The sequence below is a fragment of the Dermacentor silvarum genome, chromosome 1, assembly GCF_013339745.2.
Source record: "Dermacentor silvarum isolate Dsil-2018 chromosome 1, BIME_Dsil_1.4, whole genome shotgun sequence".
Lineage (NCBI taxonomy): Eukaryota > Metazoa > Arthropoda > Arachnida > Ixodida > Ixodidae > Dermacentor > Dermacentor silvarum.
In genome coordinates, this window is record NC_051154.1 from 101302122 (window position 1) to 101425169 (window position 123048).

Sequence of the window (123048 nt, forward strand, 5' to 3'; positions counted from 1 at the left end):
TATGAAGGGGTGGTATATGATAGGTATTGTTACACGAGATATCGTGGCATTACGATAATAGAGTCGGCGCGCGATGTGCTAAGTCGCAGGTCCGAGGTGCTGATGTGCGAAATGCCTGGTCGCGGGTCCGCGGAATAGACGCTCGACGAGCTCAGTCGCGCAGTCCGAGGTGCCGATGCGCGAAATGCCTGGTCGCGGGTCCGAACGCTCGGTAAGCTCAATCGCGCAGTCCGAGGTGCCGACGCGCGAAATGCCTGGTCGCGGGTCCGAACGCTCGGTAAGCTCAATCGCGCAGTCCGAGGTGCCGACGCGCGAAATGTCTAGACGCGGGTCCGAGGAATAGACGCTCGAGGTGTCGACACTCCATGAGCGATGTGCCGACACGCGAAATGCCTAGCCGCGGGCTTGAGGAGTTGACGCTCGAGGTGCCGACGCGCGAAGTGCGTAGCCGCGGGTCCGAGGAGTCGACCTTTGTTGAGCGATGTGCCGACGCGCGAAATGCGTAGCCGCGGGCTTGAGGAGTCGACGCTCGATTTGCTTAGTCGCGCAGTCGGAGGCGCCAACGCACGAAATGCTTAGGCAAGGATCCGAGAAGTCCGCGCGCGATGTGCTTCATCGCCGAGTCGGAGACGCCTACGCGCGAAAGGCCTAGCCGCGTGTCCGAGCATTCCGTGCCCGAAGCTCGGTCGCGAAGTTCGCGTCACCGATGCTCGGAATGCTTAGCCGCGAGTCTGAGACGTCCACAAAAAGCGGGATCGGCCACGCTACTGCGATGTCCGCGTAGCGCCCGCTTTAACACTCGTCGAGATTACGGAAACTGTCCGGCGCTCGCGAGGAGACCGCAACAAGCGGAGCAGACGACGCCATCACGGAGCGAGCACCGGACCAATGGCGAACCGCGCTGGGGTCACGTGGCGGGCGCGGCCAATCGGTGGCTCCGGCACGACCTTCAATCATTTACTTTTTGTGTGCGTGTTTCTGTATGGAGGAGATAGCTGAAGCGGCAGATTTGAAGACGGAGAAATGCGCTTTCCAACGAGACCAAGATGGCGGCGCTCGGCTGCGCCGTTCCGGAGATATCGTGGCTTGAAAAACGCCGTTCTTTCGCGATTTCCGCGCAATTTTTCGGCACCTTGGCTGATACAACAATTTTTTTAGAGCACTTCTACTTGGTTTTCAGTGATGATATTTCGGAATCAGATAGAATAAGAGTTACAGAAACTGAAAATGTGATTTTCAAAAAATCGATTTTTTTGCCATTTTTCGCGATGTGAAAGCCGCGTCCCCCCTTAACATGAGTTGAAGAGAAACTCAGTGAAATAAGTCGATAATGTTTTCTGTGCACACTTCGTCTGATAGAATCTGTAATTGCAGCCAATATTACTTCGCCAAGGTTCAAGGTATACTCTGCGGCGAGACATGGGAGTGATGCAAGGTAAAGCTGCACATCATCAAATGCCACTATCACCTTCCCCCGAGATCAAAATTCTCGGTTCGTTCACAGGCTTATCACCACTGTTATTTTTTTCTTTTTGGCATTCGTGTCCTCTCCGTCCTAGATGACTTCGAATACATTGTCAGTTATGATTACATCGTCACGTCGTCATAACCTGCAGTGCATTTGTTAGCCGTTGCACCCGGTACTGTGTTACAACATGCACTGTACGAGTTGAGCAATTCCCAGAGCAGTGCAGCAGGGCTTAAGACTTACTGTCCATCAGCACACTCGTCAGATGCATCGCTGGCACTGCTGTTAGTGCTAGCGCGGAGGGCAGCACAGTGGCATCTGCGGAAGGCAGTGGCAATACGCTATATAACATTCGTTGTGAAGCAAAAATTAAGACGTCGGGGACATCTAAATTTGTTTGTTGTACAGGGAAATTCGTTGCAGTGGTCGTTTTTCTACAGCCGTTGACATTACACATGGAAGGTAGGAATTCAATCGGGACCTAATTAGTCCTTCGTTATACAGGCCATTTCATTTTCACGATCCTCTCGGTGTCTGAAAAATTTGTTCGACTGCTCGTATAACAGCATTATGATGAAAAAGATGTGGTATGCAATTTTGAGAAATACGGGATGGAGTGATGGTATTGTATTTGAAATTTGGTAACCAGTCTTACTTAGAAACCAAGCAAGACTGCTTGGTTGCTAAGCCAAAGTGCCAGGTACCTTTTTTTTTTAAATTCTTGCAGGCTTCGTTGATGCCTCTCAACCGACGCCAGTCTGAATGGTTTGGCCTCGTTGGTGGCGCTGATATGTTTCTTGGACAAAAAACTTGGCTTGGGTTGGGTGCAGGCTTCGCATGAAAATGGCTTGCCTGTAAGAACATATAAATATACATATGAACCTGGCAGTGAAAACAAAAGTTATAATTGGTAAAACAAAACCAGCTGTAGCATTACATTTACATAATTGGTGCAATACGAGAACATACTGTATTTACTTGCATAATGAATGCACTTCTTTTTCCCGAAAAATATGCGCAAAGTTGGTTGGTGCGTTTATTATGCGGGGTAAAATTTTGAGCGATTTTTTTCTGCGGCCATCTCAAAAAAAAGTCGCAGTTTTGCCCAAAAGGCGAACCATCAATTGCGATAGCAAATGCGTAGACAGCTATACGAAGTAAGGATAATAGTTTTATCGGCCGTATAAACTTGCAAAGTAATTTAACCAGCATTGTGTCAGCGTGCACAGGCAAACATAAACAAATCACACTCAATGACTGCAGACATTTGCAGTAAGAACGCTGGCGTGAGCAAACGCAGCAGCAACAGCGAGCTAAGTGATCTTCGTACCGTGTATCGCTTTAACGCTAACTGAGCGGTGATAACGGAGCACGCACAAAGGTATAAGGTACCATCGCACCTGGAGCCCCCAACGCCGATCGCTTTGAAGATAGGGCACGCGAGGCCGCACAATGCAAAGTTGCTGCGCCGCCACCCCCCTCTCCCCTCCCCATAGAATAAAACCATGCATGCGACAAAATACGGCGCGTTTTCTCCCCGCTTTCCCCCCTCGAACGCAGGAGATAGAGCCACTATCGTCGGCGCCGACGGCAAAAATGCGCCTGGAGTGTCCTTACGATTGCTATCGGAAGAAACATGGGAGACACAAGGTACGATTCGGCGTACAATACGGCGTCCTGTACAATCGTGCCCGCGGGACGCGATATCGGATGCCGAATCTTGCCGTCTTTCTCCTACTTCACGGCAGCAAGTTCAGGGCGCGTTTATTATGTGGGAGAAAAAAATATAAAATTTTGACGACTAAAGTTGGGGGTGCGCTTATTATGCGAGTGAATACGGTAACTAGTGCTCATATCAACTTGTACATGGAGACCTAAAGCTGGCCAAGGTACTTGCAGCAAGTGGCATAGCTCGAAATTTATTTCTGAGGAGAGAAAGAGAGAGAGTGGTTGTGCATGTGTGTGCCTGCGTGTTTATATATATATATATATATATATATATATATATATATATAACTGAAAAGTTTATGCCCATCTTGAAAAAAAACAAACAAAAAAAACAGGTTATTGTCAACGTTTTGATTAGAGACCGGCCTTTCTCAAAACTAGCAGAATTAGCAGACTAGCAGCACAAACTATTCTTTCCATTGAACAGCTTCGCCTGTCTTGAGAAAGGTTAGCCTCTGGCCAAAACGTAACTTTTGAAAGCTTATCAATTGGTATAACTTTGCGGCAACCATAGATACCTCTACCTTGAAGTTATTTATTTTTTAGTTGTGCGTGTGTGTGTAAACTGAAAAGTTGATGCCCTTCTTAAAAAAAAAAAAAAAGCACTGTTTATTATCAACTTTCAACGTTCTGGCCAGAGACTGACCTATCTCAAAACTAGCAGAATTAGCAGACTAGCAGAACAATCTATTCTTCCAATTGAACAGCTTTGCCTTTTTTGAGAAAGGTTAGTCTCTGGCCGAAACACAAAATGTTCGCTTACGAAAATTGCAATAGCCAGCGTTCCTGTGTTGTGTCCATTTTAGGCGTCCCAGAAACCTAGTATTTCAAGCGCTCACAACCAGCCAATGCCACGAGACGGTCTTTCGAGGGATCGCCAGACGTTGGTGCGCAGGCACGAGTACAAGTTAGTGCGAAAGAGGGGTTTTGCCCCTTGAATATCTGGCTTTGCCTAGGTACTACTACACTGTAGTACTACGGCCAAGAGCACGGTGGTTGAGAGCATGAAATCATGCCGCGAATCTCTGGGTGGAGGGCATGGGTGAATGGAAACCTTATGTTTTATGCTGTCCTTGACGTTGATAGAATAGCGGCTGCAAGGTTTAGTGAAAATTGCAGCATTCCTTTTTTTTTTCTTGAGTTATACCTCTAGCTCATTGTCTGTCACTTATTTAAGGAAATTCCCGTGGGTACCTAGGAAGAAGCACATCAGAAAAGCTTTATGTACACAGCTGGAATTTGAAGAGACTTGATAGTACAATGGATCGAATGGCAGAAGAGTGCCATATAAGTCTCTGCAGTACTGCTGGGTATTTGTAACTGTTCACAGAAAACAGAAGGCACATTTTCTTTTGAGCATTGGTATAACCATGTGTGAAGGCCAGGGTACAGTACAGTTCACATTTAACGGAAGCAGCCAGATATTATTGGGCAACCAATGAGAACTGAAATATGACATTACATCCCTCCACTCAACACTCCACCTCGACTAAAGAAAGTAGGGTGCCTCGATGCGCTCGCTAAAAGACACTCTAAAAGAAAGTGGATGGCAGCACCACCCTTTGAGAGAAATGATCACTGTGCTTCATTGATACACAAAGAGGTTTAAATTAAACCTACTTGTTTCATTTCACCATGGCAATTATTGACCACAGAGTCTTCCGTCGAGGGGTCGCAGCGTGCTCAACACAGGGGAGTGGAGAACTCAAGAGTCAAGGATTGCTTGAGAATACGGGGCTTAGGCACACAAACCATATTTCCATTGTACAGATGCAATTCCAATGCTTACTATAAGCCATTTTTCTCTGTCACCAAACTAGAAGTGTCTTGAGTTATACTGACTTCATTACTAAGTATGGTTTAAATTTAACAGTTGACTGGAATGTACACTTTGGATTGTAGTGATTCTCACCAGGGGTTACTCGAAATGAAGTATCTATACTGCAAATGTGTGCCATTCTAGTTGCTCTTAAAGAGCATGCCATTACAACACATTGCAATAGGAAACTAATTCCTAAATCACAGTATAAGAGCTAATGTTACAATAAGCATGGCAGCAGGCAGATTCTCCTGCCAACTGCCCATCTAAACCTAATGCAGCTTCAGTCACCTGCACATGTCTAAGCTGGTGAGGCGGATTTGGAGTGGTGCACCAAACATTTGCCATTTCTAAGCAGCATGCCAATTTCGGTGGATAGTGAAATTCTGCCGACTGTTTGCAATCTTTTTTTTTTTTTTCCCTTCTCTATCCTTCACCACATACAGCAGCCCTAGAGAGAGTATCACAAGTGACCAACCATAAGACTGGCAAAATCACGATAGACAGCACTGCAGATGACAGGAAGCCAATAAAATGGGTATCAGGTCGTTCCCACTCATCACACTTGCGGGTAGTTCGAAAGGCTGTTGTGGTTTGAGAAAAATTAACCATTATTTTGACAGTTGGCAGCATCACGAACATGTCATGGCATCACTATGATATCGATTCACAATCACTCAAATGCTCTACTAACCGCTGACCTCCTCCATGTTGCAAACTTATGCAGAGCCCAGAACTCTTGCTATTTGCCTATTCTTGCACATATTCTTATTAATACCCATAGGCGAGTGCCCAAAAGCGGGCTGCATCTACCTGACCCTTTGGGCTACAGTAAACCCTACCACAGCCTCCTGTATTTTCTAAATGGCTGCCCAGTGATGCTAAAGTCGGTGATGCTAAAGGGTGTCAGTTTCCCAGTGGTTGGTCACAGTATACAAGGCACAGCTAAGGGTCACATCAACTGCCATTGCACGTCATGCAGCAGCAAACGGATGGGCTTGGAGTGGCAGCACTGCCTGGCTAAAGTTGCCATGCTCTAGCAGCAGCAAAATGTCTGGGTGTGTGGTACTGCACAGTGGACCACTGGCTCCTTTTGGGGCACTGCAGAGTGACAAGAGGTGGGCGGCGCTGCACGCAACTTAGCAGAGTCGAGGAAAGGGTTCAAAGCTTTACATTAGTGACCTTGAAAGGGAAGAATTGTCATCCATCCAAATGTGGCCCAGGAAACCCCACACAGGTTTCTCGCAAAGGAAGCTTCGCAGTGGAGGAAAAATTCCTGGACCAGGACGAACCTTTCTTCAACCAAAAAGCGTTCTTTCTGAGAAACCCATATGGGTTTCCTTTGCAAGCTTCGTGCTACATTTGGGGGACAAACATTTTTCCCTTTCATACTTCCTCCACCTCCGGGGATTCCGCTGAACTGATTTGCCAAAATACAGTTGAAAGCCAATTTAACTAAGCGATGACCACACTCGAATTATTTCGTTAAATCGGGAAGTTTGTAAAATTGAGAAAGGGACTTTTCAGCCCTTCGAAATCTAAAATTGTAACGTAGCGACACACAAAAGCTACCGCGACATTGTATTTGCCACTAACCCACACCTGCACATGTGAAAAGTCCGCGAGTGGGGACAGAATTGTTTGTACAATGGGTGATGTGCAATACAGGCCAGGTCACATGAAGTTATGACAGGCTGCTGATATGCAAAGACACGGATGTAAAGACCATGACTAGGGCGGCCAGATGTTTTAACGCAATAGCATTAGAGAGCATGCTTTAAGAAAAAAATACATCTCTGTAAAAATAAGAAAGAAATCACCTCATATCTTACTCATTTATTTCAGGAAAAACTTTGTTAAATTGGATTTGGTGGCGATTAGTTTTGTTAATTCGGGTTGATGACAACATTGAACCCTATGGCTACCTGCCGGGGAATGGAAATTTCATTAGATTGGGAACTTCATAAAATCGGGTTTTGTTGGATCGAGTTTTAACTCTAGTGAGTTTGCATGAATGCCACGCAAGGCAAGGCTACAAAAACAAATTTGCTTCACATATGCAGTTAACACCACTCCAAGCGCTTCCATCCGGTGAAGCCCCGGTGTGGCTTCGAGGCAATGTGCAGCCCATTTGTAAACAGTCTACCTTCAGGTGCACTCAACATACACGTGTGTGTCTGCAAACACACACACACAAAAAAAACCTGAGGTACACTTTACCACAATGCAAAGTACATTGTAGAGAGGCTGCATCTGAAGACAAGATATGCCGTTTCTGGAAACAGCTACATCTTGAACTTGAACATCCTTAAAATATGGTACAATAGTCTCCAGTGACACAAATGAAAAGAAAAAAAAAGAAACAAGATAGGCATAAGGAGCAGGTATATTGTCAAAAGTTAACACAGCATTCACGAATGCACCCCAGCTCTAATCACTCTTATAGTTACTTTTTCAGTTTAAATCACTATTTATTAAAGTAATTATATCACAAAGTAATTCATAGGAACAAGCTTAGCACTGATCACTGTTATACAGCAATTCATTTCTTCTTCCAACACAAAATCACTTAATTTATAAGTGTGGATATCATTTAAAGTTAATCATAACAAATATGCACGAATAAACAAGAAAAGGCACTCCTACACAGTAGGTACACTTTGGGACATGACATGTCACCAAACACAATCACAATCATCATGGGGTACATCATTGTGCACAAACTTGTTTGGCCTGTGTTGCTCGTCTTGTAAATATGACTATGATCCCGTCAAATAGCTAACAGTAAGTGCCGTCTAGCTCGTGAGATTCAATCAACTCCAACTGATTTCTAACATTTGGATGTTCAACTCCACTACAGCAAATGCGTCAATAGAAATAACAGTCTGTTTATAATTACAGCATTTAAATAACCAGTTGTAACAAAGTGTGCTATCTACTGCCCCAATTTCTGAAGTTGAGTCACACATGCGTACTCAACATACACATGTCTGACTGCAAACACACACACACACACAAAAAAAAACAGAGGTACACTTTAGCACAATGCAAAATACATTGTAGAGAGGCTGCATCTGAAGACAAGATATGCCCTTTCTGGAAACCGCTACATCTTGAACTTGAAAAACCTTAAAATATGGTACAATACTCTCCAGTGACACAAATAAAAAAAAAAAAATAGCCATAAGGAGCAGGTATATTGTCAGAAGTTAACACAGCATTCACAACTGCACCCAGCTCTAACACAAGGCACAACCGTGAACAAGATGAATCCTAGTTCACAAGAGGAACAGCAGCTCGGAAGTTTGTAGGGACTGAGGTGGCCGAGCCAATGTCGTATAGCCATATCTGCTGCACTGACCAAGTACGTGGTGGTCAGAGATAACACCAGCGTTCTAACACCAGAGCTGGAGCATGTTGTGTCCCAAAAACAGCTGTGTCTGGCCAGGACACAAGTGATTGCCGCTTTATGTCATTTCTGATCAGGGATGCAAGTCGACCACCCCATTCACTTCCTCCGCTTGCACGGTGTCACTACCTTCTGCCAAAACTCCCTCTGAGTCGCATCAACAAGTGGGAACTCGGCGGCACAGGTCGTGCAGTGGCCCCACCCAAGCGTCACCCATGGCATGTAGTTTTCAAAAAACACCCGCAGGTCGTAGCTGTCGGTCGCCACATACTGGAGCGCGGGCAGCGCCTTGATCAGGTACCGCAAGTTATTTCCGGTCAAGGTCAGCGCCGGCAACGATTGCTTGGTGCCGAGCACAAGGCGTTCGAGCCTTAGGAACGAGAAGAGCAAACTGCAGATAACGAACGACGCCACCAGGAGATCCCCTTCGAGCTGCAGCGAAACAAGTCGTCTTGCCGTCCCCAGCAGCACCTCGAGTGCATGGATCGTGATTTTTGATCCCAATTGCAGCTTGACAAGTCCTGCAAATGATCCTGGCAAAATATCGTCGACATCGTAGTCAACGACGGAGCATTCAGCGAGCGACAAGGTCTGCAGGCGCGGCCAGTGTTCGGCGACAGCACGAAGACTGACGTCCTTGACAAACTTGAGTGACAGGTGCTCGAGCTGGAGGCGCTTGAGTGTGTTCTCAACAAGCCCTTGGAATGAGCCCAACGTGCCTTGTGCAATGAACATTAACGAGACATCAGTAAGCTGTTCAAAGATACCAATGGCAGCAATAGTCTGGCTGTGGGTTGTGGTCACCTGCACAAAAGAAATCCAATTTTCAGACCATTTCTGACAGTAAAGCTTGACTGCATCACTGCAGCGAATTCCATTGAAGCGAAGATACCACTGTGTACCATGCCATTTTTTATGGGCCTGCAACATTCCACAGTTCCCAGCACTAGCGCCAATGTGACATGTAGAAGACAGCTCCATATCCTAACCTAACCAAAAATTAAACTAGACATTCCCTGCGGACACCATCACTTGAGAACGTGAAAACACTTTTTAAAACAATCTGCGATTTTCAGGTAACAGCATTTTTGCATTGTTCAAGCATGGCCAGTGCAATGTAGTGCCGTAAAGTAATTAAAGAATTATTTAGTGTAATTATGTGAATTATTCAATTAAGCATTTTGGTTTGTCATAGAAGTAATGGCCGCATCATCGAGAAAGTTAGATGGAAGGTTAGAATTGTACTATCTGGCACAGGAATTTCGAAAAATTTATGCAGGTAAAGAACAACACACTACTTAGCATCCGCAGCAGCGGAAGTTTGCGTAGCGCCCATATGCAGCAAAAATAATCGGTACAGAGAGCCCCGAGGCATGCGTTATATTTGGTAGCCAATGGGCTAATCCAACTATATAGCGAAGCCAGTATTAGGTACACAAGTAAATAAACAACAGAAACCCAAAACCAGGAAGTGAAGAGGTGGAAAGTCCAACCTGAATGCGCCGCAGGTTGAGAAAGAACTTGTTAGCCTGGTCCATGTGTCCTCGCGTGATGTCCCAGAAGATGCCAGTCATGCCATCCAGGCGCTCAACACCCTCCCCGAGAGTAAGGCTCCGCGTAGTGTGGAGGGAGGGGTGCACCGCCAGCAGCATGCTCACCAGTGGATTGGCTGGGCTCAGGATCTCGTGCAATGACGTCTGCAGCTCGCACAGCTGTAGAAAAGAAAAACCTGCCGTGGTTGCTTAGTGGCTATGGTGTTGGGCTGCTAAGCACGAGGTCGCGGGATCAAATCCCGGCCACAGCGGCCGCACTTCAACGGGGGCGAAATGTGAAAACACCCGTGTACTTAGATTTAGGTGCACGTTAAAGAACCCCAGGTGGTCCAAATTATTCCGGAGTCCCCACTACGGCGTGCCTCATAATCAGATCGAGGTTTTGGCACATAAAGCCACATAATTTAATGTTTTAAGAAAAGAAAACACAAGTTTCACCAGCAGGTCACTTTTCTTCCTTTATTTTTAAACCGACGATTGCACATGCCTGTTCATTTTTACTTATGAGCTTTGGATAAAATTTCAGGAAAGAATGTTCAGGGGTATTCACATGAGGGAGAAATCTGCCTCTCCACTGCAAGGAAAGCGCATCACGTACCGTCATGCCTTCATCAGGCAGTGCGACCCATAAATGTCCTCATGAGGACGGGGGAGCGTTTCTTCCCGAATGCTAGGAATGCTCCATATGGCCGGGGAGGTAGAAATGGACAACGTTAAAACATGCATTTGTGCGGCGGCAGCACGCGACCTTGCTGCTCGGGAGGTAGTGTTGAGGGAAAAAGGGGGAGCATCCCCACGAGAAGTCTTTTGTGCAAACCATACTTGCTAACTTGTGAACTGTAGAATTTGTAAACATGCCGCAGACTTCACAAACGAGGGGGAGTGTTGAATGTATTCTGCAATTAGCGTTCTTTCGATTCAATTAGTATTATTAGCAGTCCATTAGCATCACAATTTCTCATATGCATACTTTGCAATCTAGTGCTGCCCCTTCCTCTGACATCATTTTCATGACAAAATCAACTTTTTTTTTTTTTTTCATGAATAGACTGTTCACAACCGTCTTCGTGATGCAACATCCGTAAAGTCATAGAACGATCCCGAATTCGTAAATTCATCACAAATTTTAAAGAGTCGGCAGGTATAGGTGTTCCCTTTATAGTCAAGGTTTCATACTGTAGTTTCATTCAGTAACTGGAATTTTCATGCCAACAGCTTCAAATGATTTTGTGCTACTGCTGCTTTATTTTTCTTCAATTTTCACAAGATCACTTTTTTTTTTTTTTTTTGGTCTGCAGAGTTTAGCAATAGGCTTGGTAGTACACCTCTCTGCCTGGACATGAAAGCCCACTACTATACATGAATTAGTTTCATTTTTGGTTATCAGTATAATTAGTTAAGACTGTAACCCGAATGCAAATTTCAACGCACTTCCTATTCGAAAAAGGTGCACGTTAGAATCATGAAAATACACTATCTTCTGCCTACTGACAACCAGCAAGCGTCCTGAGACAGAAGCAGTGACGCACTCTAGAGAAATCAATCACCCCTAATATGATTATGGTTGGAGATTGTACACTCTACCAGAGCTTCGAGAATGGAGAAAGTTCTTCGGAAATAAATCACTATGCATTAGTTCCCATGAGTGTTTTTTTCTGTGCGGCGTTGAAAGCACGAAACGGTTCTTGACCGGAATGACCGAAACATGGGTAAATGGTCAGGACCAAAAAACGCTTGAACCTCTAGTCACCAAGTAATGAGCCAAGAATGTGCAACTCACATAGGGGCAATTACTGAGCAGGCCAAAGATAGTCATCTTGCTCAGGAAAAGGTTTTGCATTCCCAACGCTGGCGTGCTGCCGATGAGGCGCTTCAGCTGTGGCGGGGCACCGTCAATGTCGCCCCAGTCTTCCTCCGACACCTGCAGCCGCATGTCGTGGTGCAGGACAAGCACCTCAACCGAGCGGAACAGGTCGACCAGGGTTCGCACAAAGTCCTGATTGTGAACAATTACGAGCGTTTGAACGTCGGAGAGGACAGCCCGTGTTGCAGCGCCCAACGGTCTGCATTTGTCAAACGACGCACAGCCAGCAAACAGCGCTCCAACTACACGGTGCTCACAGAGGAAGCTGCAGTTCTCCACGAAGGCGTCGGCAGTGGTGGTGATGAGACGCCCATCACCGTTATGGGACAGGCCCTTCGGGAGTTCTGGCAGTGTCGAAGATGAAGACGAGGACGTCGAAATCGGCCACGGATTCTCGAGCTTGAGCACGATATGCTCCTCGCGACTGCATACCTTGTCAGGGTCTTCGCCCAGTTCGCGGATGATCTCTGTGGTCATCATGTTGAAGAAGCTGCGGTAGAACAGAAGGTTATCAAAGTGATATTAAAGAAGATATGTCAAATTAGGTGGATAGGTTGCAGAAGCTGCAGCACTGCAGAAGGGCATAAAAGCTACACTGAGTCAAACTATGTCAGTTGAATTAGACTCACGGCGTAGCAGACAATATACTTTACTGACCGCACAAGTTTAGTAAAACTTCAATTCAGAGATTCAAAGGTGATACCACTGTCAAATTTCCTAAGCAGTACTTAATGACACAGAAGATTTTGGCAACGACAGGTCGAGGAAAGTTAAACTTTAATTTTATTATGAAGACATTTTTCATTTATTCAATAAAAGATTACTGCATCTGAAAGTCCAGGAAAGGAAACTTGACATTTGTGTCCTTTTCAGCTCAACATGTAGCCCAAGGTGACCAACAGGCAATATTTTCGGTGCCTCTATCTCTCGCAAACTGGCTTCAAGTATCAGGGTGCACAAGCAGGGAAGCTGAGGCATACTTGTAAAGCTAGATTTATCGGTACACTGCTAGCATCACACACGTAGGCACAACACAAACACACAAGTTGGGTAACAAACTCAACAGGACTATGATGCATAATTATTCATGGTATATCTTGATATACTGTTAGCCTATTCCATCTCTATGACTACTACTGACGATGTGTGCGTTTTTATTTTACTAACTGCCAGTCCTTGCAAACGACAGACATTTTGTTGCGACAGCTAACGAACAATATCAAAACTTGAACAAGAGAGAGGCTGACAAGAAGCTGAAGGCTTGAAGTTTATTAACAGTGTTCGAACAAGGAATGTCGCTGAAGCCCACGTTTCGACAAGTAGATTCGTCTTCATCAGGGCAGCAACTGCCTTTTCGGTTGCTGCCCTGATCAGAACGAGTCCCCTTGTCGAAACGTTGGTAACAGTGACATTACATGTTCGGACACTGTCAATCGCAAACAAAACGAAATGCACATAAACGAAACGGTGACAAAGAATGTCTTCAAACGCCGACTACTTTGATTCACTTCATTTGCAGCAACACACACATGGTTTACAAAAAGGTGAATGCCAACATCGTCAAATAAAGTTACATTCACTCATTCATTCGATTCCCGTTAAACGTGCAGCACTTTGTTTTTTACCTTCGTTTTCTGTATTTGTAATCCAGAAAACGTTCGTTCCACTCTCTATGGCAACGACGACTTCGCAACAGAGCCACGTCTCACGTAAATTTAAAAAAATCGACCTGCAAAGCACCGAGTCACCAAGGCAAATTTTCGAATAAATTCGTCTCTGGTTGCGGCGAAAACTCACACGTGTTTCTGCAGGGTTGAAGCTTGCGCTACGGCACTTCAACACTTCGAATAGTCAAGTTCTTCTCCACTGACGCTTTGAGTAGTAAGAAGACTTCGTTTATCAGCGACAATGTGATAGCTTGGCGGCATTCGATTTTGCTTTGAACTACATATGTGACCGCTTAACATCCCCCGTTCCAGCTCTACCGAGGCTGTACAACCATAGAATAAAGAACCAACTACACAGATTACATTGTGCGGCCATAGAATAAAGAACCAACTACACAGATTACATCGTGCTGCCATAGAATAAAGAACCAACTGAGCCGCTTCATGTGCGGCATGCGGCCATAGAGAAAGGAGTTCAGCAAGAGCGGACACTCTCTCAGAGCCCAGCAGCTGAATAGATGAGGCGTAAACTCGCAAAGGCTCATGGGAAACGTCGTCTGCTCGGCGCTTCCAGTTCAACCGCTGACGGTTCCGGCACACGATTCTCCGTTGGCGTTGTCAGTCGGTTGCGCTTGCTCTCTGTGCACTTTCTTCACAAGGTATCTTCCACGCTGCAAATATCTGGAGCCCGTGACAGTCGCATCGATGACTGACCATTATACCTGAGCATAGGCAGGCATTTAAAATATTTTTTTCTAGCCGAATCGACCAAACACGTGAATTAGATATGCGTGCTGTCACAGTCGCAAGTTTATCTTGAATGACGAATCGCACTTTCTTGTTCTCAAGTGAATTCTGTTCGTGCCAACGACAGAACCCACCACAAAAGCAGCCTCGCTGGCACAGTAGTGGAATAGGCATCTGATTTTTTTTTTGCTAATTACATCTAAGTTTCACTAGACTGATTTGATCAAACATGCATGGTTGAATAGTGGAGGCATTAGAGGCGCGCAGGCGGTTCCAATCCACAGCTTTTTCTTGGCACGAATGTCTTGGAACAACATTTAAGCGAATACCTTCCAAAGTATAGCGACCTTAATTTAGTGCTCGATGCAAGGTGAGCAAGGTGTAGTGGGAAGATTTAAAAGGCGTGGACCGTAATTTTTCTCGTATATTTTGTGAAAGGTGCACAAGACGAGAAACATTAACCTAATGGTCACAAAGCTGCAATATTACTTATAAAGAGGCGTCGAAAGAATATTAAGGCAGACTCAAGCATGCGCGGAAGTCAACTGCAGTCGACGAACGCTTCTAGCATACCTCACGTTCCATATCTTACATAACTATCACAAAGTGTCCCAAACACAAGGGGTATACTGCAGCTTTGATGGCGTTAAAATGTGTTCTATTTTTCTCTAGACTTTTATAACAAATGTTTTGGTGAAGTTGCAGAAAGAGATACTATGTTAAAACATTGTTAAACCATGCTGACCGCGTGGTTAACGTTTGGTTATTAAGCATGTTCCGTGAAATATTATCAGTAACGTGGACAGCAAGTTGTTAGAAAACAACACATGCATGATAAATGTCGCAAAACCTATAAAGGTGCAGTAAAATGATATAAAATTCCTAGTGTGTCATATCAACTTGTCCAAGCATCTACAATATCAGTGGTATAAAAGTTTAAAAAGCTAAACGTGTGGAAGGTTTTTTTCTTTTTTAAGGAAAGTCAGGGTTCTTAGCAGTGCGTGCTTGCTCAATGCGATTTATCAAGGACTACGAAAGGCAAACACGTTAGTGTATACGACGGGCTCTAGCACAAATCTGATATTCACAATTGAAATGTTAAAAGATCACTCACATCGTTGATTCGAACTGAATTCACTTGAGAACAAGAAAGTGCGACTCGTCATTCATGATAATCCCGCGACAGCACGCATACCTAATTCACGTGTGCGGTCGATTCGGCTAGAAAAAAAAATATTTTAAAGGACTGCCTATGCTCAGATATAATGGTAAGTCATCCATGCGACCATCACAGGCTCTAGATATTTGCAGCGTACGCGATACCTTGTGATGAAAGTGCAGAGAGAGCAAGCGCGAACGGCCCCGTGAAACGGAAAATCGCGCGCCGGAACTGTCAGCAGTTGAACCGGAAGTGCCGAGCAGACAACGTTTCCCATGAGCCTTTACGAGTTTACACCTCGGATGGATGGATGGATGGATGGATGAGGCTGAACCCTTTAAATGAGGCGGTGGCACACGCCGCCTAGCCTTGATTATAAACATATTTTGTACTTTGTGGAGGGTGAAATTTCACCCTTGCCTTGATTTTAGCCACCAATCAGATAACCTCCGTTTGGTTATTTCTACCCACTTGAAATCTATTTCGCCTCCACTGTCCCTAAACCCAAATGCTTTGAAAAAATCAGCCCCGTTTTGCACTGTAGGGTTAAGCCCGTTACAGAAAAGTATGAGGTGTTCAGCCGTTTCCTCTTCCTCTCCACATGCACAGCACAACGTGTCTATACCTTGGTAGTTGACTCGGTACATCTTAGTCCACAATACTCCTGTCCTGGCTTCAAACAACAAAGAGCTTCCCCTAGAATTATCATCGATATTTTCTTTGGCAATTTCGTGCTTGAAAGTTTTGTATGTTCCCAGTGCTGATTTCGTCTGCATCCCTGTTTTCCATAAACCCCTCTCTGTTTCTTAAACCTTTTTCTTAACCGCTGTTTCCTGGTTTGCACCCCTCCTGCAGTACAAATATTTGATTGACAATTCTCTGGTCATCCTCCATTTTGTGTCAACATTCCTTATGTACAAATAACTGAAATCTCTCCTTGCCCACCGCTTTTCTGCCATTTCTCTCAATCGCTCCTCGAATTCTATCTTGCTGCTAGCTTCCCTGCCCTCGAATGACGTCCATCCCATGTCAACCTGTACCCCCCTATTCGGTGTATTTCCGTGTGCTCCCAGAGCCAGTCTACCTACCCCTCGCTGCTTAACTTCCAACCTTGCTCGAAGCTCTGATCTCATGCACAGGACCGCGTTGCCGAAAGTCAAACTAGGGACCATCACCCCTTTCCAAATCCCTCTCACCACTTCGTACCTATTGTAATTCCACAGTGCCCTATTTTTCATCACAGCTGCATTTCTGCTACCTTTAGCCGTCACATATTTTTCATGTTCCGTTAGGTACTCAGCCCCATTGTTTATCCACACTCCAAGATATTTGTACTTATCCACCACCTCCAGCGTAACCTCCTGTATTCTATGCTCGCTGCCCTGATTATCATTAAAAGTCATGACTGCCGATTTTTCTTTACTAAACTTCAAACCTAAGCTATCTCCCTCTTTACCACAGATGTCCATTAATCCCTGTAAGTCTTCCTTGCTGTCAGCCATAAGTAAAATGTCATCCGCATACATCAGTCCTGGAAATGACTGTTTAATCCATTCTCCTTGCTTGGAAAAGGAAAGGTTGAAGCCAAGTCCGCTCCTCTCTAATTTTTTCTCTAATCCTTGTAAATACAGCATGAACAACAAATGTGACAGAGGGCACCCCTGCCTAAACCCCTGCTGTATCTCTATAGGCTCAGATACCTTGTTTTCCCATTTTATAAGCACCTTGTTACTTTTATGGATATTTTTTAAAAGATAACTTCATCTTCCACATCTATAGTGCCCAGTATGTCCCACAAATCCTTTTGGATTACACTGTCATAGGCTCCCTTGATATCCAAAAATGCGAGCCATAGGAACCTGTGTTCCTTTTCTGCTATTTCAATACACTGCGTCAATGAGAATAGATTATCTTCTAACCTTCTTTGTTTCCGGAATACATTTTCTCATCAATAGCCTCACCTATTGACTGCAACGCGTCAAGCGGTCGGCATCAATCACTTCCGTTTTCGGTTTTGGGCGCACGCATTTTGAGCGCTAGCTAGCACGCCGGCTGCCCCCCCCCCCCCTTCTTTTGCTGACCGCGCACGGTCTTCGTGTGGAATCGGTTTATTATTTGGTAAAAATGATTGCGAACTATCTTGTCAAGTCCCATCGAATCTGTGCCACGTGCACTTTCACAAAGTGCACGCAAGACCCCTTGTGAAATGAGGAAATATTTATTTTGATCTATATAAAAGCTCGTTCCGCGCTTTTTCTGCGTTCATCAAAAAAAGTAAATTACAAGCATGTTATAAAGCATTTGTCATTTTTGTATTTAGACATAGGAATACCTTTCTTCTATGGGAATACTGCGTGTAGAGGCGAAACGTGCAAAAGCGGTGAATAGGCGGAAGTACAAACAAAAGCAATTCGCTTTTCCATACATGGCGTAGAAAATACCCAACTCATCCCAAACAATACCATAAAATATGAAAACATCCGATTTCCAAGCATTCCGCCATTTCCGGGCATTATTTCCTGCACTTTATTTAGCAGCACAAATACACGGGCGACTTCGCGTTTCCAAAACTTGGCCTCGGGCAACGCAACGGTACGCTACAATATACACAAAGACGGCCCCAGGTGAAAATTTCCAACTGGGATCCAACTGGGATCAGCTGGGATGAAGTGGTTCCAGCTGGAAACCAACTGGTCCCAGTTGGGATCCAACTGGAACAATTTCCAGTTATACTGGGAGTGACTGGACCCAGTTGGGATCCATCTGGAACTTTGACCAGTTGTACTGGAATCAAATGGTTCCAGTAGAGAGGCAACTGGAACTTTCACCAGTTGTACTGGAATCAACTGGTTCCAGTTGGATTCTATTACTGGAACTTTGACCAGTTGTATCAGTAGCAACTGGAACCAACTTACACATTGGCCAGTTGTTCTGGTAGCAACTGGTTCCAGTTTGAATCCAAATGAAATGGTGACCAGAAGTTTAAATGAAAGCAAGTAACATGCAGTATTTGCTAAGACCGCAGAAGCTAGTCCTACTTATACTGAGCAATAAAGTTTGGCAGTTTTAGCAATCCTAGCAAACATTCTAATAGAAGTTTGTAATAATTAGTCTAATACATCAGTTTTGTATTACACCAATAGAAATTTCTATTACTCGTACTCATTTACCTATAAGACCAAGAGGCCGTGTGCATTAGACTTATTAGTCTTTTACAAGCAGTGTTGCGTGTCTACTAGTTTCTCTATTAGACTAATAGGTCCTATTGGCCTTATGCAGATTGTTGCTGGTCTGATACAACATGTACTGCTAGATTCCGCAGCTCTTGTTTACTGGTGAAAGTTAATGGAGAAAAAATTAGACTAGCGGACCGCTTGCTTGCACAGAGAGGTGTTTCTAATTAATCACTGAATAATTAAAAATTCTGCTGTACAATTGTGCAGCAGATTGTGCACGTTTGCATTAGTTTCAGCGCACCATCTTTCAGCGACATACACAAAAGCGACGTGCGCCTACATGGTCTTGCCAATTTTGCTTCACTGAGCCTCGTCGCGATGAGTCGAGGAAACAGCTAGTGTTTACAGCACAGAGAATACTCCCCCGCGAAAAAAAAGAAAAACGCTAACAAACCAGCTGTCAGATCGCGGTGCCCGGTCAGCTTACGAACAACCATATTTGTTTGCCGCTGAAGTTTCGTCAGTGTCGTATCTTCTGTTGAAGTGCGCATAAAGTAAATGTTAAACATTTAATCTAAATTGCTAACTTGATATCGCATATAAAAGGCCGTAATATTCATTGACATCGAAGAGCAGTATCGCAGAGAAGGAAACACGGCAGGTGGGAAGGACATAAAACTGCGACCGTAGTCAGCCGTAGTTGCGCACAGCACGTGTGCAATGGCGGCTGCCATGTCAAGGCGAGGCGTGCATGCGTGTTAGTGAATGAACGATGTGTTTTTAAGGAACCCATTGTGTTAGTGCCTGTGCAATCTCATTCGTGCAGTAGTATATTTGGATAGTTTTATCTATGGCTGCTGTTGTGACTTCAAAACAACCCAAGGCAACTGTTTTACCCCTGTCCTTTGCGGCTCTGTGGATCTATCAGCGTGCATCGATGTGGAGTGTTCACCCCGGCGCCGATTTACCATTTCGAGGTAATTATACTTCTTGTTTATGCTTCTATAGTACAGTATGAGGTGCTTTCTTTTTTTTTTTTTTATCCTGACAGTGGACATAAGTACTTCTGTACAGTGCCATTGGGCCGATTGCTGGGTGCGTTGCAGCAATGACATGCCTGTTTCCGACAACGCTGTGCAAGATTTCTGTCTACAGTTCTTTATATCTGCCTACTGTTTCGATGGAACACACATCTTATGTTGATTTTGTGTTCTTTATAATTGTCCCATCGTGTCACGTGGTGTCATTTTTTATTATGATAAACATTTTGAGCTAGCACATATCACACTGTCCTAAAATTAGTTTGGTAATTGCGGAGCCACATTACTCTAATATGGAAGCAAATATTGCCAGCTTTAACGTTTAGTGGTAGAACTAGCACCCCTGTTTTTAACTGCTTGTGTGTATTTTTGTGCCCAGGTTTTTTTAACCACTTTCTCAAAAGGACGTCCTTTGGTCGAAGTCAACGAAAAGCTCTCAATCAAGATTGCTGACCTGATGAAGATCTCGAAAGAGGAATCTGTAAAAATACATGCTGTGCTAATAAGTGCTTTTAGCAATTTTACCTGTTTTTCGTTATGTATCTGGTACAATGCAACATTTTCTTTCACTCCAATAGACCTATTAGACTAATAACTAGACTGTATTAGTGTCAATAACCGAATAAGCTATTAGGGTTTGTATTAGAAATTTTTGCTAGGGAATTAAGCAATAATAACTGAACTGCCTTAGTTGTATGAAATCCATCAGCAGAATACACTGTTGATAGGCTTCTGCACGGGCCAGTTGCAATGGGCTCCAACTGGGACCAATTGCAATGGGGACCAACTGGGACCAGTTGCAAAGGGGACCAACTGGGAATTGTTCCATAAACCAGTTCAACTGGAAACAGTTACATTCCCAGTTGGAATTTTTCCCCTGGGCCGGACGCAACAGTGGCTCCCGGCCGGACCATGCTAGACGTTCACAGAATGCCTTCTACTCACACCCAAGACAAATGCGTGGTTGCAAAGCCTGTTTTCAGTCCTTTAGAAGACGTTTTTCGAATTACAAGCTTCTGACATGTTCCTCGGCGTTATGTCTTGCGCGTTATGCCGGCGCCAGCAACACACTCCCATGTTATCACTCTTGGCAAACGCCCATCGCGTTTTCGACAGGCGTGAGTACCGAAGAAGATATATGTTGTTGCGGGGCCACAAAAAACGTCACAAACTTGTCTAAGATTCATTACACGCCAAACTAACTGTCACATGCACGACCGAGCTTCTTATCGCTAACTGCGTCACAGCGCGCTGTGCAGCCAGTGTGCCTCAACAGAACCGAAATAAGTTGCAATAATCCCCTAGGAAGCATCGGATCGTAACATGTCCCAGCACGATTCATTACCTTAAATTAACTGCGCCAGGACGGCCGTAGTCCAATACCTTGCAGTAGTCCAATACCTGAGCACCTTGCCGTAGTCCAACAGTGCAGTGGTGTCGTGTCCCAGTGCAGAAGGAACGCAAGAATTGGCCTGTCGCTAGGTAACGCAAGAAAAATAAGTCGCAAAGTATAAGTTCATTTATACGCAAAACGTTTTAGTTTTCGCGGCAAAGAATTAAAAAAATAAAACAATGTCTGCTAACTTCATTTCACTTTCTTTTTTCGATGCTCGCGGCAGCTAACGTTAGGCATCAATACTATAGCGTGACGCGTTTCCTGTTGCCAGTTTTTGCTGAGTGTGCCCCCTTGTTGAATTTCTTTCTCTGTATGCGGTCATGATGATGATGATGATGATCTATGCGGCTGTCCCCTTTGTATCGGGTGATGAACGATAGTTCGGACAAGGTAAATACACCTGGTAGCGAAGCTTCCATAGAAGCCCATACGTTCAAAACATCGCGGCTTATCGGCGGTTCATACAGCGGAGGGACTCCGCTTAACACGTTGACATAATCGCTTAGGCATTGGTCTGCGCGGCGGCTGCTACTGATCGTGGCTCTATCTCCGGGACCGGGCGCAGCGATCTTGCCGAGCGCAGCTCCTACGTGCGTAGGGAGCGAATCGTTTAGGGCGCGTTGAATGTCTGGCGGTGTCTGGGCCACGCCGGCCGCGCTTTATTATTGTAGCGTTTGTTCTAGTGGCGGAAATCGTTGCAGTAGTGGTCGTGTGGCATGATGGCTTTTGAGCTCGGTGAACTGTGGTGGTGTAAACAAGCGGATACTGGTCGCGTTTGAGCCCCGGTGCCGCGGCGGAAGCCGCGGTGCCGGGCGCCAACGCGAAGCGGTGGTCGTTGGGGTGTTGCGGAGAACACCCCAAATAAAAAAATACTGCTCCAGTCAGGCAAACCGCTCCCTCCCCGATAGTGAGATTATATTTGGATCATCAAAACAGTGATGCGTTTATTTAGGAATACCATCGTTTCTCTCTGCTGCTCACATCTTTACGTCGCATACATGCGTTAATATGTGTTGTCGTCCTATCCGTGCGAATGTTTGTGTGCCTTGCGATGTTTGCTGTTGTACAGACTACAGAGGCAGCATCAGAATTTTATGCGGATTGAAGCATGACGCGAACCCCGACCTCGGGTTCAGAAGCAATATGCTGTAGCCACTCACTAGCGCAGCGGGTATTAAAGATCCTTGTAGCATTAAATTAAATGTATTTATGTTTAAAAAGGTCAAAATCATTTACTATTCTGCTGTCGCTAAGTGCAAGTACTGGATATAGTGTTATAAAAATTCATTTGTGGTGGACATTTCCGCATCTAATTATGGGTATGTGTGATGGCCCTCCCTATATATTGTTCTTGTAGCCATTCCTGTATCGTTCTTGTAGTCAGACATTCTTTTTCAGTTGCTGAGTGGTTTTTTTCAGCAGCAGACAACGTGCAGCTGGCATAGGCAATAACGCTACATAACCTAAACTGCTTGCAATGTACAGTTGAGATCACAAGATGTGCACTCTGCAGTATCGCCACAAGACATAAGCCATAATTACCATGAAATTTCAAGTTGACATTATGTATTACAATGAAGTGCAAATACAGAACAAGTCTTTAACAAGCTCTCTGTGCTGCTTACATGGTAAAAACAATGAAATGATCAGTTTACATAATTTTTCTTTCTTATCTGCCTGCTTACAGTCGAACGCCTTTATAACAAAGTGCTTGGGACCTCCAAAATCTTTCGTTATCCAGGTTACTTCGTTGTAAAGATCATGCACCACACCGCTCACAATAGAGCAGGTTAAGCATGTTCAACAAGAGAAAACCTCTATTTAACATGAGTCCAAGAGAAACTTAGTGAAATAAGTCGATAATGCTTTCTGTGCACACTTCGTCTGATAGAATCTGCAATTGCAGCCAGTATTGCTTCGCCAAGCTTCAAGGCATGCTCTGCGGCGAGACATGGGAGTGATGCAAGGTAAAGCTGCAAGTCATCAAATTCCACCATCACCTCCCCCGACATCAAAATTCTCGGTTCGTTCACAGGCTTATCACCACTGTTATTTTTTTCTTTTTGTTATTCGTGTCCTTTCCATCCTAGATGACTTTGAATCCGTTGTCGGTTATGATTACATCATCACGTCGTCATAACCTGCAGTGCATTTGTTAGCCGTTGCACCCGGTACTGTGTTACAACATGCACTGTATGAGTTGAGCAATTCCCAGAGCAATGCGGCAGGGCTTAACACTTAGGGCCCATTCACATTTGCGACTAGGCGAAGTCGCGCGACCAAGTTAGTCGCAAAGCGACCAGTCGCAAGTAGTAGCAAATGGTGACTTTTCTCGAAATGCGACCGTTTCAGGCCAGTCGCTCACTGCTCGATTTTTCAGTCGCGCGACCACAGTCACAGAACAGCTGAACCAATCAGATGCGAAGGAACAGGACGTCCATATACGCTGACGCTTATTTTATGCAGCGATGACATTTCAAGCAGACGTGAACGGCATATCGCGACACATTTCGGTTTAGCGACTCGTCGGTCGCATTTGTCAGTGTGAACATCTTTCGTCTTGAGTAGCTTTCTGGTAGCCAGTCGCAATCGGTTGCGCGACCTCGCCTAGTCGCAAGTGTGAATGGACCCTTACTGTCCATCGGCACACTCGTCAGATGCGTCGCTGGCACTGCTGTTAGTGCTAGCGCGGAGGGCAGCACAGTGGCATCTGCGGAAGGCAGTGGCAATACGCTACATAACATTCGTTGTAAAGCAAAAATTCAGACGTCGGGGACGTCTAAATTTCTTTGTTGTACAGGCAAATTAGTTGTAGTGGTCGTTGTTGTACAGCCGTCGACAATACACATGGAAGGTAGGAATTCAATCGGGACCTAATTAGTCCTTCGTTATACAGGCCATTTCGTTTTCACGGTCCTCTCTGTTTCTGAAAAATTTGTTCGGCTGCTTGTATAACAGTATCATGATGAAAAAGATGTAACACTGTGCAGTTTTGAGGAATACAGGGTGCAGTGATGGTATTGTATTTGAAAGTTTGAAAGCTATTTGAAGACTGCTTGGTTGCTAAGCCAAAGTGCCAGTTACCTTTTTTTGAAATTCTTGCAGGCTTCGTTGATGCCTCTCAACCGAGGCCAGTCTGAATGGTTTTGGCCTCGTTGGTGGCGCTGATATGTTTCTTGGACGAATGAATGAATGAATAAACTTTATTGTACGAAGAGTGGTGTGGTTAATCTCGGGTGGAGCCCTGTTGTGGAGCCCCACTGGCGCACCTCTCCGGGCCTGGTCCAGGGTCGCCAGTTGGCTTCCCGGTGCCAGCTCGGAAAGCCGTGCCTCCCAAGACCACATTGGGAGTGTCTGTGATGAGCTCACCAGCCTGGATACTGCCTCGGCTGGGTGTTCCGTACACTGGTATGTAATGTGTGTCAGCGTGGCTGTGTGGTCATTGCACCAGGGGCATACACTGGTTGTGTATACATCTGGAAACATTGCGTGCAACCTTGATATGTGTGGGTAAGTGTTGGTTTGAAGGCGGCGCCAGTCCCTGGCTTGTTGGCTGCTTAACTTGGGATGTGGAGGAGCGTACTTCCGTCTGGTAAGGCATACGTCCTCCAAAATCTGCCTGCTTGTGATGGGATCTTCATGGTGGTTTGTGAGGGGCCTCGAAGAGTCTTCTGTGGCTCGGCCAGCAAGTCCGCTAGTTACGCAGTCGGCCTCCTCATTGCCTTCCATGCCGGTGTGCCCTGGGCACCAGATGACCCCATGGTCCTCAGTCAGCGTGGGGCCCAGGATATCGGTGACGCACCTGGGAAGTGTGCCTCTAAGATATAACTGACAGGCAGCGTGTGAATCCGCCAGGATATATACGGAGCGACCTCTTCGTTCTGCTTCTTTGATTGCGAGGGCTATGGCTGCTGCCTCCGCGGTGGCTCTTGATCTGGTGCGTATAGATGCGCAGGCCACCACTTTCTTTTGGTTAGTTACTGCCGTTGCGTATGCAGGTTTTCTGGGGCCTTGTGGTGTTGTGGAGTAAAGGCTAGCATCGGTGTAGTAAGTATCAGGATCGTTTCTTGGCCGAAAAACTTGGTTTGGGTTGGGTGCAGGCTTCACATGAAAATGGCTTGACTGTAAGAACAGATAAATATACATATGAACCTGGCAGTGAAAACAAAAGTTTTAATTGGTAAAAAAAACAGCTATAGCATTAACATTTACATAATTGGCGTAATACGAGAACATACCGTATTTACTCGCACAATGAATGCACTTCTTTTTCCCGAAAAATATGCGCAAAGTTGGTGGGTGCGTTTATTATGCGGGGTAAAATTTTGAGCGATTTTTTTTCTGCGCCCATCTCTAAAAACGTCGCAGTTATGCCCGAAAGGCAAACCATCAATTGCAATAGCAAATGCATAGACAGCTATACAAAGTAAGGATAATAGTTTTATCGGCCGTATAAACTTGCTAAGTAATTTAACCAGCATTGTGTCAGCGCGCACAGGCAAACATGAACAAATCACACTCGATGACCACGGACACTCGCTGTAAAAATGCTGGCGTGAGCAAGCGCAGCAGCAACAGCGAGCGAAGTTACCTTCGTACCGTGTATCGCTTTAACACTAACTGAGCGGTGATGATGGAGCACGCACAAAGGTATAAGCTACCAGCACACCTGGAGCCCCCGATGCTGATCGTTTTCAAGATAGGGGGCGCGAGGCCGCATAATGCCCAGTTGCTGCGCCGCCGCCCCCCTCGCTCCCCTCTCCATAGAATAAAACCATTCACATGACAAAATACAGCGCGTTTTGTCTCCGCTTTCCCCCCTCAAACGCAGGAGATGGAGCTGCTATTGTCGGCGCCAACGGCAAAAATGCGCCTGGAGTGTCCATATGATTGCTATCGCAAGAAACATAGGAGACACAAGGTAGGATTCGGCATACAATACAATCGGACCTGCGGGATGCCATATCGGACGCCGAATCATGCCGTCTCTCTCCTACTTCACGGCAGCAAGTTAAGGGTGCGTTTATTACATGGGAGAAAAATAAAATTAAATTTTGACGACTAAAGTTGGGGGTGCGTTCATTATGCGAGTGAATACGGTAACTAGTGCTCATATCAACTTGTACATGGAGACCTAAAGCTGGCCAAGGTACTTGCAGCAAGTGGCATAGCTAGAAATTTATTTCCGAGGAGAGAGAGAGGGGTTGTGCATGTGTGTGCGTGCATGTTTATATATATATATATATATATATATATATAACTGAAAAGTTGATTCCCTTCTTGAAAAAAAAAAAGCACTGTTTATTATCAACTTTCAACGTTCCGGCCAGAGACCAACCTTTCTCAAAACTAGGCGAATTAGCAGACTAGCAGAACAATCTATCCTTCCCATTGAACAGCTTTGCCTTTCTTGAGAAAGGTTAGTCTCTGGCCGAAACACAATATGTTCACTTATGAAAATTGCAATAGCCAGTGTTCCTGTGTTGCGTCCATTTTAGGCGCCCCAGAAACCTAGTATATTTCAAGTAAACAAGTTTTTTTCCGGAAACTCTAGGGCCGGTATAATGTAAGACGTCTTTTTTCTCGATTTTATGCCTTTCTAATCCAGCACTCACAACCAGCCAATCCCACGAGACGGTCTTTCGAGGGATCGCCAGACGTTGGTGCACAGGCACGAGTACAAGTTGGCGCGAGAGAGGAAATGTGGGGGCTTTTGCCCTTTGAATATCTGGCTTTGCCTAGGTACTACTACACTGTAGTACTACGGCTGAGAGCACAATGGCTGAGAGCATGAAATCATGCCGCGAATCTATGGGCGGAGGGCATGGGTGAATGGAAACATTACGTTTTATGCTATCCATGACATTGATAGAATAGCGGCTGAAAGGTTTAGTGAAAATTACAGCATTGCTTTTTTTTTCTTGAGCTATACCTCTAACTCATTCTCTGTCACTTACTTAAGGAAATTCCCGTGGGTATCTAGAAAGAAGCACATCAGAAAAGCGTTATGTACACAGCTGCGATTTGAAGAGACTTGATAGTACAATGGGTCGAACGGCAGAAGAGCACCATATAAATCTCTGTAGTACTGCTGGGTATTTATAACTGTTCACAGAAACCAGAAGGCACATCATCATCATCATCATCATTTATTTTCCCTTAAGGACCCCTGTCGGGGTATTACATAAGGGGGGGGTTACAGGAGGTAAGAATAGGAATATAGACGTGGTTACAATTTCCTACAGCCTGTGGATTACATTTGAGAACACAACTAAAAAGAAAAAAGGAACACACACAAAAATAAGGAAAAACTTCGCGGCACACCGAATACAATGCAAAAGCAAGAAAAAAAGAAAAAGCGAAAGAAGGAAAACACAGTACGGTCATTATAAGGTTAGAGTTTGAGGTAATCAGTAAGCAGCCGTTTAAAGATAATGTGGTTACGCTCGCTGACAACTCTATCTGGTAATCTGTTCCACTCTGCGATAGTGCTAGGCAAAAACGATTGATTAAAGGAAGATGTTGAACCATGCAAGCGCTGGATGCTGCAAGAGTTAAAAAGGCGACGAGATGTACGGGTTGGTGGAATAAGAAGCTTTCCATGCAGATGTGGGAAGTTATAATATATTCGATGGAAAAGGCACAGCTTTGCAATTTTCCGACGCAACAACAATGGTTCGAGTCCTAAGGTTGATTTAATCTTACTGATACTTTCTTGGCGGCTGTACCTGGAAGTGATGAATCTAGCGGCACGATTTTGTATTGATTCTAAAGTGTTGATCAAGTAAGCTTGGTGCGGGCTCCAAATAGCTGAGGCGTATTCAAGTTTACTTCGAATGAAAGTTTCATAGGCTAGTTTTCGTGTCGATGGGGGGCACAGGGCCAGGTTGCGTCTGACGTAACCAAGTGATTTAGTAGTGTCGGTAGCCAATTTTGTGATGTGGTCCGTCCAGGTCAACTTGCTGTTAATGGTGATACCGAGATAACGATATGATTGAACGGTGGATAGGGTTGTCGAATTTAGAGAATACTGGTATTCCTTGTTAGAGTGCTTACGGGAGATCCGCATAACTTTACATTTGGAGATGTTAAGTTTCATAAGAGAATTGGAACACCAGGTTTCTATTAAATGTAAGTCTTGTTGAAGTATTGCATGGTCGGTTTGGTCCTTGATGCGACGATAAAGTACGCAGTCGTCTGCGAAAAGTCTCATAGAGGATGAAATGCCGTTAGGAAGGTCGTTTATGAAGATGAGAAAGAGAAGGGGACCGAGGACAGACCCTTGTGGTACGCCAGAGATCACGCTAGAAGTGCCAGAGCAATGATTTCCGACAGCTGTGTACTGGAGGCGATTTGTTAGGAAGCAATGAATCCATGACAGTGCGAGAGGGTCGAGATTGAGGCATGAAAGTTTGGCCAAAAGTCGCTGATGGGGAACACAGTCGAATGCTTTGGCAAAATCTAGGTAGATGACGTCAGTCTGAATTGATGAGTCTAAGTTCAGGTGAAGATCAGTAACAAATTCAAAAAGCTGTGTATCGCATGACAAACCAGGCCGGAAACCGTGTTGATTGTGAAAAAAGAAGGAATGATCCCCAAGATGACATGCTATTTGTGAATATATTATATGTTCTAGGAGTTTACAGGCAATGCTTGTTAGAGAAATGGGACGATAGTTAGAAGGATCAGAGCGGCTGCCTGACTTATATACAGGTACCACTTTACTGATTTTCCAGTCATTTGGAAGTGAGCTATCGGTAATGGACTGGGTAAAAATTATTTGTAATATTTGACTGGAAATTTCTTTCGTACCTTTTAGTATCTTAGCAGAGATGTTATCTGGCCCGGGGGCACTAGAAATTTTCAGGTTTTCAATTAGCTTCATAATGCCTTGAGAATTAATGATAATAGGAAGCACATTTTCTTTTGAGCATTGGTATAACCATGTGTGAAGGCCAGGGTACAGTACAGTTCACATTTAACGGAAGCAGCCAGATATTATTGGGCAACCAATGAGAACTGAAATACGACATTACGTCCCTCCACTCAACACTCCACCTCGATTAAGACTTGAATGTGTGTGATGGACCCACAGTGAATGTGCCATATAGTGCATAAGTGTGAAAGGTGTCGCGCACTGACCGGCAGTTTTTCCTGTGGAAAAACTTGTCCCAAAAAGGGGCTTATGTGATGTGTGGTGCGCGACGGTGATATTTGTGGTGTGCGACAAGGTGCGGTGCATTCAAACAAGAAGCAGACAAGGAGAGCGCGCGCCGCTCTACCGCGCCGCGCTGAAAACGCCGCCGCCGAAGAGCGGCCAGCACTTGCACACACGGCACAAGGAAAACAACAAAAGAAAGCCAATCCAATCGCAAAGGAACACGGAGCCTCGAGCAGCCAATGAGAAATCGACGAATCGACCAGAGCAGCAGAAAAAGGAGGCAAGCTGGCAGACGGGGGGGAGGAGTTCCAGAAGCGGCACCAGGAGAAGGTCGGCCACCGGATCGGGAGTTGAAGAAGGCCGTCGGGTTCCGGATCCGAGCCACCAGGACTTCACCCAGCCGGGGCCTCCTGCCAACCCATTCCTGGGCGCCGCTACTCCATCCGTTCGAGAACTGCTGCCCGAGGCCGGTAAGCGTCTGCACCCGTGGGCAGAACGAGAGCTGTCGGGCTACGGGCCCGAGCTCTACAACCAGCTGCCTGGCCAGGACGCCGCCGCCGTCAACCCGTGCTGCCAAGCCGCCTGCCTTCCCGGGCATCGCCACCCTGCCCAATAGTCAACTGCTGCTGCCCGAGGCCGGTGAGCGTCTGCGTCCGTGGGCAGAACGTGAGCTGTCGGGCTACGAGCCCGAGTGCCACGATCAGCTGCCCGACCAGAACGCCACCACCGTCGGCCCGTGCTGCCGAGCCACCTGTTTTCTCCCTCCGAGCCAGAGCTGCCACGCTCTGGCAGCCTGTACGACGTTCCGACACAACGACTTTTGGTGAGACGAACACCGCTTATCTCGTCGTCTCGTCTCCGCTTCGCCGCGTCGAGACTGTAGTGCATACTCACACCCGCAGCCTGCCCGAACTTGCCTCATATCATTAGCGTTCTAGCCACATGTGTGTTGTATTATGAGTTCTTTTTGAGTGTTTATTTTATGGGTTTTTTTTTCTCGTTCTAGTTACATTGAACGTTTTGTGTGTGCGTTCCACAAACAGCTTTGTCCTCGATTGGGTTCTGGGAGGCTCTGCCTCAGAGAACTGCCAGAAACATTAACACAAAAGAACCTGCTCATCACACACTCAAATGCTCTACTAACCGCTGACCTCCTCCATGTTGCAAAAATAAGCAGAGCCCAGCACTCTTGCTACTTGCTTATTCTTGCACAGCAGTGCCGCATATCACTATTTCACCACTACAGTCGCCAGCTTTTCTTCCTTGATGCTGCACCTAGTACAGTGCTAACACTCTGCCAGCCCTTTCTTTATGCAGTCTATTTCACCAGGCTTTCTTTCCAACATAGAAGCATTTTTGTCTAGTCGTACTCACACCAACTGCACACCAAAATTCTCAAAGCAATTCACCACCTGTACACCCTTTCCAATCCTTCATATCAAGACCTGTCCATCCATCACCTTTTTATTAACAGTTCCCCCTTTATGCTTCCTAACCCAGAAACTTTTCAACTGCATGTTTCCCAACAACTCGCGGTCAAAACATCAAACGGAGCTTACATCACCACTACCACACTTCTTACTCATCTCGTTTCCATCAGCCCTGTTCAAGTGCTTCAGAGTGTCTCGTAATATTCAGTGTGCTCATATCTCCCGCACCCAAGTAGTATTTGGTTTAAACTTTACCCACAAATATCAGCCAGTGCTATGTCGCTCTTGCTGCTGAAGAGGAAAATTAGCACAAAACAAAACAACTCGCATGGGAAGAAACAACAAGGACAAGCGCTCAAAGTGATCACCGAAAAGTAGCGCTTGTCTGTTGTTTCTTCCCATGCAAGTTGTATTTTGTTTTGCACTAATTTTCCTCATCAGTAATGCAAAACAAACTAGCCCAACAATTACTTCTTCTAGAGTATATCATCCTTACCGATGTTGCTATTCTCACACATATTTTTATTACTACCCATAGGCGAGTACCCAAAACCGGCTGCTTCTACCTGACCCTTTGGGCTACAGTTAACCCTACCACAGCCTCCTGTATTTTCTAAATAGTTGCCCAGTGATGCTAAAGTCGGTGATCACTTTAAGGATGTCAGTTTCCCAGTGGTTGGTCACAGTATACAAGGCACAGTTAAGGGTCACATCAACTGCCATTGCACGTCATGCAGCAGCAAACGGATGGGCTTGGAGCGGCAGCACTGCCTAGCTAAAGTTGCCATGCTCTAGCAGCAGCAAAATGTCTGGGTGTGTGGTGCTGCACAGTGGACCACTGGCTCCCTTTGGGGCACTGCAGAGTGAAAGGAGGAGGCGCTGCACGCAACTTAGAAAAGTCGAGGAAAGGGTTCAAAGCTTTACATTAGTGACCTTGAAAGGGAAGAATTGTCATCCATCCAAATGTGGCACAGGAAACCCCACACAGGTTTCTCGGAAAGGAAGCTTCGCAGTGGAGGAAAAATTCCTGGATTAGGACGAACCTTTGTTCAACCAAAAAGCATTCTTTCCGAGAAATCCATATGGGTTTCCTTTGCAAGCTTCGTGCTACATTTGGGCGATAAACATTTTTCCCTTTCATGATACTTCCTCCACCTCCGGGGATTCCGCTGAACTGATTTGCCAAAATACAGTTGAAAGCCAATTTACCCAAGTGATGACCACACTCGAATTATTTCGTTAAATCGGGAAGTGTGTAAAATCGAGAAAGAAATTTTTCAGCCCTTTGAAATCTAACATTGTAACGTAGCGACACACAAAAGCCACCGCGAAATTGTATTTGTCCCTAATCCACACCTGCGCATGTGAAAAGTCCGCGAGTGGGGGCAGAATTGTTTGTACAATGGGTGATGTGCAATGGAGGCCAGGTAGACGGTCACATGAAGCTATAACAGGCTGCTGATATGCAAAGACATGGATGTAAAGACCATGACTAGGGCGGTTAGATGTTTTAACTCAATAGCATTAGAGCGCACGCTATAAGAAAAAATACGTCTCTGTAAATATAATAAAGAAATCGCCTCATTTCTTACTCGTTTATTTCAGGAAAAACTTCCTTAAATTGGGTTTAGTGGCCATTAATTTTGTTAATTCGGGTTGATGACAACACCGAACCCTATGGCTACCTGCCGTGGAATGCAAATTTCTTCATTAGATCGGGAACTTGATAAAATCGGGTTTCGTTGGATCGAGTTTTAAGTCTAGTGACTTTGCATGACTGCCACGTAAGGCAAGGCTCGAAAAACAAATTTGCTTCACATATGCAGTTAACACCACTTCAAGTGCTTCCATCCAGTGAAGCCCCGGTGTGGCTTCGAGGCAATGTGCAGCCCATTTGTAAACTGTCTACCTTCAGGTGCACCCAACATACACGTGTGTGACTGCAAACACGCACAAAAAAAAAACAAAAAAACTGAGGTACACTTTACCACAATGCAACGTACATTGTAGAGAGGCTGCATCTGAAGACAAGATATGCCCTTTCCGGAAACCGCTACATCTTGAACTTGAATATCCTTAAAATATGGTACAATACTCTCCAGTGACACAAATGAAAAAAAAAAAAGAAAAACAAGATAGGCATAAGGAGCAGGTATATTGTCAGAAGTTAACACAGCATTCACAAATGCACCCAGCTCTAATCACTCTTATAGTTGCTTTTTCAGTTTCAATCACAATTTATTAAAGTAATTATATCACGAAGTAATTCATAGGAACAAGCTTAGCACTGATCAATGTTATACAGCAACTCATTTCTTCTTCCAACACAAAATCACCTAATTTATAAGCGTGGATATCATTTAAAGTTAATCATAACAAATATGCACGAATAAACAAGAGAAAGCACTCCTACACAGTAGGCACACTTTGGGACATGACATGTCACCAAACAAACACAATCATCATGGGGTACATCATTGTGCTCAAACTTGTTTGGCCTGTGTTGCCTGTCTTGGAAATATTATATCATAATATGACTATGATCACGTCAAATAGCTAACAGTAAGTGCCGTCTAGCTCGTGAGATTAAATCAACTTAAACTGACTTCTAACATTTGGATCTTCAACTCCATTACAGCAAATATGTCAATAGAAATAACAGTCTGTTTATAATGACAGCAATTACAATAACAAGTTGTAACAAAGTGTGCTATCTACTGCCCCAATTTCTGAAGTTAAGTAAAGTTAGCCCACATACTACAGCGTGTGCGTACAATTCTCTAGTTTTCCTATTTTTCCATCATCACTTTAATACAGCATCAAAATAGCAAAAATTCCTTGGCAAGTCCGCCAGTGCTTTATCGACAGACTTACCACCGTGCTGAGGCCTCGCCACCTACACGGCAGAGTCGTTCGCCTTCTCCTCGATGGCCCCTGCCTCGCCCAGCTACTCTTCGCCGTTCTCCGTCGCCCATGTACCAGCGCTCGTCGGAAAACTGATGGGTGCAGCTCCGAGGGGTGACGCTGCTACATCGACGCGGACTGAAATTCCTCTGCTGACCCTGCCGACGGATAGAAATTTACTTCAGGTGTATGTGGATGGTGTCCTTGTAACGGCTTTAATTGATACTGGCGCGCACATCTCTGTCATGAGTGACCATCTTCGTCGACGCCTGACTAAAGTCATCACACCTGCTGCATCCTGTGTTGTGTGGGTCGCCGACGGCAGAACGCCGGCCGTCATAGGAATGTGCACTGCTCGCGTCAGTGTTGCCGGCCGTCAGACCTCTGTTCTTTTCACTATTCTGGATGAATGTCCCCACGACGTTATTTTCAGTTTCAATTTTCTATCAGCACATTCGGCGTTGATTGATTGCTCCGCGGGACTTGTTCAGCTCGATTTGCCCTGCTCTTCTGACCCTCCTGAGAAAGTTTCCAGCAGATTGTGTTCAATTGAGCACATTCGTCTTGGCCCCCCCTCCCCACCTGTGCCTGACGGCGATTACATTCTCTCTCCTATTTCGGACGTCCCCCTGGCCCATAACATTGCACTTCCTCACACTGTCGTCAACGCTACGAAGAATTCTACGTGCCTGCCTATTCTAAACTTCGGACCATACAGCCACATTCTACCGCAAGACATAGCCTTACGCACGCTGTCATCTTGCGAAGACTACAACCTCTCGGGCCTTGATGACTGAAACGTTGTCTCAAGGTGCTTCATCGCCTTCTTCACCAACTACCTTACCCGACGTCTCCAACTTGATTTCTCCTGATCTCGCACCTCAGCACGCCGACCAGTTATGTCGTTTGCTCGCCTCATTCAGCGACATTTTTGACTTGGATGGTCGCCCTTTAGGTCAGACTTCCATTGTGAAACACATCATTGACACTGGCGACGCCGATCCGATTCACCGGAGACCATATCATGTGTCCTTGCATGAGCGACAAGTTATTCAAACGGAAGTCGAAAAGATGCTTTCTCGAGGAATAATTGAACCGTCTTCAAGCCCGTGGGCATCCCCTATAGTCCTAGTTAAAAAGAAGGACAACACCTGGCGTTTCTGTGTGGACTACCGGCACTTGAACAATATAAATAAAAAAAGATGTTTATCCTCTCCCCCGCATCGATGACGCGCTGGACTGCCTTCACTGTGCGAAATATTTTTCTTCCATCGACTTTTGGTCCGGCTACTGGCAGATTACTGTAGACGACATGAACCACGAGAAGGCAGCGTTTGTAACACCGGATGGCCTATACCAGTTCGAAGTCATGCCGTTCGGCTTGTGTAATGCCCCAGCCACGTTCGAACGTATGATGGACACACTTCTGCATGGACTCAAGTGGTCCATCTGTCTTTGTTACCTAGATGACGTCATCATTTTCGCTCCTACGTTTGCCACATACCTCGAGCGCCTTTCATTAGTTCTTTCGGTATTTCGAAATGCTGGCCTCGAGCTTAATTCGTCTAAGTATCACTTAGGTCACCACCAAATCACTCTCCTTGGCCATCTTGTTGACTCATCTGGTGTGAGCCCAGACCGAAATAAAGTGCGGGCTGTGCAGACTTTTCCTATACCGACCAGCGCCAAGGATGTACGGAGCTTTGTGGGCCTGTGTTCTTACTTCCGCTGCTTTGTTCACAACTTTGCGGAAGTCGCCCGACCTCTTACTGCGCTTCTGAAAACTGATGCTTAATTTTCCTGAGGCCCTGAGCAAGCGACCGCCTTCTCGAAGCTCATCTCCCTGTTGACATCTCCACCTATTTTGGCGCACTTCGACCCGTCTGCGCCTATGGAAGACCGCACTGACGTCAGTGGTCATGGTATCGGCGCCATTTTGTCTCAGCGTCAGCGAGGGAATGACCGTGTGATTGCATACGCAAGTCGTTTGCTTTCTGCTGCTTAACGCAACTATTCTATTACCGAGCGAGAGTGCCTTGCACTTGTCCGGGTGGTCGTGACATTTCGTCCATACTTATACGGTCGGCCATTTACAGTCACTACAGACCACCATGCGCTGTGCTGGCTCTCTTCCCTGAAGGACCCTACAGGACGCCTCGGTCGCTGGGCATTGCGACTTCAGGAGTACCCGTGCATCGTGGCCTATAGGTCGGGTCGTTTACATCAAGATGCCGACTGTCTGTCACGTCATCCTGTCGACCCTCCGGATATTTTTTCGACCGACACTCCTGCTCCTGGTCCCTCGCTCTCTGCATTCGTTGACCTCGACACCGAGCAGCGCCATGACCCCTACATATGTGACGTCATGGACAAGCTCGCGTCTGCACCGTCCGACCCCTCCCTTCTACTGTTTCTCCTCCAGGACGGCACGTTGTATCGGCGCAGCATTCACCCTAGTAGTCCCGAGCTGCTGTTTGTCGTTCCCTGCCATCTGCGTGCCACCATTCTCTCTCAGTTACACGATGTACCCATGGCTGTCGCCTTGGCGTCTCTCACACGTACGATCGTGTACGACGCCGATTCTTTTGGCCAGGTCTATACCGATCCGTCAACCACTACGTCGCTTCTTGCGAGTTATGTCAGCGCCGGAAAAAGCCACCTCTACTCCCTGCTGGTTGCCTTCAACCTATCGACGTGCCATCCAAACCATTCTTTCGCGTTGGATTAGACCTGCTTGGACATTTTCCTATATCTGCTTCTGGAAACAAGTGGATTGCTGTCGCTACCGACTATGCAACTCGGTAGGCAATCACCGAAGCTCTTCCGACATCCTGCGCGACCGACGTCGCTGAGTTTTTTTTGCACAACATCACGCTTCATCACGGCGCTCATCGTCAACTTCTTACAGACCGCGGCCGGTATTTCCTCTGCCGAGTTGTGGACGACCTACTCCGTTCCTGTGCCACCAAGCACAAGCTCACTACTGCCTACCATCCGCAGACAACCGGCCTTGCTGAGCGCCTTAATCGCACCGTCACCGACATGCTATCAATGTACGTTTCCGATGACCAGCGTGACTGGGACAATGCTCTCCCCTTCGTCACATTCGCATACAATTGGTCGCATCACGACACAGCCGGTTACTCATCATTTTATCTATTGTACGGCCGCGACCCTGTATTGCCTTTCGACACCGTCCTGCCCATTACTCAGGATTCTATGTCGGAATACACCCGAGACGTCATTGCCACAGCCGAACAGGCTCGTCAAGTTGCTCATTGTCGGCTTTCTATTTCCCAGAACAAGCAGAAGAGCACATATGACAGTCGCCACCGTGACGCTAATTTCCTTCCCGGGGACCTTGTCCTTCTATGGTCTCCTAGCCACTGCGTTGGCCTATCAGAAAAGCTAATGTCGTGCTATGCTGGTCCTTACCGGGTCCTCCGCCAGGTGACAGCTGTAACATACGAAATCTCCCCGGTCCCGACTCCCACTTGCTCTGCCCAGCCTCCCCGTTACATTGTGCATGTTGGCCGCCTCAAATGCTACCAGTCTTCGTCTACATAAGACGCACCGGGACGGTGCTTCCACGCCAGAGGGCCATATGTTACAACGCTGGGAACAAGGTGGAAGAAGAAGGGCACGAGCTGGTGTCAGAAGACAACAACGTTAGGGACTTGCCTGTGCTGCCTGTCTTTTGTAGTATCAGCTGTAAATAGATTTCACTGTCACTTTAATCCTTGTGTCACAATATGTATTTCGATTTCTCGTGCTACTAATATCCGCCTCATCGAATCACCCAGCACAACGATAAGAATTATGCTACCTGCCACAGGCGCTTTCTAAAAGTTCCGTAAAACTTAAAAATGAACACCCTGTATATGACATGGCACATTGCATCGTGGCAGAAGTCTTAAAGTTTAATTGAATTGTGGGGCTTTACGTGCCAAAACGACAATCGGATTATGAGGCAGACTACGGAATAATTTTGATCCCCTGGGGTTCTTTAACGAGCCCATAAATCTAAGTACTCGAGCGGTTTTGAATTTCGCCCCCGTCAAAATGTGGCTGCCGAGGTCAGGATTGCCGAAGCTGCTGCTGAGGCCCGCGACCTCAAGCAATGCCATAGCCGCAAAGTTACCATGCTGGGCACACAAGTGTTAAAATGATGTGCGATGCCTAGATGCTACAATGTCGCATAGATGCTACGGTGCTTTTATGCGGCTGTAGTCTGCACGCCATGCGTCAGTTGTCCGCTTGACGAATTTGCATGGTGTTTATTTTTCAGAAATAGCACAAACGTACCGTACCATACGTTGAACTTACGTAGTTTATCCTGTCTGCCCATAACCGCTTCCCTGTCTGGCAGCAGCGTTTCCTCGCGTCGCGTTCTCACGTCGCTTTTTCACCTCCGCTCTGGACTGTTGCACGTTAGTAGAAAGGTAAGCATTGCAGTCTCTACAATACTTTAGCGGGGCGGGGGGGGGGGGGAGGTCGCGGATAATTACAGCCGTCAAGAGGGTATATTGCGGCGGCGCCCAGGGAGCTCCAGATGGGCATTGTGCACATGTGACGCGGTGCACATGTCTAAATGAGCTTCTTACGTCGCCTTTCCTCTCTAGTTTTCACATGATGTCACATCCGTCATCTGAACTGACCGTCCGCCATTGCTGGGTACCTCGCTTGTGTGCCACGCTAATCCTTCCTCTATGCGCGCTTTCACCGTTCGCGTCGACGCATACGCGCTGCACGTTTGAAGCTCCGAATTTCGCCCTTCGTACATGGACGGGTTTGTCCAGCCAACACGGACTCGCCATAACGAAAAGGTCGATATGTGCGACTGCGTGGACTCGTACAAACTGCCCATTGGTCTGGATGCGACTTCAGACCCCGAGGCGCTGGCAGCGACGACGCACGTCAATATGATTATAATTACCTGGCACTGTCTACAAACTGCGTCAGTCTGCAAGAAATGAAGGACTGCAAATCATTGCGGGTTAACAATTATTTTGAGTGAGGAACATATCAGTGAAGCGCCTGCCGGCGGGTCTCGTCACCATCCTCATCGAAATCAATGAAAACAAGTTCCTTTGCAGTAAAAAATGTCGCAGTTTCACCCGAAAGGCGAAGCATCAATTGCGATAGCAAATTAGTAGAGAACTATACGGAGTAAGGATAATAGTTTTATCAGCTGTATAAACTTGGACATGCAACAGCACCAGCAACACGCAGAACTGTTATCGACGCCGTCGGCATTTTGCCCGCGTTCGCTCCGAACGTGCGCCGTTGGTGACTGTTGCCGGTGCCTCTGGGGGCGGCTTGGAGGTTTTCAACGAGATCAAAACGGGACACTCATCGAGCAGCGTCGTAAGTCTTTACCACCTTCTTGCCTCGCAACGTTTTTATATAAATAAACATTTGGTGCCGCAGCTAAACGTCGCCTCCCCTCCTTTCGCACGATGGGAGAAGTCGCGTTTGCTGTATATATATGGTGATTGTAAAGGAGGAAAGAGACGCTTAATTCTGCAGCCCCTCAGGGAGCACGGCGCAGAACGCGTGTTTGCTCTCTGCCGTGCGTTCGCTCCACGTGAAAGCGCGCGCCCCTCGCGCGCTTTCACTCGCACATACAGCATACGGGGCGCGGTGACGATTTCATCGCTGTTTGATGTCATACGGAACCTCACGGCGACGGCAGAAATCCGCTTTGCGTTGTGGGGTCTCACATGTGCTCTTGGGACAAAGGAACGACAATACAGTAGTGCAAACAATCACAAGGGCATTTATTGCACCTTTCATACACTAATACACACTAACCGAATTACAACCAATAGAACATTCACACGGGCGCGCGACAAATCAAGTAAGTCCGACTCACCGCGACCCGATAGCGAGCGAATACGCTCGCCCCATGCTATGACACCATCGCCTAGTCGTTCACGTGTACAGTCACGCGAACGGTGGCGCGCTCGAACGATCCGTGTTCGTCTATACCGGTGTCCTGCTCTTAGCCTCGCGCGACGGTCGCGCGAAGCGGGCCGGCGCACGCGCGAAGCGTCCGTGCGTGTTGGTCGCCGATCCCAAGCCAAAGAGAGAGCGCCTCCGACCTTTTTCTCCCAAGCCCCGCCTATCGGTGACGTTAGCATTGCGACACTAGCGCCATCTCTCGCAACGCGCCGCAACCACCGCCGGGCTTAGCCACGCAGAGAAGCCAGACTACAGGAGACATGCGGGGAAAACAACATCAGGGGACGCGCGAGTCGCGCATCCCCATAGCGTGTCCATATAATGGCTATCGCAGTAAAACATTCTTGCCTCGTTGCTCCGAATCCACGCTTGTCACACAAGTTCAACCATGCCTGCTCAATGTTTCTGGTGTGTGTGTGTGTGCGTGTGAAACACAATATTGGTGGTGTCATTTTTGTGCGCTGTTATATATCGAAATGAACATCTTGTTTCATGAAGCACAAGCAGCCCCAAAAATGTAAGCATTTGGCGACATTCCGTACTTACCGTGTGTTTGGGCATGCCTGCAGCGGCTGGACATGAGGCAGTTGTTAATGAGGACAAGTGTTAATGTAACATGGTAATTTGTTGCGCAAGGTTAGAAGAAAACGAGACAACAAACATGACGCTCATGCCGTGTAGGTCATCACGCTTTTTTTTATGTCTATTGTGCTACCCCAAACACTGAATAGATTGCTTAAAGGGCCCCTAAACCACCTCAGATATTTTTTGAACATTTCAAGTAAACACCTGCATCGAGTTGAGAATGCCGTCACGATCAACGATGCCAAACGCTGCAGCGCTACCTGCCGCGGGCGCGCCACAAAAAAAAAAAAGAAAACAATGCCGTTGTATCCCGAGCGGTCGTCACGATGTCAGCAGGGTGAATCTGGTGATGTCGGTGACGATGCCCTCTGGTCGAACAAGAACCTACGACTTCCGGTTAGTCTGCTAGCAGGTACGCGCGCTCCCTGCTCTACCTTGTCGTGTTGCCATAAAATAAATCATCTGCGCATGTTTTTTTTTTTCTTTTGAACATTGAAAACGCAATTGTGCGTAACACGAGACACGAATTATGGTGGAGCTATATAATGGCTAGAAGGGCCACCATAGCTGTACTCGATGTCGTGACACGGCCGTGTGTGCCATCTGTGGTCCTGCTACAAGGCATAGGCCTGATATTGGACTGTTCAATGTTAAAAAAAAATTCAATTTTCAATGAATGTATTGAATTCAATGTTAAAAAAAAAGAAAAACATCTGCAGATGCTTACAAAACGCCCAAGCGCAGCTCTGAAGTATTTATGTAAAGAGCACAGGGGCAGACTTACAAATTTTTTAAAGTCACAATTAGCTTGCATGCGCGGTTCTAATCATGACTGAAACTGAAAAATAACAGTTGTTATTTTTACGTTTACCAAATATCTGAGGATTGGGTCATGTCGCGGTAACCAGAACAATACTCCACTCAAACCGAAATAAATCGGTGCCAGGGGAACTCTGAACCAGTGACCAGAACAATGATAACCGGATCTGCAAAAAGGCGAATCAAGATAAATCAATTGTCTGGTGTCGCGCACTAACCTGCAACTGAAAGCAAGTCGTTCTGCCGGGGTGAGTTCCTGGTTAAAATTACTACTGCGTTTTTCAATGATAAATCCACGTGCAGAGCGACACATTAAGAAGCAGTCGATACATCCTTACATTTAGACGGCTCGTTCAGGTCTCTTGATGTCCGCACAACATACCTCTCGTTGACGGCAGCCAAGGACCTCTCAAAAAGCTTAAGCTCATCGTCTGACTTCAGGTAGCCATGGGAGTAGCCGTCTTCGCGATGATGTAACCCTTGGAGGTACTTTTCGATCACCTTCTGTTGGCCAGGAGCCTCACTCATCGTTGCTTTCCGCGCTTTCACAAGCGAAACAAAACAACGCACGCCACGAATATGATATGCGTGCGAAGTTCTCGCTCATGTAGAGGTTCTCGCTCACCTGATCCGAACTGAGGCGCCGTCAAACAGAGAGAGAGAGAAAAAAAGAAAAAGAAAATGGTGATACGTCAAGGCAAGACCCCGCCCCTGCACGGATTTGTTGTGAAAACAGTTGCACCCCATGGAAACACACAGAGCGGAAATTGATTTTTCTGGCGTGTGTGCAGACTTCCGGTACGATCCAGCGAGAGCATTTTCGCTCTCTGCTGGCAGATTAGGATTGGTGAAATGCGAAAATCACAGGTATTTATCACATCTGTATTCAGGTGCCCAAGCACTGCACATACTGATGACAGACGTTGCAATGGCTTTGTCCGCATGCTTCGACACGCTGATGAATGCCCAAAACCATTCGGTCGGCACGTCCTTCAAAAGGGGAGAAGGCAACGTCCCGTGCATGCGAGAAGAGGAAGCAGGCCATCGACAGAGTAGGGGTGCTTTCCGGCTGCGTTGCCTGCTTATCTCGACCTTTGTGTGGATAGCGTGTGCTCATCTTCCTTCAGCTTTTGATGCATCTTTGGTGATGAAGTTTTGTTATGTGGATTAAGGGGACATCCCTCGCCGCCGTTACCGCAACTGTATTGCACAACTTGTAAAAGGGGGATACTGCACTATAAGAATGCGCACAATAGAAGTATAAGTGGACAGTAAGCGCACAGACTCACCACTGAATTTTATTTGGTGAAAGATGAAATATACATAATGAACAAAAAAGTTTGAGACGTATATTATATTAAAAAAAAAAAAGCCGGCAGATCCCACGCCCTGCGGGAATCGATGTTATACGAAGCAGTGTGCGGGGAGCCTACCAAGTTAACGAAACGACCATGAGAGCACCAAGATGAAGACGACTCTTCCATGACCTACATGTCATGATATTCATGTCACGAGTCCTCAGGGGTCTTTAGCTAAACCAATTCCAGTGGTTTTAGAGTGTTAATCTTTTTTCGCTGAGTCATGCTCATGATTATGACTTCTACCGGAAGCCTGTAGTGTTTCCCTCACTTAGTACCTACGTCCGAACCCATTCCAGTGGTTTTTTCGCCGAGTCATTGTCCTTTTTGATCAGTCATGGTCATGCCCATGACTTCTACCATCATCCTTTAGCGTTTCCTTCACTTAGTATCCATGTCTGAACCCATTCCAGTTTTTGAGTGTTAATATTTTTAAAGAGTCATTGTCATTTTTGCTGAGTCGTATTTATGACTATGACTTCTACCGGAATCATTCACTTAGTATCCACGTCCGAACCAATTTCAGTGGTTTTTGAGTGTTAATCTTCTTTGCTGGGTCATTGTCATGACCTACATGACACGCATGTCATGACATTTATATCATGACCTATCAATTATGTTCGTCACACACTCCTGTCATACTATGCCAATTTTGGTACCTACCAAGTTGACGAAACGACCATGAGAGCTCCAAGATGTGGGCGGCTGTTTCATGACCTACATGACACACATGTCATGACACAATGTCATTCATGTCATGACACATCATTTAGGTTCGTCATATACTCGTCATAGTATGCCAATTTTGGTACATACAAAGTTAACGAAACGACCATGAGAGCACAAAGACGTAGGCGGCTAGATAGATAGATACTGTCAAAGTAACAAATGTTCACCAAGAAATGCTTCGCATTTAAAATAAAACACGTGTGTTAGCAATCCTTCCGTGGTACTTCCTGATTGTGAGGTGCAATTTCTGGACCCTAAGTATGTGACGGCAGCGTTTTGGATGGCCACGGAACGTGATCACGTCTTTTTTGTTCATTGCACATATGTCGTCTTTCACCCAATAAAATTCTGCCGTGAGAAGGCGCGTCCTGTCCACTTATATTTCTGTTGTCCCTGTTTTTATAGCGCAGTATCCCCCTTTTCACAAGATGAACATCCACGAACTAGCCCAACTTGCAGCTCTACTCTATTGCGCAAGGTGAACATTCGAACTGTTTCCACGCAGGCAGAGCTATCAACAGTCGGCGTTCCTGGAAGTGGTCTCCCTCTGATGTACTAAGCTCATATCAACGCTGTATAGCTTCAGCAATTGCAGGAACCGGCACTCTGGGACCAAAACATGGCCGACGGCCTAGGAACATTTGTTCGCCAGCCTAATGCCCATTCATGTTCATGCAGTTTGCAAACAGCGCGAAAAAAAAAAAAAAAACATGTTTTGGGATACACGAGGCTAATAGTGCTTTAGCTGGCAACACTCAAAGCCTTTCTGTTGTGCATGTATGTAAAAAGCACCCTTTTTGGCGCTCTGCAAGGCGCGCAATAGGGGCTCTGTGTATTGCTAGTACAGAAGTAATGGAAACGAGCTTACTGGGGGGCTTCTGAAAGTCAGGAAATAGGCATCAGGTCATGCGGCGCATGCGGTCGAAACAAAATTGGAGTGAGCCGTGCCCACAACTCCAATTTCTATGCACGTGGACCGGGGTAGCTTACAAATGCACTGCTACTTCTTCGAACAGTCAGGCCTCGACACCCGGCTGTTCCACGCGACCTAACAGTGCCGGTGTGCGGGGCTGGTGACAAACTTTCTTGAGGAAATCACTCCACAAATGGTCTTTTTTTCTTTTTACTTAGTTGCTCTGTCGTTAGTATTTCGTTGTTACTCTATACTCTCTACTAACCATCACCCCTACTCTCTTACCGCCACCTCTCCTCCACTGTTGACCGCTGTTCAGGTGTCAGCATACTGTGCTAGACAGTTACTGAGGTCCGTAGCAATTTCCTTCACTTTCCTTTATTTATCTATCTATCTGTTTATAGGCACAAAGCAATAGTGACCATTTCAAGCCTAGAATGTTCGTTTAGCGTGACCGTACTTTGCAGAATGCTAAGAAATAGACACTAGGAAGAGAAAGAAACACAACTAGTTGACGATCAACGTCACTCAAGGTTCTTCAGTGAGCAGTGGTCTGCAGGCCATCTGCAGAGACGGCTTTCGAAGCAGCGGCACGCACTAACATGACAGCTACATCGAAAGCGGCAGCGACGAACCACTAATAGCCACCATCATCAGCTCTGACCATTTTACATAGGGAAAGGTTCAACCTGAGCCATTGTTGAAAGTATCAGCGGGGAGAAGGCCACCACGCACAGCAACAGAACAACAATGGTGCCAGGCACAACTTGTCCTGAAAAGAAGGGGGAATTTTCCTCAACTACAGCGGATCACCTGTAGCAGTGTTGCAAGAGGGCCAGACCAGGGCATGCTGCGACGGCGAAGAGCAGATTTTTTTCAGCTTTTTCCAAACATGACTGAGTGGCATCGCCTGGTGGGAGAATTTAAACTGCATGCACGATGTCGGCCGTGATACCTTCACCTTAATGAGTTTAAATCGCTTATCTTGCATCAAAATGTATTTCACAGACAGCTGAATTTTCCTGTAAAGGTATGTCGGCCCTTGGGATAGCGTGCTCACAAGCTGCTAATCTGTCATCGTTCCATGCCAGTACACGAACTGTAGTCTGAATCGCATCCTGGCGCAAAACACCATTGCTAAGTTTTTTTTCATAGACAGCTTTCTTGACGAGGCACGCTAACACATGGGAACTTGCAAAACCACATGAAATGCCAACAAAATTGCGAAGCAACTGCCGCATACATGCCATGTCAACGCCTTGTTCACCGCGCTCCCGACTGCCGTGCCCTATCTCGCCCTAGCAGAGGGATCACACAAGGCGACATTTCCAAACAAGCGTTCTTAACACCTCCAAATTCTAGCCACCCTAGCACAGTGTCGCGCAAGAAGGGCTCTGTGGCGACAATGGCTACAAGATGGCGGCAGAGTAGCACGCGTCTGTTCACTGATGATGCCAACGATACCATATATGGAAGCAAAGCACTGCATGAGCGGAGGTCTGTCTGTGGTGGCTGCTGTGAATTGCGCCCACGCGTCACCCACGCGCTGCCTCTCGTGATCTCTCGACTAGCGACGCCACACTTTGCTCTGTTTGCAACGTGCCGCACGAGACACACTGTCTGCGTCAGCCAATATATCGCGAAATGAAAACACGTATAGAGCTGTGCTCAAATTTCGCATTAGGGAGTATCGTAATCGTCGGTTAATTTTTTTTTTACATGGATTATATTTGCTGGAATAATGCATCGGTCCTTTGCATTAAAAATGTACATTCTGATTCTTTTCAAAGTTTTGTTCTGTGCGTTTTCTGTGTGTTTAGATGTTTTTTTTTTCAAATTCTTACTCATAAATATGTTGTTCGGGAAGAGTATCCACTGGAAAGAAAATTTGTTCAATTTGATAATATACATATTAGTAACAAACATGATCTGCGATAGGAAAAAACTTTTACTAACTACCTAAAAACTACTTTTCCCGCAGGCAGGAAAGTCTAAGGCAGCCTCAAGACTCTTCATGATTTAGGCAACACTATTATTTACCAACTCTCATCACGTTAGCATCCCTGATGATATGCATTGTTGTGGTATTGCACTTAGCTCATTCAACGAACACAGCATTCGACATGCATATGCTTGGCATGCTGTTTTCTTTGTCTTCATTGTTATGACGAAGCACAAATAATGACCTTTGAGTTGCTTCTCATTAGCGACCTGCTTAGTTAACTGGACATCCAGTTGTGAACGGCACTATGCATATATTTAAAAATAAATCTTTTTTTTATACGAAACAGACTCCACAGAACCTTTTTATTTCACTTCGTTTAGAAATAGGCAAACATCTAAAGGTTTAGCTTTGATTAATTGCTCTATTAAATCACCCCTGATAATAATACGACTAACAGCAAGAGCACAAAGTTTAAATAGTGCTGCTGCAACTTTCATAGATGCATCAACTATTTGGTACAAGCTCTGGGCACAAAACTGCACTGCACCTGCATAGCTGCCAACATGAACTTCTTTAAAATCCTGCACGCACAGCAAACAGAAACGGGGGTGAGAGGGGTATAGCAAGTACTTTTTTGTAGTTTGCTTAGAGTGTGCACTCTTGGTGAGATTTATTTTTATACACAGTACAACAAGCAACACAGTTTTTTTTTAGACCATAGCATAGTGACATATGGTTGAAAAAATGGTGCACAAGAAAAATATGCACAAAAGTTAGTTTTTTTTATGCATAGTAGAAATACAGAGCTCTCCCAGATCAAACTTGAAAAAATGCGCTTTGGTATGTGGCTTGTTCGTTTCCTTTTTCTCGTGCATAAAGCAGAAAAAGTGCGATGCAAGAGATGTTTCATTCACAATCTTTCACAGGTGTTTTAAGTTTTCTCTGCTTGCCTTGAAACTAGATAATGCAATAAATGCAGTTGGGTACACTACAAATAAAAAATGTGAAAGAAAAAAAATGCCTCAATTTGTAAAGAATTAGTTCTGTTGCAAACTGCATACTAACGTGATTTCTGCATTAAATTATAAGACTATAGATTCAATAGCTGGACACACCAATATATCCTTTTTCAGGACTTTTTCAGCTGTATGTTTATTAAAACACAAAAATCTTGCATCTGGCCAAATGGGGCGATGCTCTTGACCTGACTCCCTGGCTCATGCGTCAACAACGGCGGCGGGGTCTGCTGATGTGACCTGAAGTTCCTTGTTTGACCTCAACATAACCCCCAGGATCCACACTGTTGGAACGAGCTTGATGGGGGTGGGGGTAATCGGGAGGGGGAGAGAAAACAAAATGTGTCACTTTTTTGTGAGCGTTCAGTTTCATGACCAAATAGCTATTTTCATGTATGGAAAAATTCAAAACAGCAGCACTCCGCAAACTGCAATCATCTTTTCCTACTGAAATGGAGGTCATCCACAGCTATGTACAAGCTCACTAAACAAAGGCAGAGACATATGAAACAAAGGTTTTGCCTGTAATCAGCTTATTTCGGAACTGTTTAGCCACATGCATGGAAGAGTCCCAAAACATGCACGGTGAAAAAGTTCCAAAACATGTGTGGACATACATCCAAGCTTATTTCGACTAGCACATGCATATCTTTAGTCGTATGCAGCTGGAGGTTCGTTGTTCATAGAGTGCCCTCTGAATTTTTATGTACTAATGGCAAGCTTTATTAACCCATCATCAGTGTTGCAATGGCTGAACAAACTACACGCTACCACTGATACTACATGATGTAAAACACGAACAAATGACCTTGATAGACAGAGCACTATTAATTAGCGCTATTTATGACTCATGGCCTGATTTTTCATGAGGGGCCAGAGTTAAGAGATTGTACATGAGATGGTATCAGAAAGTAGCATACCACAGGCTTCGCATGCTTTCTCACAGACTGCTGCATTTCATGCGCAACATGCAGGGTTTGTACATCACACGCAAATATCAAGGATAATTCAAGGATTTCCAGGTTGCTTAAGGCCAAAATTCGAGGAGGTTGATGGAAGCTTCAGTCAAAACACAAATTAAAAGATACTCAAATCTCCTTCTTAGCTGAAATTCTTATACCTAAGCAGCATCACTGAATAGCACACATGATTCAATATCTTCAGGTGGCTTTTCAAAGTAGACTTTCACAATGTACCAATGTGAATCCCTTTGTGGCACATTGCACACATTGATTGATGAGGGCTAGCAGTGTCCAGCTTCATCCAAAGATACCAGTCATTTTAAAGCCAAATGGCTGAAACTTCTTTTCTCCAGGCATTTCTAGAGCCCAGGGCTCAATTCGCAACTCAAATGAACTGCAGGGGGCGCTGCGAAAACTTGCCGCGTCTGGCTACACTGTGCAACATGGCGGTTATACGGAGGTCCCCGCGTCGCCGAAACCACTGTGTTTGATGTACAGTACACTGTAGTTTGATGATTTTCGTGCAGTGTGATGCCGGTTTGCGCTATTTTGTGGAAGGAAAGCGAGTAGCTTACGCCGACCAAATCATTTTAGCTGATCTGAGAGAGGCACAGTGGGTAATGAGGCTGAAGTGGTCGCACGGTGTGTAGCGGACCCGTGCGAGATTCTGATGAATATCACCAATGTATTCTTGAACCCATTGGTCGTGGAACCAAAGTACTCGTGCCCTGTTGGATGGTCGGAAAAGTAGAAGCACGTTTCTGCTGCTTTGAGTAACTGTTAAGGCGCGGATAGATAGTCCGGTGTTTCGAGCGTGCGAGACAGCGGCCGCCGAAGTTGGATACGTCACGCTGGCCTCGCCAGGATTGCCAAAATATTACAACCTGCTCAGTTTGGTACGTTTAACATGGCCCGCAGCGCTGTACATGCGGTTAAATGCGCAGCCGGCGCGCACTTTCTCATTGTTGTTGCCTTAACACATTTTCGGTCGGCGAAGGCGCAAACTCTGCACGCTCTTTTCAGTCCAGAGCTAGAGCAAGCGAACCTAAAATCAAGCTTTGCACTTTATCGCGAGCATGCACTACGAATCTGTGGCGAACCTTTCTCGCTACTTTTGCGTTCCTGTTATCTATTTTACATTCAAGATTTGCGCAACGTGACTGCTGCTTCGCTTAGCTGTAGTTATTCCAGTAGTTGGCACATTGTTTCTGTCGTAGAGAACAATACGATAAATAAGAAACCGAAAGATCTGCTTACTACAATAAAAACACATTTGCACACCATGTACATGTATGGCTTGTGCTGTGTGGCCTGACCATGATTGATTACTCCCAGCTGTCTACGAACATGTCGCTTATGGCTGCTGTGTAAACTAATGAAATAAAACAAATGTTTCTGTGTAAATTAACGTTAACTAAGCTACTGCATTATGAATCTAATTAATTTTCATGTTATTCTATAATTTACGTATCCTGCACTTTAAGTGGCCAGAACTGTGTTCGCCTCTGAACTGCCAATTTCCTTCAGACACTGACAGATACAATTGCTTTGATAATTACATATTTTCAAATGAGCACCTACTAATTTGCACCAGTTACACAGGCAGCGTGTCCAGGTCGCAAGGAAGGCGTACCGCTGTGCCACCCCATAGTTATTTTCCATGCTGGCGTGTACATGTTGTGCTTACATAGAACGATTTACCGATGTTACCCGGGAGTACCTGAAACTCCGATGTAACGATCGATTTTCGCCGATGTACCATACTCGGTAGTTCCACGTTGTGCGCCGCATGTATCCAATATAACAGCTTTAATGAAGGAAAGCTTGAGTACCGCGGCGACATTTGCATCATAAACTGCATTACCACGCCGGCTATCACATAAAACTGCTTGTTGCAGCACGCATACGCTGAACGTTATCACGATGGCAGTAACAACCTCAACGCAAACTTCCTGAAGTTCGCTGTAGCGCTTTAAGTACAAGCAACAGTATCGCATTCTCTTTACACAAACAACAAACCGACCCTCGCCCGAAAAAAAAAAAAAAAAAAACTTTCTCGAGCAAGATGTTGAGCACAACAATTGCCGTTGTCGCAGCTTATCATAAGATTCGCAATCCATGTGGCTCTTCGACGCCGCAAAACTGCAAAACGCAGCATAATTCCACGGCTGTGTGGAGTTTCGTTGATGGTGGCGCGCACCCGCTCGCAGTGCCAAGGCTACGGAGGTCTGCTCTGCTCCTCCGTACGAGGTTTCCGGCGCTCGCCGCTAGGTGTAACACGAATGGCTGGAGTCGCGAATAATGGAGCCATAATGGCTGCAATGTAAACCAAATAGCAGAACAACAAAAATGGTGATATGGTTTGGTCGGTCACTTGATCTGGCTTCGTGTAATATTACGATGGCTATGGCGATTTAAACAGCCTGTCATCAGAGGCTGCGGACATAAGAGACTGCAATCGCTTAGCAAAACTCTTAAACAAGAACATATGGGATTGTTTTACAATAGACAGTGTCCACGGCATAGCGCAGATGTGTAGTTTGTTACTTTGAATGTTTAAAGTCGCCCCCAAGCCCAGTTTTCAAGGAGCGCATTCATTTTCAAGGAGTTTTAAGGGCCCTCAAGAAGGTGTACAAACCCTGAATATGTTACTCTAAGCATGTGATCTTATTTAAGCATTCACCAAGACCAAAGTGCTAACAGTTCAATTCCAGCTCCTGGACAGACATTTTTAAAATTTTCATTTGCCTTTAGCTGCAGGTAGATTTATCTAAAATTCCTGTAAATTCCAGAAGCATCACTCTTTCAACTTTTCAAGGGATATGAATAAAGTGCAATTACATTCAGTTAATATGAACTTCCTCCTTGTGATCAGCCCACTGTGTTATATATCAAACTAATGCAGTGACAGAAATTTACCAAGTGGCTGTACTATGACCCCTGTTGCACATGACCACACATACAGGGTGTTTCAGCGAACACTTTCAAAATTCATTTAAGGTTGCTTGTGACAGCACAATTCTAGTTAATGAGCTGGTCTACTCGAGGAGGCGGACATTACTTGCACAAAAAATTGACATGCATAATAGACTAATCAACAAAAATTCACTTATTAGATTTTCAACTAATTACCTGATGGCCCATATTGCAATTTGTAGCTGTGGAGTTCGCAAGGCGGATCCACTTGGAACGAATTCTCGGGATGACACCAGTTTCGAGGGTATTAATTCCCGAACTTTGCACAGAAATGCATTGGCGTTCCAGTTAGTTTCTTAACAAAACGTTGCTTTATGCATTGAAGCACAAAATTAACTGGAACGCCAATGCATTTCTCCGCAAAGATAGGGAATTAATATCTCGAAACTGGTGTCATCCTGAGAATTATTTCTAAGTGGATACGCCTTGCGAACTCCACGGCTACAATTTGTAAGTTGCAATATGGGCCCTCAGGTAATTAGTTAAAATTTCATTAGTGAATTTTTGTTGATTAGTCGATTATGCATTTCAATTTTTTGTGCAAGTAATGTCCACCTCTTCGAGTAGACCAGCTCATTAACTAGAATTGGGCTATCTGCCACAGGCAACCTTAAATGAATTTTGAAAGTGTTCGCTGAAACACCCTGTAAATGAAATTGCTTTTGAGAACTGATCTGATATAAAGGCAATTTGTTTTCACGACACAAGGTCAACACCTTGTCAGTTTCCTTGCCTAAGATACAGCTCATTCAAACTAAGCAGAAAAAAATTGTGTTGAGCAAAATTTCTAGGGGATTTGTTTTCATTATATGATGCCTGAACTACAATTTATGCAATTTTAAAAGCCTATTTTTAATTCCAAACACTTTTCCGAGTCTAAATATCCAGCCAGAACTTATCAGAGATAGTATTACATAATACATGACAATGAATAATGAAAGAAAAACATGCACTCAGATTCATGTTTTATTGGTTACAGCCGCTACCCACAGCTTTTCATTGTAAGCCATCAATGATGTCTGAGCAAAGTTCTCAAGGTGTGCTACGTGTAAGAATGATGGACTATGAGATGTAAGGCGTCACAGCTTCTACACAACCTTACATAATGAGCACTGAAGCATGTTCATGAAGCATGTTAAAGCATGAAGCATGCTTTAACTGAATGTTGCTATGACCACTACAAGACAAAGCTATGGCCACATCTACAGTGTAAGAAAAATAAGTTGCAGCTGCTAAGTCAGTCTACAGCCAGGGTACAGTGCCTTGCAGTGTTTTTGCAAGTCTTTTTTTCTAACCAAACACACTTACCTGACTTTAATTTGAGCCAGCCCCGTGGCACTGACACATCGCATAAAATTTAGGTATTTAAAAACACATGCCTCAAGTTCTGCTATAGTGTCTCATTGGTTATGAAACTTTGTATGTAGTATGTACAACAAATTTCATTCGAAACAAATTGGTCACTGCAAAAATAGTAAGTGAATAAGTCAAGAACTGCAAGGAATATTTTTTACATGTCATCACATTAAAGTGAACAGTTGTCTTCTCCACACTCAGCAGCTACCCTGTTTACTTTGTCTGTACCTTGAAAGTTGAAACCACTTCCCATTACCACCTTCTGCAAGGCCCACACCTTTTTCTTTAAACTGCACTTCCTCTACTCAACAGTATCAAAGTTAACTGGTACTGGCAGCTGTTCACCGTCTACGATGTGTAGCTGCTGAAAGTGGTGCACACCTCAGAAGTTCTTGCCTATTTACTTACCTCTCAGGGATCTTGGTACTGGCCTGGCAACAAATTCTGTCATTTTCTTTCGCTCAACCTCCATTTGCTTCTTCTGTAAGATGGTAAGGAGTAAGTTATGAAGTATGCACATAGACTGTGAATGAAGGCATATTACAATGACAGAAAAGTAGGATGGCTGAAGTACTGCCGCACTTTTATTGCGATTCTTATTTCATAGGCTGTTTTTATTTTAAGTGCAAACTATGTTTACAATATCGTATGGGTCAAAGCTGCTTATACATACCAGCATAGCTTCTAAAACCGTTTGTATGGCATATCAAAGCACTGCTTATCGTTTAGGAAAACACACATGCTAAAAAGCTTAGCATCATTTTTGGTAGGTTCACTGCAGGCAGAAGACATCATGTGGTTTTTGAAACTTTGCCAAGTCTGGTTACAAGCACAGATGATCAAACATAATGTCGACTTGCCTGAAGGCCCACTAAAAAAAATTCACTGACGATTACGATACTCCCTAATGCGAAAGTGGACTGCAGCTGTATACGTGTTCTCATTTCGAGATAAATTGGAGCGCGCCGACAATCTGTTTTGTGCAACATGTTGCACGTAGAGCGAAGTGTGGCGCGACTGCCACGCTAATCGGGAGATCGCGAGAGGCAGCGCGTGGGTGATGCGTGGGCACGATTCACAGCAGCCGCCGCAGACAGACCCCTGCTCATGCAGTTGTGAACGCGTTCGCCACATGCCTTATCGTTGGTGTCAACGGTGAAAAGACAACGTGCTCTACACTGGTGCCATCTCATAGCCATCGCCGCCGCTGAGCACATCTTGCATGGCACTACGCTTTTTATTATCGCGCTTTTGCCATACCTCCTCCGTTTTCTACCTCATGGTTCCACTGCCCCCTCCTCCTCCGCTTTCCTTCTCATGCTCTATTAGCTATAGCCATCTTTCATTGCCCACTGTGCTCCGTGTTCACTCTTTCATCCTTCGCTGTACTCATTCGTTCGGTTATGCCGAACGAGGGGCCGCTGACACTCACCGCAGGAACGGGCGCCTAAGAGCTGCACTCTAAAATGTCAAAAGAACTTGCACTATCCTAGCAAGGCCTCTTGGCCAGGCCTCAGCAGAGCTGTTGTTCTTGATTACCATATTATTTCCTTCCTGCTGTGCTTGTACATATTCCTGCTTGACTGAGGAGCACCACTACTTGTGCTCTGCAAGTGTTATCACGTATGCTTGTGCTCTGCCATCTTCTGAGCCCACAATTTGGGCCACACCTAACAGCGCTCCGCCTCCTCCATGTTCACCCTGCCCCTCGCAGACCTGCCTACTGTGTCTTTGCAGCTCTCCTAGCACTGACTTCTCACACAGTTATGTAAACAGTCGTTAACAGACGTGCACAGTAAAACTGCAGCTTTGAACAAATTTCCTTTCCTTATCACCTGTACCATCAATTTAGTTGACAACTTGATTTCCTGGTTTTCTAGGTGCCGTTTGGCCATTAGGGCTAACAACAAGAACAGAACAGAAATAGAACAGCAAGAAGAAATACAGAACAAGTCTTTAACAAGTTCTCTGTGCTGCTTACATGGTAAAAACAATGAAATTATCTATTTGACATAATTTTTCGTTCTTACCTGCCTGTTTATAGGCGAACGCCTTTATAACAAAGTGCTTGGGACCTCCAAAATTCTTTGTTATCCAGGTCACTTCATTGTAAAGATCATGCACCACACCACTCGCAATAGAGCAGGTTAAGCATGTTCAACAAGTGAAAACCTCTATTTAACATGAGTCCAAGAGAAACACTTCATCTGATAGAATCTGCTATTGCGGCCAATATTACTGCGCCAAGGCTCAAGGCATGCTCAGCGGCGAGACAAGGGAGTGATGCAAGGTAAAGCTGCAAATCATCAAATGCCACCATCACCTCCCCCCGACATCAAAATTCTCGGTTCGTTCACAGGCTTATCACCACTGTTATTTTTTTCTTTTTGGCATTCGTGTCCTTTCCATCCTAGATGACTTTCAATACGTTGTCAGTTATGATTACATCATCATGTCGTCATAACCTGCAGCGCATCTGTTAGCCGTTGCACCTGGTACTGTGTTACAATATGCACTGTACGAGTTGAGAAATTCCCGGAGCAGTGCAGCAGGACTTAACACTTACTGTCCATCGGTACACTCGTCAAATGCATCGCTGGCACTGCTGTTTGTGCTAACGCAGAGGGCAGCATATTGGCATCTGCGGAAGGCAGTGGCAATATGCTACATAACATTTCTAGTAAAGCAACAATTCAGTCGTCAGGGACATCTAAAATTCTTTGTTGTTGCAGGCAAATTCATTGTAGTGGTCGTTGTTGTACAGCCGTTGACAATACACATGGAAGTTCGGAATTGAATCGGGACATAATTAGTCCGTTATACAGGCCATTTCGTTCCGGAGGAATTCAAATGTTAACTGACATTTTTACGGTCCTCTCTGCGTCCGAAAAATTTGTTCGACTGCTTGTATAACAGCATTATTATGCAAAAGATGTGGTAACACTGTGCAGTTTTGAGGAATACAGGATGTAGTGATGGTACTATATTTTAAAGTTTGAAAGCTATTTGAATAGACTGCTTGGTTGCTAAGCCAAAGTGCCAGGTACCTTTTTTTGAAATTCTTGCAGGCTTTGTTGGTGCCTCTCAACCGAGGCCAGCCTGAATGGCTTTGGTTTGGTTGGTGGCGCTGATATGTTTCTTGGGCGGAACACGAGGTTTGGGTTGGGTGCAGGCTTTGCCTGAAAATGGCTTGACTGTAAGAACAGATAAATATACATATGAACCTGGCAGTGAAAGCAAAAATTAATTGGTAAAAAAAACACAGCTATAGCATTAACATGTGCATAATTGGGGCAATACAAGAACATACTAACTAGTGCTCATATTAACTTGTACACGGAGACCTAAAGCTGGCCAAGGTACTTGGAGCAAGTGGTGTAGTAAGAAATTTATTTCGGGAGACGAGAGAGAGAGGGAGAGAGAGGGGGGGGGGGTTGTGCATGTGTGTGCGTGCACACACACACACACACACACACACACACACACACACACATATATATATAACTGAAAAGTTAATGCCCATCTTGTAAAAAAAAAAAAAAAAAAAAAACTGGTTATTGTCAACTGTCAACGTTTCAACCAGAGACCGACCTTTCTCAAAACTAGCAGAATTAGCAGACTAGCAGAACAATCTATTCTTCCCATTGAACAGCTTCGCCTGTCTTGAGAAAGGTTAGTCTCTGACCGAAACATAACTTTTCAAAGCTTATCGATTGGTATAACTTTGCGGCAACCATAGATACCTCTACCTTGAAGTTATTGATCTATTTTTTTTACTTAAAATACCTTACAGGCCCATTTAAGGGCATTATGTAAGGGGGGACACAAAGTAAGTGTTTCAACAGGAGTAATCAATATAAATATTAATACAGGCAGTCACAAGATAAGTAAAACAAAGTTCGAAAATGTTTGTCTAGGCTAAGCTTTATACAGCGTAAACACAGTAATATACTCATACACACAAAAAATACAAAAATACAAGTAAGAAAAACGGGGAAGGAAAGCAGGTCAATACAGTAAAACCTCGTTACAAAGGGACCCGGGAAACATGTCTCTTGTAACCAAAAATTCTAAAAACACTGAGTAGTCAGATTAGATCACTTTATTATACATCAGCACCAATATCTGTTTGAACACATCTACAGGAAGTTTCTCAGGAGGCTTAAAGAAGTCATTCATAGTAGTTTATTTAGTGACTGCAGATTGTATTAGCTTCCTTCCCAAATTCTGGAGGTAAAGCCTTCCTTTGCAAGCCTTCCTGTTGCTCACAATACCTTTAAAGTACTTTTAGATGTTCGTCAGCCTCAACTGCCGGCACTTTCTGCCTAGCAATGTCCTCGTCATCGTCCTCCTTCGAGTTCATATTCTAGGGCACATGCACCATTTACTTGCGCGAGGATTGCATGATCTGTAAGCTCTTCCGAGCACACAAGGTCCACATCTGCAGACACAAACTCCTCGAAAGATTCTGGAACGTCTGCGGTCTCTTGGATGCAGGCCCAAGCTTTATCTTCAGGGCAGTTTTTCACAGGATCTTCTATCCCGAGTTGGATGGAGATCCCTATCTGGGTTGTGTCTCTTCTAAATAGTGAACAACTTACTCTATAGAGACCTAAAAAGTTGTCCTTAGTAACAGAGTGTCTCTTGTAATCATCTCTCTTGTATGCGATGTTGCTAACATGGCGAACATAGGAAAACCAACCAAACCATTTTCAAATGTCTCTTATAACCAAGTGTCTCTTGTAACGAGATTTTACTGTAACATCCTTATACAGTTAAACCTGGATATTACGAAAATGACGAATTCCCCAAAAACTTCGTTATAAAGAGGATTTCGTTATATGCAGGTTCCCTAACACGCCCTTGATTGTAACGCGCACCCGTTTTCGGTTTCCGTCGAAGCACTCATCCGTGGAATGTCATAACAGGTACTGGATGCGTGGACGCGTGTGGTTTCGTACAAGCGCGAGACATCGGAAACGAAGAGCGAGCGTCACGATGGTGTCGTAGCGTCGTATAGTGTTACAGTAAAACCCCGCTGTTACGCTCCCGGGTGCTGCATTTTCCCCGGCTGTTACGTCGTTATCGGCTGGTCCCGGCACAGCTCCCATAGAACCCAATGCATTGGAAACCCCGCTGTTGCGTCGCAACTTTGGGACCATTCCCACATCATACTTGCGAACTGCCACCCCGCGCCGGCCCGAGCGGCCATTCTGACTTTTCATGTTGCTTGGCTTGGTGGCTTGACAATGGCATTGGCCGCACAAAGTGCCGGGGGCGTCAACTATGACGTATTTTCGGTTTCCGCCAGCAAAAGTATGGCCCTTGAGATCTGTATTTGCTATCTAAAGATGGTGTCTATGACGCGTTGTGGCCCAAAAATTTGTTTGGCTCATAGATGTTCCGTATAAAGTCCAAGGGCGATAACGCAGTCGTCGCGCACCGTATGCTGTATGTGCGAGTGAAAACGTGTGAGGGGAGCCGACGACTGCGTCTAAATCTCGTGCGCGCAGGAAAGAAAAGCAGGGAGGAAGCGCGCTTCCGTTGCGCTCGAGGCACTGGCGAGGGAATGAGGGGGGAGGGATAGTGGGCGGCGTTGTACTGTACTCTGGCATCAACTGCGTACTGCGCGGCGGCACGCGGTCGCGCGGGCTGCATCTTGAAAGCGATCTGCATTGGGGCAGAGTCTAGGCAGTGTAGGTGCGTCGGTGGCTCATAGCTGTGTGCGTTCTGTGTGTTCTCGGTGCTCAGTTTGCGTTGAAGCGATAGACAACAGCACAAAGGTCACTTTGCTCACTTCTGCAGCGGCGCTTCCACACGCCGCCAGCGTTTGACAGCGCGTGTCCACACTCATCGAGTGTGATGTGTCACAGCGTCTGCCAGCGCATTGGCAACATCGACTGGAAAAGAAGAGTGCCGGCTTGGCGGGCTAGGCCAGCTGCAGCAAGCGGCAGGATCAGGTTTCCATGAAGGGAGGGGGAAATGTCACGCCCGCGGCGGCAAGATTGCCGTGTCGAGGCATGTAGGCCCGCCTCGCACACGCTCGCACGCATGCACACGTGCGCTCGCTCCGCATTTCATCGCACTGGAGAAGGTGCTTCCGGTTGCTGTTCGTGCAAAAATGACAAAATTTAGGACGAAATCTCTAGGTTGTCGGCGGGGAAAATTCGTTATTTCGAGCGGGTCTCCTGGTGCCACTTCGTTACGTAGAGGTCTCAAATACATGTGCTTCTATGGAGTAACGGCAGGCAATAGAAAAATTTAGTTATATCCAGGAATTTGATATATGGAGGTTCGTTATAAGCAGGTTTAACTGTACAATGTTTCTACAAGAAGCTTTGCAATTCTTCGTGAAAGGCATCACGATCTGTTAGTGCTGATGCATTAAATGAGTGTATAGCCAAATATGCGCATGAAACTATGGCTATTGTTAAGGCGACGTGACATGTGTGCTGGTACTACAAAGGGCAACACATGAGGTCGATTACCATGAACACATCTATGGAAAAGGCAAAGAAGACTTATCGTGCGACGAGTTTCAAGTGGCTGGAGAGTAATATCTGCTTTAATCTTATTTACGCTGCAAGTTCTGTCGTAGTTACTTGTGATGAAGCGTGCTGCTCTATTTTGAATTGATTCTAGCATACAAACTAAATAATTTTGAAGTGGTGACCATACTGATACGCTAATTTAGAAACTGTAGCAGGGGATTTACGCAAGTTCCGTCGGAGATAACACAGAGTTTTTGAAGCTTTTGCACAGGTAGCTGTTACGTGTGTACTCCAGGAAAGACGAGTTGTAAGCTCAATACCTAGGTACTTATAGGACGATGTCAGAGGGACAGCGGTGTTATTTACGACATAAGAAAAGCGAGAGTTTGAATGTTTTCATGAGAAGGACATAACTTTACATTTGTCTGAGTTCAGGGTCATCTGCCATGTACTGCACCAGAAACTGAGAAGGTTAAGGTCATTCTGTAATAATAAATGGTCGTCGGATGTTGTTATCGTATGGTATAAAATGCAATTGTCTGCGAAAAGTCTTATCTGCAATGATATGTTTGATATGCTGCAAAGAAGAGGACCAAGGACACTGCCTTGCGGTGCGCCAGAAGTAACGTCAGGAGGAAGCAATGAGTGGTTGTTAACAACACTGAACTGCTGCCGCAAGGCCAGAAAGTTTCAGAGCCAAGATAAAGTTAATAAATCCAGTCGGAGTGCGGTTAATCTTGAGATGAGGCTATAATGAGCGACATGACCAAATGCCTTCGAAAAATCTTAGAATACACAGTCAGTCTACTGTTTGCTATTCATGCTGGAATGTAATTCTGTTGAAAGGGCTTTCGCCATCAACATGTAGCACAATATTGCAGACAGTGGTATTTGGTGATGTAACTTGCCAGAATTTCCTGGGGTTATTGATTAGGAAAGATGGCAGGTCTCGTGAAAAATATTTGTCTTCGGCTGCGCATAGCTCTTTGCAGTAACATTTCAGAAAATCACTGTATGCCACCCAAGATGAGGCTTGATTCTCGCTTCTGGCCGCCCGATACAGACGCTTCTTGTTTCTCAATGTTTGAAGGTGTTTAGTAAACCAAGGATAAGACCTTTCATTTGCTGTAAAGATTTTTGGCACATAATTTTCTACCAGTGCTGTTAACTTTTGCTTAAAAAGTTCCCAGAATGGCAGAAATTCTTCAGTAAGAAAGATAGCTAATTCAGCATTAATATTTTGATAGTCGGTCCTATTGTAATCGCTAATGCTTTGTCTGAACCCCATAGAAAGTTTGTGGAATATTAATGTTTAATTGAAAAAGTTTGTGATCGCCCAAGCCATCAATGTAAGCAACAGGCCCGGCGGTATCAAGTGCAGTGGTCAATACTAAATCTAAGATGTTGGGGACCACGGGTTTTTTGATCGACTATCTGGGTTAGATTTTAATCTAGTGTTAAGCTAATAAATTCAGCAGAGGAGTGGCAGGACGATGACAGATTTGGCCAATCATTAAGTGGAAAATTAAAGTCGTCCAGGAAATAAACGACAGCCGTGGAACATTGTTGAGTAGCACATGTAATGCTTTCAAACTGTACACCTAGAAACGAGTGGTCAGTATTGGGCGGCCAATAACATGTACCCACACTAGAACACCAGTAGAGGCTGTTGCACATGCGACCTAAACTATTTCGTCAGGAAAATTTGTGCCTACCAGAAGGGATGAAATGCAGCTTCTTATAGCAATCAGGACACCTCCACCCCTCTTCCCACTACGGTCATGCCTTGTGGGAATGTGTGACTCTCACGCGTCACCTGTAGTCCGGCTTCACCGCATGGCTAAGCGCCGGTGGCGGTCGTGGTGGTTGCGGCGCATTGCGAGAGATGGCGCGAGTGTCGCGATACTAATGCCACCGAACGGCGGGGTGACTTGGGAATAAAAGGTCGAAGGGCGCTGTGGGGATGTGCGTCTCCTGTAATCCGGCTTCACCGCGTGGCTAAGCGCCGGCGGCGGTCGTGGTGGTTGCGGCGCATAGCGAGAGATGGCGCGAGTGTCACGATGCTAACGCCACCGAACGGCGGGGTGACTTGGGAGAAAAAGGTCGAAGGGCGCTGTGGGTACAGTGGCTAGAATGGGGAAGTGTGTTGAACGCGCCGGCTCGCGCGTGCCCCTTTGGGAGGAAACCGCCAGGTGGCGCTGACATACGTTTATACGTTGGCTGCAACGGCCGCTAGCAGCCGCAGTGCAAGGGCGCTGCATGGAAAACGATCGTCCGCGCGTGCAGCCGCATTTGCAATAACAAAAAAGAAAGCTTCATAATATATATTCTCGCTCGTGTATGGCGGCAAATGGCAAAAGAGTGGCTATGCTAGCCCTTTTGTAATTGAAAGGCGCCAAGGTAACAATCTGGTTGAGCGTGCGTCGACGGTAGAATGTAGCTTGCTTTAGACGATTTACTCCGGCTGACACCTTAATGAACGCTAAGCAAGAAATTTCCTAGTGGAACCTTGGAAGCAAACATTTTATTTTTTGACGCACTGTTTACGCAAAAATCTAATTTTTGAAGAGTGGCTCACAATCCATTCTCTGTCATCGATTATTTTTTGCTACGCGACGCACCGGAGCTGGTGCTTTTTTTCTCAGGAGAAAAAAAAAAATGTTTTAAATTGTTCACAAACAGTTCAAACAGAATGTTGTCAGCCCTATATTATTCTCTGCTAAGTGACACGACTGAGCTTCAGGTGCTTCTATTCACGGGAAGACTCTCTCTTTGTTGAGTGCCTTCGTGTAGAAGGGAAAACGGATGACCAAAAATTATTTTGTAACTTGGTTGGCAAGGCTGGGGCCAAGCGGTGCACAGCCCAATATGACGTCGCTTTTGTGCAGACAGTAGAAAAGCTCTTCCAAGCTGTCACTGTGCAGTTCGTTGTAACTGAACCACATCGAAAACAGTGGTTTCAAGGGCGTCTGTACAAATGAGAAGAGCTTCTCCGAAGGGTGAATGAGGCCCCCATTGACGCAGAACTTGGTGAACATCACCACCTGTTCGATGGCTTTGCCGGTGGCAACAAGGATCTCGTCAAAACATTTCTTGCACACAGACTACAGGGTATATATTTACCCTGTCATGCAGAAGACTAGCCGCGAGTCGCTCATCTTTTCAGGGTAATCATGGTCGGGTAGCATTGCGGATTCAAAACGACAGACTGGTGGGCTAGTTGGTAGGACATTATTTACACAGTAGCGCAGAAGCACACGGACGGCGAAATAAACAGACGGGACGCAGCGCTAAGAACTGAGTGTTTGTCGCGTTAGGCGCCTGTGTCAGTTGAACTTGCTAGGTTGATTTGTTTGCATGTCTTCCTTGTAAATTCCTTTTGTGTGTCGATATACATATATCTGCTCTCGTGCAATAAACACTCAGTTGTTAGAGCTGTGTTCCATCTGTTGCTTTCACCGTCCGTGTGCTTCTGCGCTATATACTGCGTAAATAAAGCATTGTGGATTTCTTTATCATTTGAGAAGCTTCTTCAAACTTCCCACTATCCAGCAGTGCGTCCAGTTCATGGTCTGCATCCTCAATGCTGAGGAGAAGTGTCAGATCGCCCCCTTCACAGTTGTCACTGCTGGGAGCTTTGACCAAAACGTAGAAACTAAGACATATCATGGTGAGCAAAAATTGGGCAGCAGTACGATAGTAGCATCCAGCCACGAAATGTTTTTGCACGATTAGTACACATATAGACTTGCTGCAGCACAAAAAGAAACGAACGTAACTTTCTACAGGTCAGGGCGGGCGGCTTCACTAAAGCAGCACAACCGGCGCGACTCGCGTCGGGCGACGTGTCAACGACAGCGCACGCCCCGTTGCGGTACCGGCGGCTTCAATGTGCCCCATAGGCGCTGCGTGCCGCTCGGCACACTTCCCCATTCTAGCCACTGTACTGTGGGGATGCGCGTCTCCTGTAATCCGGCTTCACCGCGTGGCTAAGCGCCGGCGGCGGTCGTGGTGGTTGCGGCACATTGGGAGAGATGGGGCGAGTGTCGCGATGCTAACGCCACCAAACGGCGGGGTGACTTGGGAAAAAAAGGTCGAAGGTGCTTCCTTTTTGGCTTGGGATCGGCGACCAACACGCACGAACGCTTCTCGCGTGCGCCGGCCCGCTTCACGGGACCGTCTCGCGAGGCTAGGAGTAGGAGCAGGACACCGGTATGGACGAACACGAATCGTTCGAACATGCCACCGTTCGCGTGACCGTACACGTGAACGACTAGGCGATGGTTTCATAGCATGGGGCGAACATATTTGCTCGCTATCCAGTCGCGGTGAGTCGGACTTCCTTGACTTGTCGCGCGCCCATGTGAATGTTCTATGCGTAGTAATTCGGCTTGCATGCATTAGTGTATCAAAGATGCAATAAATGCCCTTTTGACTGTTTGCCCTACTGTGTTGTCGTTCCTTTGTCCCAAGAGCACGTGTGAGATCCCACATGTGGTGCCCAACGTGGGGCCTCTTGGGGGCATTGGACGATCATTTTAACAGTTTTGCTCGGTTCAAGACAACTTTGTTTCAACCGAAGCGTAGTCCTAGCGTGGATTTTGATTGCAAGTGTCGGCAGTGTGCTTTCTTGAGCGAGGCGACGGTTGCTGCAGCGTGTTTGAACTTTTCAACATGCTAAGCCTTTTCGCGAGTGTTTTGATGAAGTACACTCATCGGTACAAGAGCCACGTGGTCTGCATCCTGGGAGAGCGAGGCCTAGCGCCCGCGGAGCATTGGCAAGCCTGAAGCGAGTGAGTACGGAAGCCTCGTGGGTGGTCCGAATTTCTTATTTAAATAGCTTCTTCTATCTCTTTGACTTTGGAAGTCGCGGCTCAGAGAGCCGGGTGGCCGCGGGCCACGGGTGCCGCTATGGGCTGACTGGTATTGCGGCCTGGCACCGGGCGCTCCAACACCGTCTGGGACAGTGGGCGCCGTCAACTCGGATGCTGTGTGCACCGAGCAGGGTAGGACCACCTCACAGAGCTAACGTCTCCTTGCGGCTGCCTGTTGTGCCCATTTTGGGTGATGTTTTTTTTTGATGCCGGTTGTTGTCAAAGTAGCGAAGCATCAGGCCTAAGGCTTTACAAAGCCGCCTGTCGCACGTTGAGGGAAACAACCTGGTGACCGTGGTGTTGAGGTGTCGCACATTGCTTCCCTAATTAGTTCGCCTCACACGAATTGAAATTACTCGGTCGACTCAAGTAAGCTTTGTTCACGTGAACTTAGCATCTGAAATGCCGCCCGAAATTTTGCTAGCCGAATTGAACATCGTACCACGTGGGCGATGCGTATGCCGAATTCCTCTCCCTTGCACTACTTTGTCGAGTGCGTTGAGTGTACGCAGCGTGAGCGGAGTCACCCCTGGTTTGCTGTCACCTGCACATCGTCAACGCTGCTGCCCCGGACTACAATCGAGCTACCCCAGGCGATGCAGATGCCTGTGGCCAGTTCGGCGCAGCGATTTCGGCGGCCGCCTGTGTCCGGCTCGCAACCCTCGGCGGCTGGGAAAAGATCCGGCAATCACCAGCGGCTCTCGCCGGGAGGGTGCGTCGGCGCGAGCGACGCTTGCTCATGCTGACTGCGTCGTCGTTTCCAGAGTCCTGGGCTGGAGTCGTGCCATCGAATCTGCAGACGTGGTGCTGTGACCAACGGACGCCAGCGGTGAACCCCAGAGATAATGTCGGCTCGCATGTTGTGGATAACGTGTGGACATTCCCTCGGCACAGCCACTGTTGCATGTACTAACTTTTATTCACGACGCGCACGTTGATAGACCGTGTGACATGTTTCGCCGGAGCATGTGTAGTGATTTAAGGTTGGGGGGAATGTGGGGATGCGTGACTCTCACACATCTCCTGTAATCCGGCTTCACGGCGTGGCTAAGTGCCGGCGGGCTCGTGGTGGTTGCGGCGCATTGCAAGCGCCGGCGGGGTCGTGGTGGTAGCGGCGCATTGCAAGACATGGCGCGAGTATCGCGATGCTAACGCCACCGAACGGCGGGGTGACTTGGGAGAAAAAGGTCAAAGGCGCTTCCCCTTTGGCTTGGGATCGGCGAACAACACGCACGAACACTTCGCGCATGTGCCGGCCCACTTCACGGGACCGTCTCGCGAGGCTAGGAGAGGAGCAGGACACCGGTATGGATGAACACGGATCGTTCAAACATGCCACCGTTCACGTGACCGTACACGTGAACGACTAGGCGATGGTGTCATAGCATGGGGCGAACATAATCGCTCACTATCGGGTCGCGTGAGTCGGACTTCCTTGATTTGTGGAGCGCCCATGTGAATGTTCTATTGGTAGTAATTCAGCTAGTGTGTATTAGGGTATGAAAAGTGCAATAAATGCCCTTTTGATTGTTTGCACTACTGTGTTGTCGTTCCTTTGTCCCAAGAGCATGTGTGAGACCCCACAGCCTATAAATGTTATATTTGTTACTCTTGGGAAGAAGTTCTTCATTAGTGATGTCGGTGCACAACCAAGTCTCAGAGCTACAATATTGGGATCATCATCTTCAAAATAGGCACTCAACGCATCGCGCTTGTTTAGTATGCTGCGAATGTTCGTGTACGATAACAACAGCGGTGACGTTAAGGAAGATAGCGATTTCTTAGCTATAGCAGCAAATGTTGCCCTCTTTAGCAACAGTTTTGACGGCACAACTGTGTCAGTAGCGAGGTCATAAACATAAGTGGTGCCAATAATACGAACATTATCTATTGCAAGTTTGAAAGGCTGTTTTCTTGTTTTGGCAAATTCAATTATTTTTTCCTAGCTTGACTTGTGTATAAAGAAAAATCTTCATATATCGAATACTCAGTACCTTTTAGCTTGTGCGCAATCGCGAAGATATATGCTTGTCTTTAAAAAGGGCTAATCGTGCTATGATGGGCCAATGTTTCTCCGAAGAAAAGCGTCCCAATTTATGTACACACTCCAACTGTGCGTTCACCATGATAATGCCAAGCTGGTCAGAGCAAAACTTTATTACTTTTTGTTCAGATACAGCCTAGTTTTTGCCTTCCTCATAATCAATACCGAAAAACAGTAAACTACATCGTCGCATTCTGTTTTCTGTATCATCACATCTTGAAGTGAGCGAGTGAAGTTGATCACAGATGCGTAACTCATTATTTGGCGCCGAATTTTGAAGACTATCGAGAGATGCAACCGTGTTTTCGAGTGCATCTCTCTTTCCAGCTAAGCAATTGTGGCTCCTTGCCGTTGCCTGACACCTTACAGCTCATTTATATTCAGTATAGGCCACTTATAACGTAACCGTTTGTAGTGTAGAACTGGCTACAACGCGGCCTTTTCCAAATCCCATTACCCTCCCATAGAACTCCATGTATACGCATACAGCTTACAGTGCAGCCGCGCGAGGCGAAATACTGGTTATAATGCGGCTTCTGCGGGAAAATCTCGCCGACAAGGGCGGCAGCGAGCACGCTTCTCAACAAGGTGTGTGCTCCCGGCCGGCGTATGCATATTCAACGCAATCAAACTCTCATTAATTCGTACTTATTTGGCCGCACATCGGTTAATTCGAACTACTTTCGGAGCTTGGTGAGCGAGGAGCGCCGTAAATGTGCGACGCAAGAGAACAAGAACGGCGCTAGCAGCCAACCGAAACAAAGCGGCGGAGTCCGCATCGCCACAGACATCAGTTGAAATCTTATGTGAATGACAGCAACGCCGGAACGCTTCGAGCCTATTTGAGTCTTTAAAGCCTGTATTCTTGCGTTTACCACCGCGCATAACACCGCGTTGGCCTCGGGCTTTCGTAACTGTGTAGTCGTCATCCACGATCGCGTCGATATCGGCCGCGGTTTTCGATGCAGCGGTTGCGGCAAACAGTAGTTTCGTTCTTACGCGTGCCTAAAAAACTGCGTAGTCGCCATCGATGATCGCATAGATAGCCACCGCAGTTTCGACTGCAGTTGTTGCGCCGAATGGTAGTTAATTCGTCCAGACTTGGTGCGTGCGTCGGGCGCGTGCCTTCAGCACCGCAAAGTCACCGTTCACAATCGCGTCGATAGTGGTCACAGTTTTTTCCGCAGCGGTTGCGGCAAACAGTTGTTTCGTTTTAACTCGGTGCAAAGCTCCCGAACTTGGAGAGCACGGCTACATCGCGATTAGATTTTCGCCAGCTGACTGGCGAAAACGTAATTGCGCGCGCGATAGTACAAACCGTGTCTTCATGCTTGGTCTACATGTTTTACATACGTGCAGGGCTTGAAAATCGTTGTTTTGGTTATAGTGCAGTACCGCTTATAGTGCAGATATTTGCGACTCCGGCGACTTACGTTATAAACAGTCATACTGTAATAATAACACAGCTTTTATAACACACACACACAGAAAATGAGTATGCACATTTTTACGTTGCCGAAACAACACTTCACTTAACCTCAAACAAAACCTTTTTATTGCAAAGGCTTGCATCCACTTCGCATCAAATTATGCTATATGCCTTATATTTTTAAAAAATGATGTATTGAATAAAAAAAATGACTATGCCTTTTCGTGTAAAAATCGATGCACTTATATAATGTATATTGATGACCTAGTTGGTACACGACTCGGAAAACCGAACAGCGTTATAAACGGAACCAAACAAAAACAAGACAGCACACTGTCTTGTGTCGTTTTGTTTAGCCCCGTTTTTAGCACTGTTTTTCCAAGCATTTATATAAGCAGCAGTGTTTATAAACCCTTAGTGATCAACGTAACCCATCGTGGCCCACCCTTTGCAGATATGCAGCAGCATTTACAAACCCTTAGTGAACACCGTTTGCAGATATATTCTGCACATGCACGAGAGATTTATTTTCCAAGCCCAATATTCTCGTCCACAGACTATCAGAACAACGTATTCTTACCACTGAACAGCTTTGCCTTGACCACTCCAAACCCCACTACTCATCTAGTTTTTGGAGATGGCAAAAGAACTTGAATCGCAACAATACAGTTCCTCAGGGCAGCTAGGTGTGGGGTTAAGAACCATGAGGACAATAACTCTTTCCCGAAATTTTTAAGCCTTTGAGCTCGCGCTCCTCCCCATGAGAGATCGCACTTAGAGGGAGGAATACAGTCTGTGGAGAAGAGCTAAAATCCTCGCTGGAGTTGGCAGTATGTATGAAACAAAAATACTATATATATTGTCGCGAGAGGAAAAGGCAACCAGTCAGTTCATAGGGAACAGCTGTTGTTAGATGCAGCAGCCACAAAACAACTTCTTCGTGCTCATCCTCCAGTGTTACTAATGCGTGACATTACCTCACCCTCCAAAAAAAAAAAAAAAAAAAAAAAAGGACGCATCATATCGATGCCACTACACGAAGGAACGGTGAAAGTTAAGCCACAAAAGTTGGTGACGGCTTAAATACCACAGGGAGAAATTAAAATAAATGAGAAAGACAACAGGTGGAGGACAGGGACCGCACCACCACAAAGTTTGTGAATTGGAGTTAGCGCAAGTGGTGATGTGAACAATGCCACAGGAACGTGGTACATATATGATATTCGTGTAATATATTTCTGCAGGGACTACTTCGTAGTTGACTTGACTTGGGCAATGTAAAACTTTGTACGGTCAAATGTAACGGTGCAATAATTTTTCTGAGCGGCCTCGTAGATGTATAGGGGTCCAAACCCAGACGAGATCTCCCGGCTTGTATGTTAGGTCCCTGTGGCGTATGTTGTATCGACGAGCATTTTGACTTTGCCGACATAGAATTCGTTGTCGTGCAAGCTGCCGTGTTTCTTCGGCACGCTGAACAAAAGCGTCTGTATCTGAGGCGGTCGTATCAGACGAAGTTGGCAGGAGCATCACGTCGAGCATAGTGGTGACATCGCGTCCGTAGACCAGACGAAAAGCAGGAAACCCAGTGGTTTCTTGAAGTGCAGTGTTATGCGCAAATGTCACATACAGGAACAGTTCGTCCATATTTTTATGACCCGTGGCGACATACATGTAAAGCATATCTGCAATTGCTTTGTCGAGACACTCGGTTAACCCATTGGTCTGCGGGTGATATGCAGTTACCATACGGTACGTTGTACCAATCAGCTGCAGAATATCTCGGACCAACTGCGCGGTGAAGGCTGTACCACAGTCTTTGATAACGACAGCTGGAGCACCATGTCACATGACAATATTTTTGACAAAGAAGTTGGCCACATCTGAAGGAGTAGCTCGCTGAGCGGCTTGGGTTTCACTGTATCTAGTCAAGTACAGTATGGACCACTTATAACGTAACCGCTTATAGTGCAGGACCGGATATAGTGCGGTCTTTTCAGACTCCCGTTAATTTTCCCATCGGACTCCATGTATACACGTATCGCTTATAGTGCAGTTGCGGGAAACGAAATACCGGTTACAGTGCGGCTGCCTGGGAGTACGGAAGTCAGCAGAGACGGCGAACATTCCCCTCAAACGGGCGCCCCAAGGAGTGCTCGAGGAAGAAAGAGAGACGAAGTGGAGGAGAAGGGCACGTGGTGCGAACGAACAGCCAGTGAGGCTGAAACCAGAATCATGAGTGCGAGTCGTGAAATATCACAGCGCGCATAGCGAGCGAGGGCTACGAAACTTCCAACGCCGGCCAACGCTCGCTTCATGATAACGACAGCAAACTAAACTTCAGGGAGCGGGTGGCGCTGGCACGGCACGGTGAAGGGCGCACGCGGAGGCCGTGGAATGTGAGGGAGGAGGGCGGCAGGGAAGCGGATTTCGCCTTGGCAACTCCGCCGCTTCGGTGGCTCCCCTCGCCCTAACTCGTAGCTCCCTCACTTTCACCTGTCACTGTGTGCGCCCGCCGCCGCTCCAGCCGGCCCGGCGCCAGCTTCTCGAATTTTTGTTTTCTGCCGTTATCGGGAAGCGGGCGTTTGCCGGCGTGCGCAGTTTCGGTGGCCGGCCAGGGACAGCACCGCTGCTTCCCTCTGCGCCATAGCCGCAGCGTGCAAGGTCAACACGTGACTAGAAAGTAGACGAAGCATAAAGGAGAAAGAAGGGTTCACTGCCATTTTCTACGCGTGGCTACGGTAATGTGGTTGAGACGTCAAGTACACGCATGTTCCGGCGCAACGCAGAATCGGCGACCTTGCCATTTGAGAGAGGGTGAAATTTCCGCCACATTTCTTTTTTCTTTCTTTTGTTTGTTTTGTTTGCGACATTGAGAGGTCTCGCCTAAGCTTGTACTTTATGGCGGTGCCAGGGCAAAGCGGGTCAGAGGCGCCACCGCGTGATTGGGTTAGAATTAACGAGATTCGACTATAAATTGAATGCAAACATTCTAGCCGCATTCCTCGACTGTCGCATACACGTGGCGGCTCGATGCACATGTTTTGCATATGTGCGGGCTTGAAAATTGTTGCTTTGGTTATAGTGCGGTACTGCTTCATCATCATCATCATCATCAGCCTATATTTATGTCCACTGCAGGACGAAGGCCTCTCCCTGCGATCTCCAATTACCCCTGTCTTGCGCTAGCGTATTCCAACTTGCGCCTGCCAATTTCCTTAACTTCATCATCACATCTGGATTTCTGATGACCTCGACTGCGCTTTCCTTCTCTTGGTATCCATTCCTTAACCCTAATGGTCCACCGGTTATCCATCCTACGCATTACATGGCCTGCCCAGCTCCATTTCTTCCGTTTAATGTCAACTAGAATATCGGCTATCCCCGTTTGTTCTCTGATCCACACCGCTTTCTTCCTGTCTCTTAACGTTACTCCTAAGATTTTTCGTTCCATCGCTCTTTGTGCGGTCCTTAACTTGTTCTCGAGCTTCTTTGTTAAGCTCCAAGTTTCTGCCCCATATGTTAGCACCGGTAGAATGCAATGATTGTACACTTTTCTTTCCAACGACAGTGGTAAGCTCCCAGTCAGGATTTGGCAATGCCTGCCGTATGCACTCCAACCCAATTTTATTCTTCTGTAAATTTCTTTCTCATAATCAGGGTCCCCTGTGAGAAATTGACCTAGATAAACCTACTCCTTTACAGACTCTAGAGGCTGACTGGCGATCCTGAATGCTTGTTCCCTTGCCAGGCTATTGAACATTATCTTTGTCTTCTGCATATTCATCTTCAACCCAATTCTTACACTTTCTCGATTAAGGTCTGGCACTGTTGCTCAATGGTACTGCTTATAGTGCGGATATTCGCGACTCTGGCATCTTACGTTATAAGCGGTCTACACTGTAATCGGTGGCAACAACAATGCAGCGATCCTCAGCTGAAGACTTGGGAAACGGGTCGAGTAAATCCATCCCAACCTGTTCAAAAGGTGAGAAGGAGGTTGTACAGGCTGAAGCAGACCGGCTGGTTTCATTGGTGGAACTTTGCGACGTTGACAATCATGACGACTTCTGACGTACTGCTTCCCGGTTTTTGTAAGTTTTCGCCAGTAGTACTTCTGCTTGATCAATGCCAGAGTTCACTTGAAACCAAGATGCCTGGATGTTGTTTCTTCGTAGCATCCACGAAAAATGTTGTCGCAGAGAGAAGCGGGAACAACAGGAGGAAAACGGTTTTCGTTGGATGAAAGCTCCTGTTGTAGAGGATGTCGCTGCGTAAGCAGAAAGAGGACACGTGACGCACGAACTGCTGCAGGGGTTGTTGGCGGCATCCGTCAAGGTATTCAATCAAGGGTTGCAGCTCTGAATCGTGGCGTTGGAGCTTAGCCACGTTTAGAGATGGAAGAGTACAAAGGAAACCCTAGTCCTCGTCAGTATCTTTCGGTGCGGGTTCGATGGGGGCACGGGAGAGACAATCAGCGTCGGTGTGTTTCTGACCAGACTTTTAGACAATTCTCACATCAAATTCCTGCAGCCGAAGGCTCCATCTTGTGAGACGACCTGATGGGTCCTTGAGATTCGCCAGCCAAGACAGAGAGTGGTGGTCGCTGAAAACTCGGAAGGGGTGTCCGTACAAGTAAGGCCGGAACTTCTGGATAGCCCACACGACCGCCAGACATTCTTTTTCAGTTGCTGAGTAGTTTTTTTCAGCAGCAGACAACGTGCGGCTGGCATAGGCAACAATGCTACGTAGCCTAAACTGCTTGCAATGTTCAGTTGAGATCACGAGACATGCACTCTGCAGTATCGCCACAAGACATAAGCCATAATTACCATGAAATTTCAAGCCGATATTATGTATTACAATGAAGTTCAAATAGAGAGCAAGTCTTCAACAAGCTCTCTGTGCTGCTTACATGGTAAAAACAATGAAGTTATCTATTTTACATAACTTTTCTTTCTTATCTGCCTGTTTATGGTCTAACGCCTTTATAAAAAAGTGCTTGGGACCTCCAAAATCATTCATTATCCAGGTTACTTCGTTGTAAAGATCATGCTCCACACCGCTCGCAATAGAGCAGGTTAAGCATGTTCAACAAGAGAAAACCTCTATTTAGCATGAGTCCAAAAGAAACTTAGTGAAATAAGTTGATAATGTTTTCTGTGCATACTTTGTCTGATAGAATCTGCAATTGCAGCCAATATTACTGCGCCAAGGTTCAAGGCATGCTCTGCGGTGAGACATGGGAGTGATGCAAGGTAAAGCTGCAAATCATCAAATGCCACCATCACCTCCCCCGACAACAAAATTCGCGGTTCGTTCACAGGCTTATCACCACTGTTATTTTTTTTTTTGGCATTTGTGTCCCTTTCCATCCTAGATGGCCTTGAATACGTCGCGAGTTGTCTGTTATGATTACATCATCACGTCGTCATAACCTGCAGTGCATTTGTTAGCCGTTGCACCCGGTATTGTGTTACAACATGCACTGTACGAGTTGAGCAATTCCCCGAGCAGTGCAGCAGGACTTAACACTTATTGTCCATCGGCACACTCCTCAGATGCGTCACTGGCACTACTGTTAGTGCTAGCGTGGAGGGCAGCACAGTGGCATCTGCGGAAGGCAGTGGCAATATGCTACATAACATTCGTTGTAAAGCAACAATTCAGCCGTCGGGGACATCTAAATTTCTTTGTTGGACAGGCAAATTCGTTGTAGTGGTCGTCGTTGTACAGCCGTTGACAATACACATGGAAGGTATCGGGACATAATTAGTGCTTCGTTCTACAGGCCATTTCATTTTCACGGTCCTCTCTGTGCCTGAAAAATTTGTTCGACTGCTTGTATAACAGTATCATGATGAAAAAGATGTGGTAACACTGTGCAGTTTTGACGAATACAGGATGCAGTGATGGTATTGTATTTGAAAGTTTGAAAGCTATTTGAAGAGACTGCTTGGTTGCTAAGTCAAAGTGGCAGGTACCTTTTTTGGAATTTCTTGCAGGCTTCGTTGTTGCCTCTCAACCGAGGCCAGTCTGAATGCTTGTGGTTTCGTCGGTGGCGCTGATGTGTTCCTTGGACGAAAGACTCGATTGGGGTTTGGTGCAGGCTTTGCCTGAAAATGGCTTGACTGTAAGAACAGATAAATATACATATGAACCTGGCAGTAAAAACAAAAGTTTTAATTGGTAAAAAAAACTGGTATAGCATTAACTTTGATATATTTGGTGCAATACGAGAACATACCGTATTTACTCGCATAATGAATGCACTTCTTTTTCCTGAATAATATGCGAAAAGTTGGGGGGTGCATTTATTATGCAGGGTAAAATGTTCAGCGATTTTTTTTTCTGCGGGCGTCTCTAAAAAAGTCTAAGTTTTGCCCGAAAGGTAAACCATCCATTGCGATAGGAAATGCACAGACAGCTATACGAAGTAAGGATAATAGTTTCATCGGCCCTATAAACTTGCAAAGTAATTTAACCAGCATTGTGTCAGCGCGCAGAGGCAAACATGAACAAATCACACTCAATGACCGCGAACACTCGCTGTAAAAATGCTGGTGTGAGCAAGCGCAGCAGCAACAGCGAGCGAAGTAACCTTCGTACCATGTATCGCTTCAACGCTAACTGAGCGGTGATAACAGGGCAACCACAAAGGTAATACCGTATTTATTTGAATCTAGGCCGATAGTTTTTTCAAATAATCACATACGAAACTCTAGGGTCGGCTTAGATTCGAGGATTTAAAAAAACGCGCCAGTTTTTAACTGATAAATATTGTGCATAGTTAGCGCCATCTAGAAAAGTCAGTATCTCAGCCGCTACTAGCCGCGCCAGTAGCCAACTGAAGCACACGAGCGACGTCGCCATTTTGACCTGCGTCGTATCGGTAGTATCGGTATGGTGCAGCATCGGCGCGCGGTGTGGCGTTATCGTAATGGCACCAAATGGGCGATGCCACTATAGTGCCGCTTTGTAAACGAATACTGTATTTACTCGAATTTAACGCGCACTTTCAACACGACCCTAAATCTGCGTCGGCATTTCAAAATGGCCGCCTCGCACGCGCGTCGAGCCTAGCTACCGTAGCATGCGGAAGCTTCCTCCGTGTGCCGCAGTACACGTGCTTAGGCAATAGTCTACCGTCTGTCTTCACGTTCTCAGCGTCTGCTCTATCAGCACGAAGTACCGAGTTCATCATGATGCCGCATTTAAAAGGAAAGTGATCATCTGTGCGGAGACGGACAGAAATCGGGCCGCATCACGGGCGTTCGGAGAATCCGAAACTTGCGAGAAGGACTGGCGCAAACAGAAGGAGAGGATTTTCGCCAGCAAAGCAATGCGGAACGGTTTCAGTGGACCGAAGCAGGACGTAATCTGCGACGATCCACTCCGACGATACGATCGCCTTGGCCCTATCTTGAAAGCAATCTGCGACGGGTAAAGTCCGCCGCGCGCCGTGTTTTCGCCGCGTTAAAGCGAGAGGCATGCTAGCACGAAGGCGCGCTTCGTCTCCAGCGTTCTGACAGTTCGTTTCCGCGGTCAACGAGCGAGATGTGTTCATGTTTGCTTGTGCGGGCGTGACACCGTGCTTGTTAATAGCGGTCTACTAATTTGCTATCGCATTCGATGCATCGCCTTTCGGGCGAAACTGCGACGTTTTTTTATTCATCGCAACTTCATTGCATCAGGAGGAAATCTATTTTTCCAAATGACAGAAAGTTGTATTTCTGTTTGAAAGCATGAGGTGCGCGGTACTGGTAAAGGACTTTTTTTTTCCTCACGGAAAACGGGTGCGTGTTACAATCGAGGAAGCGTGAGAATCGAGTAAATACGGTAGTTGTGCTAGCCGTAGAGGCATCGTCAAACATTCAAGCCGGGCGGAACTTCGGCATCGGTCTGTCGTTGGAGGGGGCCACGGGAGATGGTTTTTGCGTGCGCCGCAACGTGCGCTCCTTCCAAAAATGCAGCATCTCCAATGCGCTGGATGGTACTGAATATAGCGCACTGTTTGAAGATGTCAGCAGTAAGCAAGATAGCGACGAGGCTAGCAGCGATGGTGACATAGAATGAGCTCAGCGTGTTCAAATTTAATAAATGCTGTTTCATTTTGCGAATGCTGTCCTCGCTTTTTCGTTCGGCCTACATTCGAGGTAAGTTTTTTTTTCTTCCGACTTCGAACTTTTGGGGGGTCGGCTTAGAATCGGAGTCGGCCTAGATTCGAGTAAATACGGTAAGCCACCATCGCACCTGGATCCCCTGACGCCGATCACTTTCAAGATAGGGCGCACGAGGCCGCGCAATGCACAGTTGCTGTGCCGCCACCCCCCCTCGCTCCCCTCCCCATAGAATAAAACCAAGCGCGCAACAAGATACCGTGCGTTTTCTCCACGCTTTCCCCCATCGAACGCAGAAGATGGAGCCACTATCGTCGGCGCCGACGGCAAAAATGCACCTGGAGTGTCCATAAGATTGCTATCGCAAGAAACATAGCAGACACAAGGTACGATTTGGCGTCCAATACGGTGTCTTATACAATCGTACCCGCGGGACGCCATATCGGACGCCGAATCATGCCGTCTCTCTCCTACTTCACGGCAGCAAGTTCAGGGTGCGTTTATTACACGGCAGAAAAAAAAAATTTTTTTGACGACTAAAGCTGGGGATGTGTTCATTATGCGAGTGCGTTAATTACGTGAGTAAATACGGTTACCAGTGCTCATATCAACTTGTACATGGCGACCTAAAGCTGGCCAAGGTAGTTGCAGCGAGTGGCGTAGCCATAAATTTATTTCCAAGGAGAGAGACAGGAGGGTTGTGCGTGTGTGTAAACTGAAAAGTTGATGCCCTTCTTGAAAAAAAAAGGAAAAAAAAAGAGAAATTTTTATTGTCAACTGTCAACGTTCTGGCCAGAGACCGGCCTTTCTCAAATCTAGCAGAATTAGCAGACTAGAAGAACGATCTATTCTTCCCATTGAACAGCTTTGCCTGTCTTGAGAAAGGTTAGTCTCTGGCGAAACATAACTTTTCAAAGCTTATCAATTCGTATAACTTTGCAGCAACCATAGATACCTCTACCTTGTAGTTATTAATGTATATAAGTTTTTTTTTATTTAATGTACCTTACAGGCCCATTTAAGGACATTGCGTAAGGGAGGAGACAAAGTAAGTGTTTCAACAGGAGTAATCAATATAAATATTAATACAGGCAGTCACAAGTAAAACAAAGTTAAAAAATGTTTGTCTAGGCTAAGCTTTAGGCAGCGTAAACACATTATTATACTCATACACATAAAAAATACAAGTAAGAAAAACGGGGAAGGAAAGCAGGTCAATAACATCCGTATACAATGTTTCTACAAGAAGCTTTGCAATTCTTCGCGAAAGGCGTGACGATTTGTTAAGCACACAATGTTATCAGGAAGACTGTTCCATGCCATTATGACACATGGCAGTGCGGATGCATTAAATGACAGTGTATTGCCAAATATGTGCATGAAACTATGGCTATTGCTAAGGTGACGTGACGAGCGCGCTGGCACTTCAAGGTGCAACACATGAGGTCTATTACCATTAACATATCTATGGAAAAAGCAAAGAAGACTTATCGTGCGACGAGTTTCGAGTGGCTGGAGCGGAATATCTGCTTTAATCTTATTTATGCTGCAAGTTCTATCGTAGTTACTTGTGATGAAGCGTGCTGCTCTATTTTGAATTGATTCTGGCATACAAACTAAATAATTTTGATGAGGTGACCATACTGATGACATAAATTCGAATTGTGGGCGAACAAAAAACTCATATGCTAATTTACAAACTGCAGCAGGGGATTTACGCAAGTTCTGTCAGAGATAAAACAGTTTGTGAAGCTTTTGCATAGGTAGCCATTATGTGTGTACTCCAGGAAAGATGAGTTGTAAGTTCAATACCTAGGTACTTATAGGACGATGTCAGAGGGATAGCGGTGTTATTTATGATGTAAGAAAAGCGAGAGTTTGAATGTTTTCGCGAGAAGGACATAACTTTACATTTGTCTGAGTTCAGGGTCATCTGCCATGTCAGGGTGTCTACCAAGTTGACATTTTCAGATTCCCCGAGTTTTCCAGGTTTTCCCCGAGTGATTTTGCTAAATTCCCTGAGTGAAACGAAACTTTCTTTTACATCAAGATGGGCTGTCACCATGTTGCCTGATGCTGTCACTCTTTAGTAAGCATGTTAAAAAATGCGAAGCATCAATTGCGATAGCAAATTAGTAGAGAGCTATACGGAGTAAGGATAGTAGTTTTATCAGCTGTATAAACTTAGACATGCAGAAGCACCAGCAATGCGCCGAACTGTTGTCGACGCCGTCGGCGTTTTGCCCGCGTTCACACCGAACGCGCACGGCGCTTGTGACTGTTGCCTGTGCCTCTGGGGGCGGCTCAGAAGTTTTCGACGAGATCAGAACGGGACACTCGTCGAGCAGCGTCCGAAGTCTTTACCACCTTCTCGCCTCACCACATTTTTATATAAATACGCATTTGGTGCCGCAGCTAAACGTCGCCTCCCCTCCCTCCCTCCAGTACCGCAACTTTCGTTCCCTTTCAATTAAATTACAGCTAATTTAGGGACGGGCGAATAGTGGATTTGAAGTTCGAAGCGAATAGCGATTTGGTCAAATAATTTCGAATCGAATAGTTTGAACAGTATATATCACATATTACAGTAAAACCTAGTTAATTCGAATTTCACGGGATTGAAAAAAAAAATGTCCGAATTATCAGGGTATGCAGAAAACAATAAGCAAATGCTTACTACGTCAGCACGATTTTATTAGTATAATGGATGAGCAAATCTTTTCGCTATTTAGCACAAAAGCAGTGCGGAAGCTGCAATTCTCGTCATCTCGTGACTAATTGGCTCTCGCAGCGGCGATCGAGGCCTCGCGACTTCCTTCGCAGCACGGCTGCGGCGCGCGCCATCATTTCCGACACGCTTTGCACTACCGCGCGCACATCCCGATAATTTTTTCGCCAGTAAGCTCAACGCCAACGGCTCGCACGTCTATCGTGATGTAGCCGGTGCGCTTCATCCTCGACAGCTTTGCCCCGAGTCAAACCGAAACAACTGCTTGTCGCAACCGCGGCCGCTATCGACACGATTATGAACGGCGACTTTGCGGTGCTTAAGGGTATGGCCACGATAGCGGCAAAAACGCCCGCGTCATGCCGCGAGCGGCAACGCATCATGACGCGCGCGGCAAAAGCGGCAGGAATCAGGGATTTTACGGCTTGCCGAGGGTGCCGAGAGCGACGAGGGTGACGTCACGGAGCCAATGGCAACCGGACCTCCGCCGCTCCGCGCCGGGTTATCAATCGACGATTGTCGTCTCTCTCGGTTCTAGAGGGATTTCTGGACGCTGTCCGATCGCACCCTTTTCGCTCACGGTGATTCCGCGTTCCGAGAGCGCGCGAGATCATATCGCGCTGCCGCGCGGCGAGACGCGATTGCCACGGTGGACTTCGCGGCAAGGCGCTGACGCGCGGCAACTTGCCGCTAGTGTGGCCGTACCCGAACAGTGATGCGTTTATTTAGGAATACCACCGATCCCCTAACAGCAGGCTAGTCACCCTCAACCCAGCGTGTTCACCGTCAACGCCTCCTCCGTTCCAACGGCGGCGGCTAGAAACATGGAACGCGCGAGCGGCGCAGCGCGGCGCCAGCGGTCGAGCGCTGTACGGGGGCGCAAATAGAAATACGCTACCCGGCCGACGCACGCACCGAGTCAGAACGAAACTACCGTTCACTGCAACAACTTCAGACGAAATCGCGGTCGCTATCTATGCGATCATGGATGGCCACTACGCAGCTCTTTAGGCACGCGGCCGACGTGCGTATTGAGTCAAAACGAAACTAAACGAAACCGCTGCGAAAGAAACCGCGGCAGCTATCGACGCGATGATGGGTGGCGACTATGAAATCTCGCGGCCAACGCGTTGTTATGCGCGGCGGTAAACCCAAAAAAGGCACAAATAGGCACGAAGCGTTCCGTCGTTGCTGTCATTCACGCACGATTTCCGCTGCTGACTATGGCCATGCGAACTCCGCCGCTTCGTTTCGGTTGTGCGCTAGCGCCGTTTCTGCTCTTCTGCGTCGCACATTTCAGGCTCTTTAATGCAAAAACACATAGCCTTCGAGATTTATGGTTGATGTATGGCAGCCATGACGTGAAGCATAGCCTCCGAGATGTGCACCGACCGTCCGTGGCTTTTGGCTGCCTATTCGTGACCGCTGAATAATTCGAAAATATTGAATCCATGAATTCGAATCGAAGCGAATAACGAACATAGAATTATTCAATGAAATATTCGACAATACCCTATATTCGCCCATCCCTACAGTAATTTTCCCTGATAGAGGCACAAATTCCCTGAGTTTTCCCTGAGTTTTTCCAGAATATTCAAAATCCCTGAGAATTCCCTGTTTTCCCTGTTTTCCCGGTTGGTAGACACCCTGCATGTACTGCACCAGAAACTGAGAAGGTTAAGGTCATTCTGTAATAATAAATGGTCGTCGGATGTTGTTATCGTATGGTATAAAATGCAATTGTCTGCGAAAAGTCTTATCTGCAATGATATGTTTGATATGCTGCAAAGAAGAGGACCAAGGACACTGCCTTGCGGTGCGCCAGAAGTAACGTCAGGAGGAAGCGATGAGTGATTGTTAACAAGGACGTAACTTTACATTTGTCTGACTTCAAGTCATTTTATAATAAATGGTCGACGGATGTTGTTATCATATGGTATAAAATGGAATTGTCTGCGAAAAGCCTTCTCTGCGATGATATGTTTTGCGGAAGGTCATTAATTGAAATTAAGAAAGCAAGAGGAGCAAGGAAACTGCCTTGCGGTGTGCCAGAAGTAACGTCAGGAGGAAGCAATGAATGGTTATTAACAACAGTGAACTGCTGCCGCAAGGACAGAAAGTTTCGGAGCCAAGATAAAGTTAATGAATCCAGTCGGAGTAATGATAATTTTGAGATGAGGCGACAAAGAGCGACATGATCAAATGCTTTCGAAAAATCTAAGAATACACAATTAGTCTGCTGTTTGTTATTCATGCTGGAATGTTATTCTGTTCTAAATTTGAGCAACTGAGTTTTACTTACAAGATAAGCCTTTTCTGAATCCATGCTGGTTAAAATAAAAGAAGTTGTTTCATTCTAAATGGCAATAGATATGCGATGTTATGATATGTTCCAGTAGTTTACAGCAGATGCATGTTATGAGATGGGACATTAATTTCGTGGAGACTGCTTGTTATCACCTTTGAATACAGGAATAACCTTAGGTAGTTCACAAGACGATAAGGATTGCCTAAAAATATGGCACAAAATTTGGCTTGAAATTGTAACGGTGTTTTTTAGTATTTTTGAGTTAATAATGTCTATACCGGAAGATGTGAATAATTTCAGATTATTTATTAAAGACAAAATGCCATCTGCTGTAATTTCTATTGGTTCCATAAAAGGATATTTAAAGTCGGGAACTATGAGAACAGTGGATGGAACAGTCTTCATGTGTAAAAAAAGATGTGAAAAAATTGTTAAATGCTACTGGACAATCAGCGTCAGACAAAAGGCTTTCACCATCATCATGTAGCACAATACTGCAGACAGTGGTATCTGGTGATATAACTTGCGAGAATTTCCTGGGGTTATTGATTAGGAAAGATGGCAGGTCTCGTGAAAAATATTTGTCTTCGGCTGCGCATAGCTCTTTGCAGTAACACTTCAGAAAATCACTGTATGCCGCCCAAGATGAGGCTTGATTGTCCCTTCTGGCCGCCCGATACAGACGCTTCTTGTTTCTCAATGTTTGAAGGTGTTTAGTAAACCAAGGATTAGACCTGTCATTTGCCGTAAAGATTTTTGGCACGTGATTTTCTACCAGTGCTGTTAATTTTTGCCTAAAAAGTTCCCAAATGGCAGAAATTCTTCAGTAAGAATGATAGCTAATTCAGCATTAATATTTTGATAGTCGGCCCTATAGTAATCTCTAATGCTTTTAGGCTGAACCCCACAGAAAGTTTGTGGAATATTAATGTTTAATTGAGGAAGTTTGTGATCGCCCAAGCCATCAATGTAAGCAACAGGCCCGGCGGTATCAAGTGCAGTGGTCAATACTAAATCTAAGATGTTGGGACCACGGGTTTGTTGATTGACTATCTGGGTTAGATTGTAATCTAGTGTTAAGCTAATAAATTCAGCAGAGGAGCGGCAGGATGATTTGGCCAATAATTAAGTGGAAAATTAAAGTAGTACAGGAGATAAACGACAGCCGTGGAACATTGTTGAGTAGCATATGTAATGCTTTCACGCAGTACACCAAGAAACGAGTGGTCAGCATTGGGCGGCCGATAACATGTACCCACACTAGAACACCAGTAGAGGCTGTTGCGCATGCGACCTAAACTATTTCAGCAGGAAAATTTATGCCTACCAGAAAGGATGAAATGCAGCTGGTAGGCACAACTGTGTCAGTACCGAGGTCATAAACATAAGTGGTGCCAATAATACGAACATTATCTATTGCAAGTTTGAAAGGCTGTTTTCTTGTTTTGGCAAATTCAATGATTTTTTCCTAGCTTGACTTGTGTATAAAGAAAAATCTTTACATATCGAATACTCAGTACCTTTTAGCTTGTGCGCAAGCGCGAAAATATTTAGCTTGTCATTAAAAAGGGCTAATCGTGCTATAGGCACCGGGCGCGGGATGAATTTGGACCGGTGGCGCCGCAAATGTAATGGCATGTGGCGGCCGGGCCGCGCGCGGCAGGCGCTGCCGTGTTGCGTTGCGTTTTATTGCGAGAGCAATTATATGGACACTCCAAAGCAGATTTCTGCCGTCGCCGTGAGCTTCCGTATGACGTCAACGGCGATCGCAATTGGTGCTTCGCCTTTCGGGAGAAACTGCGACAAATTTTTGGGTTCACCAACAGTTACTGAAACATGACTGAAGCTGGTTAGGCCATTCAATTCAATTCAATCGTTGTTCATCGCAGTATCGCGTTTTTCAGGCGGAAAGTCTGTATATGTGCGGTCTGTAGGCAACAGCGTGCACAGTGCTCAGCAATTAAAACGCGATACACGAATCGCATGGTCGCCAGCGCTTTTTGCACTGACTGTAAGCGCTGGGAATTGTGGTGTAGAGTGAAAGCGAGAACCTTCGAAACGCATTATGACTGCATTTGGTCTCACGTGCGCAAAAAACTGGCGGGAGCCGCGCGCTGCCATCGCTTCAATCGCTGGACACTGTACATTTCCGACGCTGATTTGCTATGGTCTAGTTGTTCTAACGCTAATAAAAGAGCCGTCCATACGCAAGAGCTTCGTGTCCCACTTGCCTGTCTTCGCCTCCGCAGTGTAACAACTCCGGAGCTTGGGCACCGAAGGCGAACACTCAGCTGCGACATCGTCTTATCAGTGTATCAGTCCTCCTTTTAATGTACATTTTCCTTCCTAGCAATTCTCAACTTTGGTTGCGTCCGGCACATGACTATGCCCATCGACGGCGAACGCCAACGCAGTGCCGTGTTCACACTCGCCGCCAACGATGGCTCCCGTCGCGCTAAGCTATATAAAATGGGTCGTGACTAGTTTATAAGCAATTAAGAATGGGGCAGCATTGCAAAGATAAAAGAACTACAACGGACACAGAATGGGAACTTACTGACACATGTGCGATCGGCGAAGCAGCTCAAGAAACAGAATAAGGAAGGCGTATGTCTCCTTTTTTTTTTCCTGTCGATAATTTTTGTGTTCTTCGCCTATTTACATGATTAAATACACGAGAATGTTAACGCGCACAGCAAAATAACATCTGGAATATAACTGCTGGAATTCCACGTCTTAACTTGCCGCGGTGAGCTCCGTTTGCGTGGTGCATTTGCATCGCAATTTGCACTCGTTTTCTGCATTATATGCTACCTGATGCCATGAATGTGATCTGCCTCGTACAAGTGACGACCTTTCTCAACAGCAGACACGCGAAAATGCATTTTCCGGTGCGTCAGCCCTTAAAACCCGCAGTGCCAAATCACTGGCAGCACCGAGCGCCTTCGTCCCGTCGTCTGCATCACATGCCAGTGCTCTGACAGCCGCCGTTCGCGGCGCTGTTCGCCAGGATACCGCCAGCGCGGCGCCTTACGACGGCTGCCCGGTGCCTATGATGGGCCAATGTTTCTCCGAAGAGTCCCAATTTATGTACGCATTTCAACTGTGCGTTCACCATAATAAGGCCAAGCTGGTCAGAGCAAAACTTTATTATTTTTTGTTCAGATGCAGCCTAGTTTTTGCCTTCCTCATAATCAATACCGTAAAACAGTAAGCTACATCGTCGCATTCTGTTTTCTGTATCATCACATCTTGAAGTGAGCGAGTGAAGTTGATCACAGATGCGTAACTCATTATTTGGCGCCGAGTTTTGAACACTATCGAGAGATGCAACCGTGTTTTCGAGTGCATCTCTCCTTCCAGCTAAGCAATTGTGGCTCCTTTCCGTTCCCCGACACCTTACAGCTCATTTATATACAGTATAGACCACTTATAATGTAACCGTTTATAGTGTAGAACGAGCTACAACGCGGCCTTTTCCGTCTCCCATTTACCCTCCCATAGAACTCCGTAAATACGCATACAGCTAACAGAGCAGCCGCGCGGGACGAAATACCAGTTATAATGCGGCTTCCGCGGGAAAATCTCGTCGACAAGGGCGGCAGCGAGCACACTTCTCAACAAGGTGCGTGCTCCCATCCTCTCTCTTTGGGTTGGGATCGGTGATCGACGTGGACGTCCTGTGCGTGCGCCGATCCACGCTACGCGAGACGTCTCGCGTGGCTCGGAGCGGGGCACCGGTATGGACGAACACGGATCGTTCGGACGGGCCACCGTTCGCGTGACTGTACACGTGAACGACTAGGCGATGGTATCATAGCATGGGGTGAACATATTCGCTCGCTATCCAGTCGCGGTGAGTCGGACTTCCTTGATTTGTCGCGCGCCCATGTGAATGTTCTATTGGTAGTAAGTCGGCTAGTGTGTATTAGTGTATGAAAGGTGCAATAAATGCCCTTTTGATTGTTTGCACTACTGTGTTGTCGTTCCTTTGTCCCAAGAGCATGTGTGAGACCACACATCTGGATGTCCAACGTGGACCTCTTCGCACATCGGACGATAATTTTGAGTTTTGCTTCGTTCGAGACAACCTTTGTTTGAACCGAAGCGTATTCCTAGCGTGGATTTTGATCGCTAGCGTCGGCGGCGTGTTTTCTTGAGCGAGGCGATGGTTGCTGCAGCGTGTTTGAACATTTCAACATGCTAAGCCTTTTCGCGAGTGTTTTGATGAAGTACACTCGTCGGTACGAGAGCCACGTGGTCTGCATCCTGGGAGAGCGAGGCCTAGCGCCCACGGAGCATTGGCAAGCCTGAAGCGAGTAAGTATGGAAGCCTCGTGAGTGGTCCGAATTTATGTAAATAGCTTCTTCTATCTCTTTGACTTCGGAAGTCGCGGCTCAGGGAGCCGGGTGGCCACGGGCCACGGGTGCCGCTACAGGCTGACTGGTATTGCGGGCGCTCCGACACCGTCTGGGACAGTGGGCGCCGTCAACTCGGATGCTGTGTGCACCGAGCGGGGTAGGACCACCTCACAGAGCTAACGTCTCCTTGCGGCTGCCTGTTGTGCCCATTTTGGGTGATGTTTTTTTTTTTTGGATGCCGGTTGTTGTCAGGGTAGGGACGCATTAGGCCTAAGGCTTTACGAAGCCGCCTGTCGCACGTTGAGGGACCCAACCTGGTGACCGTGGTGTTGAGGTGTCGCACATTGCTTCCCTCATTAGTTCGCCTCGCATGAATTGAAATTACTCGGTCGACTCAAGAAAGTAAGCTTTGTTCACGTGAACTTAGCATCTGAAATGCCGCCCGAAATTTTGCTAGCCGAATTGAACATCGTACCACGTGGGCGATGCGTATGCCGAATTCCCCTCCCTTGCACTACTTTAGTGTTTGTCGAGCGCGTTGAGTGTACGCAGCGTGAGCGGAGTCACCCCTGGTTTGCTGTCACCTGCACATCGTCAGCGCTGCTGCCCTGGACTACAATCGAGCTACCCCAGGCGATGCAGATGCCTGTGGCCAATTCGGCGCAGTGATTTCGGCGGCAGCCTGTGTCCGGCTCGCAACCCTCAGCGGCTGGGAAAAGAGCCGGCAGTCACCAGCGGCTCTTGCCGGGAGGGTGCGTCGGCGCGAGCGACGCTTGCTCATCCTGACTGCGTCGTCGTTTCCAGAGTCCTGCGCTGGAGTCGTGCCATCGAATCTGCAGACGTGGTGCTGTGACCAACGGACGCCAGCGATGAACCCCAGAGATAATGTCGGCTCGCATGTTGTGGATAACGTGTGGACATTCCCTCGGCGCGGCCATTGTCGCATGTACTAACTTTTATTCACGACGCGCACGTTGATAGACCGTGTGAAATGTTTCGCCGGAGTATGTGTAGTGATTTAAGGTTGGGGGGAATGTGGGGATGCGCGACTCTCATACGTCTCCTGTAATCCGGCTTCACGGTGTGGCTAAGCGCCGGCGGCGGTCGTGGTGGTTGCGGCGCATTGCAAGAGATGGCGCGAGTGTCGCGATGCTAACGCCACCGAACGGCGGGGTGACTTGGGAGAAAAAGGTCAAAGGCGCTTCCCCTTTGGCTTGGGATCGGCGACCAACACGCACGAACACTTCGCGCATGCGCCTGCCCACTTCACGGGACCGTCTCGCGAGGCTAGGAGAGGAGCAGGACACCGGTATGGACGAACACGGATCGTTCAAACATGCCACCGTTCACGTGACCGTACACGTGAACGACTAGGCGATGGTGTCATAGCATGGGGCGAACATAATCGCTCACTATCGGGCCGCGTGAGTCGGACTTCCTTGATTTGTGGAGCGCCCATGTGAATGTTCTATTGGTAGTAATTCAGCTAGTGTGTATTAGGGTATGAAAAGTGCAATAAATGCCCTTTTGATTGTTTGCACTACTGTGTTGTCGTTCCTTTGTCCCAAGAGCATGTGTGAGACCCCACAGCCTATAAATGTTATATTTGTTACTCTTGGGAACAAGTTCTTCATTAGTGATGTCGGTGCACAACCAAGTCTCAGAGCTACAATATTGGGATCATCATCTTCAAAATAGGCACTCAACGCATCGCGCTTGTTTAGTATGCTGCAAATGTTCGTGTACGATAACAACAGCGGTGACGTTAAGGAAGATAGCGATTTCTTAGCTATAGCAGCAAATGTTGCCCTCTTTAGCAACAGTTTTGACGGCACAACTGTGTCAGTAGCGAGGTCATAAACTTAAGTGGTGCCAATAATACGAACATTATCTATTGTAAGTTTGAAAGGCTGTTTTCTTGTTTTGGCAAATTCAATTAATTTTTTCCTAGCTTGACTTGTGGATAAAAAAAAATCTTCACATACCGAATACTCAGTACCTTTTAGCTTGTGCGCAAGCGCGAAGATATATGCTTGTCTTTAAAAAGGGCTAATCGTGCTATGATGGGCCAATGTTTCTCCGAAGAAAAGCGTCCCAATTTATGTACACACTCCAACTGTGCGTTCACCATGATAAGGCCAAGCTGGTCAGAGCAAAACTTTATTATTTTTTGTTCAGATGCAGCCTAGTTTTTGCCTTCCTCATAATCAATACCGAAAAACAGTAAACTACATCGTCGCATTCTGTTTTCTGTATCATCACATCTTGAAGTGAGCGAGTGAAGTTGATCACATAAGCTACGTAACTCGTTATTTGGCGCCGAGTTTTGAACACGATCAAGAGATCCAACCGTGTTTTCGAGTGCATCTATCCTACCAGCTAAGCAATTGACTCTGGTATCTGTGGCTCCTTGCCGTGCCCTGACACCTTTCAGCTCTCTCAGCTCTGACACTTTTCGGGGGGGGGGGGGGGCACTGTTTAGCAAGGCATATATTACTCAATAGCGCTTGTGGCGTTGTCGGTATGCTATATTCTTCTACATTTAAAATACAGGAACGAACATTTGCGCTAGAACTTCGACAGTATAATATGATGAAAGTTTCACTCACTTTCTGTGACCTGCTGTGCGACTTCTTTAAAGAGATGTTTGGGGGGAACTTGTGATAATGGTATTGGATAGTCCTCAACATGCGACGCATATCGTTATTTGATCACACTCGGGGATCGATGAGGCAGGCAGTCTGAAGCAGGGCTGCTTTCTGTGTTAGAACGCTTTATCAAAATTACGGCATCCTTAGATCGCAGTAAAATAAGGCCTAGCAGCTCCGAAAGATTTTAAAGTGTTCTGTCTCCTCACAACTAGCTGTTCTGAAGCCTGCAGGGATATCTTGTTAGGAGGGGCTCTCAGCAGCAAGCAGCACGTGTTACGATGGGGTAGGTGTACCTAAGCTAGGCAATTGGCCCCGGCCGTCTGGTGTTGAGGGATCGGGCAGTGACGAGACGCTCTCCCTATGTACATAATTTTTCGCCACCTTCGTTCATGATTCCTTTTATGCACATTGTCAAGCTCTCTTTATGTTTATTTATATAATGAAAGTCAGAGACAAGGGAAAGAAAGAAGGAGAGGGGGGGGGGGGGGGCTTATGTGTTGCCGAAACGAGCAAGTTGCAATATTTTTGGCATGCTTTTCTTCCACGCAGCGTGGTCGACGATTCGGTCAGGTTTCAGATATTAGCTCTTTGACTACACCAAGGCTTGGTGGGGAGCAACAATGCCCCAAAGTTTTAGGCACACACTCATCTCATCTTTTTTGTGTGTGTAATTTTTAGCGCTGATCCACCCTTAACAATTACGGTTAACACAATCCAGATTAAAGCAAAAGTGCACCTTGGGTGGGGGCCGCAATGTTCTGCCTGCTACAGGTGCCGGGCAACACCTTTCTCCTACTTTCCTTTCTGAAAGCGGCACACTCCTTGCACCCATTTGGTGCAAGAAGTGGGGTCCTAATCAAAGCGGTCCTACACATTGGATTCAGGGGAGGCTGGGTTCTACAGCTGAAAAACTTACTTCTGTCGCCGCTCTGTCTACACCTTAAATATACTTGCAAGCAGCAACGTCAGACTGTGTGCCATCTCTTACCAACGGAGGATCACTTTAGTGGTGCACTTTGTGTGTGCAACCGATAACAGGCACAAAGCAAGAGCTGGTAGTTGTCCACAGAATGACAGTCATCATTCTTTCAATAAAGAAAAATGTGTGGTATCTGCAGACAGCCTTTTGCATGCTTGTTGACTTTCTCTTCCAATAAAGTTTTTCTTTCTCTCCACTCCTATAATCGCTAAGTGCCTGTCATAGGCATACCGTATTTACTCGAACCTAACACATACTTTTTTTTTTCGATAAAACAGGCCCAAAAATTGCGTCCGTGTTAGAAACGAGTACGACCCTAAATCTGCGTTACCATATAGCCGGCGGCATTTTATTATGGCCGCCTCGCAAGCGCTTCGAGCCTAGCTACACTCTAGCCTAGCTACACTCTAGCTTAGCCGCTGTGGCTTCCTCCATGTGCTGCAGTACACGTGCTTAGGCATTAGTCTACCGTCTGTATTGCCATTTTCTGCGTCTGCTCTATCACCATAAAGTGCCGAGTTCATCATGATGCTGCATTCAAAAGGAAAGTAATCATCTGTGTGGAGACGGATGGATATCGGGCCGCATCACGGGCGTTCGGAGAATCCGAAACTTGCGTGTGGGACTGGCGCAAACAGAAGGAGAGGATTTTCGCCAGCAAAGCTTCACGGAAGTGTTTCAGTGCACCAAACCAGGATGTATTCCGCGACGATCCACTTTGGCGATATAATCGCCTCGGCCCTATCTTGAAAGCTATCTGCGACGTGGAGAGTCTGCCGCGCGCAGTGTTTTCGCCGGGTCGCGTTGAAGCGAGAGGCATGCTAGCACAAAGGTCAATTCACTCGCCGCGCTTCGTCACTCCAGCGTTTTGACTACAAGTTTCCGCGGTCAACGAGCGATAAGTGTTCATGTTTGCTTGTGCGTGCGTGATGCCGTGCTTGTTAATTTGTTCAGTAAGCGAATGTTTGTAAGTTTATACGGCCAATAAAACTGCTATCCTTACTTCATACAGCGGTCTACTAATTTGCTATAGCAATTGATGCTTTGCCTTTGGGGCGAAACTGCGACTTTTTTTTAGTCATCGCAACTTTAGTGCACCGGGAGTAAACGTTTGTTTTTCCAAATGAGAGAAAGTTGTATTTTTGTATGAAAGCATGAGGTGCGCAGTATTGTAAAGGATTTTTTTTTTCTTTTTTGGTCACAGAAACGGGTGCGGTACATGCCTGATGAACTTGCGTGATCAGCGACACTGATGAACTTGTGTGTTCAGTTCAAAAATGCCTCAACACTGGCTGTGAACGTAGCTAAGGCCACCAAAATTTCTGGAATCTTACGAGATACAATAGCCGATCAGCTATTGCCTATTCATGCCCACTAGCAAATGTGTCCGCTGCATGGGAGGCGAAATGTCAGAGTATATTGACCTAATATTCACTATTGTAAATAGTACTGTAATTAGGCCCTCTGCAGTGTTGTTCCCTCTTCATTGCACGATCCCCCTTTTATGGCCAATAGTCAGGTATCTGCCATCGCCAGTGCGGCCAGCAAAATGGTCTTCTTCCAACAGCCACAAATGTAGCGACTTTTTCTACAATAGAATGTCGCGGATGCGTAGTAAGCCACTCTATTCCCCTATTTCCTCTGGGCGTACGGCGAATACATTATCTCTGTGTGCATGAGAGAAGGGATCACCCCCATGACAGCCCCGCGCCCCTGCCTTTCGACTGCCGCTAGCCCTCAACTTACCTTCACATTTAACCTTTTCGTTTCATCCATGTTGCTCTTTCCGGGCCTGCCTCCTGAAACGTTCTGTTCCGGGAAGAGGGAGGGGGGGATTTGTTAGAAAATTTTGTGAAGGAACTACCATTATTCTCCTCTAGCCCATATATCAGCTGCATTTTCATGGTGTTCCAGCTTTGAGGAATACAGTATGTAATGATGCCATTCTATTTGAAAGTTCGAAGGCTACTTGAAGTAACTGCGCAGTTGCTTAGCAAAAGTGCCAGGTACCTTTTTCTCTATTTCTGTGGATTTCTGGTGGTCCTCAACTGAGGTAAGCTTTGTTGGCTTTGTGTTGACTGCCGCAGATTTGCTTCTTGGGCAAAATGCTTTTCTGTGATCTGGTGCAGGCTCAGCGTGGAACTCGTATAGTAGCTGAAAGGCAAGATCAGATAAAAGTGCATATCAAGCTGGCAGTGGAAACAAAAGTTCATGATTGGTATAACAGCTTTTGCATTAAAACTTGCATGGTTGGTGCATTAAGAGAACATAATTCCCCCCCTCCTTATACGTAAAGGCCTAAATCTGGCCAAGGTACTCACAATATTTGAATGGACCCCTGAACACACAAACAATTTTGAATGAAGTACATTGTGTCCAGCATACGATTGTAACGACATTTGCTGAATCATGACGCAATTGGAGTGATAGGGACCCAAAATGTCCAAATATTATCATTATTCCACTCTAGTTGATGTGACGTCAGCTCCATTTTCATGATGTTCGTGCTGTCTTTCTGCCAGTTCAGTGATCCTAACAGTACTGTGATTATAGATACTTTATCTAAAACCATGCATTGCAAAAGGTATCCAGTAAATATCTGGATTGGTCCCTATAAATAGTAATGCAAAAACCAGACACTTCATTAACTATTTAAAAGTGAATGACATTTGCCTGAGGTCTGGTGGCAAAAGCTTTCATGTGTATTTGGAGAACGGCCTAGAGCAGGTTCACCAGTAATCCTATCTGTAGCGACTTCTATGGAGGTCAGTGAACATGAATATAAAGGAAGTGAAGGCTATTGGAACGTGCTTTTGGACCACAATAATTATGTACATATTTCTTGAAGGAGAAGCAGTTCTGTGAATGAGCTCACACTGCTGTGTTAACTTGTGTAATATGATTCCCTATGATCCTTTAACATATTCAGCGCAGCGTGGGTCACTGATGGGTCACCTTGGTGCCGATGTGCCATATTTTTGCTGGCAGAAACCGAAAATATGTCATAGTTGTCGCCCTCGGCCCTTTGGGCGGCCAATGCCATCGTCAAGTCACCAAGCCAAGCGAGATTAAAAGTCAAAATGGCCGCTCGGGCCGGCGCGGGGTGGCAGTTCGCAACGTACAATGCGGGAAAGGTCCCACAGTTGCGACCCAACAGCGGGGTTACCCCTTGGGTTTACCAATGCATTGGGTTCTATGGGAGCTGTGCCAAGACCGGCCGAAAACGACTTAACAGCAGGGAAAACCCAGCCCCCCGGGAAAGTAACAGCGGGGTTCTACTGTAACACTATACGACACTACGACACCATCGTGACGCTCGCTCTTCATTTCTGATGCCTCGCGCTTGGGCGAAAGGACACGCGTGCCGTCCACGCATCCCGTACCAGGTGTGACATTCCAAGGATGAGTGCTTCAACGAAAACGGCAATTGGGTGCGCGTTAGAATCGAGTAAATACGCTAAGCGTTTCTTTTTCGAATTTTCGTGCCGAGCCTGCATACAACGAAATCCTCTTTATAACAAAGTTTTTCGAGAATTTGTCAATTTCATTATACCAGGTTTAACTGTATTTCTGTATGAAAGCATGAGGTGCGCAATACTGTAAAGGATTTTTTTCCCCTCTCTCTCTTTTGGTCACGGAAAACGGGTGCGCGTTAAAATCGAGGGCACGTTAGAATCAAGTAAATACGGTAAGCGGGGGTTTTTTTTTTTTCCTCGAATTTTTGTGCCAAGCCTGCTTAACGAAATCCTCTTTATAACAAAGTTTTTGGGGAATTTGTCAATTTCGTTATATCCAAGTTTAACTGTACCATCCTAGCCTTAAGTGCGTTTCTTGCAGCGATATCCCTCTGAGTGTTTATTTTATGGTTTTTTATTCTTGTTCTAGTTTATTCTCGCTCTAGTGAAACAAAGGGCTTTGTCCTCAATTGGACAACCGTCACTGGACAATTGAACCATCAGAACCATTAAACTAAAGAACCTGCGTCACAGGCCACCCTGCTTATCAGTGTCATAGCCAACGGGTTTGACTAGCTTTAACACCCAACTAGCCTCAAACCAAGCAAAACTTAAGGTCAGACCACACATCTCTGCCTGCGAGAGATGAGGTCATATGAAAATTACAAATATATGCAAAAAATAAATTCTGAGATTTTACGTGCAATTAAAACCACCATATGATTATCAGACACATAGTGTAGGACTCCGAATTAATTTTAACCATTCAGGATTCTTTACCCATGCACCTAAATCTAAGTACACACGAGTGTGCTTGCAATTCGCCCGCACATGCGACGGCCACGGAAGAGGTCAAACCAGCGACCTCAAGCTAAGAGCTCAACGCCAGAGCCACTGGGAGATCACATCGGGCGGTAATATGGAATACATATTCAATATACAAGGTTTTTTGTCCTCATAATGCTGGCAATAATAAAACTAAAACTAGAAAGCAATACAGATGGTATTTGGAAAGCGCCGTACTACATGAGCACACAGTCAGAGCGCGAACGCATGAAAACAAACCCATTCTAGCCGAAGTGCAGCAGACAACAAAGGCGAGACCTCCCTCTGATGCCACGGGAGCGCCGCTCGCAGCGTTGCCATCAGTAGCGCATGAGGCCAATACTTAAACACACGCGACGTAGAGTTAGTATACTAACTCTTGAGGAAAAGCTGGGCAAAAACAGCGGGAACTGCAAGGGCGCCACCATGTTACTACGACTCATTTTTGTAGCACTAAAAATATTCCAAATATTATGCAAATGCAAGCACTTACACCTAGCACGTAGGCACGGACCACGTTTGAAGTTCATTACATATATTCTTCAGAAAGATCGGATGGCTATTTAGAAAATTTGGATGTAAAATTTACGGTTTCTAAAAATGCTGCATTTGCAGGAGCTTAACTAGATGACGCTACCATACTGACTGAGGCTCGGGATCGCATTGATTGCGTGCCTGCACAAGGTAGCAAATGGCAGCACCCTCGCGGCTCCCGATTTCAATACATGGGCGCTATGGGCAGCTTTTCCTCTAGAGTAGGTTATATTAACTCTATGGCGCACGCTGTCCACAGCTACGTTCGGAGCATGCGCAGAACAGCGCCCTCCCCGCGCGCCAATTTGAACGGCTGTCTGCGACCATCGGCGAAGCGGCGTGGGCGGCTTTCTTTGTGTACAATGCATTGTGGGTCGGCGCAGCCGCCGCGACCAACGTGTGGATGTAGCAAGAGCCATCACGACGTCGGGCACGTCGGAACGCATCGGCCGCGTCCGCTTACGTTGGCTGCGCCAGTGCGTCGAACTATAGACGCCGTTGTTCTCGCCAACGTGACGTAGCGTGTGCGGGCGCGCGCTTACGCTATGTCGGACTATATCAGCGGTGCCATGGTGGCGCACGAAGCCAATACTTCAACGCTCGCGCCATCCGCAGCTATCTTCAGAGCATGCGCAGAACGATCCCCAGCCTGCACGCCGCTTTGAACGGCTGTCTGCGACCGTCGGCGAAGCGGCGTAGGCGCGTTTTAGAGTGCATGCCGCCACCAAGCAAAACTGCGCTTCCCGCGCAGCGAAACCAGTGTGGCCAACATTCTCCCACGCACATAGCACTCTCCCCGTCCACGATGGCGCGGAGTTCGAATTATCGGTGGCGGTGTAGATTTCTGTGTGAATTAGCGGGACGTGTTACATATTGCTTTCAATACATTGTTGGACGGACCGCGGTGGCTACTTCGAATTATCTAAAATTTCGAATGAAAAAGCTTTTACTGTATCTGGGACATTTTTGCACTTTTGTCAGACCACACATAAACAAGAAAAGAAAATGTAGGATTGGTTGATTGAAATGATTTAGTGTCCCAAATTAACACAAGGGCTATAAGGGACAGACAGCACCAGATTGAGGCAGTCATGGCCAGGAATTGAACCTGCAACCAATTGTAATTATTTGCAATTTATTTATACTTTAATTAATTTATAGATATCTCATTAGGAGGAGACACTGAGCTGTACAGTACCCAGAGCAGCCAAGCTACTTTCATTTGAAGTAGTGATGAACAGGATACAGAGGCTCCTATAACTACTGATGAAGTTAGAAGGGCCTTGAAAGACATGACCAGGGGAAAAGCGGCTGGAGAAGATGGAATAACAGTAAATTTAATCAAAGATGGAGGAGATATCATGCTCGAAAAGGTTGCGACCCTTTATACGCAATGCCTCAAAACTTCAAGTGTACCAGATAGCGGGAAGAACGCCAAAATTATACTCATCCATAAGAAGGGAGACGTTAAAGAATTGAAGAATTATAGACCCGTTAGCTTGCTTTCAATATGGTATAAAATATTCACCAAGATAATTTCCAATAGAATCAGGACAACACTTGACTTCAGTCAATCAAGAGAACAGGCTGGCTTCAGGAAGGGATATTCAATGATGGATGATATCCATGTCATTATTCAGTTAATTGAGAAATCTGCGGATTACAATCAACCTCTCTATATGGCTTTCCTAGATTATGAAAAGCCATTTGATTCAGTAGAGATACCAACAGTCATGGAGGCACTGCATAATCAAGGAGTACAGGAGGCATACGTGAATATCTTGGCAAATATCTACAAAGATTCCACAGCTACCTTGGTTCTCCACAAGAAAAGTAAAAAATTACCTATCAAGAAAGAGGTCAGGCAAAGAGACACAATTTCTCCAATGCTATTCACTGCATGCTTAGAAGAAGTATTCAAGCTCTTAGACTGGGACGGCTTAGGAGTGAGGATCAACGGCGAATATCTCAGCAACCTTCGGTTTGCAGATGATATTGTCCTATTCAGCAACAATGGGGACAAACTACAACAAATGATTGAGGACCTTACCTGAGAAAGCGTAAGAGTGGGGTTGAAGATTAATATGCAGAAGACAAAGATAATGTTAAATAGCCTGGCAAGAGAACAAGAATTGTGGATCGCCAGTCAGCCTGTAGAGTCTGTAAAGAAGTACGTTTATCTAGGTCAATTACTCACAGGGGACCCTGATCATGAGAAAGAAATTCATAGAAGAATAAAATTGGGTTGGAGTTCATACGGCAGGCATTGCCAAATCCTGACTACTGTTGTTGAAAAGTGTACAATCATTGCATTCTACCGGTGCTAACATATGGGGCAGAAACTTGGAGGTTAACAAAGAAGCTCGAGAACAAGTTAAGGACCACACAAAGAGCAATGGAACGAAAAATCTTAGGACTAACGTTAAGAGACAGGAAGAGAGCGTTGTGGATCAGAGAACAAACGGGGATAGCCAATATTTTAGTTAACATTAAGCGGAAGAAATTGAGCTGGGCAGGCCATGTAATGCGTAGGATGGATGGACCATTAGGGTTACAGAATGGATACCAAGAGAAGGGAAGTGCAGTCGAGGTCGGCAGAAAACCAGATGGGATGATGAAGTTAGGAAATTTGCAGGCGCAAGTTGGAATCAGCTAGCGCAAGACAGGGATAATTGGAGATTGCAGGGAGAGGCCTTCGTCCTGCAGTGGACATAAATATTAGGCTGATGATGATGATGGGTTTTAGGAAGAACTTGTTATTTACTCTAGACCCTTGAAATCTTCAGCAAATATTCAATTTTATGAGCTAATTGCAAATAAGCAATAAGCTTTTTTTTTAATGTCAATTCTATAAAATGTTAAAGACTCAGTTATAAATTTGGGAGGCGAGTTGCAAAAAATGTACTGCAGCAAGAGAGCTAAAATTAAGCAATATGTTTACAAATGTTCAAAAAGTGCAACTTGGCATTTTAATGTTTATGCTATGTTTTATACGAAGTTACGAGATTCTATCTAAAGTTGCAACATTGCAGGTGTGAATTTTTGTATGTGATTTCTACAAGATCTCAAAATGTTGCCATGTCTTAAAACACTATACCATAGCGATTCTGCCTTCTAAGACTCTCTAGCATTCAGGCAATAAAACTATAAAAAATAACGGAATTGAATGAGCAGCTGAGAAACAGTGCTGCTCTAAAAATTTGCACCTTGCAAAAAAATTTAGAAAAAAGCATAAAACTAATAAGAGTGCAAAAATATAGATTTCAAGCTACAAAACCAGGTAGCTTTCTTCTGAAGCTGCACTGAACGATCGTTTTGGACAGGAAAGGAAGCCAGAAAGATAAAAAAGTGGTTTTGGAATGGCAAACAGCACAAAATGGGTTATTTTCAGTGCTTTTATGGGTGAAATTGGGCATATTGAAGTATAAGTACAGCGTGTTCTTCCTCAATGACATTCCCATTTGAGCTAGTTTTTTTGCCAGCAGGTGCGCAATGCTATGTAAATTAAAAAACAGTGTGAGCACAATATTCATCCTTCATCTTTCAACTGTATATAATCATCATCACTGTGTGTGTGTGCTGCTGCCTTTCAAAGTGGTGGCGGCTCCTTTCGATCGCCTAGACATCAACGTCAAGTTCCAGTGGAGCTTCGTTCGGGTCACCGTTTGCTCCGCCTGTCCACCGCCATGATCCAAGTACCGGCATCACCCCCTCTGCCCCCCAACCAGCCGCCTTCGCATGGACCGTTACCGCCCGGCAGCGTGACCCCACTGTAGTCTCTGGTCTCCCGCGTGACAACATCGAGGACTGGCATCAGAACTATGACCTAGTGAGTGGGTACAACCACTGGGACGACCCTCAAAAATTTCGCCAAGTCGCCTTCTATCTGTCCGATGTAGCAAAGACGTGGTTCTTTAACCATTTTCGGAACACCAACTATCCGTTATGAAGTTTGAAAGAGAAAGCTCGATGCATGCATGCAACAACCAGGGGAGACGTACACTTCGTACATTGAAGACGTCCTTTGCCACCGCGGCAATGAGCGAGGCCGATCACGTTTGACACATTTTAAAAGGGATTGAACACGTTGTGTTTTACTATACTTTTCCTGCATTGCCACGGGAAGTAGCGCACAATTACACACAACTTTCCGTGGCGATGCAGGGAAAAGCACATGCGCAACAACGCACTTGCGGTCAGAAACCCCACTACCATGGACGATGTCATCGCGACCTGCCAGCATCTGGTTGCACTACAAGCCATCCGGTTACAGCGAGACGTCTGTGACACACGACCTTCTTCGGATGCCGATTTGCACACGTTGATTCGGGCTCTGATCCATGAAGAGCTTCCAGCACAAGGCCTGTCATGCTCGGCTGTTCCTCAAACTCATTCTTTGTCCACTGGTCTACGCGACATCATCAAAGACGAGCTGCCTTCCTTGGTTTACGCTGTGAGCCCTGACCCTCCGACGCCAGCCATGTCCACACAAGTTGCTGCCATGCAACCCTCCATCGCTCAGTGTGCCCTTCCGGTTCCTCAGAACAATGTAGCAGCCTTTACACCCCATGTACCAATACCTGCATTTTATGCCCCCTGGTGCTCGTCCCGCTCAATCTGTTATTATTGTGGCATTTGAGGCCACATCTCGTGGTTTTGTCGAAAGCGCCAGCAGGACAAACGCCGTGGCTACGATGCTTACGAGAGGGATCTTTCAATAATAATAACAGAAATGAAAAATACTGTTTCCAAGACTCATGTTCAATAATAATAACAGAAATGAAAAATACTGTTTCCAAGACTCATGTTCCTCCCGAAATCAAAAAAAAATGTTTGAGTCTTTCTCATGTTCTGCAGGAATATGGTAAGCGACACATGCTACGCTCAAGCATGACCATACCAGTAACACAATAGGATATAAACACACTGCACTTCCAGGTTCATACTAGCCCCTTCCTGCTAGTGCACCGACTCTTTTGAGATCACAAAAATACCTTCCATTTCTCCTTCAACTCCCTTCTCGTGCAAGCAGTATGCATGAGAATGCATTAAAAAAAAGTGGGAGGGGGAACAATAATTTGTCTCAATGTACCCAAGTGGCAGGCCCATACCTTATTTTCTCTGTTTGGGTGAACTTCCTGCTCGATTTGCTTGGTAACAGTCCTCTTGTCCAACTTCTTGTTTTTGCCAACATGTTTTAACATTTCTGGTCTCACTTTGGTTTGTTCTTGGGATTGGTCTTCATCCTTGTTCGGTTTTTAAAAAAGAAGAAATACCAATTAATGTCAATGAAGTAGTGTCCAGATTGAAGCAGTTTACTTGATTGCCAGAAATATAAGTGTACACATCCTTTAGAAGCTTTATGCTGTATATGGGCATTTATTCAAGAGAATGAAACTTTTTCCGCAGTACAGCAGAAGCTTATTTCATCACAGAAGATTTTCTTTATGCCGCATAGCTGCCCTATAGTATCCAGTGAAGACACGTTATTACAACTAGATTTCAATAGTATACCAAAATTCATTAGTGCAGAAGTCACGACCGCTCTGTGCTTTAGGTCCGTGCTATGTCCAGCCCCTTCTTCAATCTACGGTCTCTGCATGTTGCTGTCCCACGTGTGTGACAGCACCGCCCACTGGATTTCTTACACTAATGTAAACCGTCTGTAATAACCGCGTGTTTCTATTGGCTACAATTCAGCCACTATGCAGCATCAAGTCATGTAAAAAAGAAAGAAAACAAGATACTGCTCCGTGATGAACAAAACCTTGGATTCATAGTTGGCATGTATTCATATGCACCGCGTTTGTCCCTACCACTATCAATATCCTTCACCGCAACATACAAGATGCTTCATGTACGGCAAACCCTTTGTATAAACAACTGTTACGCCTGTAGAAGGTCGTACTGCCTTGGAAGTGCATGCAAGGACTAAGCGTGCGCTTAGTCCTAAGCGTACGCTTGACTGCGCATACACAGCAGTTTATTGTGGCCGCGTTTAGAAGGTACAGCATGCAGCAAAGCATCTTTCCTACACGTACCACAAGCCACGCACTCTACTGCTTGCATTTCATTTTGTTGTAAATAAGTGAACCTCAACTACTTCATGGGCGGCAGCAAAAGTGTGCAGGTAGAAGTGTGTACATAGTAGTGCTTCGATTTGACAGAAAATAGGGTTTATACATACACATAAAGAAAAATAAATGAAAGCAGAGATAGTTCACAAGAGAGCAGCAAAAGGAAGTGGGCTGGTGCATCAGTTCATCTCCCCTTAATGTACTTAATGCACCCTGACTTTTTAATTGCGGTTTTTCAAAGTGCAGCCTATAAGTAAATTTCAGAAATAAACGTGCAGAAGCCACAAAATTCAGCACACACAGGATGCAATGCAGTACCTCACATGCCAATGACTAAGTACCGAATATGTAAGCTGCATGCTGGACTTGCACACTTAATCACAAAAAGAGCAATTTTACAAAATTGTATTCGGTGTCCTCTTTATTCATAATTCACAGAAGCTAGGAGCTACTGTGCATCCTACATGTGGCATCTCACTCACAGACTGCACTTGCACCCTACATTGAGAAAACATGGAATATCTTTTATCACATTCACTAAGAATTGTGATAAGCCCTCAAGTAACAAGGGCGGATGCCATGCAGGGCCTGTGTGCCTTTGTCATTGTGCATCACAAGGTGGGTCAGGACAACACATCCTGAATTATCCCTTGCCATTGCTTGCCTATTATACTTATTTTCACAAAATGCACAAGGGAATCAGAGTGATAGCCCCGCAAATATCATGATGTGCTGACAATGTCACAGCACCAAACCTTCCATATCAAGAAAACTTAGGCAACAAATAAGGCAGTTATTTGGGCTAATTGGTTTGTCATACTCAAACTCTGCAGTGCTGAAACAACAAAGTTACTTGTACTATTTTTGGCACAGACTGCGATGCTCCCGTTGTTGGCCGTGACAGGAACAAAATCTGGATAAAACTTCTTGGTCATAAGCCATCCGCCACTCTCCGTAATGCTTCACACTTAGCTTGTGCACTTTTTGTGCTTTCACACCAAAACATTGTCAACTGCACTTCTGACGAATTACATCTACTGTTACATGTCCTGTTACGGCATAACTACATACAAAATGTTCAATTGTAACATATGGATTCAGCATAACTACTTTTAAAATGAAACTAAGCACTTTCATTTCAGCGAGGTTTCAATGTAGATCAGTAGAACTTCTTTTATTTATAAAAAGGCACAGAGATCTGTGTTCAACCATGCCCCATATGATGCAAAATATTTGCACATATGTAAAAAGAAAACATTAAAAAACGTAAAAAATCAGGTCTTGGGACTGTGCCTACAAAAATAAATTCCCAATTCTCCTTACTTAGAGCAGCTGCCAACTCAACAACAGTGAATACAATAAAGATTATCTTACTAGGCATGCACAAGTGAGACAAACAAGAGACAAACATGCACACAAATACAAAGTTCTTATAAGTTTATTCATGCATGTGGTTACATCAGTGACACACAGAAGTTACATCAGTGACACACAGAAGAGAGCCTAAAAAAAATCAGGAGGAGAAAGACCAGAAAGTGCAGAGATCCATGCAACAGACACAGAAAAATTTTTCTGTTGCTCTAGGGAGCCATGCAGGCTGCCATGCAGCCTACATGCACCCACCTGACAAGGAAAAAAGCAATGACATTCAGTTCATGTACAGTGTCACTGTGTTAAGCATGCTCACAGAAAACATTATTTCAGTATGCCTATGAAACAATCACGGCAAGCACTTCCCTGCTTCATATGAAAGTGTCACTCAAACAAGCAGAAAGAGAGAGAAGCTGTTATACAATAAGCTTTATGGTAGAGCTCACCATGTACAAAGTGCTTTTCTCCATTTGCTTTCTTTGCTTCCATGTTTCGCTTCGTAACTTGAGTGCAAACGCTGGAGACTTGGCAATCGTTACCCTTCTCGACACCTGCTTTGATGCTGCCTAAAGAAGTAGGGTTTGGAGGCGAGTCAGAAGAAAAATGGCACAATGACAACATCAAGAATGTAGCTCCACAAAGTAACATTTGTTTCCACCAGTTGGCAGGAGTATGACTGAGGCCTTACTGTACACCCTGAAAATTTAACTGCAGAGACAAGTGCAAAAGAACAAACAATGCCACCATATGATACAAAGCAATGTAGCAAAGTTGTCTAGCATTTGCAGGGAAGGAACATCAAAGCGGCAACATGCAAATTTGTAGGAAAACAATGCACAGTTACCAAGCTACAAAAAAGTGAAACAGTTATAGAAATATACAGACACAGTGAGGACAAAACAGCAAATGAAGCAAAAGAATACAAAAAGACGAAAGTCCTTACAGCCTTGGCAAGCTTCCTCGTTTTCAGTGGATTTGGTGCGAGATTTGAAGCCAAGGGGTTCTCTTCAGCTTTCTTGGCATGCAATGCCAGTTTTGACACTGGTGCCGCCCATGTGTTGACTTGCACTGCCTCTACCTTCGGCCTCTTTGGCTTGCTGGCACAAACGTTGACACTGCATGAGCCAAGCAAAACTTATTCATGGCTCTTCACCAAATACCTCATCAACAAGAGGACCATGAGAATTTCAGCGTGTAAAAAAAGTGGGGAAGAAGTGAAAATCATTGCTTTTATAGAGCTGCAACTTGGGCTGGCTGGTATGGTATTTTTGAAAATGGAACAAGATGAAAGTACAGGACACAATAAAGGGCACACATGCAAGTTATAACAGTGGCAACGAGCAACGAACCTCCTGCCATGGCGTACCAAGTTCCACAGTTCGGCGACGCCAAGGACAAGTGGTTGTCGTACTACATCAGATTCTAGTCGTACTTCGAGGATAACGACATCGTCGATGACGCTAAAAAGAGAGCGCTTCTCATCTCGGCATTGGGCCGAGATGAGTAGACGTTCTGCCCCCGCGGAAGGTGAGTGAGTTAACCTACACGGAAGCGGTTACTATTTTTGAAGAGTTTTACGAACCCATGCCAAATATTTCAACTGAGGAAAAAGGGGCACCTAGCTACCGTGTGTCGATCTAAAGGAAAGCGACCACAGTAGAGCTTGGCGCTGAGCAGCGGCTCAGTGGAAAATGCCGATGCCGAGCTCTCCGCACAGTTGTATACACTAAAGCCGGACCCAACCGCAGACAATGAAATCGTCAGCCCGGTATGACGCCCTTTTTGCTGGGGCGGAGCCGACATCGTGATGGAAATTGACACTGGATCACCTGTGTGCGTGGTGTCCTGGGATGTCTACTGCCAACATCGCACAAGCTGGCCCTGCCTTGAAAAATCCAGCTTGAAGTTGTCATGCTACTTGGGTCCGTTGCCTATAGCTGGAACGCTAACGCTCCCAGTTTCATACTGTGGCACGACTGTTACAGCGTCCCTGACCGTTGTTCGCGTCTCCGGACCGAGCCTGTGAGGCCGTGATCTCATCCAGGCACTGAACAACGAAGGGGCTACGGTTTTGAGCGTGTCGAGCATTAAGGAGCAAGGGCAAAACTTGCAAGCGCTCCTGTGTGAGTATGAGGACATGTTTGGACCTGAACTGGGTCTGTTCAAGGTTCCGCCCGCTCATCTATATATGAAGGAGGATGCGGTTACAAAGTTTTTCAAAGCCAAGCCACTTCCATATACAATGCGAGAAACGGTTTCTAACGAGCTGGACAGGCTTGTTAAATCAGGAGTACTGTCCCCGGTGGTTCACTCGGAGTGGCCGACACCGATAGTTCCTGTAATGAAGACGGAACAGTCCGCTTGTGTGGCGATTACAAGGTAACGGTAAATGCCAGTTGTTGCGAGAAAGCAGTACCCACTCCCGGTAATCAATGACCTTTTTGCTATCCTGCACGAGGGTGGCGTTTACAGCACATTGGACCTTCAAGACGCCTACAACCAGGACTTGCAAGCGATCCTGTGTGAGTATGAGGACATGTTTGGACCTGAACTGGGTCTGTTCAAGGTTCCGCCCGCTCATCTATATATGAAGGAGGATGCGATTACAAAGTTTTTCAAAGCCAAGCCACTTCCATATACAATGCGAGAAACGGTTTCTAACGAGCTGGACAGGCTTGTTAAATCAGGAGTACTGTCCCCGGTGGTTCACTCGGAGTGGCCGACACCGATAGTTCCTGTAATGAAGACGGAACAGTCCGCTTGTGTGGCGATTACAAGGTAACGGTAAATGCCAGTTGTTGCGAGAGAGCAGTACCCACTCCCGGTAATCAATGACCTTTTTGCTGTCCTGCACGAGGGTGGCGTTTACAGCAGATTGGGCCTTCAAGACGCCTACAACCAGGTTCCCCTGGATGAGAAGTCAAAGAAGCTGACTGTCATTAACACACATCGGGGATTATTCTGCTTTAATCGCCTGCCATTTGGTGTGTCTTCTGCCCCAGCTATCTTTCAGCGAACAATGGACAGTGTGCTGAACGGGTTGCCGGGAGCCAGGCGTACTTGGACGACGTTCTGGTTGCCGAGAAGGGGAATGACGGCGGAAACAACCTCAAGGCAGTTCTCCAGCGTTTCCGAGAGTACGGCGTCAAGCTAAGGAAGGACAAGTGCACCTTCAGGATGCCTGAGGTTTCGTACCTTGGCCACAAGATCAGTACGGGAGGGCTGCACCCTCTGGAGAAGAACATGGACGCTATCATGAAGGCGACAACACCCAAAAACGTGAGTGAACTGCGTTCCTACTTGGGTCTTCTCACGTATTACAGCAAGTTCCTTCCCAATATATATGGCCAGTCTGCTATCCCCGCTCTACGATTTGCTAACAAAAGAACGCCGATGGAATTGGGGCTCTCAACAATGGGAAGCATTTTAGAAGTAAAAAAACACTTTATGCAATGCCAAAATGCTTACTCACTTCGATCCCTCAGTGCCGCTGCGCTTGGAGTGCGATGCGTCACCGAACGGAATCGGAGCGGTACTGTCCCATCGCATTGGCAATGTTGACAAGCCTATAGGTTTTCGTTCTCGACTCGTCAAAGCGGAAAGGAATTATTCACAACTTGAACGTGAAGCGTTGGCCCTAGTGTTCAGGGTATCAAAGTTCCGGGAGAACATTCACCTTGATCACAGATCACAAGCCCCTGGTGGGTCTATTTCACGAAGATCATCCCACGCCCATCATGGCTGCTGCAAGAATTCAGCGTTGGTCCTTGCTGCTGGGAGCATACCAGTACAAGATAGAGTACAAACCTGGCTCAGACTACCTGAATGCAGACGCACTCAGTCAGTTTCCTCTAGAAACCACCGAGGACACATCAGAGGAGCTACACAAGTATGTGTAGCTACACGAGTACTCGCTGCAGCAGCTGGAAGCTGGATGACACGCCCCTTTCTTCGAAAGCAACGAGACAGTTGACCGAGAAATATGAAGTGCTTGGAAATGTCAAGTCTTACGTGCTTCATGGTTGGCCAAAGGAGCGCAAAGCACCCGATCTGTGGTTAGAACCATACTTTGCACGAAAGACTAAGCTAACCGTTTACGAAGGTCTCATTTACTGGGGTCACAGAGTCGTGATTCCTGAGGCTGCTCGTGTTGACATGCTGAAACTCGTGCACGAGACACACCAGGGAATGTCTGCAACGAAGGCATTGGCCCGTACGGTTGTGTGGTGGCCCAGCATCGACGGAGCTATCGAACAAATCAGTAGGAATTGTACTACATGCATACAAGCCAGCGCAATGCCACCGGCGAAAATACCAGTAAGCTGGCCACTAACGCACAAGAATTGGTCACGCGTACATTTGGATTATGCCGGTCTATTGAATAACACCATGATCCTAGTGGCCATAGATTCACATTCGAAATGGATCGAAGCAATTCCAGTGCATCATGCCACAGTGCAATCGACAGTTACATCCTTGCGTGAAATCTTCTGCAGGCTGGGCATACCAAGAACCATTGTGACGGACAAAGGAACTCAGTTTACGTCAGAGACTTTCACAAAGTTTCTGACAGAAAATGACATCAAGCATTTTCGTACAGCACCACATCACCCCCAATCGAACGGGCTTGCTGAAAGCACCGTGCGGACACTGAACGATGGCCTTAAGAAGGTTCGGTCAGGTGACCCCCTTTTTTGCCATCAGAAGACTTCCAAGGGTATGGTCGAAAATTGAAGAGCGAAACTCTGTTCGGGTCTTGTTTCAGTACTAAATATCCGTTTGCATTCCGCAGAAATCGACAAGATCCCGAGCATTATCTGAGTGATCCTAAGGAACCTTGGCAATATGTCAACAACTCGTATGTTTCTCACTTGTGCCCACTGCACATCAGATCTTGATTCGTTCCACGGTGTAAGATATATACTCTAGTGAGGACACTAGCGAGATGCGATTGATCAGATAATGTAGAAACGGTCCACGTCCCTTGGCCCAGTGATGGCAGCGGATACCTATCGGCGGAACGACACACCTTCAGTTAAAATGCAGGTAAGAGCGTGTGCGAACAACGAACGCGTGGACAGCACAAGCAACAAGAGAACAGGGTCTGCACGCAGCGTCGCAGCACTGTATCTGCTTCGTCGTGGCGATGCCATCTCCCCCACGCTCTTCCCTCACCTCGGTGACCTACTTTCGCATGTCACTCAATCATTTCGGATTTCCTGTGAAGTGCCAATTGCTATATCAATGGGAGATAAAACCAATAAAACATTTTCTGTCTTGAAGCTGCGTGGTACCGCCGATAAGTATCCGCTGCCATCACCAGGCCGATCGGTGCACACCGTTGCTACTTCATATGGTTGATCGCGTCTTGCAAGCAAGCCGAGAAGTGTCCCCACCAAAAGAGTATACTATATCTTACACCATGGTTCGTTCAATATGTCCAATGAAAGGTTTTTGCATGCATTTTTTTTTTTAAATCATGCGCTGGTCCATCTATCAGCACCTCGAAGTCTTTAAGAAGCATAATTTTTTTAAACATATGTAACACCCTTAACGTCAGAGATAGAACTGGCCTAAATTATTGAACTTTATATAAAAATTGGAATAGTCGACAGGTATCAGTTTCTATAACTTACAGAAGGTAATTGAAGCTTACGCAGACATGTATACGAGGTGTGTTCAAAAAGAAACCAAACTTTTGCTATAACACCTTCACTGCTTATGGTGCAACATTTTAAGTGTTGTCCCCTTCAAAGTAGTCCCCTCTACTGGCAATGCACTCTTCCCATCTTTTCTTCCATTTTTGGAAAGCCTCCTGGAACGCACTTTTTGGAAAGGCGTGCAGGTCTCCTCTCGCATTGTCCTTGATCTCCTCTACGGTTTGGAAACGTCATTTCAAGGTTTTCAGCTTGGGGCATAGAAAAAAGGCTGCTGGGGCTAGGTCCGGAGAATATGGTGGGCGGGGCACAACAGGAGCGTGGTGCTTCGCTTAGTAGCTGCGGACAAGGAGCAGCGCGTGAGCCGGGGCATTGTCATGATGCAACATCCAAGCCTGATTTTCCCACAATTCAGGCCTCTTACTGCACACGGAATCTCTCAAACGTGCTAGGATTCCCTGGTAAACTTCTTTGTTTACCATCTGACCATGTGGCACAAATTCCTGATGGACAATGCCTTTGCAGTCAAAAAACACAACCAACATCACCTTCATTTTTGACCGACTCATGTGTTTTTTTTTTGGACGAGGAGAACCCTTGGCCACTCACTGCGATAACTGCACTTTCGTTTCAACATCATAGCCATGAACCCATGTCTCATCGCCTGTTATGATGTTCTTAAGAAAGTTTTCATCGTCATTGGCAGTGGCGAGCAGTTCCTGGCTGATTTCAACACGGGTCTGCTTCCGTTTGTCAGTCAACAAACGCAGCATGAATCACTGACACGACACATCTCAAGTTTGTCACTCAAAATTTCATGACATGATCCTACGCTGATACCCACTTCATCAGCGACATCTCGAACAGTCAAACGACGATTTCCACGAATCACAGTTCAAACTCTTTTGACGTGGTCATCACCTGTGGATGTGGAGGGTTGTCCAGGCTTGGGATCATCACTGACCGACATTCTTCCATCTTCAAAACGCTTGAACCAATCATAGCACTGCGTGCGACTCATACAGTCCTCCCCGTATGTTTGGCTAAGCAACTGAAATGTCTCTGTGAAAGATTCCCAAGTTTGTAGCAGAACTTCACACACACACACACGCTGTTCTTCCAATTCCTTCATTGTCACTTTGGCACCAATCCGAAGAACAGCTTGTTCATGTGCTCACTTCAGTGGCTGTAGCTCGCCAACTAACGGTCAGAGCGAAATGTAGCAAATGGCACTTTGTTGTCTCAACCTGCCGCTACATGCGCTCAGTAGCCGCAGCGCGCTCCCTGTGACGGTTGGCGCGCTATTTCAAAAGCTCAGTTTCTTTTTGAACACACCTCGTAAACTTGTATAAAAGCAAAATTCTATGCAAATGCCACTACATACTTGTGATAACTAAAACTGACAGTGAAAATTTTTCTCATTGCTTTCTATTGCCAATACAGTAGACTCTCGTAAAACAGAACTTCAAGGGACCAGGAAAAGTTCCATTTATCAGGAGATTCATTTACTGAGAGATTAATCGCAAGGCTACACAAGATGTTTTTTTGGAAGGGGCAAGTACTTGATTGTCAACAGCAGATAACAGGTGTGGCAGATGCGATTAGAAAGTGTCTTCTTACAAGTTTCTACTTGCACGCCGCCTTTGACTAGAACAAGCAGCACAAATCATAAAAAGAAAAATAAGTCACCGTGTAAAAATATTGCAGTTTTAGTGAAGCAACCCCTTTCAAAATCATTAAATCATTGACAACTTTAATCTTTGCCTCCAGCTTGAGCGCATTGTGCAGGTGTTTCTATGCCACCATCAAAAACACAAAGGCTAACTTACAGCTGGTCGACATTGCGAACACAAAAAAACCACAGCAAGCCACAATCACGAATAGAGCCACACTAACCACAGCACCAACAAGAGTCGCCTTGGTGATAACGATAAGAATTGGCGAGAAAACTCGAAAAGGAAAGGTGCTAACAGCAATGCCGCTGACATTGGCTGCTCAGTTTCACTTTTGACAATATTTTTAGTTCTATTTACTCTCAGTTTGAAAAAATGTGCTTCCGTTTAACAGGGTTTTGTTTGCATTGAAGGCTAAACCAACCAATCAAAAGGCCGTCACGTTTAAGTGGCAATTCCACACAGTAGAAACTTAGATTCTACTGTGTTTAAAAAATAGTCATCTTGCAATAAAGTATCCCTATCTCGCCACTGCTGTTAAGTTGATTGTGTCAAGCAGTGCAACAAAAGAAGAGAATGAAATTTTAAAAATCTTACAGTTCCTCTTTTCGCTTTTGGTCTCTCAAGGAAACAGTCCGTGATCGCAGCTGTGTAGCCAGTTTTGGGGTCACAGGAATTGTGGGCTTTTTAAATGCCATATCTTGGCGTTGTCCACCTGACCACAGCAGAACCAACAATAAGATAAAACAATACATACAGATAAGAATCTTCATATGCACTGCAGACATCACAGGTATGTCACACAAGAGAGCATAAAGAAAAACTTTCAAATGACATCCAAACTCTTCCAGCTGCAATTTATAGCAAAGAGCCCATCTAACAATTTCCTTCAGAAATGCTGCTGGACATTTTGGGGCACAAAAATGTGAAAGATTATTATGATCACGTGGATCTTTCATTTCAAATATAGATATGACGGGAGTGCTACTTAACACTGACAGTTTCATTAATGCACACTATAAAAATGGGGCAGAAAGTTTTCAAGAGCAATTAGATTTGTAACAAGTTGCTAAATTCAGTGTCTGAAAACTTTTGTTCTAGAGTTCAACGCTATGTTACAATAAAGTGTAATTAAATTGGAGCAAAATCCCTTAACTTTGCAACACTCCCACGAAAGCTTGTTGAGCAGCACTGATAGCAGAATCATGATCCAGTGATTTCACAAGACGGACATAACATCAATGAGCGGCACTATGATCATTAGCTGAAGATGTAATGGGTGATTTATAGCCTCACAGTATTGCACGCACTGAAAAAAAAAATGGCATTATGTTCCACAACAATTATTACACAGCTATGGGCGAGGTGTTGCAGCTATGGGAACGACGCATAAACATGCAGAGCACATGGCATGCCAATGGCCGCGTCACGGAAGCTGTTGTAACCATACAAATGACACCGTGGCCTCAGAGATCCGACTGCACACTGCCCGATCGCAGATCCCATGGGAACGCCATCAACAGGTTGAGCAGGCTTGGTAACCATGGTGCACGAACTTCCTTTACATAACGTCGATGCTCTGCGGCTATTGGGTGCCACTGTACGACAAAATATAGGAGAGTGAAATGTGACATCCAGAGTTGCGAAAATTTGAGCTGAGAGTTCCTCTCATTTTGCGTGTATTTTTATGTTTCTGCAAATAATAACATGGGTTTGTGTGTATTAATTACCATAATTCCTTTTAATGTTCTTTGACTTACTAAGGAAGGGCCTAGAGCAAGAACAGTGGCCTTAAAGTGTTGCAGAGCCCCTTTATTGCACAGCCACCGGAAGAAAATAACAGGTGCTTTATTTAATTACAGGTGAGGAATACGACATATGGTGGCTACCAGCAAATTCCAAAGTGCATTAAAAGCCAATTAAAAATATGGGAGAAAAATTGCACGAAATTTTGATGTTATGCAGTGGTAAAAATGCAGCATCAAAACATTTATGCCACTGGCTCACCCCAACAAGTTCAGAGCACTTCAACAAACAGAGCTTTGAAAACCACTACCTAGAGAAGACTCAGAACTTGAACAATATAGGCATAATTTGAAATCAATAGTGCAAGCATAAAATAAAAACTTCAACTCACTTTCTCTTACATGGGCTTATTCTTTGACACCACTGCACTTCATACAAGGTACAAGTTCGAGGAATGAACGACAGAAGGTTTTACAAGGAAAAGAAAGACAGCTTCCTGCCAATATTCAGTCACCATAAAATCCCCAGTCTACACCATCTCATATATTTATCTACAAGTTTTATTGCCAGTAGAGCTTATTTTCTCAGTCCCTATTGAAGCTTCTTGACACCTATATTTAAAGGGACGTGGACCTTTTAAATACCATTCCAGAAACCTCACAAAGCTTGTTTTGTGCCAAGAAAACACTTAGTTTGGACAGCAGTGGTGGCCTAGCGGTAGAGCATCCGCCTCGTATGCGGGAGGTACCGAGTTCAAATCTTGGAAACCCACCGGTTTTTTCCAATGGGTAGAGATGTCCCCAGGCCTGGTGCTCTGCCCTCTTGGGGGTTCACGTCTCGAAAAGGGGGCCCAATAGAGATTTAACCCCACAAAGCCCAATGTATCATTTTTGATACGCTGATTTTGGCACCTAAAACTCGGATTTAAGCACTTGAAGCCCTATGCAGGGCCCATACACGTGTTTTTGATATACCGGAGGGAGTTCTCAGTTGTGGATAGTTCTGCAAATCAATTACTAAGTAATTAATTACTGTACTAATTAATGTGCATGCAATTATTGTTTCATTGTTTTCTTTGTACCAATATACCCCCCCCCCCCTATAGCCGTAAATAAATGTGAATAAGCTGTTTTAATTTTCTTTGATGTGGATTGGCATTCGGGCTTTGTGGAGTTAAGAATTGTCTCTGAGCGCCTGGTTGTCCAACCGCAGAAGGCCTTCTTGAAGAGCATCTGCCGCGGCTGTGGGAGGCAAGTGCTGCCGCGGGGTACCTAGCAGTAAAATAGGTACAAGCACGCTCCTGGCCTGGTGCTCGGCCTCTATGGGACCTCAGCACTTGGAAAGGGGTGTTTGTCTGCAACCCAAAGGCATCCTCACCTCAATAGGTGCATTTGGGGCGCCACATGAGAAATGGCCGCGATGGCAGTGGCCCATACATCACTTTCTTTTGTGCTCACGATGGTTTCGCCGGAAATTTAGGGCGCAGGCTTCTTTCCAGGTATCACCCATGAAGGAAGCCAAATGCGAGGTCGGGGTACGCTTGTGCTTATTTGAACCAGTGGGTGCCCGGCGGTGGTGGGAATCGAACCCACAACCTCCCGCAGCCGAGGCGGGCGCTCTACCACTAGGCCACAGCTGCATCTGAAGGGTCCGAATACCTTCACCACAATTCAAATCTTCCGCCACCCACCGGGGAGTGGTGACATTATATACACCCTCATCGCCTTTTGCTGCCGTTGGTGAGTAAAATGGCGCCCGACAGATGGCGGTACAGTTTCTTCCACAAAACCCAAACGCACAGCCAAGGAGAAACCGAGTCAAGACAGAGCAGTGGATTCGCTGCTGCAGCTGCTTTTGGTCAAGTGTCGTAGACCATTCGGGCATATCGCGACATCACTTGGAAGTGGAATTATCCGCTGCTTGCAGTTTGTGCGAGTTTCGCAAGCCAGCAAATCCTGCGCAGCACTACGTGATAACAAAACTACTGAAACACAAAAGCGCGGGCTGTGCACAGTTGAGCAAAAACGAAACCTTTCTACTGCCCGCATCTTCGCCAAGAGTCAACGAGTTCTTATTTTATAAAAATGAAATAGAACTGGACAAGAAGCATTTTCTTTCATCTTATGATGCAATACAATATTATAACAAGCGGTTGTGCACAAGTGACAGAATTTAAATGAGGAGTGTCTTCGTCATCGGGCCAGTACTTCAATGTCCAGGGGGAGTCTCTAATCGCGTCGTGCATTTGCTTCAATTTCTTGATTACTAAAGCTCCGTTCTTGATAATATTAGCACCTTAGGGATTCTCGAGCACTAATCTATCACTTTAGCTTGACTTAATACTTGCCTTTAGTGTCCCTTTAAAGTGGCCCCGCAACACTTTTTTTAAGGCCGCCATTTTTGCTCTAGGTACATTCTCAGCATGTAAAAAAGGAACAGCAAAAGAAATGATAATTAATGCAAACAAACCTAATCGCAGAAACCTTGAAAAAGAAGCAAAATAAGTGTTACCCTCAACTCGAATTTTAGCGGCTCTGGATGCCACATTTCTCTCCTTCATAAAATAGAACAGCGGTGTCCAATAGCAGCAGGGCATTGAGGCTACCTAGCGGAAGTTAGCATACCATGGCTGCCAAGCCTGCTCAGCTTGTTGATGGCATTGTTTCCATGGTTGCAATAGTTTCTGCGAGGTGGAAGTTGGCACGTCTTATGCTCTGCATGCTGATGGCATCATATTCATGGTTACACCTCCCTTATGGCTGTCATGAGATTTGAACGATAATTAAAACGGCTGTAAAATGCCATGTCATAGTGTTGTTACAAGGCTGGTATTTCGTAGCGATGAGTTATGCTTTATGCTATGCTAGTGTTATCCACCGCTCACGGCCGGCTGATCCCGTTGATAACGTGAGCGGACTGTTCCTCTGACCACTGACAAAGTGCGAAAAGGCATTAGCATCGGAACGGCATTGCTACAAAATACCGGCCCAGTACTCGAAATACCATGCGAATATGAAGTGCACACTACAGTTTTAATCAATGATCATAGCACCAGAGATCAATATAACGTCTGTTAAATTATGTGCACAATATTGCTGCATTATGAGGATGCTATCAGTGCCGCCCAACAAGCTTATGTGGCAAGTTGCAGGGCCCCCTTCAAGTGTCATCAGTTTGCACATGGAAAAACAAGGACAGAAACGAAAAAGAGGAATGGATACTGCAAAAGTTGCTTTTTCTGAAGTCACTGAGGGACTGAATGCTGGATCCGACGTTACAGTTCTACTTTTCAAACTCATTCTCCACTGTAGCTCTTCACCCACCCCATACCTCACAATTTCCTCTTCCTTAATGTGCATCACATGTGCAATGTATTACCAACATGATGCAGCTGCATTTGATGACAGAGTAAGAAGCCGCTCATCAGCAAACAGCTTGGGCACAAGCTCCAAGCGAGAGCTAGGAATTGTTGAATTCAGTTATTCCAAATGTCCTGAAGCTATTCCCAGAGGAGGGAGGCAGAGGGCTTAAATTTAATTTAGATTATCCTAAGCTCTTTAACGTGCACTCAAAGCATGGTAAACAAGCATTTTTGTAGCCCACCTCTGTCACAATGCAATCATAGCAGCCCAGGAATCGAACTTGCAACCTTGTGCTCATTCACCAAAACGTCATGAGGAGCTCTTTCCCAAGAACTACTCTTACAAGGGCAAAGTGCATGTCGGAGCAGCATAGCGCAAAAAATTTTAAAAGATGAGTAACTGTTTAAACCTTGCAGCCAGTGCTTTTAATGAAAACTTAGAAACAGAGCTTTCTTTTAGGGAAGACATCTACTTATTTGCTAACCACTCACCTGGGTCCTTTGGAACCCGTCGAAACCTTGTTGGTGTCTTGCTGTGGAATTTGCCCACAAATTCTGCCAAACTTTGGCACTGTGCTGCTGGAGGAGCTGTGGACTTTCTCAGTGCAGGACTGGCACCCTTCCGGCCCGACAAAGCAGCAGCACTCTTCCCAATTGCTGAGGGATGTACATGCTGTCTCACCGATGAAGGGACTACATGCTTCTTCACAGCTAATGGAGGCACAGATTTCTTCACTGCTGTATGAACATGCTTATTTACTGCGGAAGTGGCTACATCCTTTCTCAGCGACAGACCAGCCTCACGTTTCCCTACTGCTGATGAAGCTGGACGTTTTCTTACTAATACAGTGCGCATCTTCACAGAAGTTGAAGCCTTTTTCACAGCAGAAGCTCTTTGCTTGCTCAGGGCAATGTTGCAGGATGAGGCAATGACATTGCGAACTCGAAGAGGGTGCCTTTGTTTGCTATAAACAACCTAAACAAAGACACATCATAATGATGCCTAAGCACTTCTGAGACACATAAACAAAAAAAAAAAAAAAGAGCAACACTTGGCAGTCATATAAAACCAGCACAATATTAGAAATCCATATGCAACACCAGCTGTCCAATGTAAGGAGTGCAAGGAAATGTTTTTGCAGACCATAAAGACAATTAGGCACTGCAGTAGTGCTGCATATGGGGTTAAGTTTTCAGTTGTTTTTTCTAAAAAAAGCAGCAGACCTGACAGGAGCATCAAGCAACGAGACACAGTGAATTCAAGCTTCAATGATGCTACTCCCAAAGTGTTACTCATGCTTACGAAGCCCACAACTATCTACCTGAAGGCTGCTTTCAAGTTACGCAAGCTGGCGATATGCACGAAAACCCATGTGACATTTCACATGACACCCAAGAGACATGTCTGAACGTGAAAAAGTTAAACTTATGTAAACTATCCCTACGTGATGATACTCCTAGTATAAAGTGCACAATCCAGTACAGCCAAGTAGTGCTCGCATAAAAAGAATAGCTTTGTATTCGAGTTTCTTACAAAGATTCCAAATGTTGCAATTACCTTGAAATAAATTTTCAGCTCTTGCAGAGTAAAATTTACTAAAGACAGCACAAGCAAAAATTCAGGCAAGTGTCAAATTAAGTATATGACACAGAGCAGACAGCGCATGCAGTTCTCATGCTTCATTATCGTAGTGTGCAATGAAGTTAACATTCCCCTTGGTACCTGTTAATACAGTCAACTTCCCTCAATTCGACCCAAGCGGGACCAACGAAATTGATCGCATTACTCAGCGGGTCAAATTGGACAAGATGCAGAAAAAACGCCAATACACAGCACTGACTTACTTGACAGTATTTGTCCGATTCTAATATGCTCCCGAATCAAACGGGCAGCCGGTTTCTGTGTTCAAAGTTGAAAACTAACATAGAAATGACATTAAAACTCCTAACCTTTGCAGTGTCGAGTTAGATCAAAAATTAGATAGTTTTACTACAAAGCAGCCTCCCCTAACGTAGTGGTACTCCATGCCAGCAGCTTCCCGGCAACATTTGCTTGCAACAATTTCAGCTTTCTAGCACATGCTAATTTCCTGATCTCGCAACACATATTTCTGAGTACAATAACTATATAAAAGGGCTACTCATTAAATCCAGAAGGAAGAACTGTGCTCATGTTCAACACATGGAAACAGCTGAATGAAGCCACATTGCAATCAGCATAATGATTCCCCATCCCACAGAGTTTCATACAATTACTAGAGGTAACTGGGGGGCTAGTGTCTATGGGAGCTGCACGCTGCAGCGAGCATGGGAATAATGGGTAGTACATGGATTTGCCTAAATTTCGTCTTTCTGGCTTTAAATGGCTTTGTGACTTTGCAAGTGATCATTTTTAAGAAAGTACTGCGTTATAAATAATTAAACAAACATTATTAAAATTGTTCGACACCAGGATTCAAACAAAGGACCTATACCACGAAAGCCCGATATTGAAACCGTTACGCCACGGACGCATGGACAAGCAGAACCACTGCAATTAGCAGCTATTATGCGTGCTCGCAGGGTCTTATTACCTTCTGCATTCAAAAAGTATAAATTGCCTTGAAACTTTGTCCAATTTAGGCCCAGATTGAGCGTAATAAACGAAGCCACAAGAATGTCTCTAGCCCCAAGCACGAATATCCGACAAATCCACGTAATACCCATCCTTCCCATGGTGGCTGAACGATCGCAGCGCCAGAGTTCCCTCTAGTAATTATTGTAGACAACTCTATGGCCCACCATACGAACACCTAAAAAACTTGAAATGCCTAAGCAAGGCTCAGGGCACCTCTAAGAATGAATTCATATCACAAAGACACGAAGAACAAGTCGAACAAACGGCGAAGCAAGCAACTGCCTGTCACTATTCTAAGTAGATTTCAAGCTCCACAGAACACATGGAGTTGAGTGATACATGCTTAGCGATACATGCTTATGCCTAAGTATGTAGTACAGGCACCATACCTTTGAACTTTTATTTGTCTTCTTCAGAGCAACATGTGCCTGGGCAGTTCCTTGAGTATCATTCTCCTTCCCAGAGTTCACTAAAATACTCGAAGTATGCTCTGTACTGGACACAGATTTGGCATTCAGCTCATGTACCGGGTTAGATTCTGTCTCTTTCGGCTCGTGCTGGTTCTTAAGTTTCCTGGTCGCTTTGTCATGACCTGGTTGCTGAGTTTGAGCACCAGCTGGGGCCCCAGCTGATGCTGCCAGTGCAGCAGAGGCACTTCTTGTCATCCTTCTACAAGAGAAGTATGAGGTAAGTGAATTTCACTCTCGTAGGCTGATAGTACAGTCTATACAGCAGACCCACAAAATAGAGCCTGCAGGCCACACGTAGCCCTCCCTTTGACAATGTCCAGCCCGTTGGGCACATCAGATTGCCCTCGAATGTATACAGCTAGTCCACAAAAACAACACGAAGGAATCACCTGCTACATATTAGGAAGATGAAGGTTGCATCAGCATGCTTTCCATAATGATCTCATTACAGGAAATTACTTGGGTTAACAAGGGAAGCAGCCATAGCAACTTCAGAGAAAGATAAGCAGGCAACATTACATTTTTTTTTCTCTCTGGGATTTTACATACCAAAACCAGTACTGATTATGAGGCACACCGTAGTGGAGGGCTCCAGATGAATTTAGACCACCTGAGGTTTTTTTAACGTGCACTACAACACACGCACACGGGCATTTTTGCATAACACTACATCTCTTTGCTCCCATATTTTTCAAAACAAATGTCAGCTCTGTACATGCGTTGTTCTATGCACTATTTCCATACATCTATGGTAAAACCTTCTACACCCCGCAAAATCCTGCTTTTATAGCCATTTCTGTGAATGCTGGTTGTGTACCGGGTGTTCAAAATTAAGCTCTACGGAATTTTTAAAAATCGCCTGTGGCAGGTAGCATAATTCTTATCGTTGAGCTGGGTTATTCGATGAGGCAGACATTAGTAGCACTAATTCAACTAATTAAAAAAAAACATTATTTACTTTATTCAATTACTTTACGACACATATTGCAATTTACAAATTGTAGCCGGTGAGCTTTTCAGACGAATCCACTTGGAATGAATTTCCAGAATGACACAAGTTTGGAGATATGCGCCATCAAACTTGTAAAAATGCATTGTTCCACTTACTTTTTTACCAAAATGCCGTTTTATACACTGAAGCACAAAAGTAACTGGAACAACCATGTATTTCGTCCTACACTTTGGGAAATATCTCGAAACTGGTATCATCCTGGAAATTCATTTAAAGTTGATGCGTCTTGCAACTCACCGGCTACAATTTGTAAATTGCAATATGTGTCGTAATGTAATTAACCAAGTAGTTCACTTGTCAATTTTTGTTAATTAGTTGAATATGGGTTTCGATTCCATCATGCTACTAATGTCCACCTCTTCAAAAAACCCAGCTCAACGATAACAATTATGCTACCTGCCACAGGCTATTTTTAAAAATTCCATAAAGCTTAATTTTGAACACCCTGTAGTAGTGTTTGACCTAAAAGTTTTGTTTGTGCTTTTCCTTTGCCTGTTCCATGTTTTTGTAGACTGACAGCTTCTACCTATAGCATGTGTATAGAGGCGTATTAACTTTATGTGGAGAAGAATTTATTTCACAGATTGGTTCAGCCTTTAAAAGTAGTTCCATTTCCAATGGCACTCCTACATAAAAATAACTGATCATCCTTTGCAAAACACAAACGTATAAGTCAACAACAACAAAAAAGGGGTTCAGTGCTATAACTTGCTAATTTTTGGCTGCATCTTCATTCGAGCCATGCTAATTTTAGCATCAAGCAAGACGTCTTCTAATACTAGCTTATTCAAAGACAGTTGCATAACTAAGTGTTGCATAACCCGGCTTCTTGCTTCACTTTTTTAATTTACTGCAGCAAGCAGTTCTTCATGAATAAACAACCTAATCACTTTTAAACTGGCCCAGTACTGCTGGCAAGTCCCCTCTTTTCCTTTGCAACATACCTAAAGGTTTGCTCCTCTTCATGATCAACCTCTGTAAAATAAAACGTTGAGACTAGTCAGAAACATGGGAATCACTGTGCATGATAAGCATGGCTAAAAATTTCCCATCACCATCCTTGCAAGGTTCGCAAGGTTGCAAGATTTTGCAAAGGTTCTAAGACACCACTTGCATAGGGATAATATGGCTGTCGTAGGTGCAGAGAACAGTGTCACCCAATGGTGAGAATTTTATTTGTTTACACTTTGCGACTTTTCTGAGGTTTAACATTAAATATTGTGCTATTTGGATGATCGATTTCATGCTTACCATATGAAGGGGCCCAAAAGAGGCATTAAACATAATGTCAGTGGAAAATTAAGAGCACAATTCAGAGTATGAGCAAAGCTAAATGAAGTATACGAGGACTTGCTGACCTAGAAATGTGATAAATACTTAATTGTTTTCTAACTCAAGATGTTGACTGCTTATTAAAAAAATTATCTGACTTTGTTCTGTAGGGATGCTGTGACAATGCACGCTGCTTTATATGTGCAGCATGAGTGATCCACATAACAGAAAAGAGATGTTTCTGAAATGAAATCATGAAGTTGATGTCTGAAGAAATTCGAAAAGTATTCAAAAAATATCCGCATTTATGAATAGCGACCCCCCCCCCTCCCCTATTCGATTCGAAGACAATTTCAAGTAATATTTCAAACTGCTGCAGTGGCTATGGTGTTCTGCTTCTGAGCACTAAGTTGCGGATTCGATTGCCAGCTGAAGCGACCACATTTCAATGGAGACGAAATGCAAAAACGAATGTGTACTTCGATTGAGGTGCATGTTAGAGAACCCCAGGCAGTCAAAATTTATCTGGAGCCCTCCACTACGGTGTCTCTCATAACTCACTCTGCAGTTTCTGCGTATTGTTCTGACCAGTAATTAAAGCTTCTTGTATGAAGTCCAAAATATCACTGAAGGCAGCGCAAACGCAAAAAGCATGGCAACAAATCAGACACATAATTAGGTTTCAGCAATTATGATGCCAGCCTTTCGACAGTAACATTGCCATGTTTGCGGAAACCCCCATCACAATAAGCAAAAGTAGCAAGACGCAAGAAGAACTGGTCGCACTTGGCAAGCACACTTCATGGCATCGAGGTAGGAGTGGGGCTACTGATTTTTTTAAATAATATTGCGCAAGCGCCGACCGCACGGCGTGTCAGCGGCCTTGTAGCGGCGAGGGGCAGCGGGCGCAGACGCGCAAAGCGATTTCCAGTTTGAACGATGTTTGCTGCGTTGGTCGCTTCAGGAGTGCCCCTCGCCGTTGGATGAATGGATGAGGCTGAACCCTTTAAATCGGGCGGTGGCATACGCCACCTAGCCGTGACTATTAACATATTTTGTACTTTGTGGTGGGCGGAATTTCACCCCTGCCTTGATTTTAGCCACCAATCAGATAACCTCCGTTTGGTTATTTCTACCCGATTAAAGACGATTTTGCTTTCACTGTCCCTAAACCCCAATGCTTTGAAAAAATCAGCCCCGTTGCTTTGCACTGTAGGGTTAAGCTCTTTACAGAAAAGTATGAGGTGTTCAGCCGTTTCCTCTTCCTCTCCACACGCACCGCACAACGTGTCTATACCTTGGTACTTGACTCGGTACATCTTAGTCCGCAATACTCCCGTCCTGGCTTCAAACAACAACGAGCTTCCCCTAGAATTATCATAGATATTTTCTTTGGCAATTTCTTGCTTGAAAGTTCTGCATGTTCCCAGTGCTGATTTCGTCTGCATCCCTTTTTTCCATAGACCCCTCTCTGTTTCTTTAACCTTTTTCTTAACCGCTGTTTCCTGGTTTGCATCCCTCCTGCAGTCCAAATATTTGATTGACAATTTTCTGGTCAGCTTCCTCCATTTTGTGTCAACATTCCTCATGTACAAATAACTGAAAACTCTCCTTGCCCACCGCTTTCCTGCCATTTCTCTCAATCGCTCCTCAATTTCTATCTTGCTGCTAGCTTCCCTGCCCTCGAATGGCGTCCATCCCATGTCACCCTGTACCCCCCGATTTGGTGTATTTCCGTGTGCTCCCAAAGCAAGCCTACCTACCTCTCGCTGCTTAACTTCCAACCTTGCTCGAACCTCTGATCTCATGCACAGGACTGCATTGCCGAAAGTCAAACTAGGGACTTTCGGAGCTTCAGTGGCCGTTACCGTTACACGGCTGCTGAAGCACCGTACGGTAAATGCTAGCGCGATATTAAAACACTGCAAGGGTGTACCTGATCGCGCGCCTTGATCACGTAAAACAGCAATCATTTAAACCATCGGTAGCCTTATAATGTTCACAAAGTCGTTTGAGAACGATAGCTTGAACACCACTGCAACACACGCTGATCAACCAGCATTGCTCTTATAGATTGTCATCAGCTTCACATGCCACAAAGTCACCGCCACAAGTGTTCAGTGTAGTTCTCCTAGCATGGTCGCTCCGGAGTGCTTTTTCCTAACTGCCTACCTAGGCGGGCATGTTTGGAGATGACTGCTTCCTGGATGGATGGATGAGGCTGAACCCTTTAAATCGGGCGGTGGCATACGCCACCTAGCCATGACTATTAACATATTTTGTACTTTGTGGTGGGCGGAATTTCACCCCTGCCTTGATTTTAGCCACCAATCAGATTACCTCCGTTTGGTTATTTTTACCCGCTTAAAGTCTATTTTGCCTATACTGTCCCTAAACCCCAACGCTTTGAAAAAATCAGCCCCGTTGCTTTGCACTGTAGGGATAAGCCCTTTACAGAAAAGTATGAGGTGTTCAGCCGTTTCCTCTTCTTCTCCACACGCACCGCACAACGTGTCTATACCTTGGTGCTTGACTCGGTACATTTTAGTCCGCAATACTCCCGTCCTGGCTTCAAACAACAAAGAGCTTCCCCTAGAATTATCATAGATATTTACTTTGGCAATTTCTTGCTTGAAAGTTCTGTATCGCTTCGAATCCATGCCATCGCTTCGAAATAGCGCCTCCAAATGGGCCATTTCTGCTGATCACGCTTCCCATGCCTTAAGTAGCTCCCGCTTAACAAAGGTAGGCTGGCTACCATAACAATGGTTCGTTTGCCACGGGGGCCCAACCAACTACCAGGCGGCCAACCAAGGAGGTGGGCTAACGCACAACACTGCGAACGTCTTTATTGCTCGAACACTTTTAGTAAAAGGCGCAAGCGCAAACCGAAGCTCCCGCGCTTTAGACAATAAACTGCGCTACACAGACAGTACAGAGAAGCATGCACTGCGGGAAGCATGTCTATTTGAAACGATATTCGCGTGAACTGTATCTCTGCTTACGTGTGGCAAGTTGATCAACTTGCAGCTTGCCACACGTAAACACACAATTTTCTTGAATGCTTCTCACGCAAGAATACGGAAAAACTTTACCCACCAAAGTATTGCTCAAGCTGATCAACGCTCTCTTCAGCGCTCGAGGCCAGGTTCACGTATTTAGGGCAGTTATACTCCCAGTCACCCATTTCAACTGCCTTTCTTGCAGACCGAGGCCGACGGCAGTTAATACAAGCTCGAACGAACAAGAACGCGCGTCGCGGGTATCGGCGTCTTCAAAAATTGCATACTCTGAACGCCAGCGACTGGAGTGAGCGCAAAATGATGATAGTAGGAAGTCTGCCGTTTTTAAGAGACCTCTTTTGTAGCCCAATGGAAAGTCTACCAATCGAAGTGTTTAAACATGCAATGGTTTCCTTGGAAAGCGAGTAGAAATTTGCATAATATTTTTTTTTCGATCTGCGGAGTTCACGGACGCAGCCGCCATCACACAAAATCAGCAACACTGACATAGACACTGATTCCTGGGAGCGACTAAATCCCACTTGCACATCATAACTGGAATTCTCCGCTCTTTCTGCGCATGCGCGAGGAGTAGTTTTCAACTTGCTCTTTCATGTACCCAGAATGGAGGCCGAAATTCCCTAGTCAAGTCGACCAGTTGAACAGGCGAAGTGAAACTCGCTGTGCATATTTTTTCGCTGCTGCCCATATGATTAATGATGGACCCGCCAATGCGCATTGTTCTGTTTATATTATTTTCTGTGTTTGTTTGTTTTAGCCAGGATTGCGTTATTTCGCGAGCGCTCACATGAATTCACGCGTAGATTGTTAAATCAACGACTTCATCTTCGGCGATGCCTTATGTCTTGTGTGGCATGTGCGATCATTTGGATGAATCGTCTTGGTGGCGACGATTGTTGGCCCTTTTTGTTTATGCAAGTGGTCGATTGTGCGTGATAAGGAATCGGTTGGTCGCATTAACCTGTGTGTGTGTGTTTATTTGACCAGAAATTTAGTTCGCTCCGCCGTAATGCTTCAGGCTCTTTCTATGTTCTCAAATTGCGCATTCTGTTCACATCTGTGCGCCCACTAACCTCATGATTCCAAAAAGTCACGTTAGAAACATGAACTTTCCGTTTTCTTGAACCAGTAAGCTGTTGCCGGTTAGAGCTACGGGAAGTCCGCGTGGCAGGTCGAAAAAGTAGGCGACTGTTGCAATGCACCTGTAGATCGTGAGCGCGTTTGTCAACGCAGATTATAGGCTGACTTTATTTGAACTTGTGAATCGATAAGTCGCGCAGTGTGTGCTGCTATGAGATGCAGAATATGCAAATGCACAAACGGAACCGAGATCGAGTTTTCTCAGACGTGCAAAATTTTTACAATAATCGGTTCAGGTCAGCCTGCTAGCTGGAACCGTGCAGTGCTGATGACATGCTGATTGCAAAATAAACTGCACCACCATAAGCTTAGCAACTGCCTTGCGGAATAGATAGCATTACATTTGCTAAATGTTTAGAGCATCAACAAGATCGAACGACCTACAGAACGCTGATTTACGCACAGCAAGATATGTCAAGGACGGGTGGGCTGGACCAGGGAAGCTAAGAAACCGCCACAACAAACAGGTGGGAGGGCAGGTAGGTGAATGGCCTCGAAGTCCAAGCAGAAAAAAAATATATAGGAATGCTAGGCGCCGCCACGCCGTTCAAAAATCAGGTGAATGTTGAAGAGTGCGACAGTGACTAACGTAACAGAAAATAATTTTAAGAATGGGGGGGGGGGGGGGGGGGGGCGTATAAAAGGCGTCAAGAACGATTCGAGAGCGCGTCTCGTCACTGCCCGAT

General features: G+C 45.7%; 2 protein-coding genes across 3 annotated transcripts in view; both read right to left on the reverse strand.

The window, feature by feature from the left end:
* Positions 1-21075, reverse strand: part of LOC119433721 (uncharacterized) — a 45582-nt gene extending 24507 nt beyond the window's left edge. Inside the window, exons 1-2 of the mRNA XM_049671697.1 lie at positions 20976-21075; positions 11899-12331 (exon numbers count right to left, since the gene is read on the reverse strand). Coding sequence (XP_049527654.1) covers positions 11899-12321 — 423 coding nt within the window. The 5' untranslated portion in view covers positions 12322-12331; positions 20976-21075. The remainder of the gene's footprint in view (positions 1-11898; positions 12332-20975) is intronic.
* A 25877-nt stretch (positions 21076-46952) lies between these two features.
* On the reverse strand, positions 46953-121512 carry LOC119433738 (titin-like). Of its 2 annotated transcripts, none has more exons than XM_037701001.2 (14): positions 121299-121512; positions 117872-117902; positions 115835-116114; positions 113321-113804; positions 108319-108436; positions 101335-101506; positions 100838-100957; positions 98055-98189; positions 90140-90283; positions 89876-89938; positions 72967-73113; positions 55192-55338; positions 52553-52625; positions 46953-47147 (listed from the first exon to the last, which is right to left on the reverse strand). In XM_037701001.2, exons 1-14 carry the CDS (start codon positions 121384-121386, stop codon positions 47059-47061), a joined length of 2091 nt encoding a protein of 696 aa, XP_037556929.1. In that variant the 5' UTR covers positions 121387-121512; the 3' UTR covers positions 46953-47058. The 2 variants fall into 2 exon arrangements, with proteins under 2 accessions (XP_037556929.1, XP_049527644.1); XM_049671687.1 differs by having other exon boundaries at positions 98055-98198; positions 121299-121511.
* Between the last annotated feature and the right edge of the window lie 1536 nt (positions 121513-123048).

Coding starts and splice junctions, on each gene's coding strand:
- LOC119433738 (XM_049671687.1), bottom strand. CDS start 121,386: ATGGGTGACTGGGAGTATAACTGCCCTAAATACGTGAACCTGGCCTCG. Junction 90,284..98,054: donor ACCCAAACAGAGAAAATAAG/GTATGGGCCTGC, acceptor CTTGCCTTTCAG/CTACTATACGAGTTCCACGC. Junction 73,114..89,875: donor CGAAAAGGTTAAATGTGAAG/GTAAGTTGAGGG, acceptor CTGTTCTTACAG/TCAAGCCATTTTCAGGCAAA.